Genomic DNA, 112,132 nt, shown 5'->3' with positions numbered 1-112,132 from the left:
AAAATGGTATAACAGAGTCACCAAAAGAGTATTCAGTTTGGATTCAAAAAAACATCTTTAAAAAGAGCATATGATCCCAACAACAGAGATCTCAACAAAGTGGCATAACCATCGTTCTGTCACCGTAGGCTTTCAGGGGTTCCTACGCAGGGTCCCATGATCACATGCTATTTCTTTTTTTTCTTTTCTTTTCTTTTCTTTTTTTTTTTTTGAGATGGAGTCTCGCTCTGTCTCCCAGGCTGGAGTGGAGTGCAGTGGCACGATCTCGGCTCACTACAACTTCTGCCTCCTGGGTTCAAGCAGTTCTCTGCCTCAGCCTCCCGAGTAGCTGGGATTACAGGCACCTGCTACCACGCTCGGCTAATTTTTTGTATTTTTAGAAGAGACGGGTTTCACCATCTTGAGACGGAGTCTCGCTCTTTTGCCCAGACTGGAGTGCAATGGCGCGATCTCAGCTCACTGCAACCTCTGCCTCCCTGGTTCAAGTGATTCTACTGCCTCAGCCTCCCGAGTAGCTGGGATTACAGGCACGTGCCACCATGCTCGGCTAATTTTTTTTGTATTTTTAGTAGCGATGGGATTTCACCATGTTGGCCAGGCTGGTCCCAAACTCCTGACCTCGTGATCCTCCCACTTCGGCCTCCCAAACTGCTGGGATTACAGGCATGAGCCGCCGCGCCAATCACATGCTATTTCAAAGCAGTCAATGAAGCTCTAAGCCCAGAGTCTAAGCGAAGATGCATCTGAGTTGGTGGAAGTGCTCACATGAGGTCCAGATACATCTCTAGCTTCGCCAAGGCCCATCTGACTTGGCTTTGTTTCCCACCAAACAGAAGAATGGAAAAGTCACATCATATGGACGCTTATCTGAAGGCTAAGCTAAACATTAACAAAAAGAGAGGGGGAAATAATTGAAATAACATGGATGGTTCTGCCAGCTGTCGGACTCTGTACTTATGTCCTGACTGACCATGAGCTGAGAGCCGCAAATCTGCTCTTGCTGAAGCCGCAATCCAGTCTGCATCTCTTGGTATATGCATCCCGTGATTCTAGTCTTTTTTTTTTTTTGAAACGGAGTTTCGCTCTTGTTGTCCAGGCTGGAGTGCAATGGCACGATCTCGGCTCACCGCAACCTTTCCCTCCCAGGTTCAAGCGATTCTCCTGCCTCAGCCTCCTGAGTAGCTGGGATTACAGGCATGCGCCACCACGCCCGGCTAATTTTATATTTTTAGAAGAGATGTGGTTTCTCCATGTTGCTCAGGCTGGTCTCGAACTCCTAACCTCAGGTGATCTGCCTGCCTCGGCCTTCTAAAGTGCTGAGATTACAGGCATGAGCCACTGTGCCCAGCCCGATTCTAGTCTTTAAAGGAGGATTTCCTGGCTGGGTGCAGTGGTTTACGCCTGTAATCTCAGCACCTTGGGGGGCTGAGGCAGGCGGATCACTTGAGGTCAGGAATTTGAGACCAGACAGACCAACATGGTGAAACCCTGTCTCTACTAAAAAGCCAAAAATTAGCCGGGCATGGTGGTGCATACCTGTAATCCCAGCTACTTGGGAGGCTGAGGCAGGAGAATCGCTTGAGCCCAGGAGTTGGAGGTTGCAGTGAGCCAAGATCACACCACTGCACTCCAGCCTGGGCACCAGAGTGCGACCCCGTCACCTCCCAAAAAAATCAATAAATAAAATAAAGGAGGACTTCCTACTACACTATTTTTAGACACAAATCAACTATTATTTTTCATCTGTTGCCCAATCCCCAAAACAGGAATCTGATCCTACATTTGAAAAAACCTGGGCCCAGTGCAGTGCCTCATGCCTGTAATCCCAGCACTTTGGAGGCCACGGCAGGAAGCTCATTTGAGCCCAGGAAGTCAAGACCAGCCTGGGCAACATAGTGAGACCCGTCTCTACAAACAACGAAATTAGCTGGGTGTGGTAGCACATACATGTTGTCCCAGACATTTGGGAGGCTAAGGTGGGAGGATGGCTTGAATCTGGAGTTGGAGGCTGCAGTGAGCTGTGATCGAACCATTGCACTGCAGCCTGGGTGATACAGTAAGACCCTGTCTCAAAAACAGGAAAAAAAAAAAAAAAAGTAAAACAAAACCCTAGCTTTACAGAGAGATAGTATCCAAAGTGATTTATAACAATGGCCACAATTAATGTAGTATCTATACCATTAAGATGAAGGAGAAATTGGTCAATGAATAGTGACAAGTGTTCCAACAAGCTGCAGTGAGCCAGACCTTAATGAAGACAGAACACGCAAGATCTTTATGACTGTAACACATGAATTTGAGGGTTACAAACCTTAATGGCAAAATGCTCAGAAAAACGCTTTGTCTGCATACACATTGCCTCAACAGAGACAGCTTTCTGACTAGACGTAATTCAAAACCAGCTCATGTTGACCTAACCGTTTTAGGAACTGCTTCAGTCTCAAAGAAGTTGGAGCTGTTTATGAAGAGGCAGCAAAATTCCACTGTGGGCCCGGTGAGGTGCTCATGTCTGTAATCTCAGCACTTTGGGAGGCTGAGGCAGGCAGATCACTTGGGGTCAGGAGTTCGAGAACAGTCTGGGCAACATGGTGAAACCCATCTCTACTAAAAATACAAAAATTAGCTGGGCGTGGTAGTGCACGCCTGTAATCCTAGCTACTCAGGAGGCTGAGGCAGGAGAATCGCTTGAACCCGGGAGGTAGAGGTTGCCGTGAGCCGAGATCGCGCCACTGCACTCCAGGTGGGCGACGGAGCGAGGCTCGGTCTCAAAAAAAAATTCCACTGTGAACCACTAAACAAATTCATAGAAGAAAGGAACTACCTTCCAAACGTTTTCACGATGATAAGGGTCATCTTGGCTAAATAAACTTCTGCCTTACTAACTCACTTTGTAACACCCTCCCAAATGCTACTCCACGACTCCACTATACCCAGGAAATCCTTTCCCTGACCCCTCCAGGTGGAGAAACCACTCTCTCAACAAAAGATACTCACTGAAGTCCACAGCAGCTGAAATCTGCATCTCGTAGGCTGGCTGCTCTTACTAGAGTGAGTTATAGGCTTCTCAAGAGTTAAATTTGTTCCTAAATATATGTCAGTGGCACGTGGTATTGGGAATAGAGAATTTAATTAAATATTACTAAATGTCAATGAAATACAAATGCAAAAAGAAAGTTGCTCTTGTGCAAACTTAATGAATGACTTTTGAGACAATCGACAAAGGAGAGTCACAATCTTATTAGGCAAGGACCGAAGGGATCCTAGACATTGTCCGGGAAATCGCAAAAATTCAGGCTTCTGTAATCAGATTGCTTCTCCGGTGAGCTTTACGCTCTCCATGTATTTTTTTTTAAATCCAACATGAAAATTCTAGAGGAGGCTTTATTGGGTGCGGTCTGTGCAAGAGAGACGATGGGGAATGCCAATCGGAGAACCCAGATTGAAAGGAAAGGTTTTTTGGACCCACATCAAAAGACTGGCTGCTCGGAAAGTTTTCTCGCTAGCGACAAAGGCTTGGAGGCTGGAAAAAGCGTCGTGGTCGCCACCTACCGAGAAGCGGCGGGTGGGGGGAGGATGGCCGTCGTGGCCCGAATCCCCAGTGGGTGGTACTGGGTGGGGGGCCGGGCGGGAATCAAAAAACCACTCAATCTCGTGCTTTACATAAACATCTAAAAATCGTCGGCCTCGGGGTTGTAAAGTTTTGGAGTTTAACTTAGGTGAACAGTAATGTCTCTCCATTTTCAAAACCCACCGGCTAATGTAAGTTGAGAAGCAAAAAATAATGGTAGGGGGAGGAGTTTGAGTTAAATCGCATCGCGGTTGACAGAACAAAACAGGAGCTACGAGTCAGGATTTCTGCTCCCACTCCCTTGCAAGTTTCCTTCCAAATCCTGAGGGAGAGACAGAGGCGGAGGGTCTGGGGGAGGAATTAAAACACAAGGTCTCCTCCCCTCTCGCCTGTCTGAACTTGGGGGCAACGGTCTCTTTGGAGGCCAGCTTGGAAAACACTAGAGAGGAGTTCTTTGTGTCCCGGAGGGTGGTGCAGGGCGGAAGGACTCCCCTTTTGCAGAGCACGGAGGGCGACGGGCCGGCCCGGAGCTCCCCGGCTTTTGCAGTGTCCCTGCCTCGCAATTTGCAAGGAATGTGGGGTGCAAGAGCAAGTGTGGGACTTGGACGGCGGCTGGCGCGCGGTGGGGACGAGGCCGGAGCCACCACCCGTCCAGATTTCCGTTTCTGCACCCCGGCTCCCCTCCCCCACCCGGACGGCCGCGCAGGCCCCAGGTGCAGCCATGTTCTCGCTCCCACCACCCTCGCCTCCATTGACAGCCCTTGCTGGAGAGGGCCGGGCGCCGCGCTTGCCTCGTCCTAGGGTTCGAGGCTAGCCGGCGCGGTGCTTCCTGGGAGTTGTAGTCCACGGCCACCGTCACCGCGTTGACGGGGAACGCATCCGAAACTACAACTCCCGCTGGGCCGCGCTGCGGATGCGCACGCGCAACGCGCCTTCGAGGAACAAAAAAAAAAAAAAAAAAAAAAAAGAAAAAAAGAAAAAAAAAGGAGGAGGAGGAGGGTGAGAGAGAAGCTGGGAGAGCAGAGAAAAGGGGCCACCGGTCGCCCCCCCGCTTCCCCGCACGCGCTCTCCAGCCGCGGCCGCCCGCCTGCCGCGGTCACCCCGGCCTCTGCCTCTGTCCCCCAGTGATCGGATCAAGGCGCTGAGCGAGGCCCTGCCTGCGGGGCGGCCATGCGGCGGTGACAGGAGCGCGGCCGACACGCACGGGCCCCTCGCCCCCTCTCGCCTCCCGTCCGCTCGCCAGCTCCCCTCAGCCGAGGCTGCTCCGCGGCGGCCGCAGCCCGCGCGCGGCCCACACTCGCCTCCCCTCGGCACCCCCGGCCCCGGAGCTGCCTGGAGGCGGCCGCACTCGGGTGAGTCCCTCTCGCCTCATCCCCGCGCCCCCCGCCCCCGCCTCGGGGGCCATTGCCAGCGGGGGCCTTTATTGGAGACTTTGCCCCGCCGGGCCTGCAGGGACAGGGGCCTGGGAGCCGCGGCCCGCCGCGCGCGGTGTGGGGCCTTGGGGGGCGCCCGTGCCGCCTCCCGCTACCCCCACCCCCACCGCCTCGCCCGGTCTCGAGCCCCGCCGGCCTTGGCAGTGGCCGAAACGAGGTGATGGGGGTGGGGCGGCACGGACGCGGTCGCGGGGGACGACAGTGGCACGCGCGCGCCTCGGTGCGCGTGGGGGAGGGGCGCGCGCTCCGACCGGCGTGGGGTGGGGGGGGCGCCTCGCGCGTGCGATCCCGCGCGCGAGCGAGCGAGCGGCCCTGCGGGCTGCGCATGCCCCGCCGCGCTGATTGGCCGGCTAGGCGGTGCGGGGGCGCGCGCGGTGCCAGGTCCGAGCCGCCGTGGGGTCGCGCTCGCCTGGTGTATCTGGGGCTCCTGCGCCGGGGCAGCAGACGCGCGGGATTGGCCAACCGGCGCGGGGGCGGGGCATCGCGTTGCCTGGTAACTGCGGCGGGCGGGGGAGCGGGAGCGCTGTCCCCCGCCCCGCCCCACTCCCAGGTGGAGTCTGCAGTGGGCTTTGTCCCGGGCCGGCCCGGCGCGCCTGCCCCTCGGGGCCTGTTCTTTGGGGGAAATAAACACAATGACCGGAAGGAAAACTTTAGCCTTAGGCCATGAAAATTAAGCCGTCTGGGTTCGGCCAGCACCCAGACGACGGGAGTGCAGAGGAAGAAGGAAAATGAAATGGAAAAAGCTGTCTGCTTCCCGCTCCCTGACTTCTCCACTTTTTCTTAATCCAGCTTTTGCCTTTTCGTGTAGCGAATTTTGTCCTCCCTAGGTTATGGATTTGCGCTGATTTGCGGCTGGGGATGTTCACAGGTGGGGTGCTGTTGGAGTAGTGTCCACTCTTGCCGATGCGCAGCTCTTGCTGACTACTGACCTCCTTTTTAAAAAAAAAAAAATTATTTGTGGAGATGCGTTCTCACTATGTTGCCCAGGCTGGTCTTGAACTCCTAGGCTCAAGCGATCCTCCCACCTTGGCCTCCCAAAGTGCTGGGATTACAGGTGTGAGCCATCGCTTTCGGCTTAATTTTCTTTTTTTTAGAAACAGTCTCTCTATGTTGCCCTGGCTGAAGCGCAGAGTGGCACAATCATAGCACATTGCAGCCTCCAACACCTGGGCTCCAGCGATCCTCCTGCCTCAGCCTCCCCAGTGGCTGGGACTACAGGCGCATGCCATCATGCCCGGCTAATTTTTTTTTCTTTTTTGAGATGGGGTCTCACTCTGTGGCCCAGGCTTAAGTGCACTGGTGTGATCTCGGCCCACTGCACCCTCTGCCTCCCGGGTTCAAGCCATTCTCCTGCCTCAGCCTCCTGAGTAGCTGGGATTACAGGCGTGCGCCACCACGCCCGGCTAATTTTTGTATTTTTAGTAGAGATGGCGTTTCACCATGTTGGCCAGGCTGGTCTCCAACTCTTGAATCAAGCTCTAAGCAATCGGTCCGCCTCGGCCTGCCACCAAAGTGCTGGGATTATTACAGGCATGAGCCACCGCCCTGGGTCACGCCTGGCTAATTTTTAATTTTTCTTTAGAGATGGGGTCTTCTTGTGTTGCCTAGGCTGGTCGGGAACTCCTGGACTCTGGTGATCCTCCCGTTTAGGCCTCCCAAAGTGGTGGGAGTACAGGCTTGAGCCACCACGCTGGGCCTCATCTCTTTTAAATTCAACTTTGCCGCAGACAATGGCTTGATCAGCCAACAGTGCAGAGAAGTCTCCAGTCCTTCAGGGAACAAAAAGGGAAGTTAGTTTGCAAATGAGAACGTGCAGGTAGAGTGCCCTGTGGAGGCGGGGTCTTCTCCCCAGGCTGAGGCCTATGGTGTGGGTTGACCGATTTTATTTCCTGCTACAGGATTTTTCGGTGGCTGCTACCTTGGCTTTCGTTTCTCCTCCTTCTTGAGATCTTGGTCTTTTGGCTGGAATGACGTTTTTCAAGCTATGGAAATCTTTCTTGCTCATATGCAGCCACTTCCTTAAGGTCTTCTCTCTCTTTTTTTTTTTTTTTTGTTGTTGTTGTTGAGAGAGTTTCGTTCTGTCCCCCCAGGCTGGAGTGCAGTGGCGCGATCTTCGCTCACTGCAACCTCCACCTCCCGGGTTCAAGCGATTTTCCTGCCTCAGTCTCCCCCGAGTAGCTGGGATTACAGACGCCTGCCCCCAAGCCCGGTAATATTTGTATTTTTAATAGAGACGGTGTTTCGCCATGTTTGTCAGGCTGGTCTTGAACTCCTGACTTCAGGTGATCCGCCTGTCTCGGTCTCCGAAAGTGCTGGGATTACAGGCGTGAGCCACCGTGGCTCCCGGCCTGGGGTCGTCTCTTACATTGCATGGTCAGAGTTTGTTCCTTCTTAGTCTCCCAATCAACTTGTGTGCCCTTCCTCGCAGGGCACCTTTATTTTCTCTCTTTTTTTTCCTTTTGCTTTTTCTTTTTTCTTTTCTTTTTTTTTTTTGGAAGCGAAGTTTCGCTCTCGTTGCCCAGGCTGGAGTGCAGTGGCGCGATCTCGGCTCACTGCAACCTCCGCCTCCCGGGTTCAAGCCATTCTCCTGCTTCAGACTCCTGAGTAGCTGGGATTACAGGAGCGCTCCAACACGCCCGGCTAAGGGCACTTTTATTTTCCTCTGCATCTGGCCAGTCACTGGGTGTTGAGCTCGTAGGGGCAGGGACAAGAAGCCTTTTCCTCCTTTGTCTTTCTCCCTCCACTTCCCCCTCCACTTCCCCCTCCAGTTTGGCATCGTCCTAGTGCCTTGCCGGTGGTAGCAATGCTGCTTACATCTGAGTGTCTTCCGTGCCCCCCCCCCCCCCCCCATGGCTCTTGAGCGCTTTGGATGTACAGTATTTTTCTTATTTAATCTTTGTGACGAGTCTGTAATTCTATTCTATAGAGCGGAACAAGTCTAGAGAAGTTGGAGAGTTCTGTACTCTTGCTTACCTAGCACATGAACCTGGCCAGCGTGACTCAACCCCTAAGCCGAGGTTCTGAAACCACCGCGCCTGGGCGTCCCCGGGAGAAGCTGGCATGTGCGGACTCTGCTTGCTGGGCCCTACCTCCCAGGCTGATTCTGCAGGTCTGGGGATTTGCCCGACAATTTGCATTTCGATTAGCTCCCCAGGTGGTGTTGATGGTGGCTGCTCCCCGGATAGCCCTTTGAGAACCATTCACAGTGGTGCAAAATGAAGGGAGAGAAATTTATTGGAGATATTTGCTTTTCCTTACTTTAAAATTAGATCTTGGCCGGGTGCGGTGGCTCACACCTGTAATCCCAGCACTTTGGGAGGCTGAGGGAGGTGGAACACCTGAAGTTAGGAGTTGGAGACCAGCCTGGCCAACATGGCGAAACCCCGTCTGTACTAAAAATACAAAAATTAGCCGGGTGTGGTGGCGTGCGTACGTAGTTTCAGCTACTTGGGGAGGCTGAGGCAGGGGAATCTCTTGAACCCAGGAGGCGGAGGTTGCAGTGAGATGAGATCTCACCACTGCACTCCAGCCTGCGCGACAGAGCGAGACTGTCTCAAAAAAAATAAAAATAAAATAAAATTAGATGTTAAAGAATGAAAAATAATTCGGACGACTGACTGTAGATTGCTCAGAAAACTGGCTGAGTTGAGAATTCCTGTTAGCCATGATTAGAAAAGTTGAAAGTTTCATAAGTCTCCAGTTTAAAAAGGGGCCATGGATTTAAGTGTGGAATAAAATGGGAAATCTATGGAAGTTTGGCTTTTTTCCACTCTTATTTATTAATTTAATCGCAGCATGGGCATTTGTTACATTATCTTCTTCAGATGCCCAAAGTCTGCCACACCACCACACAGAAGGTTTGAGTGATAGGACCACAGCTTGTAGTTTTGGCCCTTGGAGGTACGGGGGTTGGGGAGCATTGTGTGCTGAGGCTCCTCTGCCACATGTCTCTCCAACGATTCAGCTTACTCAAATATGACTACAGAGACTGACATTAAAATGTAGGCTTTGGGGGTTCTTTTTGCGGGATGGGGTTGGGGGCAATTCCTGCTGAGAAAGATTTTTAGGTTTTTTCTTTCTTTTTTTTTTTTTTGATGGAGTTTCACTCTGTCGCCCAGGCTGGAGTGCAATGGCACAATCTGCTCACTGCAACCTCCGCCCCCCGCCAGGTTCAAGTGATTCTCCTGCCTCAGCCTCCGGAGTAGCTGGGATCATAGGCATGCGCCACCATGCCTGGCTAACTTTGTATTTTTAGTAGAGACGGGGTTTCTGCATGTTGGTCAGGCTGGTCTCGAACTCCTGACCTCAGGTGATCCGCCTGCCTTGGCCTCCTAAAGTGCTGGGATTACAGGCGTGAGCCACTGCACCTGGCCCTTTTTTTTTTTTTTTGGTTACACAATCTTGCTCTATCGCCCAGGCTGGAGTGTAGGTGTGCCATCTTGGCTCACTGCAACCTCCGCCTCCTGGGTTCAAGTGATTCTCCTGACTGAGCCTCCTGGGTAGCTGGGATTACCAGCACGCACCACCACGCCTGGCTAATTTTTTGTATTTTTAGTAGACACCGGGTTTCATCATGCTGGCCAGGCTGGTCTCCAACTCCTGACCTTGTGATCTGCCCTCCTAGGCCTCCCAAAGTGTTGGGGTTACAGGCATGAGCCACCATGCCCGGTGATTTTTAGGTTTTTAAAATTATAATGGATTTCTTTCTAGGGAAAATAACCGCAGATAGGTGGGAGGAATGGTTTTAGTTTACAGTTGATGACCCCCCTCCTTTCCCCCACCTACACCCTTAGGCGAGTTGTACACACTCCTCGGGGGATCCCAACTTCCATGGCCACTGTCCTGCTATGTTCTAGCATTCTCAATGACCCATAGGTGGACAGGTTGTTATTATCTAAAGGAGCTGAACACTGAACAATTACTAAACACTTAACCTTTTCTGTTATTACTGGTTATCAGCTATTTGCATTGCATTTCACCTAATTCATTTCTACTATTGTTTCATTCTTTGTTGATGACATGAATGTTTTATATAAACATGAGTTTTTGCAATATGCTTCATAACTGGGGTAGTATAATTAACACGAGATTGTCTTACCACTGGCTTAAATAGATGGATGTCAAATCATTTTTATGTCAGTCTAAGGGAAAGTATTTATTTGCTTATTTTTTTGAGACGGAGTCTCGCTCTGTGGCCCAGGCTGGAGTGCGGTGGCGCCATCTCAGCTCTCTGCAACCTCCGATTCCCAGGCTCAAGCGATTCTTGTGCCTCAGCCTCACGAGTAGCTGGGATTACAGGCATGTCCCACCATGCCCAGCTAATTTTTTTGTATTTTTCATAGAGATGGGGTTTCACCATGTTGGCCAGGCTGATCTCCAACCAGTGATCCACCCGCCACGGCCTCCCAAAGTGCTGAGATTACAGGCATGAGTCACTGCGCCTAGTTCATTTATTGAGTGAAGGTTAGTCATTGTTAATAACTGAAAGAAAGTAGAAAATACACCTAATCAGTTGCTTATTCTAATTGTAGAGTTGAGATACCTGGGAATCAGTAGGCTTAAACTGGCAGCATAGCTCTGTGAAGACTCATACGTAGTTAACTAAAGTGTATCGGGGCTACCTACCTGGGGTAGTGAAACGCCTTAGTGTCTTAGAGGATGTGTGTTTTTTTATTGTATTTTATTTTATTATTATTTATTTTTGAGACAGAGTCTCGCTTTTGTCACCCAGGCTGGAGTGCAGTGGTGCGATCTCGGCTCACTGCAACCTTCGCCTCCTGGGTTCAAGTGATTCTCCTGCCTCAGTCTCCTAAGTAGCTGGGACTACAGGCACCCGCCACCATGCCCGGCTGATTTTTGTATTTTTAGTAGAGACGGGGTTTCACCATGTTGGCCAGGTTGGTCTCAAACTCCTGACCTCAGGTGATCTGCCCGTCTGGGCCTCCCAAAGTGCTGAGATTACAGGCGTGAGCCTCCACGCCCAGCCAAGGATGTGTGTATCCTGTAAAAATTGTGTGGATACGTCATCGGAAGAGGTGAAGGTATTGTCTTGATAATTCTTCATTCTCCATTCTTCCCCTGTAGTCCTTTACTGTTGTTCTTTTGTTCTGGAACTCTCCCTGCCGTCTTCCTGTTTGTTTTTTCCTCTTTCTTTTTTTTCCTTTGTAAAATTCTTGTTTTGGTATTCCATGCCTGTTTCTGGCAGTACTCATTTGCTTTTTACCACTTTGGCCTACTGAGAAAGTAAGAGAAAGTTCAATATAGTCAGGAACTGTCAGAGTTGTTGGAGGATTGACTCATTCTCCTTTGGTTGTAACTTGATTAAAAACTCTATAGGTTTTTTTTTTTTTTTTTTTTTTTAAGGAGTCTCCCTCTGTTGCACAGGCTAAAGTGCAGTGGCACGATCTCAGCTCACTGCAAGCTCCACCTCCCAGGTTGAAGCAATTCTCCTGCCTCAGTCTCCTGAGTAGCTGGGATTAAAGGTGTGTGCCACCACGCCCGACTAATTTTTGTATTTTTAGTAGATACGGGGTTTCACCATGTTGGCCAGGCTGGTCTCAAACTGCTGACCTCAAATGATCCACCTGCCTCAGCCTCCCAAAGTGCTGGGATTACAGGCATGAGCCACCATGCCCGGCCAACACTCTATATAGGATTTTTAAAGAACTAGTTACTTAAAAAATATATCATGAGAGGGAAGACAAGTTTATAAATTGAGAGAGGGTTTATAGCTTATGGCTAGCGACACAAGTTTGAAGTCTGACTGCCTGGATTCCAATCCTGGCCCTTGCCATTTCCTGCCTGTGTGACCTTGGGCATTTCACTTCATCTTTGTGTGTTTCCCTATTTTTTTTTTTTTTTTTTTTTTTGACGAAGTTTCGCTCTTGTTGCCCAGGCTGGAGTGTAGTGGCGCGTTTGGCTCACCGCAACCTCCGCCTCCCGGGTTCAAGCGATTTTCCTGCCTCAGCGTCCCGAGTAGCTGGGATTACAGGCATGTGCCACCACGCCTGGCTAATTTTGTATTTTTAGTAGAGACAGGGTTTCTCCGTTTTGGTCAGGCTGGTCTTGAACTCCTGACCTCAGGTGATCTGCCCGCCTCGGCTTCCCAAAGTGCTGGGATTACAGGCGTGAGCCAACAGCGCCCGGCCTATTTTTTATTTTTATTTTTATTTTTTGAGACTGTCTTGCTCTGTTACCCAGGCTGGAATGCAGTGGCATGATCTCGGCTCACTACAACCCCTGCCTCTCGGGTTTGAGTGATTCTCGTGCCTCAGCCTCCCGAGTAGCTGGAATTATAGGCGTGCGCCACCACACCTGGCTAATTTTTGTATTTTTAGCAGAGACAGGGTTTCACCATGTTGGCCAGGATGGTCTCCAACTCCTAACCTCAGATGATCCACCCACTCAGCCTCTCAAAGGCTGGGATTACAGGCCTGAGCCACCGCACCTGGCCCCTATTTTTAAAAATGGAGTTGATGATAATAGAACATGTTTCGCTTCTAAGAGCTGTTGCGAGGATAGAGTTTAAGTGCTTAGGTTGCTGTCTGGCATGTAGTAGACACTCAAGAAATATTAGTCATAAAAATACTATTATAAAGACTTCTGGGAAATTGAGGAAGTGAAAATTTTACTAGTAATATTGACTACGATGTTAATCTCCAAGAACTCTGGAGAATATGAATTGCAAGGGCAAGGACTTGTTCCTCTGTGGGATTTTCCCTTGTGACTGTTACAATGTTTTTATGTTTTGTTTTGAGATGGAGTCTCCCTCTGTCACCCAGGCTGGAGTGCAGTGGCGGGATCCCAGCTCATTGCAACCTCCACCTCTGCCTCCCAGGTTCAAGCGATTCTCCTGTCTTAGCCTCCCAAGTAGCTGGGACTGCAGGCGTGCGCCACCATGCCCAGCTAATTTTTGTATTTTTTAGTAGAGAAGGGGTTTTACTATATGTTGGCCAGGCTGGTCTGGAACCCCTGACCTCAGGTGATCTGCCCGCCTCAGCCTCCCAAAGTGCTGGGATTACAGACGTGATCCACTGCGCCTGGCCAGAGCTTGACAGTTTGATTGATGAAACCTGAGAATGTATGCTTTATATATTGTTCATTATAATTTGTTATATCTAGATATTTAGCTCTTACTGTTGACTATAACACATACATGACATGAGTAGAATTTTATCTAGATTGAATTTTCAGACCGTAATTGGTTTCAAGAAAATAAATAAGGTATTGGAAGTGAACTAAAGTTAGTAACTGGCTTTGGCATTAGACTTTAATGCACTTAAATTACATGATCTCATCTGTGAGATAATTTGACAGAGGAGGACGATGGCATGTATTATGTCCATATGAGGAAAGGGCAGAGAAATAGACCCTGCAAGATTCATTAGTGTCACTCCTTCCTCCTGTTCATTTTCTTTTTTCATTTTTCCCCATGGTAAGCATTAAAAAATATATTTTTTGGCTGGGTGTGGTGGCTCACTCCTGTACTCCCGGCACTTTGGGAGGCCATGAATCACTTGAGGTCAGGAGTTTGAGACCAGCCTGGCCAACATGGTGAAACCCCGTCTCTACTAAAAATATAAAAAATTGGCTGGGCGCGGTGGCTCACGCCTGTAATCCCAGTACTTTGGGAGGCCAAGGTGGGTGGATCACGAGGTCAGGAGATCGAGACCATCATGGCTAACATGGTGAAACTCTGTCTCTACTAAAAATACAAAAAAAAAAAAAAAAATTAGCCGGGCGTGGTGGCGGGCGCCTGTAGTCCCAGCTACTCAGGAGGCTGAGGCAGGAGAATGGCGTGAACCCAGGAGGTGGAGCTTACAGTGAGCTGAGATCACGCCACTGCACTCCAGCCTGGGTGACAGTGCGAGACTCCGTCTCAAAAAACAAAAACAAATTAGCCAGGCGTGGTGGTGCGCACCTATAATCCCAGACACTCGGGAGGCTGAGGCAGGAGAATCACTTGAACCCTGGAGGTGGAGGTTGCAGTGAGCCAAGATCACGCCATTCCACTCCAGCCTGGGCCATAGAACAAGACTGTGTCTCAAGGAAAACAAACAAACAAAAAAACACGTCTCTACTGAAAACACAGAAATTAGCTGGGAGTGGTGACAGGTGCCTGTAATCCCAGCTGCTTGGGTGGCTGAGGCACGAGAATCACTTGAACCTGGGAGGCAGAGGTTGCAGTGTACCGAGATCTTGCCGCTGCTCTCCAGCCTGGGCGACAGAGCAAGACACCATCTCAAAAAAAAGAAAATCTTGTCAGATGAATTTGTTCCTTTATGAAGAATAAATTTGTGTCTGCCATTTACACCGTGAATGCCTTTCTTTGGAGTGGTTCCTTATAGTGTTTTTTGTTGTTGTTGTCATTGTTGTTGTTACATTGTGGTAACATATACTTAACACAAAAATTACCATTTTAACCTTTTTTTGTCGGGGGAGGGACGGGATGTCACTTTGTTGCCCAGGCTGGAGTGCAGTGGTATGCTTTTGGCTCACTGTAACCTCGGTGTCCTAGGGTCAAGACATCCTCCCACCTCAGTCTCCCAAGTAGCTGGGACTACAGGTGCATGCCACAACGTCTGGCTCGATTTTTTATTTTTTGTAGAGATGGGGGGGATCTCACTATGTTGCCCAGGCTGGTCTCGAACTCCTGAGCTCAAACAATCTGCCTGCATCTGCCTCCCAAAGTGCTGGGATTAGAGACATGAGCCACCACACCCAGCCTGATTTTACAAAAAAAAAATTTGGTTGTTTTTTTTTGAGACAGAGTCTTGCTTTTTCGCCAGGCTGGAGTGCAGGGGCACGATCTCGGCTCATGGCAACCTCCATCTCCCGGGTTCAAGTGATTCTCCTGCCTCAGCCAGTCGAGTAGCTGGGACTACAGGTGTGCACTACCACGCCCGGCTAATTTTTGTATTTTTAGTAGAGATGGGGTTTCACCATGTAGACCAGGATGGTCTCAATCTCTTGACCTCATGATCCACCTGTCTTGGCCTCCCAAAGTGCTGGGATTACAGGCGTGAGCCTCTGCGCCCAGTCTTAACCATTTTTAAGTGTATGTATAGTTCAGTGGTCCAGAACTTTTTTTTTTTTTTTTTTGAGACAGGGTCTTGCTCTGTTGCCCAGGCTGGAATGCAGGATATTATCAAGTTCATCTGTGTGTTAGAATCTCCTTCCTATTTAATCCTTTTTGTGGTTTTTGGAGTTTTTGTTTTGTAGCATGGCAAAGCACATTGTGTGTGTGTGTCTGTGCGTGTGTGTAAGAAGAATATATAATTATATTATGGTGTACTTGGAAAAGTGGAGCATGATGAAGAGTTTGGTCCATAATATAACTGGTTATGTAGAACCCTGTTCAGCAGACCTAGCCTAGGAAGTTTTCTGATTGTATAGGTTCTATGCTTTTGAGAATTCCTGCTTGTGTTTTGATCTCATTTCCATACACAGTCCTTAGAGATCATAGTTACTTATTTATTTATTTATTTATTTAATTTATTTATTTATTGAGATGGAGTCTCACTCTGTCACCCAGGCTGGAGTGCAGTGGCGTGATCTTGGCTCACTGCAACCTCCACTTCCTGGGTTCAAGCAATTCTCCTGCCTCAGCCCCCTGAGTAGCTGGGATTACAGGTGCTGGACACCACACCTGGCTAATTATTGTATTTTTAGAAAAGATGGGGTTTCACCATGTTGGCCAGGCAGTCTTGAACTCCTGACCTCATGATCCACCTGCTTTGGCCTCCCAAAGTGCTGAGATTACATATGTGAGCCACCGTGCCTGGCTGAGAAGGGATTCTTTAAATTTTTAAAAATACATTAATTTATTTTTATAGAGACAGGATCTCGCTGTGTTGCCCAGGCTGGTCACAAACTCCTGGGCTCAAGCGATCCTCCCACCCCAGTCTCCCAAAGTGCTGGGACTCAGGTGTAAGCCACCACACCCGGCCCAAAAGAAGGGATCTTTTATCACGTCGGGAACAGTGACTATTTATTCATTTATTCAACATACTGACTGGCTCATCCTATGAGGCCTCAGAACACAGCATGTTTCTTGGAAAATACTGGCATGGGCAAATGACATTGTTGAGAGCTTCAGGATAAAGAATCTTTTAGTTTAGTTTGTATATCCAGACTAGTTTACTTTTTTTTTTTTTTGGGAGACAGTCTCGGTCTGTCTCCCAGGCTAGAGTGCAGTGGCACAATCTCAGCTCAGTGCAACCTCCACTTCCTGGGTTCAAGTGATTCTGGTGCCTCAGCCTCCTGAGTAGGTGGGATTACAGGCGTGCACCACAATGCCTGGCTAATCTTTGTGTTTTTTGGTAGAGAACGAGGGTTCATCATGTTGGCCAGGCTGGTCTCGAACTCCTGACGTCAAGTGATCCGCCCGCCTCGGCCTCCCAAAGTGTTGGGATTAGATGCGTGAACCATCGCGCCCAGCTGGAAGGTGACTACTTTTTTCTTTTTTTTTTTTTTTTTTTTTTTTTGAGACAGAGTCTCCCTCTGTTGCCCAGCCTGGAGTGTAGTGGCACGATCTCGGCTCACTGAAACCTCCGCCTCCTGTTCAAGCTCTTCTCGTGCCTCAGCTTCTCGAGTAGCTGGGACTTCTTAAGTAGCTGAGTATATGTGCACGCCACCACGCCCAGCAATTTTTGTATTATTAGTAGAGACGGGGTTTCACCGTATTGGCCAGGCTGGTCTCGAATTCCTGACTTTGTGATCCACTCACCTCGGCCTCCCAAAGTGCGGGGATTACAGGTGTGAGCCACCGTGTCCGGCCAAGGTGACTTTTTAAAGTTAAATTTTAAAACGATCTTTGAGGAGTAAATTTGACATAAGCAGGTGTTCATGCACAGATGCCTTAAAAGGTACACATACTTCATTTCAAAGCAGTTATTTATTTTGACACTTGTCTCATTAATTTTCCTGCTGTCTCAGAAAATAGGTTATTTTATTTAGCAGTGCTAATTAATGCAGTTTGTTGGGAAATAAGCTATTTTCAATTTACCAGGCTTGGATTTGGTGAGTTTTTATGTAAATTAATAGATATATGTACATATATTTTTGAAGTAACTATTTTAGTGAAGTTTAAATTATAAATGCTTGCTCAATTCACTGAATGCTTTTGTGATATACTTTATTAAGAATTGACATGCATTCTGATAACTTTGTAAGGTAAATATGCAGACTGTTGTCATTTTCCAGACTAGTAAATTTGGGATTAAAGAATCCCAGGGTCACCTGTAAGATTGGAGACAGGACTTGAATTCAGAACTTTTGCCTGATTGCAAAGCTCACCTTCCTAATAGCTTTGCTCTGTTGCCTGCCTTCTGTGAACTGTGCTTTTAAAAAAGTAAAGATGGCCAGGTGCGGGTGGCTCACACCTGTAATCCCAGCACTTTGGGAGGCCGAGGTGGGTGGATCATCTGAGGTCAGGAGTTTGAGACCATCCTGGCCAACATGGTAAAACCCTGTCTCTACTAAAAATACAAAAAGTTAGCCGGGTGTGGTGGCATCTACCTGTAGTCCCAGCTACTCGAGGCAGGAGAATTGCTTGAACCTGGGAGACAGAGGTTGCAGTGAGCTGAGACTACACCACTGCATTCTAGCCTGGATGACAGAGTGAGACTCTTTCTCAAAAAAAAAAAAAAAAGAAAAGAAAAGAAAAAAAACACCTCAAGGACAAAGTAAAGATGGACCTTTAGATAATAGCTACTTGATTTTCATTTTCTCTTCCAAATGGTTTTTCCAAGTCCAACTGAGTTTTAAATTTGGAGTCATGTCAAGGGGACACATTCTTTGTGTATTGGCAGAGTAAGCTGCTGCTGTTTAAAAATCTGGACAATCAATTTAAAAGTATAATTAACACAGGGGCAAAAATGGTGTCTTAAACTGTGGTGCAAGGAAAATAGGTCTTTCTGAATAGCTGGTAAGATTTTTCCTTGTTTGTTTTTTAAGGATGTTGTTTTGGCTACTGTGAAACTCAGAACTCAGAGCTGAACTTGTGATCCACTGATGGGCAGATCCCCTTTTTTTTTTTTGAGAAAGAGTCTCACTCTTTTGCCCAGGGTGGAGTGCAGTGGCGTGATCTCAGCTCACTGCAACCTCCGCCTCATGGGTTCAAACGATTCTCCTGCCTCAGCCTCCCAAGTAGCTGAGATTACAGGCGTGTACCACCACACCCGGCTAATTTTTGTATTTTTGGTAGAGACAGAATTTCACCATGATGTCCAGGCTGGTCTTGAACTCCTGACCTCAGGTGATCTGCCCACCCTGGCCTGCCAAAGTGCTGGGATTATAGGCATGAGCCACTGCACCTGGCTAAATCCTTTCTTTATTATTTTGTCATTCTTTCCTTTACCTGGCTTTTTAAAAAAGTTAAATTTAGCTACTAGCTGTCTGAAGTGGTTTTTTTTTTCTTTAATGGGGTCACCATACTATAAAGCTTTAAGTAGGAATACAACACAGTTGTAAATCATTTCAAATCTTAACCCTTCAAATTTATTTTATTTTTTTCTTGAGGGATATTTGTTATTTACTGAGGTAAGTGCCAGCTTTATTTCAGCAGATAGAAATTAACAATTTAGTATCTTAAAATGTCTGCATACTCCCCTAGAAAAATTTCACAGCCGGCTGGCCATGGTGTCTCACGCCTGTAATCTCAGTACTTTGAAAGGCCACAGTGGGAGGACTGCTTGAGCACAGGAGTTTGACACCAGCCTGGGCAACATAGTGAGACCCTGTCTCTACCAAAAAATCAAAAAAATTAGCCAGGTGTGGTGGTGCATTCCTGTAGTCTCAGCTACTACGAAGGATGAGGTGGGAGGATTGCTTGAGCCCAAGAGGTTGAGGCTACAATGAGCCATGGCCCTGCCACTGCATTCCAGCCTGCGTGACAGGGCAAGACCCTGTCTCAAAAAAAAAAAAAAAAAAAAATTCAAACTCTTGATTTAAAAATCAATCCTGATCAAAGATTTGGCTTAGGGATTTCTTATTTTATTTGGAAGTACTTGCCATATATATATATATATATATATATATAAAACATATATATATATAAAACATATATATAACATATATAACATATATAACATATATAACATATATAACATAACATATATATAACATATATAACATATATATAACATATATAACATATATAACATAACATATATAACATATATATAACATATATATTATATATATAACATATATATAACATATATATTATATATAACATATATATAACATATATATGTTAAAAGTTAAAGTCAAATGAACTAAAATGGGTTCTTTGGCTCTATTTCTTGTCTGCTGAAGTGTTATGTTAATATACATTGATATAAATTGTGATAGTTTATATCCTGCTATTAAATATTTGTAAAACAGAACCTCTGGCCGGGCACGATGGCTCACGCCTGTAATCCCAGCACTTTGGGAGGCTGAGGCGCTCAGATATTGCCTGGGCTCAGGAGTTTGAGACCAGCCTGGGCAACATGGTGAAACCCCTCTCTACTAAAATTACAAAAATTAGCTAGGAGTGATGGTGCACCCCTGTAATCCCAGCTACTCGGGAGCTGAGGCAGGAGAATCACTTGGACCCGGAAGGCAGAGTTTGCAGTGAGCCAGGATCGCGCCACTGTACTCCGGCCTGGGCAACAGAGTGAGACTCTGTCTCAAAAAAAAAAAAAAAAACACAGAGCCTCTGAATTGCTGACCTAATTTATTTTCCTTGGGAAAATACCTAGTAAGCCTATGGAGATAAACTCTTAGAATTGAAGTATTGTTCATTACAAGCAAGGCATACAGAAGTCCTGCCTATTCCAGGTCTAGTGTAGTCTCTGGTGAATTTATCTTTTCTAAGATATGTACAGTAAACAGGAAGCTCTCTGTTGGAGGATATGTCAGAGCTGGATATTGGACTAGAATACTGAAGACAATATCAACAACAGTAACTGACATTTTTTGAGACTTTATGAGTTTACTGGGTTTTTTTTTTCTTTTGAGACAGAGTCTCATTCTGTTGCCCAGGCTGGAGTGCAGTGGCACAACCTTGGCTCACTGCAACCTCTGCCTCCTGGGTTCAAGCGATTCTCCTGCCCCAGCCTCCCTAGTAGCTGGGACTACAGGCGTGTGCCACCATGCCCGGCTAATTTTTTGTATTTTTAGTAAAGATGGAGTATCACCATGTTAGCCAGGATGGTCTCTATTTCCTGACCTCGTGATCTGCCCGCCTTGGCCTCCCAAAGTTCTGGGATTACAGGCCTGAGCCACTGCCCCCAGCGGAGTTTACTGTTTTAAGTGCTACCTGCATTAACATATTTAATCCTCATAGCAATCCTGAGATGTGAGGTAGGCACTATTATGATCCCATTTTAAAGTTGAGAAAAATGAGGCTAACTAATCTGAAAAATACAGTAAGGGACAGTGTTAATATAAAACTAGGCAGCCAGATAACTCCTGCTCTTAACTGCTATGTGGTTTTTGGATTTGTTTGTTTGTTTGTTTTTGTTTTGTCTGAGATGGAGTTTCGCTCTTGTTGCCCAGGCTGGAGTGCAATGGCGTGATCTGACCTCAGCTCACTGCAACCTCTGCCCCTCAGGTTCAAGCAATTCTCCTGTCTCAGCCTCCCGAGTAGCTGGGATTACAGGCATGCGCAGCCATGCCTGGCTAATTTTGTATTTTTAGTAGAGACAAGGTTTCTCTGTGTTAGTCAGGCTGGTCTCGAACTCCCGACCTCAGGTGATCGGCTCGCCTGGCCCTCCCAAAGTGTTGAGATTACAGGCATGAGCCACCACGCCCGGCCCCTTCTTTTTTTTTTTTTGAGACCAGTCTTGCTCTGTTGCCAATCTAAAGTGCAGTGGTGTGATCTCAGCTCACTGCAACCTCCACCTCCCAGGTTCAAGCGATTCTCCTGCCTCAGCCTCCCAAGTAACTAGGATTACAGGCACCCACCACTACACCCAGCTAATTTTTGTATTTTTAGTAGAGACGGGGTTTCACCATGTTGGCCAGGATAGTCTCGATCTTTTGATCTTTTGATCTCGTGATCTGCCCACCTCGGCCTTCCAAAGTGCTGGGATTACAAGCGTGAGCCACCACGCCTGGCCTAAAAACTATCTTTAAAAGAAGAAAAATAGCTACGAAACTTAAAAAGCAGGTAAAATGTACAACTAATATAAACCAGCTAGTGATCTATGACTTTTTTGGGTTTTTTTTTTACAGGGTCTTGCTCTGTCTCCCAAGCTGGAGTGCAGTGGTGTGGTCATAGCTCACTGCAGCGTCGAACTCCTAGGCTCAAGTGATCCTCTTGCCTCAGGCTCCTGAGTAGCTGGGACAACAGACGTGTACCACCACACCTGGATACTTTTTAAATTTTTGGTAGAGAAGGGATCTCACTCTGTTGCCCAAGCTGGCGTCAAACTGTTGGTCTTAAGCAGCCCTTCACGTCAGCCTCCCAAAGTGTTGGGATTTCAGGGGTGAGCCACGGCACCCAGCCTGAGTCACTTTTAAACTTAGAAAATAGTTGCAGGAACAGCAAATAAACAAAACTTGCTCACATATCTTTCACGCAGAGACTTGCATTCAAGTTCTGCCCATCGTTTTGGTGACGGATGTCCTTTATTGCAAGACTGTAATCCAGGATCACATTTCCACCCAGTTTCCTTGCCTCTCTAATATACTTTTTTGAGATGGAGTTTCGCTCTTGTTGCCCAGGCTGGAGTGCAATCGTGCAATCTCAGCTCACTGTAACCTCTGCCTCCCAGGTTCAAGCGATTCTCCTGCCTCAGCCTCCTGGGTAGCTGGGATTACAGGCATGAGCCACCATGCCCAACTAATTTTGCATTTTTTTTTTTTAGTGGAGACGGGGTTTCTCCATGTTGGTCAGGCTGGTCTTGAACTCCCAACCTCAGGTGATCCGCCCACCTTGGCCTCCCAAAGTTCTGGGATGATGGGCATGAGCCACTATGCCCAGCCCTCTAATATACTTTTTTTTTTTTTTTTTTTTGGAGACAGAGTTTCGCTCTTTCGCCCAGGCTGGAGTGCAGTGGCACCATCTCAGTTCACTGCAACTTCTTCCCCCTGGTTCAAGCGATTCTCCTGCCTCAGTCTCCCAAGTAGCTGGGATTACAGGCACCTGCCACCATACCCAGCCAATTTTTGTATTTTTAGTAGAGATGGGGTTTTGCCATGTTGGCCAGGCTGGTGTCGAACTCCTGACCTCAGGTGATCCACCCACCTCGGCCTCCCAAAGTGCTGGGATTACAGGTGTGAGCCATCGATCCCGGCCTAATACACTTTATTTTAGAACAGTTCTTCAGTGTTTTGAGTTTCATTCATGCCCTTGACCTTTTTGAACACTAGAAGCATTTTTATAGAATGTCTCAACTCAGGTTTGTCCAGTGCTTCCTCATGCTTATATCGAGGTTAAGCATTTTGAGCAGGAATATCCATGTTTTTCTTGCATTTTGTTGGGTGGGACGTGGTGTTTGGAGACTAGTGTTAACTTTGATGACTTGGTTACGATGGGGTGTGCCATGTTCTCCTTTTTTTTAAAAAGAATGAATATTTTTAAAAGAAGAAAAGTAGCTATGAACTAGTATTTTGTGGTACAATACTTTGGGAAAATGAAAATATCTCCTTTTAATATTGAGGAATCCTATTTCTTTGAGAGGCTGTGTTTTTTCAGGGGGTGCAGAAGGTCAGTTCATAGACTTAAATACCATTATAGTTGTTGTCTAAGCCCTTGAAAACTTAATGTTTTTCTAAAGTTTAAATTTGTAGATAATGGAATTTGAAAACTATTTAAAATCTGATTAAATTTTACAGTGTATAGTGTGGTTTGAAAGAGAATGGGGGGCTGGGCACTGTGGCTCACGCCTGTAATCCCAGCACTTTGGGAGGCCAAGGTGGGCAGATCACTAGAGGTCAGGAGTTGGAGACCAGCCTGGCCAACATGGCAAAACCCCGTCTCTACTAAAAATACCAAAATTAGCTGAGCGTGGTGATGGGCGCCTATGGTCCCAGCTACTCAGGAGGCTGAGGCAGGAGAATCGCTTGAACCCAGGAGGCAGAGGTTGCAGTGAGCCAAGATCATGCCACTGCACTGCAGCCTGGGTGACAGAGCAAGACTCCGTCTAAAACAAACAAACAAACCAAATAAAAAAGACAAAGAATGGGGAATTGAGGACATCCAGTCAGTTGGATAGATCTGAATTCTATTCTTAGCAATTCTGTGATCTTGGGCAATTTACATTGTCTTTTAAGTTATCAGCTGTTCTTAGGTTATAAAAAGATCCATTTTGTAAATTGTGTCAAGCAGATGTCGACCATGTATAATAAACATATCAAGATATGAAGTTAATTTCTTTGCTGTCATTCGAAAGACAAACTGATAGGGTCAGCAAACTACCTTAAACATGTTCTCATTAAAACAAAAATTAAAAACACATCTCCTATAACCAGACGTGGTGGCAGATGCCTGTAGTCCCAGCTAATCGGGAGACTGAGGTAGGAGGATCCTTTGAGCCCAGGAGTTTGCAACCATCTTGGGCAACATAGTGAGACCCTTATCTGAAAAAAAAAAAAAAAAAAAAAAACCCCGAACAAAGCACATTTTCTATAGAAGCTACTCAGTGGACGTAATTAAAACAAATGGTAGTATGTTGAAAAAATTAAGACATTTAGTGTGAAACCACATGTCCAGAAAAAAAAATTAAATAGAAAACATTAAGATATTTACAAAGTCTGTGTTTACAATCTGAACTGATTATATTAAATATAAAACATTTTAGGGATGAATAAATTTCCTTCTGAAAAACAGATTTTAGTTTTGGGTTTTAGTACTTAATAATTATAGGGAGAACTTGGAAATATTAAATACCAACAATTTGGCTGGGCGTGATGGCTCACGCCTGTAATCCCAGCACTTTAGGAGGCTGAGGCGGGCAAATCACTTGAGTTTCAGGAGTTCAAGACCAGCCTGGCCAACATGGGGAAACCCTGTCTCTACTAAAAATACAAAAAAACTAGCTGTGTGTGGTGGCAGGTGCCTGTAAATCCCAGCTACTCCGGAGATCGAGCCAGGAGAATTGCTTGAACCCAAGAGGTAGAGGTTGCAGTGAGCCGAGATTACGCCTCTGCACTCCAGCCTGGGCGACAGAGTGAGACTCCATCTCCAAAACAAAACCAAAACAAAACAAAAAAACGAAAAAAACCCCAACAGTTTCAGAGATAAAAAGATTTAGGCGGCCTAAAAGATTGCCAAAATGTAGTATTACATGATAATCTAAACTAGTTTTAATGCAACTGAATCCTGGTTTAGAATAAAGTCAGCTGATTCAACTATTAGTATTAGATCTTTTGGATTTATTTTAAGCACCATTTTAGGACAAAATGTCTAACATTTTACTTGATGAATTTTAACTTTTTCTTACTACTCATTGTTTTGAAGAAATTACTTTTTAAAAGTTTGAGATGTCACTAATTTTTCCCTTAGCATTAAGTGATACATGAATTCATTCTTCTGACTGAAGATGTTTCTGTTAGTGTATACATTCAAGAATATGATGATGCCATTAGTCATTTAATTTTGTTGAAACTTGGCTTTAGTGGCTGTTAATAAAATGAACTGGTTGGCCAGGTGTGGCACTTTGGGAGGCTGAGGCGGGCAGATCACCTGAGGTCAGGAGTTCAAGACCAGCCTGGCCAACATGGTGAAACCCTGTCTCTACTAAAAAAAGAAGAAAATTAGCTGGGCGTGGTGGCACACACCTGTAATCCCAGCCACTCGGGAGGCTGAGGCAGGAGAATTGCTTGAACCCAGGAGGCGGAGGTTGCAGTGAGCCAAGATCACACCACTGCACTCCAGCCTGGGCGACAGGGTAAGACTCTGTCTCAAAAAAAAAAAAAAAAAAGTAAATTTGGGTTTTACAGTTTTTCCTCTTATACAAAAGATAACTGGAGACTAGATCTGAAAGAATGAAGACAGCTGGAAAGCTGGAAGACACCAGAAAACCAAGAAAGAGAGAAGTTCCCTGAAATACTGGCCAAGGCAGAAGTGCATCCACCAGTACTGCAGACTCGCAGCTGTAGTCCATTTTTTGGAATAGGGGGTCAAAAACTTATGTTTGGATGGAAAATTTCTCTGGTAAAAGTATTCTTTCTGTTTGTCTCTCTCTCTCTCTCTCTCTCTCTCTCTCTCTCTCTCTCTATCTCTAATGGTCACAGGGGCTTACTCTGTCACCCAGGCTGGAGTGCAGTGGTGCCATCATGGCTCACTGCAGCCTTCACCTCCTGGGCTCAAGCCATCCTCCTGTCTCGGCCTCCCAGAGCACTGGGATTACAGGTGTGAGCTACTGAGCCCGACTTTTTTTTTTCTTTTTTTTAAACTCTTAAGCCTCTTAATAATTACAGAATTGAATACTATTACCTGTCTTAAATACTGTCTTCCAGGGACAATATCCTAGTGGCAGTTATTTTAGCTAATTTTGAAGGTTTTTCTCAGTTTTTATTCATCTAAGCATCTGGGAGTTTAGTGATTATTGTTTGAATGCAAAACATTGAGTTAGGAAAGATACTGATTTTTGCAGTCTTGAGTTTAGCTCGCCTTCCTTAAGTAAAGGTGCAGTGTAGATCTTCATTGCTTATTACGAGTAAAAATAGTGGCCTGCAGAAATTTGTGCAGAAGAAAATAAAATAATGGGCCTGGTGTTTCTCATCAGTTTAAATCCATTTCACCTTCGTTGAGACTGAGTCTTTAGTCTTTTAGGTGGCGAGTCAAGGTTTTACTAATTTAAACTATTGTCTAAATTCAGGGCTGTCTTTCATTGTTAAAGGAGATAGTTGGCCTGACAGTACCTGGAAGCAGTGTTTTGTGACATAAGTAATGTGTTCACCTAGATAATTGGTCTGTAACCTACTCGTATGTGTATATTTTTTGAGACGGAGTCTTGCTCTGTCACCCAGGCTGGAGTGCAGGGGTGCGATCTCGGCTCACTGCAACCTCCGCCTCCCGGGTTCAAGCAATTCTCCTGCGTCAGCCTCCTGAGTAGCTGGGATTACAGGTGTGCGCCACCACGCCCGGCTAATTTTTGCATTTTTAATAGAGATGGGGTTTTAGCATGTTGGCCAGGCTGGTCTCGAACTCCTGACCTTGTGATTTGCCCACCTCAGCCTCCCAAAATGCTTGGATTACAGGCATGAGCCACCGTGCCCAGCTATATTTTTAAAAATTTTGTAATTTTTTGAGATGGAGTCTCACTCTGTTGCCCAGGCTGGAGTGCAATGGCGTGAACTTGGATCACTGCAACCTCCGCCTCCCGGGTTCAAGGGATTCTCCTGCCTCAGCCTCCTGAGTAGCTGGAATTACAGGCGCCCACCACCACGCCCAGCTTATTTTTGTATTTTTAGTAGAGATGGGGTTTCACCATGTTGGCCAGGCTGCTCTCGAATTCCTGACCTCAAGCGATCCACCTGACTTGACCTCCGAAAATGCTGGGATTACAGGCATGAGCCGCTGCCATATTTTCCATATATATATTTTTTTAACCAAATGCCTTATTTTCTTAGAATGTGACTGATGCTGATACAGAAAGTTCAGTGTCCACTATCATCTTTGCTTTCTAATGAAAAGGCTATTATACTTTGCGTCAGTCAGTTCTTTTATGGTGAGTGGCAGTTAATTCTCTGCTGAAAGACTGTGTAGTATTATAGTTGCAATCACTGTCTAATTATTTACCTTGTGTTGATTGTGTTTTTAAAACCTGCCATTCTTTGATTGTTATTATGCATTAAAAAGGCAGTTTGGTCTTGAACTCTAGACCTCAAGCGATCCTCCTACCTTGGCCTCCCAAAATGCTGAGATTACAGGTGTGAGCCACCACACCTGGCTGTAAAGAGGCAATTTGGAATTTAGAGAGGGATTCTAGTCCCTTGTTAAAGAACTAACTGTAGGCTGTGCTTGGTGGCTCTCGCCTGTAATCCCAGCCCTTTGGGAGGCCGAGGCAGGCAGATTACCTGAGGTCAGGAGTTTGAGACCAGCCTGGCCAACATGGTGAAACCCCATTTTTACTAAAAATAGAAAAACTATCTGGGCGGTGGCAGACACCTGTAATCCCAGCTACTCGGGAGTCTGAGGCAGGAGAATCGCTTGAACCCGGGAGGCGGAGGTTGCAATGAGCTGAGATCACACCATTGTACTCCAGCCTGGGTGACAAGAGCCAGAGTCCATCTCAAAAATATATATATATATATATAATTTTTATATTTTTTTATATATTTGTGTGTATATATATATATAATAACATGAACAAGAAATAGGGCATGAATGTAATTTAAATAAAAGAGTGTTCTAGCACCTCCCCACTTACCAGTCTGACTGGAACCTTGTTTTGAAGCAGAAATGTATTGAAAGTTCAGAAGTATTTCAGAGAACAGCATCATAAAAAATATTAAGAACCTCAGTTTTTATTAGGGTAATGATAAGGTTTGTAAAAATCTTCAAGCGCGTTCTTCCTTTCACTCACTATAAAATACTGTTTTTTGTCTGGGTGCAGTGGCTTATGCTTTTAATCCTAGCAGTTTGGTAGACTGAGGCGGGAGGATCATTTGATCTCAGGAGTTCGAGACCAGCCTGCGCAACATAGTGAGACCCGATCTCTACTAAACATACAAAAAATTAGCCGGGTGTGGTGCTGCAAGTCTGTAGTCCCAGCTAGTAGGGATGCTGAGGTGGGAAGATCGCTTGAACGCAGGAGGTGGAGGCTGCAGTTAGCAGTGATGGTGCCACTGTACTTATCCAGGCAACAGAGTGAGACTTTGTCTCATAAAACCCAAAACCAAATGTTGTTGTGTGCTGTTTGGTATTAACAGCAAGGAATCAGATAATTAAAGCAGAAGTACAGTCAAAAAGAAAATTTTATGGAATTAGTTATTGGCTTATTTTGAGGAAGAATGGATCAGAACAGCAAGGACACGGATAAATCTAATACCTGAAATGGATCTCCAACAGGAAACTCAAGAGGATTTCAAACAATGGCTAGAGTCTGTTTTCAGAGATAAGGAAGGCATCACATATACAGTAGTCAACCAGAATCAGAGATAAACAATGAAACAGCAACAGGCCAATTGAGTTCAACTTTGAAACCCAGGAAGGAGAATTAAAATCAAATCAGGGAAACGAAAGGTGAAGGCAAAAAACGTTGAGAATAGAAGAACTGAGGAGATTGAAAAAATGGGAGGCTGGGCGCAGTGGCTCACGCCTGTAATCCCAGCACTTTGGGAGGCCAAGGCGGGCGGATCACCTGACGTCAGGAGTTCAAGACCAGCCTGACCAACATGACTAAACCCCATCTCTACTAAAAATACAAAAATTAGCTGGGTGTGGTGACAGGCACCTGTAATCCCAACTATTTGGGAGGCTGAGGCAGGAGAATCACTTGAACCTGGGAGGTGGAGGTTGCAGTGAGCCGAGATCGTGCCATTGCACTCCAGCCTGGGCAATAGAGCAAAACTCTGTCTCAAAAATAAAAAAAAAGAAAAAAAAAAGGGAAAGAAGGTATAGCAGGCTCACATAGCTGTTATTTTTTGTGTGTCTGTTTAATCACAGTGTATCCTGTGTCATCTTGTTCTAACCAGCCATGGTAATTGGGTTTGGGTAGGCTCATGACACACATGCCCAGATCTTTTACGCAAAATGTAATGGGAAGGCTGGGCATAGTGGCTCACGCCTGTAATCCTAGCACTTTGGGAGCCCAAAGCAGACGGATCAACTGAGGTCAGAAGTTTGAAACCAGCCTGGCCAACATGGCAAAATCCTGTCTCTACTAAAAATACAAAAATTAGTCGGACGTGGTGGTGCATGCCTGTAATCCCAGCTACTTGGGAGGCTGAGGCAGGAGAATCACTTGAGCCCAGGAGGTGGAGGTTGCAGTGAGTTGAGATAGTGCTACTGCACTCCAACCTGGGCGATAAGTGAGACTCCGTCTCAAAAAAAAAAAAAAAAAGTAATGGGAGGATGTGATAGTTCTCTGCCTCTGGGATCACAGGACAGGAATGTGGTACGCATGAAGGCACATGTGGCTATCAGGTCTGCCTTAGGGAGGACACCCTTGTGCTTAAGCCGAGAGAATACTAATGACTTATTTTGTGGTTTTCGATCTAGGTATATGTGGAGCCAGTATAAACTTTAGACTTAATTAATTAAATGAAGCAATAAAAGTTCTCTTTTGTACTTGATCTTGTTTGAATTGGGAATTGGTAACCTCTCAATCTAAAGTAGTTCTGGCTAATTCATAAATTGTTCTTGAGAATAAAGGATATGGAAGGTATGGTTCCCAGAGTTGGTGAGGTTAGTTATTCTTACTGAAAACAACCAACACTGTTATAAAATTATAAAACAAAACTTTTGTGAAAACACCAGGAAGTTGAAAAGTAGAGAAAATTTGAAGGCCTGGGTTGTGGGAACTCAGATGACAGAAATGAGAATTGCTCCTGTCCTGAAGGCAAACATTTCACCACTTGACCTTGAGTTTTGAAAGCTTTGTGGGGTGAGAGACTCAGAATAGTCTGCATCCTTACTTGTGGCCTGGGTTAACTTCTACTGGGTGGGCCAAGGAACCAAGTCTCGAACTTGGATTAGAGTGATTCTAGGCAGTTGTTGTCTCTTGACACCTGGAGGAAGCTGCCTTCACCCTAGGCTTAAGATTATAAGTAATTTTTTTCATGTAAAATAACTAACTCACTAAGATAATTAGGCATACAAGGGAATAAGAACCATGCATTAAGGGTAAGAACCACCAGGAACAACAGAAATAGTCCTGTAAAAACTTGAGATTTGGAATTATCAGAGACTGTAAAATAATTGCCCCATTACCAAAGAAATATGACAATCTTGAAATTCCTTAGAGAGTAGGAAACTATAAAATATGACTTAGCAGTAACTAGAAATCGTAGAAATGAAAATTACAAACAAAATTAAAAACCGGATAGGTGTTTTAACAACAGAATAAAAAGATGAAGAAGGAATTAGTGAAATGGAAGGTAAGCCAGAAGAAATAATTGTTTAGTATGGAGAAGAAAACAAAAAAAGGTAAGAAACTAAAAGGATAAAGTGAAGACTAACATACATTAATGTGAGTCCCAGTGGGATAGGAGATAGAGAATGGGGCGGAATCTAAAGAGACAATAGCTGAGAGTTTTCCACATTGAAGGATACCATTTCATAGTCAAGAAGCCCAGTGAATGACAGCCATATGTTTAATAAAAATAAAATCTACACCTAGAATACACAGTGAAACTGTAGAAAACATCTTAGACAAAGAAAACCTCTTAAAAACAGCAGGAGTAGGAATGGGAATCACCTAAAAAGAGACCGTAGATTACTTCTCAATAGTGACAATGGAAGACAAAATATAATGACACCAACAGATAATGAAATAACCTTAGTGTGCTGAAAGAATATAATTGTCAACCAAGGTTTCTATTCCAGTGAAAATACCTTTCAAGAAAAAATTTTTAACAAAAACAGTTTGTCACCAGAGGACAGCAGGAACACAAAAGAATGAGAAAATTATGTCATAAATACGTGGTTACATCTAAAGGAAAACTAAATTGTTTATGCAAAAATAGTGTTGCATCTAAAAATACAGAATTAGGCCGGGTGCGGTAGCTCATGCCTGTAATCTCAGCACTTTGGGAGGCTGAAGCGGGCAGATCACCTGAGGTCAGGAGCTGAAGACCAGCCTGGCCAATGTGGTGAAACCCCATCTCTACTAAAAATACAAAAATTACCCGGGTGTGGTGGCGGGTGCCTGTCATCCCAGCTACTTGGGAGGCAGAGGCAGGAGAATTGCTCGCACCCAGGAGCTGGAGATTTCAGTGAGCCAGGATCGTGCCACTGCACTCCAGCCGGGGCAACAGAGCGAGACTCCCTCCCCCCACCAAAAAAAAAACAAAACTCATGCCTAGTTGCATTCCTTATGAGTGCAGAGCAAAATGTCCTCATTTTACCTGGTTTAAATTTTTTTTTTCATGGCCTCTTTTATTGGGAGACCTCTGAGTTTTGATGTGTCATGACAGATAGGAGAGGTCATATCCTGGTGATTTGTGGTTCATTGCTGGTGACATCAGAAAGTAAAGTCAACCAGGAAAAGACTCCATGGGCCCGGCTCAGGTGGCTTCTGGAGCACCACCTCCATCAAGGAGCTTTTCTTGGGGTCCATGTGTACTCCATGTTGCCTGCTCTCCCACCCAGGGTTGCTGTGCTTATTATACAAGATGGCCAATAAAGCATGACATATATTCAATAAATGTTCATTTCTTTTTCTAACCCTTCTTATTTTAAGTTGAGGGTATTCATAAAAGGGATTGAGCATTTCCATTTATAGACGAGGCGACTGAGTACAGCCCTCAAGGGCACGCAGTGAGATGGTTGTCTGCTGAACCCATACCCCAGCTCTCTAGGCGTTTGGTCCCGTGGGGACCGGTGCATCAGGTGCTTCCTAAGCTGGTGTCACCTGCTGGCCCGATGCCTCCTCTGGTGTTCATTGTTAATGCCACCTCCTGATGGCATTTTCTTTCTGGGAAGAGGAGAAAAGAGAGCCAACCCCAAGTGAAGGGTGCAGGGAAGCCTCCACAAATAGTTTCAACTAAGGACTGTCCCAGGAAGGAAACTCTTCGGATGGGCAAAGAACAGCGAACTTCCGGTGTGACCCGGATGCACCCATTTCCAGAGAGCAGGAAGCACAGAGAAGGCCCATGGGTCGCCCCTAGGGTGCTTTCCATCCTGCAGGGCTCGCTGCCTGCCCTGAAAGTTCTGCTAAAGACATGGAGCTTAATTATCAGGGGCGCCCCGTGGGCTGTTGCTGTAGCATCTGTCCCCCATTTCTTACATACATTGAGTGTGATTGTTACCAGTGGAGGGTGTCCAATGGAAGAAGCACCGAAAGCCGAGATTTATTCAAAGTGGAAGGTACACTCCACAAAGAGGGGGCGGGCCGAGCCTAGGGGCTAAAGAGCCCCTTTACAGAATTTTCTGGGGTTTAACTACTTTCTGGGGTTTAACTTTCGGGGGCTTAATTTTCTAGAGGTTTCCCATTGGTTACCTGGTGTACACCCTATGTAAATACAGTAGTGGCCTGCATGCAGTCTGATTGGTTGTGAAAAGCAACCAATTAGAGGCTGACTTGAAGTTACAAAGGTTACACTCTATGCAAGCATCTGTGGAAAGCAACCAATCAGAGACTAAAGTGAAGTTACTAAGTTACACTTGTATGCAAATGACGACTTGCCCAGCTGGGCTCCAGTAATCCCAGTACTTTGGGAGGCCAAGATGGGTGGATTACTGGAGGTCACAAGTTCCTGACCAGCCTGACCAATATGGTGAAACCCCCTCTCTACTAAAAATACAAAAATTAGCCGGATGTGGTGGCAGTTGCCTGTAATCTCAGCTACTCGGGAGGCTGAGGCAGGAGAATCGCTTGAACCCGGGAGGCAGAGGTTGCAGTGAGCTGAGATAGCGCCATTGCACTCTAGCCTGGGCAACAAAGCGAGACCCTGTCTCAAAACAAAAACAAAAGGCCGGGCGTGGTGGGAGGCTGAGGTGGGTGGATAACCTGAGGTCAGAAGTTCCAGACCAGCCTGGCCAACATGGCGAAACCCCATCTCTACTAAAAATACAAAAATGATTTGGGCGTGGTGGCGGGCACCTATAATCTCAGGTACTTGCGAGGCTGAAGCAGGAGAATCGTTTGAACCCTGAAGGCCGAAGTTGCAGGGAACCCAGAACGTGCCGCTGCACTCCAGCCTGGGCGATAGAGCTAGACTCCGTCTTGAAAAAAGAAAAAAAGAGTCCGGGCGCGATGACTCATGCCTGTAATCCCAGCACTTTGGGAGGCTGAGACGGGCAGATCATGAGGTCAGGAGATCGATACCATCCTGGCTAACATGGTGAAAACCCGTCTCTACTAAAAAACACAAAAAATTAGCTGGGTGTGGTGGCGGGCGCCTGTAGTCCCAGCTACTCGGGAGGCTGAGGTGGGAGAGTGGCGTGAACCCGGGAGGCGGAGCTTTCAGTGAGCCGAGATCGTGCCACTGCACTCCAGCCTGGGTGACAGAGTGAGACTCCATCTCAAAAAAAAAAAAAAAAAAAATGGAAAACAAAAAAGACTTGGTCGCAGTCAGTCTGATTCGTTGCCGGAAGCAACCAATCAGAGGCTGAAGTGAAGTTACAAAGTTACACTCCTGTGCAAACGTCTGATTGGTTGCAGAAAGCAACCAATCAGAGATACTTTCAATTTTCCATCTGGGACACAGAAAAAGTGGGGGTGGTGGTTTGCAAACTGAGTAGCCTCCCATCCTTTTGTTACTTAGGTGTGGAAAGTTGGGGTTTTCCTTTTGATTTAGTTCTAGGAAGTCAGCATGAATTGGCCTTAGGTTCCCTGCCTCCAGACCCTATTCTCCGACCTCATGATGACTTGATAGCAGATTTATGGCGATTAAAGATGAGAAGAAGTGGTAACAGCAGTAGGCAGAAAATTGCCCTAGTTTCATGTTCTGACTGTGATAGTGGCTATATGACCTTGACAAATCACTGCATTTGTAAAATGAGAACACATCTCTGTTTTCTTTCGCTGGGGAATTAAAGGAAAAGTGAGATTATGAAGAAATACTATGAATTTTCAGAAATAATGAAAGTGTATGCTAAGTGAATGTCTAATTATAGAAACATATATGTCTTTGTTGTCCATTTCGCCTAAGCCACATTTTAATGCAAATTTACTTAGACTTGGGGGAGAGGGAGAGGGAAAGAAAACCAGACAAATTCACTTAGTCTTATCCAGGAGAAAAAGAATGGGACCTAGGCTGTTAGGCCAAATAATTTCTATAATTTACCTATTCACTTGCTTGATATGGCTTTTACTTCCATCTCTAGTCAGGGACCCTTGTGTTGGGAATCAGATTTGCTTCTGTTTGTTCAAATATATGGGGATAAGTGTTTTGTTTGTTTGGTTTTTTTTTTGTTTGTTTTGTTTTGTTTTGTTTTTTGAGATAGAGTCTTGCTTTGTTGTTCGGGTTGGAGTGCTGTGGCATGATTTTGGCTCACTGCAACTTCCACCTACTGGATTCAATTGATTCTCGTGCCTCTCAGCCTCCTGAGTGACTGGAATTAGAGACGGTACACCACCATGCCTGGCTAATTTTTGTATTTTTAGTAGAGACAGGGTTTCGCCACATTGCCCAGGATGGTCTCGAACTCCTGGCCTCATGTGATCCACCTGCCACGGCCTCCCAAAATGCTGGGATTACAGGTTTGAGCCACTGTGCCTGACCAAGTGTCAATTATTTTTTATTATGGTTTGTATTTATGTATTTTATTTTTTTGAGATGGAGTCTCACTCTGTCGCCCAGGTTGGAGTGCAGCAGCACAATCTTGGCTCACTGCAGCTTCCACCTCCTGGGCTCAAGCAATTCTCCTGCCTCAGCCTCCCAAGTAGCTGGGATTACTGGTGCGTGCCACCATGCCCGGCTATTTTGAATTTTTAATAGAGACAGGGTTTCACCATGTTGGCCATGCTGATCTCGAACTCCTGACCTCAAGAGATCCACCCGCCTTGTCCTCCCCAAGTGCTGGGATTACAGGCGTGAGCCACCACGCCCAGCGGATTATGGTTTTTATTATAAAGTGCAACTTCCTAAGTATGTATGCTTCATTACTTGTTGATGGGTAATCTGGGCTAGCAGTTAATTCACATGGTAACAGATAAAGCTGTATCACAGTCTTTAATAATAGGGAAATAGAGCACCCTCTTTAATAATAGGGAAAAGATTTACTGACATTTTTAGGCATAACAGTTTTCTGCTGACAGCTCCTCAACTGCTTGTCCACGTTCTCCAGAACCCTGGGACTTTAGTTAAGGAATACTTGGGTGTTGTCAGTAAATTAATTTATGTTTTTACAGTTACTATTCTTGTTTCCAGTGTTTAATTTTTAAATTTTTCAGTTATCTTTCCATATTAAGTTTATTTAATTATTCAATACCTCCCTAAAAGTAGAATTAATTCAACTAAATTAAAAGGGACAATTTTTAATAGGCATCTAATTTGCATGCTATTTACAGAAAACCTTTTTAGTATTTCAGTTTTAGAAATTTGCTTTAGATTTTGCCATCTTAGTATGTCTTTATATGGTGTATTGTTTTGGTTTTATTTTGGTAAAATAGACATAATTTTTTTTTTGCGGGGGGGGGGCGGGCTAACTCTGTCACCAAAGCTCCAGTGAGGTGGCGTGATCTCGGCTCACTGCAACCTCCGCCTCCCAGGTTCAAGCGATTCCCCTGTCTCAGACTCCTGAGTAGCTGGGATTACAGGCGCCCACCACCCTGCCTGGCTCATTTTTGTATTTTTAGTAGGGACAGAGGTTTGCCATGTTGGCCAGGCTAATCTCGAACTCCCGACCTCAGGTGATCCACCTGCCTCGGCCTCCCAAAGGGCTGGGATTAGAGACATGAGCCACCATGCCTGGCCAGTATGTTTTATATGGTATATTGTTTTCGTTTTATTTTGGTAAAATATACATAACATAAAATTTACACTTCTAACCATTTTGTTTTGTTTTGTTTTGTTTTGTTTGAGATGGAGTTTTGCTCTTGTCACCCAGACTGGAGTGCAGTGGTGCGATCTCCACTCACTGCAGCCTCTGCCTCCTGGGTTCAAGCGATTCTCCTGCCTCAGCCTCCCAAAGTGCTGGGATGGCGTGAGCCAACGTGCCTGGCCAGAATATGCTGTATTATAAAGAATCTTACATGTTACTTGATGCCTGTGATCTATTTTCTTAGTAAGAAGAGAAACTTCTCTCCACTCAGCCTCAGTCCACTGCACCCACTCTTTTCTGTGTCAGGATGTCCAGGGGAGAAGAGGGCTTGGCACCTCTTTCCTGTGTTGAGTTGTGGTTGTCCGTCACTGGGCTGTAAAGTGCCTTGCCTCGTCTTGCTCTTACTTGGGAGAAATTTCACTGATTCTGGGTGCCACCTGGATTTGTTTGGGGTGTGATATTGACCCAATTTTCTGGAAATAACAATATATAGAAAGTTAGGGGATAGATTCTTTATCTTATGAGGGTATGGGGCAAGTCAAATACTTACTTTCTGAGCCTTATTTTGTCTCTAGAGCAAGGAAACTGTAAATTAGGCAGCCCGTGAGGGGCCCTCACAGCTTTGGCTGTGGGTTCAGGACACCAGATTTCTATCACTTACTTTCTTCTTACTTCTCCTGCACAGGGATCATGGCCCAAGTTGCAATGTCCACCCTGCCCGTTGAAGATGAGGAGTCCTCGGAGAGCAGGATGGTGGTGACATTCCTCATGTCAGCACTCGAATCCATGGTGAGGCCTTCTGTTCTATCATTCCATAGTTGGGTAGGCCTGCGCTGTAGATAAGGTTGATTTGTTTTTGTGGAAGATAGAATTTTATGGTTTTTAGTTTTAATGAGTACTTTTTCTTTACTTTACTTTTTTTTTTTTTTTTTTTTTTTTGAGATGGAGTCTGGCTCTGTTGCCCAGGCTAGAGTTCAGTGGCGAGATCTTGGCTCACTGCAACTTTTACCTCCCGGGTTCAAGCGATTCTCCTGCCTTAGCCTTCTGAGTAGCTGGGATTACAGGTGCCTGCCACCACACCCGGCTAATTTTTTGTATTTTTAGTGAAGACAGGGTTTCACTGTCTTGGCCAGGCCGGTCTCGAACTCCTGACCTCTTGATCCACCTGCCTCAGCCACCCAAAGTGCTGGGATTACAGGCGTGAACCACCGCCCCAACCAATGAGTAGTTTTTCTTCTTGAATAATAGTTATGGGTTTAAGCCTTTCACATCACATTCATTCATTCATTCATTCATTCGAGACAGAGTTTCGCTCTTGTTGCCCAGGCTGGGGTGCAATGGCATGATATCGGCTCCCTGCAACCTCTGCCCCCTGGGTTCAAGCAATTCTCATGCCTCAGACTCCCGAGTAGCTGGGATTACAGGTGTGCGCCACCACGCTTGGGTAATTTTTTGTATTTTTAGTAGGGACAGGGTTTCACCGTGTTGGTCACGCGTGACTCGATCTCCCGACCTCAGGTGCTCCACCCACCTTGGCCTCCCAAAGTGCTGAGATTACAGGCATAAGCCAGTGGATTACCTGAGGTCAGGAGTTCAAGACCAGCCTGGCCAACATTGTGAAACCCCATCTCTACTGAAAATACAAAAAAATTAGCCAGCGTGGCAGTGTGTGCCTGTAGTCCCAGTAACCCGGGAGGCTGAGACGGAAGAATTGCTTGAACCTGTGAGGTGGTGGTTGCAGTGAGCCGAGATCGCGCCGCCGCACTCCAGCCTGGGCGACAGAGTGGAACTCCGTCTTAAAAAAAAAAAAAAAAAAAAAAAAAAGATGCCCATAAATATTTTGTTCCCAGGTTGTTATGGTGGTATTATTTTTAGGGGGGAAAATTGGAATCACCAGCTTTTTAAATAATGTTATCAGTAAATCATTCAAGGTATATTCATTAAATGGAATACTATATACTCTATAACATTTTAAAAGAATATTTAATCTCATAGAAATATACTTAGTAAAAGTCAGTAAATACTCTGCCCACCTAAAAGTGATTCTGGCTGTGTGTACACAGGGGAGTACTTCTGGAGGTGGGGATTATGTAATGAATGCTGTAGTGTGGGTTTCAGACCCCCCCCCTTTTGTACTGATGGCACTAATTGCCCCAGGTGCCATGACTGTTCGAGCCACCTTGCACAAGTTTCCACCCTTTCCCTGGGGAGAGTCATGCCAGCTCCTAGCTCTGGGTACAGCTACATCAGTGTTCAGCACTTCCCCTGTCCAGCCCTGCCTGCCTCCCGCCTCCCAAGTGCTGTAATTGACAGTGCCCCCCAGCAAGCCTGTGTAAACTCTGAGTCTACTTCTTGGAGAATCTGACCTATAAGAGATTACAAGGGAATTGTGTTTTTTTTTTCCTTATAAATTCTGTGTTGTCTTTTGTTTAAAATCAGGCCGAAAACTATCTCGAAAGAGAAGTACCTTTAAAAAATGTTAGATTTTTTTAATTCATCGAGCAGAAATGGTGCTCTTAAACGTCCGCGTGTAACATGATGTTTGCTGTTTGTATTGTAGTGTAAAGAACTGGCCAAGTCCAAAGCCGAAGTGGCCTGCATTGCAGTGTATGAAACAGATGTGTTTGTCGTCGGAACTGAAAGAGGACGTGCTTTTGTCAATACCAGAAAGGATTTTCAAAAAGATTTTGTAAAATATTGTAAGCATTGTATTTTTATCTTTTGCATTTCATTAATTTTAAGCCTAAATATTTAAATATTTATAGGTAAGACAAGTTATATTTTCTTTCTTTCTTTCTTTTTTTGAGACAGAGTTTTGCTCTTGTTGCCTAGGCTGGAGTGCAGTGGCACAATCTTGGCTCACCACAACCCCCGCCACATGAGTTCAAGCGATTCTCCTGCCTCAGCCTCCCAAGTAGCTGGGATTACAGGCATGTGCCAGCACGCCTGGCTAATTTTGTATTTTTAGTAGAGACGGGGTTTCTCCATGTTGGTCAGGCTGGTCTCAAACTCCCGACCTCAGGTGATCTGCCCACCTCGGCCTCCCAAAGTGCAGAGGGATTACAGGCGTGAGCCACTGCGCCTGGCCAAGTTATATTTTCTTCTAAAACAGAATGAGGTTTAAACTAAAAAAGATCTTCTGAAATGTTTATGGAGACATTTCAAAATGCTCAAAAGGAATCACTGAAAGTCAGGATAGATACTGAAGAGTTAAGAAAAATGGTAGTGTTTGTCGTACAGTGTTCCTTGCTTGGCTTTACTCTGGGTTAATGAGATACATTAGAGAGAAGGTAATGAAGGTAGAGAAATTTTGAATAGGTTAAAACTTTTACTCAGATAAGGAGTTATTTTCTTTTCTTTTTTTTTTTTTTTTTTTGAGACAAAGAGTTTCACTCTTGGCCCCCCGGGCTGGAGTGCAATGGCGCGATCTCGGCTCACTGCAACCTCCACCTCCCGTGTTCAAGCAATTCTTCTACCTCATCCTCCTGAGTAGCTGGGATTACAGGTGCCCACCACCATGCCTGGCTAATTTTTGTAATTTTAGTAAAGACGGGGTTTTGCCACGTTGGCCAAGTTGGTCTCGAACTCCTGACCTCAGGTGATCTGCTTGCCTTGGCCTCCCAAAGTGCTAGGATTTCAGGCATGAGCCACCACTCTCGGCCTTTTTTTTTTTTTTTTTTTTTTTAGAGATGGGGTCTCACTCCATCACCAGGCTGGAGTGCAGTGGTGCGATCTCCGCTCACTGCAACTTCCACCTCCTGTATTCAAGCAATTCTTCTACCTCAGCCTCTGGAGTAGCTGGGATTACAGGTGCACACCACCATACCTGGATAATTTTTTGTATTTTTAGTACAGACAGGGTTTCTCCATGTTGGCCAGGCTGGTCTTGAACTCCTGACCCGAGGAGCCCACCTTGGCCTCCCAAAGTGCTGGGATTACAGGCGTGAGCCACCACACCTGGCCAGGAGTTCTTTTCTAGATAAAAAGTTGGTGTGTTGAAAACCAGTGATTCACTGTGCAAGTTTGTTTAAGCATATGCAAAATTAAACAGTTCTCCTCCACTCCCTCACAGATAAGAATCACCTTATCACAGTCTTCAGTGAGTTTTGTAATCCGCATTTAGAGCAGTGGTGAGCTTATTTGACATTGGAACAGGGTTGAAATTTACTATAGGGTTTTAATACCCACAGCCTTTCACAGTATGACCATTTTAATATCTGTGTTTAACCTAACACTGTAGGTTTTATGTTAACTGATTGATTCAGCATTTTCTTAAAAACATGGAAAGGGAACAAAAAAAGCTAGGGTATCTATAGGCACATATTATATATGGGCATACCTCATTTTTTGTTGTTGTCATTTTTGTTTTTTTGAGACAGAGTTTTGCTCTTGCTGCCCAGGCTGGAGTGCAATGGTGCGATCTCGGCTCATCGCAACCTCCGCCTCTTGGGTTCAAGTGATTCTCCTGCCTCAGCCTCCCGAGTAGCTGGGATTATAGGCATACACCACCACGCCCAGCTAATTTTGTATTTTTAGTAGAGACAGGGTTTCTCCATGTTGGCCAGGCTGGTCTCGTACTCCCGACCTCAGGTTATCTGCCCGCCTCGGCCTCCCAAAGTGTTGGGATTACAGGCGTGAGCCACTGCGCCCAACCGGGCATACATCATTTTTTTTTTTGTGCCTTGCAGACACTGCAGTTTTCACACATTGAAGATTTGTGGCAACCTTGTGTCAAGTCTGTTGGTGCCATTTTTCCTGCAGCATGTGCTTACTTGGTTCTCTGTGTTGCATTTTGGTAACTCTTGGCATAGCATTATTTGAGACTTTTTCATGATTATTGTATCCGCTGTGGTGGATTTTTTTTTTTTTTTTTTTTGAGATGGAGGTTTGCTTCGTCACCCAGGCTGGAGTGCAGTGGTGTGATCTCAGCTCACTGCATCCTCTGCCTCCTTGGTTCAAGGTATTGAGATCAGTGATCTTTGATGTTACTATTGTAATTGTACTGGGAGTCCTCGAACACACACATATAAGATGGCAAACCTAATAGGTAAATATGTGTTCTGACTGCTTCACCAATCGCCTGGTCCCCCATCATTCCCTTTCCTCAGGCCTCCCTGGTCCCTGAGACACAATATTGAAATTAGGCCAGCCAGGCGCAGTGGCTCATGCCTGTCATCCTAGCACTTTGGGAGGCCGAGATGGGTGGACCACGAGGTCAAGAGATCAAGACCATCCTGGCCAACATGGTGAAACCCCATCTCTACTAAAAATACAAAAATTAGCTGGATGTGGTGGCGCGCGCTTATAGTCCCAGCTATTCGGGAGGCAGGAGAATCGCTTGAACCTGGGAGGTGGAGGTTGCAGTGAGCCAAGATTGCGCCACTGCACTCCAGCCTGGCGAAAGAGCAAGACTCCGTCTCAACGAAAAAAAAAAGAAATTAGGCCAATTAATAGACCTATAGTGGCCTCTGAGTGTTCAAGTGAAAGGAAGAGTTGCAGGCTGCTCACTTTACATCAAAAGCAGAAATGATGAAGCTTAGTGAGGAAGGCATGTCGGCAGCTGAGGTAGGCTGAAAGCTAGGCTGAACAGTTAGCCAGGTGGAGAATGCATAGGAAAAGTTCTCAAAGGAAATGAAAAGTGTGCTCCAGTGAACACGCAAATGATAAAGCAAAACAGCTTATTGCTGACAGGAAGAAAGTTTGAATGGTGTGGATAGAAGATCAAACCAGCCACAGCATTCCCTTAAGCCACAGCGTAATCCAGAGTGAGGCCCTAACTCTTCAATTCTGTGAAGGCTGAGATGGGTGAGGAAGCTGCAGAAAAAAAACTGGAAGCTAGCAGAGGTTGGCTTATGAGGTTTAAGGAAAGACACAGTCGGCTGGGGGTGGTGGCTCACGCCTGTAATCCCAGCACTTTGGGAGGCTGAGGCGGGCAGATCGCCTGAGCTCAGGAGTTCAAGACCACCCTAGGCACCCTGGTGAAACTCCGTCTCTTCTAAAATACAAAAAATTAGCCAGGCCTGGTGGTGCGCACCTGTAGTCCCAGCTGCTCTGGAGGCTGAGGTACAAGAATCGTTTGAGCCCAAGAGGCGGAGATTGCAGTGAGCTGAGACCACGCCATTGCACTCCAGCCTGGACTCTTGAGATCTGTCTCAAAAAAAAGGAAAGACAGAGTCTCTATAACATAAAAGTGCAAGGTAAAGTAGCAAGTGCTTGATGTAGAAACTGCAGCAAGTTCTTTAGAAGATCTAGCTGAGGTAATTCATGAAGATGGCTACACTCACAAAACCGATTTTCAACGTAGACAAAACAGCCTTATATTGGAAGATACTCTCTAGGACTTTGCTAGCTAGAGAGAAGTTCATTCCTGGCTTCAAAGCTTCAAAGGACAGGCTGAATTCCTTGTGAGGGGTTAATGCCGCTGGTTACTTTGAAGCCATGTTCATTTACCATTCTGAAAATCCTGGGGTCCTGAAGAGTTACACTAAATCTGCTCTGCCTGTGCTCTATCGATAGAACAATAAAGCCTGGATGACAGCACATCTCTTTATAGCATTGTTCACTGAATATTTTAAACCCACTTTTGAGACCTACTGCTCAGAAAAAAAAGATTGCTTTCAAAATATGACTGCTCACAGTCACTCACAGAGTCCTGATGGAGGTGTATAAGGAGATGCTTGCCATTTTATTTTTATTTTTTATTTAGTTTTTTTTTTGAGACAGAGTTTTGCTCTTGTTGCCCAGGCTGGAGTGCAATGGCACGATCTCAGCTCACTGCAACCTCCGTGAACATTGTTGAAATGATAACAAAGGATTTAGAGTATGACATAAACTTAGTTCATAAAGCAATGGCAGGGTTTCAGAGGATTGACTCCAATTTTGAAACAAGTTCTACTCTGGGTAAAATGCTACCGAATAGCCTCACACTACAGAGAGACCTTTCATGAAAGCAAGAGTCAATGTAACTTTTATATGCATTGGGAAACCAAAACATCTGTGTGACTTGACTTTGTACTTGCATCATTGTGGTGGTTTGGAACTGAACCTGCAGATGCCTGTATGCCACTAAGGTCTAAAGTTAAACTTCTGATGTCAGTTTAGAGTAAATTTGTGATACATTCAGCAATTTATTAGTGAATAAAAAGTTTTGTTAATTCACGAATTTTAATTTCCAATTGTATTTTTAGTTTCTTTTAAAAACTATCCCCTGCCACTGTATTCCTCCCCCTGTCCCTTACCCCCATGCTGTAATTTTCTAAGCTTTATGTTAGTAACCTATTTTTAAAATGTTGTCATTATTATAATGTTGAGAAATGTTCAGGCGTTGATTATGTTTCTGTGTTTCTTTATACTAATAATGCTGTTTTGACTGTGTGTGTATCAGCTGCTGTCTGCCCCACCAATACCATAAGCCCGCCTGCAGCTGTACTTATTCTCCCCTTCCCTGTCCTGCCTGGCTTATGTGGTTCTCCACTGGTTAGAACTAAGCATTAAGGGCGCTGTCCTCAGCTGCAAGCTGTAGTCACTGTCCATCAGTATTCATACTTTGTTTTCATTGCTAATAATTTTTTTTTTTTTAAGAAGGAGTCTCGCCCTGTCACCCAGGCTGGAGTGCAGTGGCGTGATCTTGGCTCACTGCAACCTCAGCCTCCCAGGTTCAAGCGATTCTTCTGTCTCAGCCTCCCGAGTAGCTGGGATTACAGGCACACCCGGCTGATTTTTGTATTTTTAGTAGAGATGGGGATTTGCCATGTTGGCCAGGCTGGTCTCGAACTCCTTACCTCAAGTAATCCACCCACCTTCGCCTCCCAAAGTGCTGGGATTACCGGCATGAGCCACCGTGACTGACATTGTTAATAATTTGATCCATGGAGAATGATTTCTGTATCTAATTCTCCTTCTCTTTTTATTGAGACAGAGTCTCACTATCGCCCATGGAGTGCAGTGGCGCGATCTTGGCTCACTGCAACTTCTGCCTCTCAGGTTCAAGCAAGTCTCCTGCCTCAGCCTCCCAAGTAGCTGGGATTACAGGCGTGTGTCACTACACCCGGCTAATTTTTTTTTTTTTTTGAGACAGAGTCTCGCTCTGTCGCTCAGGCTAGAGTACAGTGGCGCGATCTCAGCTCACTGCAAGCTTCGCCTCCCAGGTTCACGCCATTCTCCTGCCTCTACCTCCCAAGTAGCTGGGACTACAGGCACCCGCCACCACGCCTGGCTAATGTTTTGTATTTTTTAGTAGAGATGGGGTTTCACCATGTTGGCCAGGCTGATCTTAAACTCCTGACCTCAGGTGATCCGCCCTCCTTGGCCTCCCAAAGTGCTGGGATTACAGGCATGAGCCACTGCACCCGGCCTAATTCTCAAGTACCTCTTACTTGTTTGTATAAAGTACTTTGCAGATAAGGAGCAATAATGGTCTTCTGGAATGTAATCAATAGGTTTATGAGGCAATCATAGAAATTCTTCAGGAGAATTCTGAGCCCTTTTCTGGGATTTAGAAAAGCGTTGTTCAGCAGAAAAAAGTATCATGTGAGTCTCTCACATAATTTAAAACTTTCTAGTTAGAACATTAAAGAAAAATAAAGAAAAACAAGTGAAATTCATTTTACTGGTAATACTTTAACTTATTATATCTAAAATATTTCAACATGTAATCAATTTAAAAATTATTAATGGGCTGGGTGCAGTGGCTCATGCCTGTAATCCCAGCACTTTGGGAGGCAGAGGCAGGCGGATCACGAGGTCAGGAGATCGAGACCATCTGGCCAACATGGTGAAACCCCGTCTCTACTAAAAATACAAAAATTAGCTGGGAGTGGTGGCGCGCACCTGTAATCCCAGCTACTCGGGAGGCTGAGGCAGGAGAATCATTTGAACCTGGGAGGTGAAGATTGCAGTGAGCTGAGATCGCGCCACTGCACTCCAGCCTGGTGACAGAGCAAGACTCCGTCTCCAGAAAAAAAAAAGAAAAAATTATTAATGGGATATTTGTCATACTTTTTTTGTACTAAGTCTTCAAAATCCAGTGTGTATTGCACACTCATGAAACATCTGAATTTGGACCAGCCAAGTTTCAAGTGCCACATGTATCTATTTGTTACTGTGCTAGACTTTGTAAGCCTAGAATTTTTTTGTGTTGATAATCTTCTCATATTTAAATTTGTAACCAATACAAATTTTCTTTTTAAAAGTAGTACAAGGGTACTAGTATGTAGTATTTTTAGCTATAGCTACACTTATTTCAGAGATGGTCACCATTTCATATTACTTTCATTCATCTCATTTACGTATTTTAGATTTTTTATTTGAAAAGTTCCCTTTTAAATCTCCATCTCCCTGCCTTTTATTTTTTATTTTTTTGAGACAGATTCTCGCTCTGTCGCCAGGCTGGAGTGCAGTGGCGCAATCTTGGCTCACTGCACCCTCCACCTCCCGGGTTCAAGCAATTCTCCTGCCTCAGCCTCCCAAGTAGCTGAGACTACAGGTGTGTGCCACCATGCCCAGCTAATTTTTGTATTTTTGGTAGAGACGGGGTTTCACCATGTTGACCAGGATGCTCTCGATCTCTTGACCTTGTCATCTGCCAGCCTCGGACTCCCAAAGTGCTGGGATTATAGGTGTGAGCCACCGCACCTGGCCTTTTTTTTTTTTTTTTTTTTTTTAAATTTAAGACAGACAGTCTCTCTCTGTCACTCAGGCTGGAGTGCAGTGGTATGTTCTCGGCCCGATCATAGCTCAGTGCAGCCTTAAACTTCTAGACTCAAGCAATCCTCACGTCAGCCCCCAGACAGCTAGGACTGCAGACACACACCATTATACCTGGCTATTTTCATTTTTTTGCAGACATGAGTCCTTGTTATGTTGCCAAAGCTGGCCTTGAACTCCTGGGCTCAAGCAATCCTCCTGCTTCAGCCTCCCAAGGTGGTGGAATTACAGGCGTGAGCCCTTGGGCTTGGCCTCTTTTTTGCTTTTATAACAAATCACAAATGACTTGTTATTTTGTTACAAAATAACAAATCATTGGTTACAATGATTAATAAATGTTAAAGAATGGTTAAGAAATAATTTTTTCCTGTTAGAATACATGATAAAAATAGTTTTCCCTGTTAGGATACAGGAAAACGATTTTTACTAAAAACCAAATATTAAGATAATGGATATGGACCTTTTTATTATTATTATTATTTTATTTATTTTTTTTTTTTTACAGGTGTTGAAGAAGAAGAAAAAGCTGCAGAGATGCATAAAATGAAATCTACAACCCAGGCAAATCGGATGAGTGTAGATGCTGTAGAAATTGAAACACTCAGAAAAACAGTTGAGGACTATTTCTGCTTTTGCTATGGTAAAAACAATACACTTAATTTTTCTAAAAGATACATTATATAATTGAGTTTTCTAAAGGGGAGATTATGTAACTGATTCAAAAATCATATGACACACATTTTCACTGATTGAATGGATTAGCAATAACCTTACTTTTCTTCCACTTCCATTTCGAAGGAACCCAGGAAGAAGTGTGGCCAGTAGAGCTGTTTCTTTCTCTTTTTTGAGATGGAGTCTCGCTCTGTCACCCAGGCTGGAGTGCCGTGGCACGATCTCGGCTCACTGCAACCTCTGCCTCCCGGTTTCAAATGATTCTCCTGCCTCAGCCCCCCGAGTAACTAGGATTACAGGTGTCCGCCACCATGCCCGGCTAATTTTTGTATTAAATTTTAGTAGAGATGGGGTTTCACCACATTTGCCAGGCTGGTCTCGAACTCCTGATCTCAGGTGATCCGCCCACCTTGGCCTCCCAAAGTGCTGGGATTACAGGCGTGAGCCACCACGCCCGGCCGAACTGTTTCTTTCTAATATACATGCTTATCTCTCCAATTCCCTGCAAAGCTACCTTTTGTTACTCTTGTCACATCATAAAACAAAGCTCTTACACAAAAACAGTCAAAGGAGGAGATTGAGGTTTTACTGCGGGGTCATAGGTGAAAATCAATTCTCTGGAATGGGATTTTCAGTATGTGTGAGGCTCGCTGCCCAATAGGTTGACAGTATATACACATTTGTAAATGGGAGGTTTGTGTTTCCCTGATAAGTTTTCAATGAGAATATTAGCCGAAACGTTCCTGGTATTTTATGGTAATAGTTGGATGTGCTGGGCTTCTGTATTCTGAGGCCAAATTGTACCTGAGAATATGCCAGGATGGGACCATCTTCAAGAAAGACAATAGTGCAAGAAACCAACCATTGCTCTCTCTCTGTAGTTTTTAAAGTAAAATATTTTATCTACTTTTCATTTTGGCCCTTTGGATCAGTTTCAGGTTTAGACCTTCTGCTGACATGGGACGATAGAATGCTGTAGTATTAATTAATTTTGAAATCACATATTATAAAAAATCGTGGATGCCCTTATTAAGCCACAATAAGCTAGCGATGATTTCATTTTGTAATCTTACCACTGAATGATGTTCATCCGCTTTTCATCTCCCCCAGGGAAAGCTTTAGGCAAATCCACAGTGGTACCTGTACCATATGAGAAGATGCTGCGAGACCAGTCGGCTGTGGTAGTGCAGGGGCTTCCAGAAGGTGTTGCCTTTAAACACCCCGAGAACTATGATCTTGCAACCCTGAAATGGATTTTGGAGAACAAAGCAGGGATTTCATTCATCATTAAGAGGTGAAGTGCTTTCTCCCTTTGTAGCCATCAACAGTTGACTCGTATAAATTTGAATATTGAGCTTATGTTAATGTATTTTTAAAATTCATATTTAACACAGAAGTCATTTAAATGTATGCTCTACAATAATTTTGCGTATTCATACGGAGTTTTGTTTTGTTTTGTTTTAATGCAGACCTTTCTTAGAGCCAAAGAAGCATGTAGGTAAGTAAGTGCTTCGCTTCCTTGATAGCTGGCTGGCCTCCGTTTTGCTAGATTTTAATACACTTTAATGGTTTCTGTTTTATTTTCTTTGAGAATATGATGTCAGACATTTTTGGATGGGCTGTTTAGATGTTTATATAATCCACGAAATGTTCCTTGAGCTAAAAAAGTGGAGACTTGTTTTTTTGTTTTCAGCTCCGCTGCTTGTTTTCTAGAGAAGATCATATATCTGCCCTCACTTACCAGAATTATGAGTAGGATTTAATTGATCTAATGTCATCGACTAGGCAAGGCGTTTTTGGGCACAGCATTGGGTGGGGAGAGGATACGCAGCTGTGTATCAGCATTACAACTTGAGAGCTGTGAGTCTCACGGAAGAGAGAAAAGTCTGTAAAATGAACATGGCAAGAACGTCGCATCCCTACGGCAAGAATGGTTCTGAGAAAGTGCTGTGGATGTTATTGGAGGTGGGATTCCTTTATAGTTCAGGAAAGAGGTCATGAGGAAGAGAGCATTTCCATGGGCCCTTGAAGAACGATGTGGATTTCAGCTTCCTTTAGGGAAGTCTAGCCATTTCATTTGAAGGGAAAACAGGATAAAGAGTGGTACCCTTGAGAGCCAGGTTTATTTGAGACTTTTGGAAGTAAATACCAGTATCATTGGAATACTCTTAAACATGTAACTATGAAAGGAAAAAATTATATATACATAAACATACACATTGTGTTTTCTGTTAACCTTTGTTTTATTCTCATTGTGGTGAAAAGATTAATTTTTTAGCAGCTTTATTGAGGTATAATTGATACAACATAAAATTCACCTGCTTTATTTTTTTATTATTATTATTTTTTGAGACGGAGTCTTGCTCTGTCGCCAAGGCTGGAGTGCAGTGGCATGATCTTGGTTCACTGCAGCCTCTGCTTCCCGGGTTCAAGTAATTCTGCCTCAGCCTCCTGAGTAGCTGGGATTACAGGCGCGTGCCACCACGCCCAGCTAATTTTTTGTATTTTTAGTAGAGATGGGGTTTCACCATGTTAGGATGATCTCGAACTTCTGACCTCAAATGATCCACCAGCCCTGGCCTCCCAAAGTGCTGGAATTACAGGCGTGAGCCACTGTGCCCAGCCAAATTCACCTGTCTTAAGTATATAATTCACTAATAGTAGATTTACAATCTTAAAATGTTTTTAAGGGGTTTTCACCCATCATCACAGTCTAATTTTGGGATTCTTTCACTGTCCCTGTCTCTGTTATTTCATGAATGTTGTAGAAATGGAATATGTAGTATGTATCCTATTGAAATGAGCTTTTTTCACTGAGCATCACTCACTCGAGGCTTATCGAGCTTGGTGGGTGTATCTGTAGCTTCTTTTTATTGCTGAGCACTAACTATTCTGTGACATGAACATACTGCCTGTTGATCCAGTCATCAGTTTATGGATATTTCGGTTGTTTCCACCTTTGGGTATTGGGAATAATGTTACAGCGAACATACTTGAGCAAGTTTTTGTCTGGACATATTCCTTGATATCTCTTGGATATTTATGTAGGAGTGCAATTACTAGGAATAGGGTAAATTTACACTGAACTTTTTTTTTTTTTTTTTTTTAATTGAGACAGAGTCTCGTTCTGTCACCAAGTTGGAGTGCAGTGGCATGATCTCGGCTCACTGCAACCTCCGCCTCCTGGATTCAAGAGATTCACCTGCCTCAGCCTCCTGAGCAGGTGGGATTACAGGCACGCGCCACCACGCCCGGCTAATTTTTGTATTTTTACTAGAGACGTGGTTTCACCATGTTGCCCAGGATGGTCTCGATCTCTTGACCTCATGATCAAGGGAGGCCTCTCAAAGTGCTGAGATTACAGGCGTGAGCCATCGCGCCCTGCTACACTGAACTTTGAAGAAACTGACAAGCTGTTTTCCAAGGGGGCTATACCATGTTATATTCTCGCAGCAGGATAGGAGGGTTACCCCCACATTGCTGCCAACTTACTTTCTTGATTTTAGCCATTGTAATAGATGTGAAGTGGTATCTAATTTTTGTTTGATTTTTTAAAATTTCTCTACTGATTGTTGATGTTGTGTTTTTACTTTTCTTTTTTTTGAGACAGGGTCTCACTCTGTCACCCAGGCTGGAGTGTAGTGGCGACATCTCAGCTTAGTGCAGCCTCAACCTCCCAGGCTCAAGCAATCCTGATGCCTCAGCTTCTCAGTAGCTAGGACTACAGGCGTGTGCCACCATACCCAGCTCATTTCTGAACCTTTTTTGGTAGAGACAAGCTTTTGCCGTGTTGGCCAGGCTGGTCTGGAACTCCTGAGCTCAAGTGATCCGCCTGCGTCGGCCTCCCAAAGTGCTGGGATTACAGGCTTGTGTTATCTTCCATTGTGCTTATTGGTCATCCATACATATTTTTTGGAGAAATATCTATTTAGGTCCTTTTCCCATTTAAAAATTGGGTTTGTCTTTTTATTATTGAGTCTTAAGAGTTTTTTATATAGTCTTGATATAAGTCTCTAATGGATGATTTGTTAAAAAAAATTTTTTTTTTCTTTTTGCAATGGTATCACTCTGTTATCCAGGCTGGAGTACAGGATTTGGGAATATTTTCTCCAATTCTAATAAATCTACATTATTCTTATTGTATAACTTGTCTTTTTCACTTGCTTGGTAGTATCCTTTGAGGCACAAACGTTTTAAATTTTGATAAAAATCAGTTTATTCTTTTGATACTTATGCTTTTTTTTTTGAGACAGAGTCTCGCTGTATCACCCAGGCTGAAGTGCAGTGGCATGATCTCAGCTCACTGCAACCTCTGCCTCCCGGGTTCAAGCAATTCTCCTGTCTCAGCCTCCCAAGTAGCTGGGACTACAGGTGCCCGCCACCACGCCCAGATAACTTTAGTATTTTTAGTGGAGACGGGGTTTCACCATATTGGTCAGGCTGGTCTCAAACTCCAGACCTCAGGTTATCCACCCGCCTTGGCCTCCCAGAGTTCTGGGATTACAGGTGTGAGCCACTGCGCCCGGCCCTCACTTATGCTTTTGACTTCATATTTAAGAAACCATTGCGTAAACCCAAAGGCATGAAGATATGACTTTTGTGTTTTCTTCCACAAGTCTTATAGCTTTAACTCTTACATTTAGATCTATGGTTCATTTTGAGGTCATTTTTGTATGTTGTACAAGGTAAAGGTATAAGTTCATCTTTTTGCACGTGGATATCCAATGATTCCAGGACAATTTGCTGAAAAGACTGTCCTTTCCCTCAAGATATCCTTGTCATCTTTGTTGAAAGTCATTTGACTCTTTGTTTATTTCTGGGCTTTCTATGTAGGAGACCATGTTGTGTGAGAATCAAGACCATTTACCACTTCCTTTGCAATCTTTAAGTGCCTCTTATTTCTTATTCTTGTTGCTCTGGCTAGCATATAAATGCCGAACAGCATTGGCGATAGCACACATCACCTTGTGATATTAGTAGGGAAGCATTCCTCCGTCTTTGACCATGAAGTATGATGTTAGTGGTAGGATTTTTGTGTAAATCTCTTCTAAGATGGAGAAATATTTATCATGTCTATGTTAAATTTCAGACTTCAAAGTTTTTTTAATTATTATTTTTATTTACTTATTTATTTTGAGATGGAGTCTTGCTCTGTCACCCAGGCTGGAGTGCAGTGGCATGATCTCGGCTCACTACAACCTTCGCCTCCCGGGTTCAAGAAAATCTCCTGCCTCAGCCTTCCGAGTAACTGGGATTACAGGCACCCACCACCACACCCGGCTAATTTTTATATTTTTTAGTAGAGATGTGATTTCACCATGTTGGCCAGGCTGGTCTCGAACCCCTGACCTCAAGCAATCTACCCATCTCAGACTCCCAAAGTGCTGGGATTACAGGTGTGAGCCACCCCGCCCAGCCTCATCTCAGCACTTTGGGAGACCAGAGTGGGAGTCTCCTTTGAGGCCAGGAGTTCGAGACCAGCCTGGGCAACATTGCAAGATCCAATTTCTACAAAAAATAGAAAACAGTTAGCTGGGAGTGGTAATGCATGCCTCTGTAGTCCCAGCTACTCAGGAGGCTGAGGTAGGAGGATTGCTTGATCCTTGAGAGTTGGAGGCTGCAGTGAGCTGTGATCATGCCACTGCACACCAGCCTGGGCAACAGAGTAAAACCCTGTTTCTAAAAAAAAAAAAAAATCTGTTTCATCGTTTATACGTCAGCAGAGTCATATTCTCCATATTCCATCTTAGTAGACAAATGGTATGTTTCTGCATTTCTCTCATTGATGAAAATAAGAGCTTTTTCATTCAAGGAGGGTGTGGTTGGTTGAAGGGATGAAAAGCAGTGTTTATTCTGGTGTGATCCGAGCTGCAAAGCCTAGTTCTACCCCACTCATTCTATATTTAAAGCCTTTAGACATAATATTTGAAATGTTGAAAAACTAACTCCAATTTTTTTTTGTACGTAGGTGGTCGTGTGATGGTAACAGATGCTGACAGGTCAATACTATCTCCAGGTGGAAGGTAAAACCTAATTTCATTACTGCTGTTTAACTCCCACACCTCAAAAAGTTTTAGTTGTTAGATAATTGAGATATCAGAATATTAAAAAGGCCTTATGTCACACATCTTAAAGTTTAATAGGCAAGGATATCATTTGGGGATCTTGTGAACATGCCCTCTTTGACTTGGTATTTCTGAATAGTAGAGTTCCTGGGAAAAGCTGGGGGCATTCGTCACACTGTGAATTGGCCGTCACACTGTGAATTGGCCTTAGGGTGGTATTTGGAAGTTAATATGCTATTCTGTAGTATTTTATTGTACTGTTTTCCCCAAAAGATAGATAGAAATTAAAGTACTAAGTTCAGTTGATAACTCTTTTTTTTTTTTTATTTTTGAGATGGAGTTTTGCTCTTTTTGCTCAGGCTAGAGTGAAGTGGCACGATCTCGGCTCACTGCAACCTCCGACCCCCCCGCCGGGTTCAAGCGATTCTCCTGCCTCAGCCCCCAAATAGCAGGGACTACAGTCATGTGCCACCATACCCGGCTAATTTTTTTGTATTTTTAGTAGAGATGGGGTTTCACCATGTTGGCCAGGCTAGTCTCGAACTCCTGACCCCGGGTGATCCACCCGCCTCGGCCTCCCAAAGTGCTGGAATTACAGGCATGAGGCACCACGCCTGGCCCGATAAGTCTTAATATGCTACTCTGTAGTATTTTATTGTACTTTTTTCCCCAAAAGATAGATAGAAATTAAAGTACTAAGTTTAGTTGATAACTCTTTTTTTTTTGGAGACAGAATCTCCCTCTGTCGCTCAGGCTGGAGTTCAGTGGCATTATCTCAGCCCACTGCAACCTCCGCCTCCCGGGTTCAAGTGATTCAGGTGAGCGCCACCACGCCTGGCTAATTTTTATATTTTTAGTAGAGATGAGGTTTCACCATATTGGCCAGGCTGGTCTTGAACTCCTGACCTCGTCATCTGCCCGCCTCAGCCTCCCAATGTGTTGGGATTACAGGCGTGAGCCACTGTGCCCGGCCCAATAACTCTTATTTATGCAATAAATAAATACGTCAGTTTTAAGCTGAGTCAGGTTTGCACCCACCTTGGTCAAGGGAGGGATCTTACACTTTGAGACCCAGAGACTTTGAATGCTGTGGGAATGGCTGTCACCAGCGCGTGGCTTGATCAGGGCTTTCTTCTCCTTGCAGTTGTGGCCCCATCAAAGTGAAAACTGAACCCACAGAAGATTCTGGTACGTACTAGCACTTTTAGAATCAATGGTGAAATTAAGGAAGACTTTTCTTTAGTGTAGAAGGTTATAGTTTGACTCAATTATTGTTTTGTTTTGATAAGAAAGAGGCAGTCACTACTAATGTATTACAACTGTGACACTATTTGTTAATGTTATCACATTAAGACCCAGAAAGGTAATTTGCTCAGTAAGTGGTAGGCAGAGTTTTTTGCCAGTTACATGTTTGTAGATAAAATGTATTTTTTTTCCAGTTGTACAGACATATAATGTAAGAGGTCAACTGTTCTGTAGTGCTTTTTACAAAAATCAATAGAATGCCCCCTTCCTCTCCTCCTTCCCTCTGCACTCCTGTTTTCCACTCTCCAAGGAGACCATTTTCAATTCTCAAATAAAATTGCTATTTAATTCCTTATTTATTTATTTATTTTTTGAGATGGAGTTTTGCTTTGTCACCCAGACTGAAGTGTAGTGGTGCGACCTCAGCTCACTGCAACCTCTGCCTCTGGGTTCAAGCGATTCTCCCACCTCAGCCTCCCGAGTAGCTGGGATTACAGGCATGCACCATCATGCCCGACTAATTTTTGTATTTTTAGTAGCGACGGGGTTTCGCCAGGTTGGCCAGGCTGATCTTGAACTCCTGACCTCAAGTGATCCGCCTGCCTCAGCCTCCCAAAGTCCTAGGATTACAGGCATGAGCCACCGCGCCCGGCCCCCTGTTTATAATTCTGTTCTGTCCTAGAACCATGGCACCCAGATGTTCTCAGCATATGTATGTATTTCATCATTTCCCCAGTGTTATCCTGTGTCCTAGTGCCACCGTCAAGCCTCCCGCTGCTTGGCCCTGTGCCCCTTATTCACATGGGACACTCCTTAGTGGGCTGTCACCGCCCTGCCTGCCCCCTCATCTCCCTCTGTCTGCCCAGGCCCTCGGCAGCTTCCCCAGCCCCTTCCCCAGCCCTTCGTCAGCCTTCTCATTCTGCCATGCTTCCTGGGCAGCCGCCTGCCCCGCTTGACCCCATCTAAGGGCATCTCTAATGAGTTGTTGGGGAGGAGGGTAGGGCCGCGTTAACGTGTGTGTGCGTGCATGTGAATGAGAGCTTTTATGTATGTAAGTGTATTTTGGGAGAGCTGCAAGAAAGTGTTGAATTATCCTTTTTTGGAAAAGGTATTTGAGTCTTTTACACTGTTTGCTGGTTTTACAGAAGGTTTTTCTTTTTTCTTTATTTTCACTCCATAGGAAATCTCAAATTTTTGTGTGGTTTTCAGTAGATTGTGCCAAAAAAAAATCATCATTTTGCAAATGTTTCCTCTTAATTCATATATTCATCTCCTGAATATTTAGTTTGCTTCTAAAAAGAAACATGCTGAATTGAGAAACCCCATGTGTTTAATCGAATTCTTTCAACTGTCTTTATTACACATCAGCATCATTATAGGTTTTCTTTTTTTCTCTTTTACACTTTGCATCTTTGTATTCTTAATTTATCCTGCAAATAAGATTTACATTTATAGGCAGGGTGCAGTCAGGAGACAGAAACCATATCAGTTATTGGAACAGAGACAATTTAATATAAAGATTGTTGGCCGGGTGCGGTGGCTCATGCCTGTAATCCCAGCACTTTGGGGGGCTGAGGTGAGTGGATCACCTGAGGTCAGGAGTTGGAGACCGGCCTGGCCAACATGGTGAAACCCAGTCTCTACTAAAAATAGAAAAAAAATTAGCTGGGTGTGGTGGTGGGCGCCTGTAATCCCAGCTACTGAAGAGGCTGAGGGAGGAGAATCGTTTGAACTCAGGAGGTGGAGGTTGCATTGAGTCAAGATCGTGCCATTGCACTCCAGCCTGGGCAACAAGAGTGAAACTCCATCTCAAAAAAAAAAAAGATTATTAACTAGTTATAAAGTTGTTAACTTTGTAACTTAAAGGAGAATACTAAGGTTTTCTTTAAGGAACAATTCTAGGCAGTGGCTGCCACCCCATCAGCTTTCCATCTGACTTCTGAGGTGGGGTAGTGTTTGGCTGGTGCTGGTGGCTGAGGGGCTTGGGGAGGCTGCTTCTGGTAGTGTTGGAGACATTGCCAACCGGGCGCAGCTGTTGTGATGGGAGGGCCTGCTTTGGCCAGGCTGAACGAGGGTACCAAGGAGTGACCTTTTTGGGATGACAATGCAGACAAGAAGTCAAAACGAAGGCCCAGATCTCTTCTCCTCCTCTAGCCTTTCTCTCTGTAGTGTATCCTTGTGGCAGAGACTCACACGGAGCCAGCTGCTGTGCAGAGCTCAAACTTCAGCAGAAACTGAGAGGATGGGTTTGCAACTGAGAGACCTCAGTTTTGTGGGTGGCCCAGGCTGTTCTCTTTGGCTGCTCAGCATATATACACACCCTTCCCTGCACATTTGACCTTCTCTACAACAACGAGACAACTGTTCCGTCTAAAGAGATGCAACTTTACTTCCTACAAAGAAATCCACTTTTACCCTCTCCTCAAAATGGGGAGACACAGTGTTCCAGCAGTCACACCCATCTCTGGGAGACTGACTGAAAATCCAGTCGCGAGCTATATTACCTGCTCTTTAAATGCAGTCCAAACCTATTTGAGTAATCTCTAGTCTAATGGACAAATGGAAAGGAAACCTCCAGCCAAACTATTGCAAAATACTACCACACAGAAGAGAATAGTTAGTATATGCAAGCACATAATCTTCACACAAACACATTTGTAACAGACAAGGAAGAGAATAGGCATAGTAGCCACAGTCTACGTTTCTACAGCTTACCAGACTTCTTTTTGGATTTACCTTTTTATTTTTATTTATTTATATTTTTTGAGACAAGGTCTCACTCTGTCGTCCAGACTGGAGTGCAGTCGTGCGATCTCGGCTCACCATAACCTCCGTGTCTCAGATTCAAGCGATTCTCCCACCTCAGCCTCCCGAGCAGCTGGGATTACAGACGCGTGCCACCCAGCCAATTTTTGTATTATTCATTTATTTATTTTAGTAGAGATGGGGTTTAACCATGTTGACCAGGCTGGTCTTGAACTCCTGACCTCAGGTAATCATCCGCCTCAGCCTCCCAAAGTGCTGGGATTACAGGCATTAGCCTCTGCACCCAGCCAGTATGTGTAAGGTTCTTTAGCCAATTGGAGTGACCCAAATTTTTATTCCTGAAGGGTCTGAATCCCCAGTGGATCTGCCTTTTTTGTTAGCTGTAATGCTGTGATTTTCTTTCTTTCTTTTTTTTTTTTTGAGACAGAGTCTTGCTGTGTCGCCCGGGCTGGAGTGTAGTAGTACCATCTCCGCTCACTGCAACCTCCACCTCTTGGGTTCAGGTGATCTTTGTGCCTCAGCCTCTCGGGTAGCTGGGACTACAGGTGCATGCCACCACTCCCGGCTAATTTTTGTATTTTTAGTAGAGATGAGGTTTCACCATGTTGGCCAGGCTGGTCTCGAACTCCTGACCTCAGTTGATTCGCCCGCCTGGACCTCCCAAAGTGCTGGGATTACAGGCATGAGCCGCTGTACCTGGCTGTTAGCTGTAATTTTCTATTAACTTTTACTGATGGACATGAAAGTGCTAAGTTAGCCCAGAGAGTTGCAAAGGTCTCAGATGCAGTGTCCTCTGCCACCACTATGTAGCAGCAAAACACTTTCCCCTTGGTGATTGAAGGCAATGAAGTAATTCCTTTGTTTGCTTGTTGCTTCAGGGATGCATACCCTTTGTGTATCAATTTAATAACTCTCTTTGAGCTCTTTCTCTAGAGTTGAAAATATTCTTTACAAAGTTGCCCAAGTCAGAGCTCACGATTTCGTTCGTCTTAGGGTTGGTATGACTATGGTTGAATATCTCAGCTTGAAATGTGTATGTGCACCCATGCATTGTTCATTTCTTTTTCTTTTTTTTTGAGAGGGAGTCTCGCCGTGTCACCCAGGCTGGAGTGCAGTGGCACAATCTCGGCCCTTCCCAAAGTCAACTTTTTAATAACATCGATTGCTTTTGCCTATTTTGACCTTCATATGAGTGGAATTACACAACATGTACTCTTTTGTATTTGGCCACAAAAGTCTGCTTCAAATCATCTGTCCTAATTGTGGGCAAAGCTTTATGCAGAAAGGTGTGGTTTGTACCCTTACACAAATCCCTGTAATAAAAGGGATGTATTCGGTGAAAAAAAACCAATGTATCTCATTATTGAAATTGTTAACCATTATGCTATCTCTCCTTTGGAATACTGAGTTATTAAAACTGATGTTTATAAGTGTGTTTCAATGGTTTATAAAAGTATTTTTAATATTAAGTGAAAAGAGAGTGTGGTAAAATTTTCTTTAATTCTAAAGATAAGAATTCGCTGGAGAAAAGAGCAGCACATAATTGCAGAATATTAATAAATGGTTAAAACTTTGCATTGGCTGGGATTATGGGTGATTTTTACCTTCTGCTACCTAGCAAACTTTTGTCTTTTCAAAGACTTAAAGTCTTTACTTAAAATAAATATGCATTGCTGTATTTATAGAGAGGGCAGAGAGGATTTCCCTACACAATCTAGCTGAAAGTTCTGACATGCAATCATATTGCATTTGCTTTTCTAGGCATTTCCCTGGAAATGGCAGCTGTGACAGTAAAGGAAGAATCAGAAGATCCTGATTATTATCAATATAACATTCAAGGTAATTCGAGTTAATGCAATTTTTCTTTCTAAAAATTGTGTGTGGCTAAAATTAAAATTTGCTCATCAATTGCTTTAATTTCTTAAATAGTATTTTATTGATCAGTTCTTGATCGACATATATATTTGTAATTCAGTCCCAGGGATAAAACATTTTAAAAATGGGGCTATAAGATCAATTCAGACAATCCAGAGGGGATATGTAAAATAGCCATTTGTGTTCTTAAAAGGATGAGCAAAAGTTGTGGCACAATTTAGAATTCAATCCCAGGTTCTAGTGTTGCAAAATAAAACAAACCTATTAGGCAAGTGCAGATATCGTCAGCTTAATTTTTTCTCACTGCATAATTATAGTATATTAAACACTTAAAGTAAAAAATCTGGTTAGCTTTGCCACGTACATATCTAATACACCATCTTCATTGCATCCAAGATAATGAAATATCTATAACCCCAAAAGTTTCCTGTGTCCCGTTGTCATTCATTGCCCTGCCCAGTATTCAGGCAACACGGATCTGTTTTCTGTTTTAGGTTAGTTTGCATTTTCTATAAAGTCTTATGAATGAAATAATAAAACGTGGACTATTTTCATGGGTCGGGGAGCAGTGTGGCTTCTTTCATTTCAAATGATTGTTTTGAAATTCATCCACAGCGTTGCATGTATCAGTAGTAGATTCCATTTGATTGTTGATTTGTATTCTATTGTATGCCTGAGTCAAAATTTATTCATCTCTTTGTCTGTTGATAGCCATTTGGGTTCTTCCAGTTTGGGGCCATTACAAATAGAGGTACTATGAACATTGTACAGGCTTTTGTGTGGACAAAGGCCTTCATTTCTCTCTTTTTTTTTTGAGACAGAGTCTCACTCTGTTGCCCAGGCTGGAGTTCAGTGGCGCGATCTTGGCTTACTGCAATCTCCACTTCCCGGGTTGAGGTGATTCTCCTGCCTCAGCCTCCCGAATAGCTGGGATTGCAGGTGTGTACCTGGCTAATTTTTGTGTTTTTTAGTAGACACGGGGTTTCACCATGTTGGCCAGGCTGGTCTCGAGCTCCTGACCTCAGGTGATCCACCCGCCTTGGCCTCCCAAAGTACTGGGATTACAGGGGCTAACACGCTTTTTTAAAATGAAATATTTAAAACTTAAAAGCATAGTATCAGTGTGCCCAGGTTTAGCGAACCATAGTATTCGTCTCTTCTCTCCTCCCTCCAAGAAACAACGTGTAACTATTTCATTGAAGCCCTTCTTTGGGCTCTCCCAAATCCCCACTTCTCTCTCTATTCTTAAGTTAACCATGATCTTGAAAACTGAGAATTGTCCTTCCTGATGGTGATGTGCTTTACTACGTAAATATTCTCCCAGGAGTGAGTGTGTGTGTGTGTGTGTGTGTGTGTGTCATGTCATATATATTGTTTTATATATGCCACTTCCTGAGTGAAGCTTACACAGTGGTACACTGTATGTGTTGTTGAGTATAGCCTGTCACTCAATTTAAGTTCTCAAGATTTATCTTTTTTTTTTTTTTTTTTTTTTTGCGTGGGGGTGGGGATGGATTTTTGCTCTGTCGCCCAAGCTGGAGTGCGGTGGTGCGATCTCGGCTCACTGCAACCTCCGCTTGCCAGGTTCAAGCAATTCTCTGCCTCAGCTGGGATTTCTCGTTTTGTCACAAGTAGATTTAATCATGTCATCATGGTAGTTACACTGTGTGATTATAATACAGTTCGTTTTTTCGTTCTTCTACATAAAGACATTGATGTTTTCTTCTAAAACCTTTTGTATTCCAAAATAGGCTTGGATATATTTCTCTGTGCACCTCAGTGCTCCTGTAAAATAGTGGCATTCAAATGTGAGTGTTGGGAATGTGTTGGTTTTCTCAATGAGTGATAGGCACCTCAAGCATTTGAGAGGTGGAGGTTAAGTATGTTTTAGGGTGAATAAAATCAAGTACTATTTTTAGGGTGAATAAAATTCAAATATGGGACATTAGAATAATTTGAAAGTATAGTGATACATGAAGGTATGCTGAGTAAATACCAACTAAAAAAAATATAGTTTAGCAATATTGGAAGCCAAAAACAGTAGTAGCAGGGTAGAATAAGACTATGTCATATTTAAAGGAATTGGTCACTAAGTTGATATAACAACCATTAGTTTGTATGTGCCTAACAATGTATCCTCAAAGTAAAAGTAAAAATTATTTACAAATTATAAGTCTCTATAGATATGTACAGTCATGTGGGAGATTTTAACCAATGATATACGTCTAGCTGATGAATACTCTTTTAACATTTATATGCTAAATAGAATATTTTCACTACAGTTAATATATGTAAGCTAACTATAGAAAACTGTGTACCCAAGAAATAAGTTTATTTACAAAGCATGAATCATTTATAAAAATTGACTGTATGCTTGTTCACAGTTAGTCTTAATAAATTCTCTGAACATACTGAAATTAAATTATTAATAGAAAACATACACAGTGGGAATCCTAGGAAACATGCTTGTAATTGACTTAATGAGGGCCTCATTAAAAATATTTAGACCAGAATATTGAGAGTGCCACATAGTTAAACTTGTGAAGAGCAACTAAAGCATTACTTAGAGGTCAATTAGTAGCCTTCACTAGGTTGCATTTTTAAATCCTGTAAATAGCACATCTTCCTTTTCATGAGCTCTGTATATTTTACTCAAGAGTCAGAAGACTAGGAAGCAGTGGATCTAGCATTTGAATTTAGGAGTCTGCATTCAAAGACTTGCTCTTCTTTGAGATTCCAAATAGAAACTATTTCTTTATTTCTCATGCAATTGATTTTTTTCTCTGATGTGTCCTTTGCCTGTAATGTGTAGTGTGGTGCATCTTTGTGAAATTTCTTAGGCTTTTAGAGAATGAAGCCTTTCAAACGACTTAGGATGTTTTCCCAATTCTCTTCAGAGATAGTTAACTGAATTGTGGTCATATTAATGCCAAAATGTGTTTTACATTAAATAGCCATTGAAAACACAATGTTTTGTTTTCTATTTTAAAACTGTTATTATTTTAATCATTAAAAAGTTTGATGATTACATGTAAATGTGTTGTCATAATATAGCAGTTTGTGAAGTTGAATTTAACTCAGAGTACTTTCTGTGTTTTGGAAAGAACCTTATTAGAAAAAGTGCCCGCGGTGCTGGAAGAAAGAGAGAATGAATTAATAGCTGTTAGTTTGTCACATTTCTATTTCAGTAGAGATTCAAGGAGATGGTTTACGTTATTTTAGAGATTCTAAGGAAGGTATATAACATTTGGTTCTGCATTTTTCTTCAGTATGACAAAAGAGTAAGCAAATATTTGCCAAAGAAGAAACAAATACACCTGTGAGATAAACCTGCATTTGTAATCTGTATGAAGTAAAAGTTACAGTTTACTGTTATGAACATTGTACTGTTTTTAAAAACCCACATCTTCCATTTTAGACACACCATTCCCATTCAATCCATATGTCCAGTCATCTTCAAAATTTCTTTTGACTGTTTACATATGAATTCACCTGATTACATTTTTCCATTCACCAAGACCATAAGTTGACATTGCTCATCTTGTCAGTCTTTTTTTAAAATTTTTTTTTTTTATTTATAAAAAGGCCATTCCATGTATCTCACCCAAATTTGTTGACTAAAGTCACCCCACATTTTTTTGGGGGGGGATTACTTTTGAAGTATTATCTTTGTATCCCAAAGCAGGCCCTTCTGAAACTGATGATGTTGATGAAAAACAGCCCCTATCGAAGCCTTTGCAAGGTATAATCTTTTCACTTCCATTCTCCCACATACTGCTCATGTTTAATGTTTCTTTATATTGCACAGACTGTGTTTTAATATTTATAAGTATAGTATTACTTTTCTAATGGAAAAGGAAAAAAATGTATTGGCCTTTTTTTAACATATAAATGAACTTCACAAGCAACAATTTTTCAAAATCAATTTTCCCTTTTGTGAATCTAGTAATGAATCTCGAAATGGGTACATGACACACTTTCCTATTGAAGGTAAAGTACACATTTATACCTTATCTCAGAACAGTCAGAAGCCAGGTTACTGTTGTATTGGTTAGTGATGCGAATATTGATAAGGTCAGGTTGATACTTAGTATTTAGAAGAATTCTGAAATAGCACTTGTTAATCTGTAAGTTTCGAATTGATTGCCTTTTTGGCAATTTTTTACAGTGTTCCCAAACTTGATACTCATAGGCTATTAATAATGGCATTTACTTCTATCTATTCTGGCTTTGAGTGCATAAGATGTATTTTCTTTAGGCTTAGCATATAATGTAAATGTAATTGTTTATTTCAGATTTTAAAAGACATACAGAATTACTGCTTACATGAACAATCATCTTAACTGTTATTCTTTGCAGAAATTTTACTTTTTACCTACTGGCCTCATCATTTCACTCTCATTCCTTTGACCTCACATCTCTTTTTTCTTTGACTTTTATAGTCAAATAACTTAATGCTCCATAAATTCAAATATTAAGATTAAAAAAAGAGAAAGGAAGTGTGTAGAGAAAGCATATTTTAAAAATGAATTAAAGAGTGACTCATAGGTTTAGGTTTGTAGATTTACCTAGAGTTTTGAGTTCAGGTGAGTTTTCACAATATAAAGTAAGTGGAAAAGAATCCCCAGATAATTGTGACATGCTAAAGCTAGATACTGAGAACCAAAAAGATGTGACCTCAGTATGGGACTTTTAATTCAAGGATATTAGCCACCAAATGACAGTTTTTCAGACTGTAAGCATTACTTTTTAAAAATCAAGATAAAATACATTTATAACATATCTTACTTTTAGTATAGCTTCTGAATTTAGTTCTCAATAGATAAGACAAAAGAGATGAACATCTGCTTCCTTTCCCCTCAAGCGGTGTAGTCTTACTGATAGGTAATATGTTTTTTTTGGTACTTAAAGGCAGTGTTTTTCAATCTTTTCCATGTTAGTAGCTCAGATCTTTAAGGACAGAGGATACAAATTAGGGGGCAGCTTGCGTTCTTAATCCTAAGTGGCTCTCTGATGTCTTAGATTCTTCCTTTCCTTTTTATGAGTAAAACTTCTGCTCTAGTAGGATGAGCCTGTTCACCTTGTGACTGCCTAACTGATCATTGCTTTATGTTCCAGTTTTTAGAAGCAGGCAGATTATATTACCTGACTTAAAATGCTTTTGAAACTAAAGGTAGTATCTTAAATTTTAACTTACGAATTTCCTTTAAGTACAACTTTGATGAAATTATGGGGATTGAGTTTCCATGGCTTTCACCATAGTGAAAAAGGAAAGCATGAAACATTCTACAGCAAACCCTGAGCTTATTTATAGAGAGTTAATTAAGTGTCTGATCACAGCAAGCATTTACTCTGATCTGTTTGTGTATGTGTGTCATTGACAGATGAGCATGGTACTTGAAGCATAATTCTGCTTCCTCAGATTCCAATATCTAGTAATTTTATCATGTAGTTATAGTTAATATTAAATCCCCAAACCTACTTAGGTCTACTCTGTATTTGTGTTTTCAAATAATTTTTTTAGCTTCCAAATAGAAGCGTTGTATTCTTTTCTGAATTAGAAAACATTGTTCGACTCAATTGCTAAAGAGTTAGACAATCATTTTGCATATGTTTATTATGTCTTACATTGTTTGCATTGTTACCTAGATTCTCTTTCATCTTTCAATGTCAGTTTTTATTGGTTTATTATATGTTGTTTATTTTCTTTTTAGGAAGCCATCATTCTTCAGAGGGCAATGAAGGCACAGAAATGGAAGTACCAGCAGAAGGTTAGGAGAAAAAGAGATTGCATATTTTCCACTATTTGTTGTATGTTTATTCTATTTTATAGATTCTATTATCCTTAAAACACCTCATTTGGAAATAAAAGGTGATTCCTTTGGTATGCCTTCCTAGCCAACAGGTTATTATTATTTTTTTTAAGTTCTAAGATGTAATATTCTTCTTTGACCATACTGATTAATAAAGCCTATGGGAATGAAACTAAGTGGTAAGTAAAGCTCTTACATGATGCAAAATGCTACTTTTTTTTTTGTCCTGGCTTTCTTGTGCCATGTTAAAGATCTTTTAAGGAAGAATAGCTTCAGTGTTTCAGAATGAAAATTACTAGCTCCATTCATATTTTATTTTCAAATGTACTTTTTAATACTTCTAGTCTCTTGGTAGGGTAGGAATATAGTCTACATAAAATTTATACAGGAGAGAGTTTCTCCCTTTATTTTATACTCACAACTACTCCATAAATGACTTTGTCAGTTTACCAGCTCTACAGCTTTGGTTTTAGAATTGAACGCCTGACTGAGGTACAGTTCTTTTTGTTTAGAATCCTGAGTTCAACTTATCATGTAGGGTGGCTTCTTATTTCCAAGGGGTTTAAACGGTTCCACACAAATTTTTGTAGATTTCTCCCAAGGAAAATGACTGGTAAGGTAACTGAATCTTGTTTTAGAATTATTTCTCTCATAAATTGGTCATGTTATCCCTTATTTTTCTAGAAAAGAGGAGTCTATTGTGTAACTGCTTATATTCCATTGTATTTACATTTTTATTTTAATTAAAAAAAACTTTTGTTTGATCTTTTACCTTCTTTGAGGGAAAGGCAATCTTAAAAGTCCCCCAGTATAGGCTGGTTTCTCCAAATTCAGTTAGAGAATTAGGGTTTCTCCCTGGAATACATTTCTCTCAAAAATACTGATAATGCTCATTGTAAACCGTTGGTTACATTTCCCTGTCAGCCCTTTTTATAGAAGATTGTGTGGGTGAATGTTGTATGCTTTACTGTGTGGAGGTGGGTATCTTCTCTGTGACAGAGTTTTCAGCTTTGAATAGGCGGGATTTAGAACAACAAGACCTAGGTAATAGATCACGCGCAGTACGCGGGCTCATCGGGCAGTACCGATGGCTCACTGCCTTGCAGCCCCGTCGGCAGGTACTGCACCTCGAAGACTGCGTTTTTAGGACATTATTACTGTCATATTCCAGTGTTAACAAAGTTGAATCGAATCTGGGTTCTGGCCTTTATTCCTTTACTAACAAGTAAACATAATCTTTGGCAAATCAATTAATCTCTCAACCTTTGCACAATGAAAGAGAACTAATGAAAATACTCTCTAAGCTTCTAGCACTAACATTCTGATGTACATTTGTCTTGTGTAGGAACAAATATGAATGAACTTTGTAATTTTTGAAATATGTTGCATACAAAGCCAGAGGATATAGTCCTGTGTGCACTTGTGACACTCAGTCTCTTGATAGGAAAGTCTCCATTGCAAAGCCTGGGTTGTGGTTTTATTGAACAGTAGAAACCACTCCTCACGTTTCTGAAAGGAGAGAAGAAATTCTAACCAAAGTAGAAAGCATTTGTTTCTATCCAAGCATCTTCTAGCTGTGGCAGGAAATTCATTGTGACTTTGTCATATCCTCATTCCTCCAAGACTATGGGATTTTTTTGAGTCAATTTCTGCAGGTAACATGTTATTATCTAAATTTTTCCAGAGTTTTTCTAATTTTTGTTTTCTTTTATCCCTATTTATAATGAAAAGGGTCAAATTTTAATTTCATTAATATGAAATGAATGAAAATGCCAGTGGATTTTTATAGTAGGCTGCTTTTGGAGTATCAAATCAGTAAAATGTTGGAACATATGGAAACATGCTTAATAATGAATGTCATTTTAGAATTTTATTTTTTTCAAGATTCTACTCAACATGTCCCTTCAGAAACAAGTGAGGACCCTGAAGTTGAGGTGACTATTGAAGGTTAGTTATCTAAAAGCCTTGATTCCAAAGTTTACTTCTGGTCATAAAAATATTTGTCACATTCACATTGCTAAATATGCATTTCATTCATTTTTAAAGGAGACTTGTGGGACGAATACATGTGTTTGTGTGGCCAAAGCAGCCCACTCCCCAGTGCTTTGGGAGTTTTAGATGACAGAATGAGGCCGTGAGAATTAGCATTGGCCCACGGGTGGCCCAAGCTATCCTTGCTATCAGTGGGAGTTGAAAAGAGAAAAAGAAAATTATGACCAGACTTGATACACACAAAAACAGATTCTATAATCTATTGGGTTGTGATAGAAGAAGACTTATTTGGAGCTGGAATCCCTAATTTCTAATTAAGTAAAGTGGAGGAGAAAGTGTTGATAGTTTAGTGAGTAATTTTTAAAGCAAGTCCCCGCCCCTTGCAACGACCTGCAAATACTACTTAGAGGCTGACATACAATTTATCTTTCAAAACTGTTTTGAAGCAATAGCTACAAATATATTCTACAATACTCTCTATAGCTAAGATTGCTTCAAACCTGGGGTTTTTTTTTTTTCTCCAAAGATAAGCACGAACTCAGCTGAGCCAGTTTATCCTGAATTATTTGAAAATTCAGCTAATAGAATTATTAACTATCACTTCATATTAATAATTATTAAATGAGCATTGCGTTTTTCCTTTTAAATGAATGTCTCACAGCTGGGCACGGTGGCTCACACCTGTAATCCCAGCACTTTGGGAGGCCAAGGTAGGCAGATCACCTGAGGTCACGAGTTCAAGACCAGCCTGACCAACATAGTGAAACCCCCATCTCTACTAAAAATACAGAATTAGCTGGGCGTGGTGGCGGGCGCCTGTAATCCCAGCTACTTGGGAGGCTGAGGCAGGAGAATCGCTTGAACCCTGGAGGCAGAGGTTGTAGCGTGCTGAGTTCACGCTATTGCACTACAGCCTGGGTGACAGAGTGAAACTCCATCTCAAAAAAAAAAAAAAAAAATTAAAATTAATGTGTCGCAATACTTGTGTAAGTTTCTTCCCCTGAAAGTACTTCTTTCTTGTGGTAAAATGTGAAAATGGTACAGTAAATTGTACAGTGGAAAGTTTTCTTCACCCTCACTCTGCTCCCAAGTCCCAATACCGAGGGATATATGTCAGCTTATTGTGTCTACTTCGAGAAATAATTGCAGTACATATCTTGATGCAAAAATACACAGATGCTTTCAGCATACATTACAATGCACATTTTAAAATATCACATATTCCATAGGCCTTCCCCTCCCATAACTGCACATCTTGGTACTTTATTAGTTTTTTTTTCTAGCTGCTGCGTAACCTTTCTTGGTTTGCTGTCTGTCTCTCTTTCTCTCTTAATAACCTGTCGCCTACTGATGTCACTTGGTTATTTCTAGTGTTTGACTACTCCAGACTACTCAACGTGTCTGTCTTCATTGCTTCTAAAATATAAGTCAATTAGTAGCTTTCACTTAATACAAGAAATCTTTTCATACTTCATGTGTTAACTTAATATACAGATTTCTTTTTTCATTAATTTTTCTAATCTAAAACATTTTGCATTGTTTACAGTCTAGCATTAATGGTTGAAATTTAATTCGTTTTTAGTTAGAATCCTCATTAACAGGAAAAAAATTTAAGAACATACAAATATTACAACTACTCAGCTGTGCCGTTTCTATGGTGATATTAATAGGAGGTTATTAAAATTATAAAAATAAAGCTTTTAGGTAGGACTAATAACCATTTTGATTTGTCAAATCTTAAAGCAGATGGAAGCTGTATTTTTTTTTTTTTTTTTTTTTTGAGACGGAGTCTGGCTCTGTCGCCCAGGCTGGAGTGCAGTGGCGCGATCTCGGCTCACTGCAAGCTCTGCCTCCCTGGTTCACGCCATTCTCCTGTAGAGTCTGTATTAAAATGGTTTAGAATGTAAATACTTGCTTTTATAGTGTAAGACCTTTAAAGAGAGGTTACGAAAATCCAGAAATAAATGGCTCATGAACCTGAAGCTTATGTCAGCCTTTTAAACTTTAACTGTTTTGGATGGAGTAATAAATCTCATTTCTTTTCTTTTCATTTATTTGTTTATTTATTTATTTTTGAGATGGAGTTTCACTCTTGTTGCCCAGGCTGGAGTGCATTGGCGCGATCTCAGCTCACCACAACCTCCGCCTCGCAGGTTCAAGCGATTCTCCTGCCTCAGCCTCCTGGGTAGCTGGGATTACAGGCATGCGCCGCCATGCTCGGCTAATTTTGTATGTTTAATAGAGATGGGGTTTCTCCATCTTGGTCAGGCTGGTCTCGAACTCCTGACCTCAGGTGATCCGCCCACCTCGGCTTCCCAAAGTGCCGGGATTACAGGCATGAGCCACCGCACCTGGCCATTCATTTCTTTTAAACTAAGACATTGTGCCATAAGCCTGATTTAATGTTCACATTTGTGATTAAGTAGCAGAATTTTGCTAGTAGACCTTTCTTTTCAGAAGACCAGTGAAATACCCAGTCTGAGTAAAGTAATCCTTTTAAAAGGTAGCATTTTCTATGTCATATGTGCATATACACACACACATTTTATGTATGTATATATAAAAAATATGTATATTATATAGAAATTACATCAACCATTAAATTCCTAATTTTTTTAGAAAGATAACTGTCTCAGTATTAACAAGGAAGGTCAAGTGAGAAGTTACATGCACACCTCTGGTTAATAATGTGTATCGTATATTCTTTCTGGAAAGATTACTTCCAAATGGTAGGAACTATTTAGATACTCGTAGTTAGGAAATAAAATTTTGGTATATCTTCATAACAGAAAAATGTATAGCCATTGAAATCCTGATAATGTTTTCCAATAATCTGAAAAAAGATCTCTAATATAAAATGTTCAGTGGAAAAAAAAAAAAATTCCTGCCTTGAGAACAAGGCACCTTGAAAAGCAAAAGTGTATCTAGAGAATAATCTTAGTTTTGTTTTGGAAAATACTCATGCTTGGTAGGAAGACGGACAAAAATAAACTGAGATATTCCTGCTTGCTTGGAGACGACTTAATTTTCTCCTTTTATATCTTTTCACATTTCCCAAATCATTGATAGAAAAAAAAAAACACAGAACTTTGTTATCAAATAAGTCTGTCCGATTTTTCACAGTGTTTTAACCTCGATATCTTCATTTGCAATTATGTAGAGTTCTGAAGTGGCTAATTTGACACTGACGCGGACGTGTTTGTGGATACGGGGTCATTACTTACCCACTGCTGGTGCGCTCTGAGCTGTGCGCTTCCATTTGTGGCGTTTTATTTGTACTTGGAGTCGGTGGTAAACATTTAAAACATACATGACTTAGGTTTGGGAAATCGGCCCTGGACTAATAGGACCGCATGCCTCAGTTTTCGTAAACACCGTGACTACATTTCTGGGTTAAGGTGAATTGCTGTCAGGTATGTTTTCTCTAATGTGTGCAGAGAAAATGTTATCAGACTTGTTCAGGTCTAGCTGTCATGGGAGTGCTAAGAACGGTGTAAAGGAGGTTTCTTTCTTGCGCAGTTCTCTCTTAGGGCCTAGCTTCCCAAACCCGAGTCACTTACCTGTTGCCTGTGTTCCTTGTGCTGTGGCCTAACTCTCTGTTCATTACTTAACCTGATGTTCTTTCCTTAAATTGATTTTAAGTAAATTCATTTTGTGATGAATTTTACGTCTTCCTAAGTCAAACTCTTTGGCTTTTTTTATTTCTCATATTTTGAAAGGTATATGTAAATAATTTCAAATATAATTGACTCACATGACCACACATGGCACACTTACTGCAGCTCATACTGTAGGTTTTTTAGGATCTCTGTAATTGAGGAGGTTAGTGTTGGAAAACTTTTGTGCTTTTTATTTTTATAGCTGCGAAATCAGACACTTAATGAATACACAATTATATTATGTAAAAATAGGAGTCTCAGAGGAATTATGTACTAAGATTTGAATAATACATTTTTAGAGTTTCGGTATTTTAGAAGGGTTTATGATGGGCAATTGGATTACCTACCAGCCCTTTTTTGTGGAATTTATGTTAAAATAGTGGCAGATACTTGACTGCAGCATATAATTAAGGACCATACTATTCATATGTTCATGTAATCCCTCCGCAAATACTGAGCACATTGTGTGTACCAGTTGCTAATAATTTTTTTTTTTTTTTTTTTTTTTTTTGAGATGGAGTTTCACTCTGTCACCCAGGCTGGAGTGCAGTCGCACGATCTCAGCTCACTGCATCCTTTGCCTCCCGGGTTTAAGCAGTTCTCTGCCTCAGTCTCCTGAGTAGCTGGGATTACAGGCACCTGCCACCACGCCCAGCTAATTTTGTGTTTGTATTTTTGGTAGAGACGGGGTTTTACCATCTTGGCCAGGCTGATCTTGAACTCCTAACCTCGTGATCCACCCGCCTCGGCCTCCCAAAGAACTGGGATTACAGGCGTGAGCCACCGCGCCCAGCCTTTTTTTTTTTTAAGACAGAGTCTTTCTCTGTTGCCCAGGCTGGAGTACAGTGGCATGATCTTGGCTTACTGCAGCCTCCACCTCCTGGGTTAAAGTGATTCTCCTGCCTCAGCCTCCTGAGTAGCTGGAACTACAGGCACACGCCACCATGCCTGGCTAATATTTGTATTTTTACTATAGACAGGGGTTTCACCATGTTGGCCAGGCTGGTCTTGAACTCCTTACCTCAGGTGATTCTCCCGCCTCAGCCTCCCAAAGTGCTAGGATTACAGGCGTGAGCCACCACGCCCGGCCGTGGTGCTAAGAATTTAGTAGTGAATAATTTAGTAGCAAATCTTCAGGTGTGTTTTGAAAATAGGAGTGACACTTTCTGTCCTTCACTTGTAGGAAACATAGCGACTATGTTGAGAAAAGGGGGAGAAAAAAAAAGACCTAGAGCAGTCAATAGTTTTGACAGAAAACTAGCTTGGGAGCCTCTTGGAATTATGTAGGGCACAGAGAAGGGTGCTTTAGAGCACGTTGGTGGCAGGGGAGATAAGTGGTTGATTCTGGGGAGATTTTGAAGACAAAGCCACCAGGCTTTGCTGTTTATTGTTTAATTCTTGTGTTTTCTTAAATGTCTCTGCAGCACTTTAAAATTGACATAATTGCGTAGGCTAGCACTTGAACACTTTGTTTTAAATTTTTTTTATTGCTGCCAAATAGTCATTTAATGAATACCCAATTGTTTATGTAAAGAGTTTTAGAGGAGCTATAAGTCGTATCCATGGGTGAAAGAATAAATCCATTTATTTGAAATGTGTAGGGTAATTAATGGCTCCAGTTTTGAAATAGATATAGTACCTGGTTTTGATTTTTTTTTAACTTTGAATAGATGTCAGATTGTATGATAACACATTACCAGTCTGATTATGTTGAAGCTAAGAGTATCAGAAGATATTGTAACATAGTCTATTTATTGATTCACTGGCCAGAATGCAGTGATAAACAGCTTTAGCTCTGAAGCCTGTATTATCTGTAGGTGTATTCGTTAATATGTTGCAAAAAGGAAGTTGGTGTTTTCTAAACACGAATTTTGAGTTAGGGACGGTGTTGCCAACTTGAAGGTATTGGCAGAGTGCTTTTGTTAGTGTCGGTAGCATAACTATTGTAAATTCGTGAATAGCAGCTTTTGCATATTAAAATATCTTAAAATGGGCCAGGCCAGGTGGTAATCCCAGCACTTTGGAAGACCGAGGTGGGTGGATCACCTGATGTCAGGAGTTCGAGACCAGCCTGACCAACATGGTGAAATTCCATCTCTACTAAAAATTTAAAAATTAGCTGGGCGTGGTGGTGGGCACCTGTAATCCCAGCTACTCCGGAGGCTGAGGCAGAATTGCTTGAACCCAGGAAGTGGAGGTTGCAGTGAGCCAAGATCGTGTCACTGTACTCCCAGCCTGGGTGACAGAGTGAGACTCCATCTCATAAAATAAAATATCTTAAAATGTATTTTAAAGGCTTTACATTTTGATTATGGAAACAGAGTTTGGGCTTGAATTTGAAGCATGCTGAAATGTATGTCTTGTTAAACAAAAATGGTTGTTTATACTTTGGAAACAGCGAATAATTGGAAGAGCAATGCCCACTATGTGAGGGCAGGCCCTAGAGCTTTAGTTGATGTTTTATGCTTCAGAGTAAAAAGTAATTTTGATCCTTTGTGGAAAGGAATTTAGGTCGAGAAACCCATTTTTTCTTACTTTCTCAAAACCAATTAATTGCAACAAAGAGTTCATTGCAGAAAAAATTGAGGATGTGGTGAAGTTTATAGCTGTTCTGATGCCTGAATGCCATGTTCCATATGACTTAAAACACCCAAAGATTAGTTAATAAGTTTATGAAACAGGGTTTTTAAAATAGAATATGTGGTGTGATATTTTATCAATAACTACGTCCAGCTGGGTGCAGTGGCTCACATCTATAATCCCAGTACTTTAGGAGGCCAAGGCAGGAGGATTGCTTGAGGCCACGAGTTCAAGACCAGCCTGGACAACATAGGGAGACCCCCCCCCCCCATCTCTATAAAAGTAAAAAAAAAAAAAAAAAAAAGTTAGCTGGGCATGGTAGTGCAGGCCTGTAGTCCCAGCTATTTGTGAGGCTGAGGTGGGAGGATCACCTGATCCTGGGAAGTCGAGGCTGCAGTGAGTGGTGCTCCAGCCTGGGTGAAGGAGGGAGACCCTGTCTCAAAAAATAAAGTAACTACATTCATCTCTGTGTGTGTTCACATTTAACAGATTGAACTTTATTATTTGTCAGTGAAGAGGAAAATGTGATATCTCTGATATTTTCAATATTTTACAGTCTTTGCTATATTAAAAAAGCACTCTAGTAGATTTGCCTTTTTCTCTTTTTTTTTTTTTTTTTGGTTTATGATCGATTGGGTTACCTTCATAAAATGTATTTATGCTGTTAAATCTTTTGTGGTCTAAAATGTTTGCGTGACTGAAAAAGTGAAGTCTTTTCAGTAAGGAAAGCCTGTCTTCCCTTCCCCTGGGCCTCAGCTGTGAAGTTTGGATTTGGACTGAGATTCATGGGATGGAGCTCCACAGGTGTCCATTCCATTCCATCTACAGCTATGTTTCCTTTCTCATGTCATTCTACTCTAGCAGCTTTCAGTTTATGTCATTCAATGAATAGTCAGTTTAAATGATGATCTACAAGGATACTTAGGAGACCTTAACCTATAGGGGAAATACTTTTATTTTAGAAGTTACTGCTTAATGTTTGTAAAAAAAAAAAATAGTAATATTAAGCATTTATAATGCTTTGACAGTATTCATAGGTGAAATGAGTGTATTTTGTTTTAACCTTTGGAAGCCAGCATAAAAATACTCTTAAGGTTTCTAAAATCTGTTTGGGAGTTGGAAAATTGGGTTTTTTAAAAAGTATATTTTCAGAATTGAGGTCCAAACTTACATACTTCTGTTCTCCAGATTGTTTCTACTTAGGTTGGAACCTTAATCTATTTATGGGGTGTCTTGACCATTTTTAATCCTTACAGTAATACAAACCCAGGTGCCAGTCAAGTTTTATTTCACAGGGAGGTTGTCATTTTAAAATTGTTTTCTGTCCTGGTCCCGTGGCTCATGCCTATAGTCTCCGCACTTTGGGAGGCTGAGGCAGAAGGATCACTTGAGGCCAGGAGTTTCAGACCAGCCTGGGCAACATAATGAGACCCTGTCCCTACAAAAAATTAAAAGAAAAATAGCCAGGTGTGTTGGTCCTAGCTATTTGGGAGGCTGAAGCAGGAGAATCATTTGAGGCCAGGAGCTCGAGGTTGCAGTGAGCTATAATCATGCCACTGCCCTCCAGCCTGGGCGATAGAATGAGACCCTGCCGATAGATAGATAGATAGATAGATAGATAGATAGATAGATAGATAGATAGAATGAGACCCTGCCAATAGATAGATAGATAGATAGATAGATAGATAGATAGATAGATAGAATGAGACCCTGCCAATAGATAGATAGATAGAATGAGACCCTGCCGATAGGTAGATAGATAGATAGATAGATAGATAGATAGATAGATAGAATGAGACCCTGCCGATAGATAGATAGATAGATAGATAGAATGAGACCCTGCCGATAGATAGATAGATAGATAGATAGATAGATAGTTTTCTATCACAAATGTTTTCCTAGATTTGAACATGTTTTTCTAAAGTAGCATTCAACACATCAGCATTTTATAGCGTCATTAGTTGTTACTATGATTATGTTTTTCTGAAATAGTATCCTTTACAAAAGCACTTCTGTCTTTCTAAGCACATATATAGGTCCTAAAATGAATTTGTCTGATGTTGTTGACCTTGGAACCATTTTCTCCAGTTGATTAGCACTGCCAGCCAGTCAATAATTTCAGGTCACTGTTGGCCTTAGAGGAAGAGCCCAAAGGCAGCAAGCAAGGGTGTTGGTGTCCAGTCGCCTTCTAGAAGCATTTTCACCTTCCCTTAAGATTTCCCTTGATTAACACAGAAGTGTCTGTAGAAGCAACCCAGTGCTGCCCCAGGCAACATTGTATATTAGGCCAAATTTGCATTTCTTACCTTTATCAGAAGCACCCTCGTAGTCTAGTGGAGTTACACACACAGTCTGATCTCAGCTGTGCTCTCCAGAGATACAACATAGTCCAATCAAATAGCATCCTCTGAGCCCATTTCTTTAGCTGTAAAATAAGAATAACAATTATACCCATCTAAAAAGATAGTGTCTTGTACTCAAGTGATCTTTTTTCCTATGATACTGTCTTTAACACAATAATTATTTTCTTCACCATACCACATTTGTTTTTAAATAAGAATTTCTTAAAATGATGTTTTCAGTATTTTATAGATGATGTTTTCAGTATTTTATAGATGATGTTTGAGCAGCAATATTAATAGCATTTTACCTGACACTTTGAGGGACTAGAAGATGACAGTGGCAGCTGATATGACCCAGATGTCTCTAATCCTAACATGAGGTGTACTGAAGGGTCACAGCAGAGTGAGTTCCTGGTGTATCCACAAGGAAATGAGCACGGAACTCTCACAACAGCATGTGTGCTGTGCGCTGTGCTTGAATAGCTGACTTCTCCTTTATACACAGCCTCTCTGCTGACTGAATCAATAGTATCTGTTTCATAAATTTCTTTAAGCCCATACATTTTGCACTTGTTAAAAGTATTTGAACAGGCCAGGCGCGGTGGCTCACACCTGTAATCCCAGCACTCTGGGAGGCCGAGGTGGGTGGATCACTTGAGGCCAGGAGTTTAAGACCAGCCTGGCCAACATGGCGAAACCCCATCGCTACCAAAAAAATACAAAAATTAGCCGGGCGTGGTGGCGGGTGCCTGTAATCCCAGCTACTCCGGAGGCTGAGGCATGAGAATCGCTTGAGCCCAGGAGGTAGAGGTTGCAGTGAGCCAAGATCGCACCACTGAACTCCAGCCTGGGCAATAGAACAATTCTCTGTCTCAAAAAAAGAAAAAAGCGATTGACCCAATTTCCCTTGTTTATGCATGCTTAAATTTTGTATAAGCTTAAATATCTTTTTCCATCTAAGCTTTATTTTATCCCCTTTTACTTATAACTTTAGGTGGCTGTCTTCATTAAAAGTTTTTTCTTGAAAGTCTTAAAACAATATAGTTCTTGGCAATTTGAAAGTTATTTGAGAAGGGGAAATTTATAATGACAATTCAATAATGACAATTCAAATGAAGCAAACTAAAAAATAATGAAGAAAGACAGAGGAAAAAGCAGTATTCACTTGAACACATCCCAAACAAATAAAATTTCAAATGTAACTAGGAAAAAGCCTGCTAAAGCTCACAATACAGAAATAATTATTGATACTCAAAATAGCTTTAAAGCCCTGCTCACCTTTTGAATGTTGGGAATTGACCAGGAGGTGACTGTAACTCTAAGACGGTTCTTCCAGTAATGACCATTTTCTTTTTCAAGATGATGATTATTCTCCACCGTCTAAGAGACCAAAGGCCAATGAGCTACCGCAGCCACCAGTCCCGGAACCCGCCAACGCTGGGAAGCGGAAAGTGAGGGAGTTCAACTTCGGTAAGTTCTCAGCAAACGACGTGACCTTTTCCTTCATCTTCTGGATTCTCAGTGTGACTGATAAATGTTGCAACACACTCTGCAGGGGGGAAATGCTTTAGCGTCTATTACTGCATCATAATCTCATCTTTGGAAAGCCAGGAGCATTTTGAAAATTACATTACAGACATTGTTTAAACATAGTTTGGATTTACCAAAGCATAGGACATTGTCTTGTCTGATGTTAATTAGTCAGCTCAAGATTAGTGCTAAAGACTTTAGTAATTTAGTTATTTCTCTTAGCTTTAAAACCTTTATTTCAGAACTATTTCATCTCTTGGTTTTCTTTTTTTTGCTCCGTGTTACTGTGGCTGCTAATCTGTGAGCTCTCAATGGATGATGTATCCTAGCAAGGGACTGAATGAGATATTAGCGGCAAATTATGTTGATGATTCATATTTTGAATAAATGGAACATTAAGCTTGTATACATCTTGAAAATAGTACTTTAATATTCTACTGTGTCATAGTCACAATGATTGGATATGAATTGAATTTTTGTACTTTTTAAATATGTTTTTATTCTTTATTTTTAATTTTTATTATTATTTTTTTGAGACAGAGTCTTGCTCTGTCACCCAGGTTGGAGTGCAGTGGCACGATCTCGGCTCACAGCAACCTCCGCCTCCCGGGTTCAAGTGATTCTTCTGCCTCAGCCTCCTGAGTAGCTGAGATTACAGGCGCATGCCACCATGCCCAGCTAATTGTTGTATTTTTAGTAGAGATGGGATTTCACCATGTTGGCCAGGCTGGAATCGAACTCCTGACCTCAGGTGATCTGCCTGCCTCAGCCTCCCAAAGTGCTGGGATTACAGGCATGAGCCACTGCACTTGACCTGTTCTTTAGCATTTTAAGTTGCAACTATATATCCGTAAAGGCTTATTTCCACACAACTAAGACATGTTTTAGGAAGTTTGCTAAAAGACCCCGGAGACCTTTATCGTGGCCTCCCTTTTGTCGTGTTTCATTTGATTGATCTTTTCTGCCCTCCTGCTTTTCAGAAATTAAAAGGCTAAAAAGAGGTGCTAAATGTTAAAACTTCTCGTATAGTCTCCCATGAGACTATTAAAAGTAATGGCAAAAGCCACAGTTACTTTTGCACCAACCTACTAATTCTAAGAACCACCAAAAAAAGGGGAAAGTTCTTGGAAAGCAGTAGAATGATATGGACAGTTGGGATGTAAAAATGTAGAAAATATGTCATTGTATGTTCGGTCGTCACAAGACCCTAGTGCTGCCCCGATGGTAGGGACTTCTTAATGAGAATTAACTTTTGCTCAATTTTCAGAGAAATGGAATGCTCGCATCACTGATCTACGTAAACAAGTTGAAGAATTGTTTGAAAGGAAATATGGTATGTCTAAATAGGAAAATTCCTGTAATACTTTGTTCATGAGCATTTACACAATGGCGTTACCGTTCATCATGGGGGTGATATGGACAAGCCTAGCCCAGGGCTGCCAGTGAACCGTGCCACACTTTCTTACACGTTTCTCATTGTAAGGTCCTTAGTAGTGTCTGTCTAAATATTAGAAACAATCTTTGTTTCTAGATTACAGTAAAGCTAAGGAAAAATTGTATTTCTGTAATTATCAGCTAACATTTCTTTTAAACTTCCAGCATGGACATTTGGGAATTTATTTACATATTTATTACAAAGCTCTGTATCTTGGGGATTTCATTAAAAATTATTTTTTTAACTGATAGTTTCTGTTAATCTACTTTGTTAAATCCAGTATTCGCTGAGATCCCCCTATTGTCTCTACTTTTATCTTTTTTTTTTTTTTTTTTGAGACAGAGTCTCTGCATTGCAGTGGTGCGATCTCAGCTCATTGCAGCCTCCGCCTCCTGGGTTCAAGCGATTCTCCTGGCTCAGTCTCCCACGCAGCTGGGACTACAGGTGCCCGCCACCACGCCCCGCTAATTTTTGTATTTTTGTAGAGACAGGGTTTCACCATGTTGGCCAGGCTTGTCTCGAACTCCTGACCTCAAGTGATCCTCCCACCTCGGCCTCCCAAAGTGCTGGCATTACAGGCGTGAGCCACCCTTCTCGGCCACTGCTTTTATCTTGATGTATAACTGAGCTGATGCTAGATTTCAATTCCTTCTTTGTCCTTTTACTATTCTATCCTATAGCCACCTTTATATAATGATCAAAGAAATTCGCAATTTGTTATTATCATTTTTATTTTTTATAAAATATTTAAAATGATTTAAAAATAAAAATCATTTTATTTTTATCATATTTATTATCTGTTATCATTTGTATTTGGATGACTACTTTGCCATTAACTAGCAAGCAGTAAAATTGTATGATATGCAGTTTTAACTGAATTGCTATAAGTGAAAATTTAAACACAATAAACCATATTGATGGTATTTGTGTTAACAAACTTAAAATGAGCATTTTTTCTTCATCATGAGTAATATAACCTACCCCTCAATGAAAATCTACAATTAGAGTAAATTTGCTAATGAATTCAGTAACTTTTCCATATTTTTAGTGGTTCACTTAAGGTTCTCTTAGTGTTTCTCCCAGTTTTTAATAGCTTACACCTATTTTGCCCGTGGTTTTTTTTTTTTTTTCTGAGATGGAGTTTCGCTCTTGTCGCCTAGTCTGGAGTGGCACAATCTCAGCTCACTGCAACCTCTGCCTCCCAGGTTCAAGCAATTCTCCTGTCTGAGCCTCCTGAGTAGTTAAGATTACAGGTGCCCGCCACCATGCCCAGCTAATTTTTGTATTTTTGGTAGAGACAGGGTTTCACCATGTTGGCCAGGCTGGTCTTGAACTCCTAACCTCAGGTGATCCACCCACCTCGGCCTCCCAGAGTGCTGGGATTACAGGCGTGAGCCACTGCTCCCGGCCTCGTGTTTTTTATTGGTTCATTCTGAAGCAAAAACTTCATAGCATGTGCTACCTGGAAGCACTGTAACCTAGTGGTAAGATCATAGGCTCTGGGGGACACAGTGCCTGGCCACGTGTCTTCTCCTGTCTGAGTCTTAGTATCCTCTTTTGTGGTCATGAGAACTGAAGATCTATCCTGGAGATTGATAAGATAGTAAAGTGCTTCACGTAATACCTGGCATACATGTGATAAATGCTTCCTGTATATATATATATATATATATATATATATATATATATTTTTTTTTTTTTTTTTTTTTTTTTTTTTTTGAGACGGAGTCTTGCTCTGTCGCCCAGGCTGGAGTGCAGTGGCACAATCTCGGCTCACTGCAAGCTCCGCCTCCCGGGTTCACGCCATTCTCCTGCTTCAGCCTCCCGAGTAGCTGGGACAACAGGTGCCCGCCACCACGCCTGCCTAATTTTTTGTATTTTTAGTAGAGACTGGGTTTCACCATGTTATCCAGGATGGTCTCTATCTCCTGACCTCGTGATCTGCCCGCCTCGGCCTCCCAAAGTGCTGGGATTACAGGCTTGAGCCACTGCGCCCGGCCCCGGCCTTATGTTTTTATTATATTCTTTATTTAGTGCTATTCTGAGTTAAAATAATTATTACAGCTTTATAAATGTACTATATCAGTTTCGTCAATGTCAGTGCTTTTCATGAATTGAAACAGGTTATGTTGTGGGGCTTTTGTTGCAATGGTGATTTATTAGATTATTTTGTATAAAAGACAATAAATAATGTTCACCAACTGTTGTGAAATTATAAAGACATCTTCATATTTTATAATTTCAAAGCAATATTAATCGTAATTGCCTTATGGAGCAATATTTTCATTGTGACATGTAAATACAATATTCAAGTTTAGTGTACAACAGAGGATATTAACTCTAACTCAGCACTAATGTGTAATATGGTACACTTGAAGTTTTAGTACAAATATTAATGTTCAGCAAATAGACTTTTACACACAATGATGGCAAAAAAATGGAGCTTTTCTGATGGGAGGCCACTTGTTCTGTTTGATTTTAATAGTCCCCACACTCTTGACTGTTTATAGCTGCTGTATTATTTTACTCTTGGGTAAATAAATGTTAGCAGAAATGTTGTAGTTCAGGAGAATCTTTTGCTTCTGTTATTTATATTTATTTATTTTATTTTATTTTATTTTTTTGAGACGGAGACTTGCTCTGTCACCCAGGCTGGCGTGCAACGGCACGATCTCGGCTCACTGCAACCTCTGCCTCCCGGGTTCAAGCGATTCTCCTGCCTCAGCCTCCCGAGTAGCTGGGATTACAGGTGCCCACTATTATGCCCGGCTAATTTTTGTATTTTTTGTAGAGACAGAGTTTCACCATGTTGGCCAGGCTGGTCTTGAACTCCTGACCTCAAGTGATTCACCTGCCTTGGCCTCCCAAAGTGCTGGGATGACACGCATGAGCCACTGTGACCAGCCTGCCTCTGTTATTTAGCAGAAATTATTTTTATAAGTCCAATAAGGTTACAGTGATGTTTATGTTTTTAAAATACTGCTTCTTCCGTTTAGTAATATATGTATTAAATGATATTACCTGGTGTGTTTTTCTGGCTTTGTAATGTGGTTCCGATTTCTGTAGAAAGTCTGGCTGTATCCACATTGCCTTAAAGTAATGGGATATTTCACTGCAGACTTTGATAAACAATATTGAAATTTTGGTGTTCTTTTTATTTCCCTCATAGTATTTTTCTTCTGATTCAATCACAATAACAAGTAAAGATCAAATTATAAAAGTTAAAGAGCACATGGCCGGGTGCCGTGGCTCATGCCCGTAATCCCAGCACTTTGGGAGGCCGAGGTGGGTGGATCACGAGGTCAGGAGATCGAGCCCATCCTGGCAAACACAGTGAAACCCCCGTCTCTACTAAAAATACAAAAAATTAGCCGGGCGTGGTGGCAGGCGCCTGTAGTCCCAGTTACTCGGGAGGATGAGGCAGGAGAATGGCGTGAACCCGGGAGGCGGAGCTTGCAGTGAACCGAGATCACGTCACTGCACTCTAGCCTGGGCGACAGAGCAAGACTCCGTCTCAAAAAAATAGAATAAAAAAAAAGTTAAAGAGCACTACAGATTCAATGATTTATTATTCTTTTCTACAAATTGTATTTAAATGACATCTCTTTCTCTTTTTGTCTTTATAGCTCAAGCCATAAAAGCCAAAGGTCCGGTGACGATCCCATACCCTCTTTTCCAGTCTCATGTTGAAGATCTTTATGTAGAAGGACTTCCTGAAGGAATTCCTTTTAGAAGGCCATCTACTTACGGAATTCCTCGCCTGGAGAGGATATTACTTGCAAAGGAAAGGATTCGTTTTGTGATTAAGAAGTAAGACTCTTGGATTCCTGTTGAACTGTTGTTTCTTTTCTGAGTAATACGTCTTTTTTATTGTTGACAAATACTCATTCACCACTAGTGTTCTATGTGATGAAGTTTGAGTTATTTTATGTATTTTTATCTTCCACTTTTTAATTTATCTGGGTCCAGCATTGCATCAGTCATGCAGTGTTGGCATTCGAAGCATGAACAGTGCCCGCACTGGATTGGCATGCAACTCACATTTTCTTTCACAATTTTCTGCTACTTTTGCTAAAGAACATAGAATCCACGCCTTGTTTTTAGGCCTGATATATATATATATATATTTTTTCGAGATGGAGTCTCACACTGGAACCCAGGCTTGAGTGCGGTGTCGCAATCATGGCTCACTGCAACTTCTGCCTCCCAGGTTCAAGCGATTCTCATACCTCAGACTCCCGAGTAGCTGAGATTACAGGCATGCACCACCATGCCTGGCTAATTTTTGTATTTTTAGTGGAGATGGTGATTCACCCTGTTGGCCAGGCTGGTCTTGAACTCCTGACCTCAGATGATCTGCCCACCTCGCCCTCATAGGCCTGAGATTTTTAAAGCTGTGTGGGAATATATGATGTTTTTATGGATGTGTGGAGGAAGATAGTCTTGAATGTAATATGACATTAAAGGATCCCATTTAAGATTTTTGTAATATGCTTCAAAGACCTGTAGGTTGCAAAGTTACCTCTTTACTTGTGAGGATACATGCTCCATGAAGCACCTTATGAGACAACTTGCAATTATTAGTTTGCTTTTTACTCTGTAGAAACCTCAAATTAAGATTTAATTGTGGGCTGGGTGTGGTGGCTCACACCTGTAATCCCAGCACTTTGGGAGGCCAAGGCGGGTGGATCACCTGAGGTCAGGAGTTCGAGACCAGCCAGGCCAACAATGGTGAAACACTGTCTCTACTAAAAATACAAAAATCAACCAGGTGTGGTGGCGGGCACCTGGAATCCTAGCTACTTGGGAGGCTGAGGCAGGAGGATTGCTTGAACCCAGGAGGTGGAGGTTGCAGTGAGTTGAGACTGTGCCATTGCACTCTAGCCTGGGAACAAGAACAAAACTCCGTCTCAGGAAAAAAAAAAAAAAAGATTTAGTTGTGCTCAAGCATCCAGATTATCTTTTCTTTTCAAAACCAGCCTTACTGACTAAATGTTAAATATGTACTAGTCGTTATTAGTTTGCTGAATATTGCCTAGTGATTATTGAGTATTTATTCTCACCTTTCAGACATGAGCTTCTGAATTCAACACGTGAAGATTTACAGCTTGATAAGCCAGCTTCAGGAGGTAGGTCTTCAATCTCGAGGCAGATCAGAAGATTATGTGCAATAATTATTTCGTGCTTAACGTTGAGTTCTTCTTTATGTTACCTTCCACATGAAATAATATGTCTCTAACTATTAATTATGTGCTATTACAGAATTCATGTTGTCAAAATTCTAATAATTTCTAGAAGAATAAACGCATCTTCTTTTTATTAACCCATTGTAAATACTTGTAAATATTGCATTTATGGGTAGACAGAAGTAAAAGAACAATATTTGTTCTACTTTTGATGCAAGATTTATCTGGCATAATGCATTGAACAGTTTATTATTGAAGTCTACACGAGTCAATGGAACAAGCATTCATTGAATGTCCATGATATGCAGGACATAAGAAGGTTTCCTGTTAGAGCATGAAGCCATTTATATCATCTCTTGATTGTTAGATGTATTTTGTTTTTTGAGATGGAGTCTTGCTCTGTCGCCCAGGCTGGAGTGCAGTGGCACGATCTCAGCTCACTGCAACCTCCCACCTCCTGGGTTCAAGCAATTCTCCTGCCTCAGCCTCCCGAGTAGCTGGGATTACAGGTGCCCGCCACCACGCCCAGCTAATTTTTGTATTTTTCGTAGAGACAGGGTTTCACTATGTTGGCCAGGCTGATCTCAAACTCCTGACCTCAGGTGATCTGCCCACCTCGGCCTCCCAGAGTGCTAGGATTACAGGCATGAGCCACCGCGCCCAGCCTGTTAGATGTGTTTTAAAAGAAATATAAATATAATTGATTTTCTTGCTTGCTTTTGCTCTGGAGTGGAGTGGAGTGAGGACAAAACAGAATGGAATCACACTGTTGATATTTACTAAGATAGAAGGACTGAAGCAAGATCGTATCCCTAATCTTCCTGTAGCAAGTGTTACCTGCTAGCTGTTCCTGAATACACTGAGTTTTGCTTTTTCCTAGCTCTAACGAATGTTTCGTTCTTCCTCTTTTTGTACAGTGTCAGCATTGTTTTAGGAATAAATACATTCTAGAATCTTAGGAATAATTTTATTATTATTGTCTTTTTTTTTTTTTTGAGACGGAGTCTCATTCTGTTGCCCAGGCTGGAGTGCAATAGTGCAGTCCCAACTCACTGCAACCTCTGCCTCCTGGGTTCAAGCGATTCTCCTGCCTCAGCCTCGTGAGTAGCTGGGACTACGGGCGTGCGCCATCACGCCTGGCTAATTTTTGTATTTTTAGTAGAGATGGGGTTTCACCATTTTGGCCAGGCTGGTCTCGAACTCCTGACCTCAAGTGACCCGCCTGCCTCAGCTTCCCAAAGTGTTGGGATTACATGCATGAGCCATTGCGCCTGGCCGCGAATCTTAGAAATAATTTTAGTCATAGGAAAAGGAAAAGTTATACCTCTTATTTTATAGGAATAATATTCAATAATCAAAGTTATTAAGCCCATTAAATTGAGAACACTTGTATTACTGTTATTCTGACAGTAAAGGAAGAATGGTATGCCAGAATCACTAAATTAAGAAAGATGGTGGATCAGCTTTTCTGCAAAAAATTTGGTAAGTCTGTTTTTTTAAATTAACCTCTTCAACTAAAATGTATTACTGAGTAATGTTTTTTTAAATGTTGTTTTATTTTAGGAAAGTAAATACAGTGAATAGGACTCAGCTTTAGTTTTCTCTGTTTTTTTTTGTTTTTGTTTTTGTTTGTTTCTTGAGAGGGAGTCTCGCTCTGTTGCCCAGGCTGGAGTGCAGTGGTGCGATCACAGCTCACTGCAACCTCCTCCTCCCGGGTTCAAGCAATTCTCCTGCCTCTGCTTCCCAAGTAGCTGGGATTACAGGTGCCCGCCACCAAGCCTGGCTAACTTTTGTATTTTTAGTAGAGATGGGGTTTCGCCACGTTGGCCAGGCTGGTCTCAAACTCCTGAACTCAGGTGATCCACCCGCCTCAGCCTCCCAAAGTGCTGGGATTACAGGCATGAGCCACTGCGCCCGGCCCCCATTCCATGAATTATCTGTGGAAAGTTATTTCCTTTAAAATGGCATGCTCACGAGGTTGAAGGGAACATTGATCTGGTTGCCACGCAGATGAAAGTGTAGTCAGAAATGTGTACCAGTTTGCCATAGCCGATGGAGGAGGGTAATTACGGTCCTGAACAGTTAGTAGCAAAAGGCTGCTTCCAGATAGTATTTAGGCTGTGTCCTCTATTGTCCATGATGATTTTCTTTCTCTCTTTTCTTCCTAAGGATATTGAAAAACAAACTTTAATCTTTTAAAGATCTCAGAGCTATTAAGATTGTCTTAGGACCAGGACACTTAAATCTGCCAAAATCTGGCTGTTGATAATCAGTCATCTCTACTTGTCTTTGCTGTATTAAGTCTATTCAATAGTTAATAAATCTGTTTCTAAAAAGAGTTTTTTTCAAGTAAAACAAAATTGACCTGTGCCTTTCTTTGGATTGTACTAAAATCTGATTTCAATACAAATGTAGTCTCCCGAATTGCTTTGATTTTTGTCCAGCGGAAGCCTTGGGGAGCACTGAAGCCAAGGCTGTACCATACCAAAAATTTGAGGCACACCCGAATGATCTGTACGTGGAAGGACTGCCAGAAAACATTCCTTTCCGAAGTCCCTCATGGTATGGAATCCCAAGGCTGGAAAAAATCATTCAAGTGGGCAATCGAATTAAATTTGTTATTAAAAGGTAAGATGATAATCTGCAGAAATAGTTTCAGTGTCTTCCCTGAGAAGAGGTTAATTTGATGAAGAAGGGCCTTTTGTTTATCTTATGACTTCTTTCTATTGACAATGAAGGCATTAATATTTAGATTCACTTAGTGAACAAATATTTATTAGTATAAGCATCTGATGTGCAAAATTGGGTCTAACAAGAACGCTGTCCTTGGGGCCTTCATACAAAGAAAAATGCACTGAAGGCCAGGCGCGGCGGCTCACGCCTGTAATCCCAGCACTTTGGGAGGCCAAGGTGGGTGGATCACTTGAGGTCAGGAGTTCAAGAGTAGCCTGGCCAACATGATGAAGCCCCGTCTCTAGTAAAAATACAAAAATTAGCTGGAAGCGGTGGTACGAGCCTGTAGTCCCAGCTACTCGGGAGGCTGAGGTTGGAGAATCACTTGAACCCCAGAGGCGGAGGTTGCAGTGAGCCAAGATCACGCCACTGCACTCCAGCCTGGGCAACAGAGCAAGACTCCATCTCAAAATAAAAAAATAAAAAATAGAAAAATGCAATGAAGTGTTATTGAGCGTTTTTAAGGGAGGAGGCAAGGATGGCACACCCAGCTCGGTCGCTTGGGCATCCAGAAGAGACGGGAGGTGTTTCAAGTGAAGGAAATCATATGAGTAGGGGGAGGGGGTGGCAAATATGCCGGCATATCCACAGAACTCACCCACTGTGTGTGGAGTGAGGACTGCCATGTGGGCGTGGTGGGGTTGCGTGGATCGACTTGGGTGGGCAAGTGGAGGAAGGCCTCAGATCCTACGAAAGCAGAGGCAGTCACGAAATGGTCTCGAGGCAGATCCCTCTGAAAATAATGTGGATCTGCCCTTTAGAAAGGTAATTCTGGCTTGATTTTGAAGGATAACACAATGGTTAGCTTGGGTGCAGGGTTAGGAACAGAAGGCCTCTCTCCTCTCATTGATGGGATGTGGAAGGGTAAACCTTGCTTACTGATTGGGGTCATGCCTCTGTGTGTTTGTTGGGACTGAGTTATAAGGGATAGGAAACATTTAAGATGCTACAGCAAGCTGCTTCTGGCTGTGCTGTGGGACAGTTCATCTAAGATTCAGAAACAGAATTGAGCTGGTTTGGGGGAAAAGTGACTTTTGCCTGTTTATCTTAAATATAGGATGACTTTGAAGGTCTCACCCGAATATCTGAAAATTGCCATTTTCAAAATAAACTCAAGTCACCAAAATGATTTTTTCTCACTATAAAATGAAGGCAGAATGAACCATATTTATAACTAATTGACAATGCACAGCTGTGTGAGAAAGGCCTGTGAGTTGCTTCTAAATGCTTTATTACTAATATCAACTCTGTTTTTACAGACCAGAACTTCTGACTCACAGTACCACTGAAGTTACTCAGCCAAGAACAAATACACCAGGTAAACTAGTTGTGAAATCCTTTTTTAAAAACACAGATCAGCCGGGCTCGGTGGCTCACACCTGTAATCCCAGCACTTTAGGAGGCTGAGGTGGGCGGATCACAAGGTCAGGAGATCAAGACCATCCTGGCTAACATGGTGAAACCGCATGTCTACTAAAATATAAAAAAATTAGCTGGGCATGGTGGCGGGCACCTGTAGTCCCAGCTACTCGGGAGGCTGAGGCAGGAGAATGGCATGAACCCGGGAGGCGGAGCTTGCAGTGAGCCGAGATCGCACCACGGTACTCCAGCCTGGGCAACAGAGTGAGACTCTCTCAGAAAAAAAAAAAAAAGCACAGATCAATACTTTTTAAGCTTTTAAAAGTTAATCTTTTAAAATTATGTAAGTCCTCCTTCCCCTGCCTCCCCAAAAAATCATTTGCAGAAGCTCAATCCAGGCACTCCTTGATTTATCAATGTGAATACCTGCAGTGCGTGGATAACTCAAGCTTTGACCGTAGACCGCTGCCATCCACGAGAAAGGCAGTGTGCCCCACAAATGCAAGCCACGTGTGTAATCTTCCACGTTCTAGTTCAGGCTGTAATCATTATAAAGAAATAAACAAGGAAGTATTTCACGGTCTTTATCCCATGTTCTTTATTTGACAGTTGGCGCGTCTTTCATACTCACAGCATATTTCAGTTCCAAGTAGCCACATTTCAAACATTTCAACTGCTCGGGGATAGTACCTGCTATATGCATTTAGACCTTAATGTTTATTCATGTGTATCCTGTTCCTAAAATGGCAAAGACTGTAACTCTGACCTGCACACAAATATCACAGCCTAATAGGGAACATCTAAGAAGTCTCTGTTCAATGAATGATGTTATTTTCTTTATTAGAGCTCTAAGTTTGCCTTTATTTCTTTCCTATCTTTTTTTTTTTTTTTGAGACGGAGCCTCACTTTGTCACCCAGGCTGGAGTGCAGTGGCGCGATCTCGGCTCACTGGGGCCTCCGCCTCCCAGGTTCAAGCAGTTCTCCCGCCTCAGCCTCCTGAGTAGCTGGGACTACATCTGCACGCCACCACACCTGGCTAATTTTTGTATTTTTAGTAAAGATGGGGTTTCACCATGTCAGTCCGGCTGGTCTTGAACTCCTGACCTCAGGTGATCCACCTGCCCTGGCCTCCCAAAGTGTTGGGATTACAGGCGTGAGCCACTGCACCCGACCTCTTTCTTTTTGTTTGCCGTTGTGTAATGTCAGAGGAAGTGACCGCAATCTGTAGATCATCAACCACCTTAGGAACTTGCATTGCCAAGAACCAATAAATGGCCGTACCCTGTAGTGTGAAGTTTTCTGTTGTCAGGAAATAAGTGTTAGGAATCAAGTATGAATTTTGTGTGTGTATTAGGTGTTTATAGATTTGTGCAGTTAATCATGCTCACAAATGCTAAGGTGAACAAATGTTTCAAGTTGGGTTCCTGGGTGTGCCCTAAAATACTTCTCTTTCAGCTCTCACAGTACCTTGTGGCCATTAGTGAAGGTCAGTCAGTGTGCCAAATAGATTTTGTGTGGTTTATGGCATGGAAAGTGGCTGAGAAATTCTGTAGCAGGGTAACAAAATTATCTTGGTCCAGGAGGCCTGCAGTGGAGAAGATAAAAGTCAATGCTGAACTCATAGGTTAACCTCAGCATGCTTTGGATTTGGTCAAGCAATCAAAGTACTGGTGAAGAATTGAAGATTGGAAGTGACACATTTTTTGCTCAGGGAAGTAATGGAGAAAGAAAAATCTTCCTGGAGGTAGATCTTCAGTTTGAATTAGTCTGAACATGATGAAACCTGTAGAAACCTTCATTTCTCAAGACAAAGCTCAAATTCAAGGTTGTGAGGAGTGCAGTCACCGCTTTTGTTAAGGGCATTTGTGACAGTGAGTGACTGCAAAAACTGAGAATGCAAAGCCTCTATCATATAAAGAATGTGCAAGCGCCATAGAAGTCACTGCAAGGATTGGGTGCTGGAGCAGTGCCGGACCTGCCATCGTCACCAGAGTGCAGCAGCCGTCATCAGAAGGAGAATCTCCACTCTTGTCGTCACTAACAGCACTTGACTTTGTCCCATTCATAAAAGATCTTGGAAGGAATTAAAGGTGCTTGGTGGTTCCTCATTCCAACAATACCTTACTTGGCCTGCCCATGGAACATGCATTAGTCTTTGGACAGGACAATTCAAGTCACAGACCACATGACAAAAGAATTTGGTGGCCATCAGAATTGTCTGCTTAAACACACCACGGGTGCACAGTGTCCTCAGCTTGGTGAAAGGGAGATGTCACACGCGAGAAGGCAGTGGAGCCAGGCATGTGATGGAGTGGGAGGTGGCACCTGGCTCTGTGAGGAGGCTGTGAAGTCCTGCCTCGGGGGAGCAAGGTGGGGGAGGAGGGGGTGGGGGCGGGGCAGAAGAGGAGGCTGAGCAGTTAATAGAGGCGCTCGACCTTAGAGGAGGAGAGTCCGAGGTCTTTATTGGTAGTATTCAAATGTGGTTCATCCAGAGTTATTTTCTGTGGCTGAATGGCCTACTCTGAAATCCACAGGGAAAAAACAACTCACATTCAACCCTTGATATGCTAAGTTTTCTTTTAAAGTAAAGGAAATGTTATAAGATTTTCTGAAACCACCAAACTTTAGCGATACTGTCAGACCTTCTCCAACATTTTCCACTGCGTTTGTCAGCAATCAGAGATGACCTCCACACCGAGGCGAACCCTCCACCCCCTGACCCCTTTCCTCTTTCTCTCTTTCCCTCCTTTCCTCATCCAGAAACACTTCAGTCATCCTGCAGTGTCTCCAAGTTGACCTCCATCCTCATCCGCACCTCGTCCACACCTGAACACTCTGTCCACATCAGTGATATTCTACATGTCTTTATAATAGCTTGGTTTTTGTTTGATTGTTTTTTAAATTTTGATGTTTAAAAGGTAATGGTTGTCTTAGGGATAGGAAAACACACCCCACTGTCACTGTGAGTGAAGCTGAATAACGTTTCTAGGTCTTTCACCATTGCTTTCTTTTTTTTCTGAAGTGATTTTTCCTTTTATGTCCATTGCTTTAAGCCATTCGTGAAATTGCACAGTGATTTCTGGAGTGGGGACAGAAGGAAGGCGGTAGTAAAAGTCATTGTTGCTGTGGCCCAGTTGGCTGGAGGAGGTGCAGGGCAGGGCAGGGCAGGGCAGCCTGCACTGGGGCAGCTGGAGGAGCACAGATGGCCCCGCAGGCAGGTGGGTGAGTTCTGAGAGCTGGAGGGCCGGTGCGCAGTGTCCTCCATGGTTCCAGCTTGTGGGCTTGATCAGGCCGTCACCTGCGGTGGCCACTCTGTGGCCTTGGAGTCACCCTTGGCAGAGATGATGGCCACCGTCTTCTGCTGCTCAGTCCTTGCCACCACGGATCTGGCCCTCTCTTCTTCCTGCTGAGCCACCTCTTTGGTTCCACTGCTTCTGCAAACTCCTTCCTGAAGGTCAGATCCAAGGTCATAGCATCCAGGAGGAGCCCAAAGGTTGCTGCTTGCTCCGAAGTTAATTGCTCATCTGTCTGGAGCCCAGCTCTCCCTGTGTGATCAGTTCTCCGGCGTCAGCCTGAGCCGCCCCCAGCTTGAGGACCTCCGCAGAGATGGGCGGCAGCACATTCTTCATTGGCTTCTCCCGTAATTGGAAGATGCAAGGACCTGGCCAGCAACAGGCGGGAAGAGGATGCCCAGTGTGATGGTGCCAATCTTTGCTCACAGTAATGATTGGCGTGTAATGTGCAAGAGCAGCAGTCACAGATAATTGGTTTCTTCTCCCATGGGATGAGAAAGTGCGTTGCTTCCCCTATCACAGTGTCCTGAATGCCACGGAATTGGTCGAAGATGGCAGACAGCTCTCTGTCCAGTATCACATTGTAGAAGGCAGAGTTCCCCACACCTCCTGCAGAAGCTAAGGCCAGGCCAGACTTGGCAGCTGTGTTTCCGTCTGCTGGACCCACTCAACGCTTGCGTCCACTCCAGCCCCCAACATGAATTCCGTCCCTTCATCATTGATTACTGATGCGAAAAGTCACTTTGATTAGTGAAGTGTTGCTTTATGTAGATTTTTAGGCACACATCTGTTAGATAAAACAAGGATTGCCTGTAGAAAAAGCAAAGTCCCTGTTGTTCAAACAGGTGTGGGAGCCCTTGAACCTTACATAGCTGTCCTCCCTGCCCTGACCGAGTTCCCTGAGGGACTTCTCCAAGGAGGAATGTGTGAGAAGCACTGATTTTGAGCACTCTTTCATGTGGACAAATTTCACTTTATTTACAATGTAAACTTAAATTTAAATTCTGTCTTTCTAGGCTGGGCACGGTGGCTCAGGCCTGTAATCCCAGCAATTTGGGAGGCCGAGGCGGGCGGATCACTTGAGGTCAGGCATTCAAGACCAGCTTGGCCAACATGGTGAAACCATGTCTCTACTAAAAATATAAAAATTAGCCTGGCGTGGTGGCGGGCACCTGTAATCCCAGCTACTCAGGAGGCTGAGGCAGGAGAATCGCTGGAACCCAGGAGGCAGAGGTTGCTGTGAGCTGAGATCATGCCACCGCACTCCAGCCTGGGCGTCATAATGAGACTCTGTCTCTAAATAAATAAATAAATTCTGTCTTTCTGCAATTTTTCTGATATTTGGCAAGTACTGGAAATTATTATTTTCTTTAAGACCCCAAATTTTCACACCAGCATGGCACATGTATACATATGTAACAAACCTGCACGTTGTGCACATGTACCCTAGAACTTAAAGTATAATAAAAAATAAATAAATGAATTAATTGATTAAAAAAAAAGACCCCAAATGTTTGCTTTTAACGAAACTGAATTAAGAGAATCACTGCAGGCCAGGCACGGTGGCTCACGCCTGTAATCCTAGCACTTTGGGAGGCCAAGGCGGGCAGATCACGAGGTCAGGAGATCGAGACCTTCCTGGCTAACACCGTGAAACCCCGTCTCTACTAAAAATACAAAAAGAAATTAGCTGGGCGTGGTGGAGGGCACTTGTAGTCCCAGCTACTCGGGAGACTGAGGCAGGAGAATGGTGTGAAGCCGGGAGGCGGAGCTTGCAGTGAGCCGAGATCGCGCCATTGCACTCCAGCATGGGTGACAGAGCAAGACTCTGTCTCAAAAAAGTCAAAACAAAACAAAAAAGAATCACTGCAAACAAGAGTACATTCTAGCAAAATCCATTCTGATTTGCAACAGCACCGATAAATAACATGGTTATTGGGTTTCTTTTTGTTTTCCAGTCAAAGAAGATTGGAATGTCAGAATTACCAAGCTACGGAAGCAAGTGGAAGAAATTTTTAATTTGAAGTTTGGTAAGTAAAAGCCAGTATTTATGTCTTTAATAACATATCAACGAAGGGCCATGTCTGAATGAAGTATAGAAGTTCAGGACCGGCTGGGCACGGTGGCTCACGCCTGTAATCCCAGCACTTTGGGAGGCCGAGGCGGGCAGATCAGGAGGTCAGGAGATCGAGACCGTCCTGGCTAACACGATGAAACCCCATCTCTACTAAAAATACAAGAAAATTAGCCGGGCGTGGTGGCAGGCGCCTGTAGTCCCAGCTACTCGGGAGGCTGAGGCAGGGCAATGGCTTGAACCCAGGAGGCGGAGCTTGCAGTGAGCCAAGATCACACCACTGCACTCCAGCCTGGGCGACAGAGTGAGACTCTGTCTCAAAAATAAAAAAAAAAAAGAAAAAGAAAAGAAAAGTTCAGGACCTAAAGAAGGAAGGTCCCAGAAACTGGGTTTCTGTTTCTTTCTACCACTACACTTGCTACTGAAACCAAGCAGATGACTTCATTTCTCTTGGATTCCACTTTCTCACGTGTCAGAATGGGAGAGGAAGGGAGGTGTTGGGATAAGTTTCAGTTCCACTGTTTGTACTTCTCATCTGGCTAACACCCATGTGGCAAATAGGTTTCATCATTTGTTTCAGCTTAGATTTGTTGACAGCGGTTTCCTGGAGTGCTGTCTTGAGAACGATTCTGAGGAGGCTCAGCAAGAAAGAGTGTTTCAGTTGATTGGGTGTGTCTGTCATGGAGAAGGAAGTAAGGAGTGGGCAGTGCTAGCAAAATTCCCGGGGCACTTCTGTCCATTATCTCAATACCTGGGGTTGACATTTCCTGTCTCAGATCAGGAGTCCTGACTACCCTGCCTCTGACCACTCGAACTGAGTGCTGCTTAGCTGTATCGTAGACACCGCCTGTTTGTGAACAGACACCCTGCTTCTTGATGATAACACAAAGGCCAGCAGGGTCCACTGCTGTGTGGAATGGCCTTCGGTCATTTCTGCCCAGAGCACAGAGGTCATTTTCACTAATAACGTAACTCTCCTTTTGATTGAAAGTGTTAAAATGTTCCTCCTAAAAGCACTTATTTTTTAGGCTCGTTCTTCAGATTTGCCCCATATCCTAAGCAAAATGCCTTCAATATGAAGTGGATATTGCTTGACCGTAGGGAGCTTGTCCATACTGTACTCGAGAATGTAGACACAAAGAAAAGAATGTCTGTGTCAAATGTTATCCTCTGCAACTTACTTTCTCTTGCGCTTTCAGCTCAAGCTCTTGGACTCACCGAGGCAGTAAAAGTACCATATCCTGTGTTTGAATCAAACCCTGAGTTCTTGTATGTGGAAGGCTTGCCAGAGGGGATTCCCTTCCGAAGCCCTACCTGGTTTGGAATTCCACGACTTGAAAGGATCGTCCGCGGGAGTAATAAAATCAAGTTCGTTGTTAAAAAGTAAGTTCTCTTTACCACTGTAGTCGTTTCTGGAATCAAAACAATAAGATGACATTTCTGTTAAAATGTTTTTCAAGCTAGAGGTGACAGGCGTGGCTGTAAGACCTTGATGGCAAAGCCTGGCTGTGAGCTGCAGTCCAGGTACTGTCCATTGCCCCTGCCCGTACTCAGTCATCTTCATCCGTGTGAGGAAAATAGTGACAATCACCTCCGCAGAGTCACCGTGAAGCCCCGTGGTGACTCGCAGTATGCCTGAGTACTTGAATGGAAGTTTAATTTGCTGGTTTTTATCTGCTCTGTTATTCCTGCTCAATCTTGACAGCAACTAAATATCGATGATTGAGTTTCTTTCTTTTTTTTTGAGACGGAATCTTGCTCTGTCGCCCAGGCTTGAGTGCGGTGGCGCAATCTCAGCTCACTGCAACCTCCGCCTCCTGGGTTCCAGCAATTCTCGTGCCTCAGCCTCCCGAGTAGCTGGGATTACAGACTTGCACCGCCACGCCTGGCTAATTTTTGTATTTTTAGAATAGACGGAGCTTCACCGTGCTGGCTAGGCTGGTCTGGAATTCCTGACCTCAGGTGATCCACCCGCCTCAGCCTCCCAGAACGCTGGGATTACAGGCCTGAGCCACCGTGCCCGGCCTTATGATTGATTTTCTTATCTACATTTCTGCAGAACTTTAGTGGCTAAAGAAAGGACACTAGTGGGTTTTTTTTCTTTCTTTTTTTTTTTTTTTTAATGAAAATAGTCATTTATTTACTCTTCATAAAATGGCTTACCAGTCATGGGAAGGAAAAGTCAGGGTCTTTTGTCCACAACACTAGGAATTATTGTGTTACAGGATGATTCTGTGAACGCCTTTAGAAAAAAAACCCTGGTCACATCACGACCGTTTCACTGGCTGTGAGACCACTACTGTACTGGCTACTGTAACATTTCTTGGTTTTCTTTCTAGACCTGAACTAGTTATTTCCTACTTGCCTCCTGGGATGGCTAGTAAAATAAACACTAAAGGTAAGAGACGACGTGTACTCCGTATCCTATTTGAGCGCATTAAGACACTCTATCCGCATTCCTTAAATCATATGGAATCGGCCAATATCTTTATGGGGCTTGGAGTTGTTTACTTTGCTTTCTAAGGTATTTTATTTAATGGAACTACTTTTCTTTTTTTTAAAAAAAAAAAAAAAAAAACATTTCATTGGAAATGTCACATTTGCAATCCCAGTTCATTCATGTTTTCACAGCTTTGTTGAGCCCCTGTGGAGGATTACACTACAAGTTTAATTCTGCAGGTTTCTTTGAAAAGAGCCAAACTGTATGAATTTTAATACTCTGCTCTTATAAAGCATCTCCTTCTGTATTTTTTTTCCCCCTACAATATACAAAAGGAACTCTGCTTATTTTACAGCTTTGCAGTCCCCTAAAAGACCACGAAGTCCTGGGAGTAATTCAAAGGTTCCTGAAATTGAGGTCACTGTGGAAGGTAAGGGCCAGTCCTCGGTATGTTTCTGTTCATTCTCTAGTTTACTAATTATGTCAGTTCACTAGCTGTGTGTTTATACAGGTTTATACAGATGACGTTAACCAAACTAGCTTTAACTGTGAACAGCTGCCTGTGATAAAGCTAAATTTCTGAATGCTTCTAATCGAAAATTTTTAAATCCTTAGTAGAAAACAGATAACATGGATCACATCATAAACTGCCCCCAAGAAAAGCCCTAAAATACTTTTCCTTTGTCATAACAAATAAGGGTGCAGAGTTACGTGGAATGTTTTATCTTTTTTTCCTCTTCATTCTTTTAAGGAAAGAAAGTTTAGGGTGGTTTAAACAGCAGTGCCTTGAATAAAAGTTTTTTTTCTTTTTTTTTTTTTTTTGAGACAGAGTCTCGCTCTCTTGCCCAGGGTGGAGTGCAGTGGCACCATCTCGGCTCACTGCAGCCTCCGTCTCCCGGGTTCAAGTGATTCTCCTGCCTCAGCCTCCCAGGTAGCTGGGATTACAGGTGTCCACCACCAAGTCCAGCTAATTTTTATATCTTTAGTAGAGACGGGGTTTTACCATGTTGGCCAGGCTGGTCTCGAACCCCTGACCTCAATGAGCCACCACGCCCAGCTGGTTCTCATGTTTTCAGGCTCACGGTGTTAAAATACTGCATACAATACTAAAGACAATCTCCAACCAACTGTCAAGTATGGATATTTCTTCCATCTCTTCATAAATGCAGAAGGAAATCACTGCATTAGGATCATTCTCTATATCCCAGGTGTCATGTTTTGAAATAAGAGTTTGCTGTACTGGTGTTGAGTGGCGCAGAAGTCCCCATTTAGTCATGTGGCACACTTTCAGAGAGCCTGCTTTCTCATAAGATAGCCAACAGGCATCCATGAACAACTTTACACCTGATTAATTATTTCTGTTCAAAAATGCCAAGAATTAAAAATATATTGAACCCTTTACTTTCCTCCTTCCGGAAAAGATCAGAGGAAGATCTCTCTTATATACAAGATGCCAGCCTTTCCTGAAGAGCAGATCCAAGTTCACAGGGCCTGGGAGGCCTGCTTTAAGAATACAAAATTAGGGCCGGGCGTGGAGGCTCACGCCTGTAATCCCAGCACTTTGGGAGGCCGAGGCGGGCAGATCACCTGAGATTGGGAGATCGAGACCAGCCTGACCAACATGGAGAAACCCCATCTCTACTGAGAATACGAAACTATCTGGGCCTGGTGGTGCATGCCTGTAATCCCAGCTACTCGGGAGGCTGAGGCAAGACAATCGCTTGAAACCAGGAGGCAGAGGTTGCGGTGAGCTGAGATTGTGCCATTGCACTCCAGCCTGGGCAACAAGAGCGAAACTTTGTCTCAAAAAAGAAAAAAAAAAGAAGAAGAAAAGAAAAATGGGTTTCTATAGAAATAGAAAAATGGTTTCTGTGGAACTCGCCAGAATGACAAGAATACCCATTTCAATTTGAACCTAGCTTTGTTTTCTGGCACAGGCTGGACTTGAAGATTTTAACCTAGAGACACTTACGTCATTAAATGTGTGTTGATTATCATTATTTTTATTGTCCTTTAGGCCCTAATAACAACAATCCTCAAACCTCAGCTGTTCGAACCCCGACCCAGACTAATGGTTCTAACGTTCCCTTCAAGCCACGAGGGAGAGAGTTTTCCTTTGGTAAATATGCGTTTTATTTTTCTTTCTTTGATAGTTTTAAATAGAATACGTTCATCATGTTTCATTTTGCCAGGTGAATTGTTCTTATTGGTGAGTCAGTATATATCAAAGGTAAAAGGAATAGCCCGTAGAGCCAGGCTGCCTGAGTTCAGATCTGAGTTCAAATCCGTTGCCACTTGGGCAGGCGAATGCACCCTGCCTCAGTTTCCCTTTGTGCAAAATGGTAATAACATTACTTTCTTTCTCATGAGGTTATGATGAGGATTATAAATACTGTCATTTAAAGTACTTAGAACCATACCTCGCATGTAGTAGACACTATAATTTGTGGGGGCCTTTTGAGGGTTTTCATTTGTTTTTTCTTTATTTCAGCATTTGTTCACTTATTTGTAGTCAACATAAAAGCAATGTACTAAAACAGTTTGCTTATGTATCAGGATTGGAGTAGTTGTCAAGTCATATCGTGGTAAAAGATTATGCATTTTTTATTTCTTCTTAAAGATGCACAAATAAGGCCGGGCGCGGTGGCTCACGCCTGTAATCCCAGCACTTTGGGAGGCCGAGGCGGGCGGATCACCTGAGGTTGGGAGTTCGAGACCAGCCTGACCAACATGGAGAAACCCCGTGTCTACTAAAAATACAAAATTAGCCAGGCATGGTGGCGCATGCCTGTAATCCCAGCTACTCGGGAGGCTGAGGCAGGAGAATCGCTTGAACTCAGGAGGTGGAGGTTGCAGTGAGCAGAGATCACCATTGCACTCCAGCCTGGGCAACAAGAGCGAAACTCCGTCTCAACAAAAAAAAAAACAAGATGCACAAATAAGATGAAACATTCCTGCCTGTGAACATGTATTGATAAGTACTGTGATAAGTACTGCAATTTAACTCTCTTATGTTTTATATGCAGAGGCCTGGAATGCCAAAATCACGGACCTAAAACAGAAAGTTGAAAATCTCTTCAATGAGAAATGCGGTAAGTCTATTTTGAAACATTCTTACTGCAGCGCAGGGTGCCTTCATAGGAGTAGGAGGGAGCAGAGTGGGATACTGAGCGTTGGAGTATCCCTGTCATTGGCAACATGTGGGATTTTCGGGATTGAATGGCGTCATTTCGCCCATGTTCCGTTTTGTGTACGCGGCTGTTTTGCAGGGGAAGCTCTTGGCCTTAAACAAGCTGTGAAGGTGCCGTTCGCGTTATTTGAGTCTTTCCCGGAAGACTTTTACGTGGAGGGCTTACCTGAGGGTGTGCCATTCCGAAGACCATCGACTTTTGGCATTCCAAGGCTGGAGAAGATACTCAGAAACAAAGCCAAAATTAAGTTCATCATTAAAAAGTAAGGAAATTGGATGAAGTGGGATTAGCATGAGTTGATTGTGTTTGACACTGGGAGATGGGTATGTGGGTTCGTGTTTGTTGGCAGGGCTAATTAGCTCTGGAGTCAGAAAAACTCCTTTTTAAGCTGCACTCTTGTATATGTTTAAAACTTTCCGGCCAAGTGCAGTGGCTCACACCTGTAATCCCAGCACTTTGGGAGGCCAAAGCAGGTGGATTACCTGAGGTCAGAAGTTCAAGACCAACCTGGCCAGCATGATGAAACCCATCTCTACTAAAAGTACAAAAATTAGCTGGGCGTGGTGGCACGTGCCTATAATCCCAGCTACTTGGGAGACTAAGGCAGGAGAATCACTTGAACCCAGCAGGCAGAGGTTGCAATGAGCCAAGATCGTGCCACTGTACTCCAGCCTGGGCAGCAAGAGCAAAACTCCATCTCAAAAACAAAAAAAAAAAAGAAAGAAAAAGAAATTTTCCTTATGCTGCTAGTAGAAGGGAAGGAGGACTCCACCATACTAGAGATATAATGACTTTTGGTTGCTAAATCTACACAGCTATGTTGTTACTACTTGATGCTGCTGGAATCTGAGCAGCTGTAAGTCCTTTTATTTCTTCAACTTAATAGAATATTTTTAATTTCTCCTGTTTGCTTGAACATCTGTGGATTAGGCTAACATAATTGAAATAGATAGGAATGGGCTGGGTGCGGCCATAAATCCCAGCACTGTGGGAGGCCAAGGCGGGCAGATCACTTGAGGTCAGGAGTTCGAGACCAGCCTGGCCAACATGGTGAAACCCCATCTCTACTTAAAATACAAAAATTAGCCAGGGGTGGTAGCTGGCACCTATAATCTCAGCTACTTGGGAGGCTGAGACAGGAGAGTCGCTTGAACCCAGGAGGCGGAGGTTGCAGTGAGCCAAGATCGTGCCATTGCACTCCAGCCTGGATGACAGAGTAAGACTGTGTCTCAAAAAAAATTAAAAAAAGAAATAAGAATAATTGGAATTTTATAGTACATGCTAATGCACATGAATTATTTGAAATTAATTGAAATGAATTTTAGGTTTCATTTACTTGGTGTCAGGCTTAACTTTGAGTCACCCAGGGATGCTCTCAAGCAAAGCTGGCCACCTCTTTTTTTTTTTTTTTTTTTGGAGACAGAATCTCGCTCTGTACCCAAGACTGGAGTGCAGTGGTGTGTGATCTCGGCTTACTGCAAATTCCGCCTCCTGGGTTCAAGCGATTCTCCTGCCTTAGCCTCCAAAGTAGCTGGGATTACAGGCATGTGCTACCATGCCCAGCTAATTTTTGTATTTTTAGTAGAGAAGGGGTTTCACCATGTTGGTCAGGCTAGTCTCAAACCCCTGACCTCGTGATCCGCCTGCCTCGGCCTCCCAAAGTGCTGGGATTACAGGCGTGAGCCACCGCGCCTGGCCCGTGGCCACCTTTTATACTTTTGGCCAGGTCTGCAGAGGTTTGGCAGCCCCTAAGCCCTCTGCTTCTGCTTCTGGAGTGAGAGCCTCAAGTGCTCCTGTTTTCACAGCCCATCTTGTGTTTCCATGCTGCGTATGTGGGGCGTTTTCTCTTTCCATCCTCAAGTCTGGCGCTGATTCTTTTCAGGATACATTCTAACCTTGGAAAGAAGATGCCAATAAAACCAGCATAGGGGAAGGGCGGCCAATGAGAGGCAGCAGTGGATGTTAAATTTACAATTGTGGTTTGTCTTTTTGGCTGTGGTTCTTTAGATGAGCATGTGATTTCTGTTCTTCATGACTAAGAATGAATTTAGACTTTACAGAGTTACTGGTTTGTAAATCTTTGAGTTGTTTACATTTTAATGTCAGAGTTTTACTGTTTGATCAGCACATTTTTTTTTCTCTTTTATCTGTAGGCCCGAAATGTTTGAGACGGCGATTAAGGAGAGCACCTCCTCTAAGAGCCCTCCCAGTGAGTGTATTTTCTGTATTTTCACTGCTATAGAACACATGCTCTTAGGCACACATTGTGCAGCTGTGGTTTACAAACATTGTTTAAAGAACAGCCATTGAGGCTGGGCATGGTGGCTCACACCTGTAATCCCAGGACTTTGGCAGGCCGAGGTGGGTGGATCGCCTGAGGTCAGGAGTTCGAGACCAGCCTGGCCAACATGGCAAAACCCTGTCTCTACTAAAAATATTTTAAAAATTAGCCAGGCGTGGTGGCGGGCACCTGTAATCCCAGCTACTCAGGAGGCTGAGACAGCAGAATCACTTGAACCCGGGAGGCAGAAGTTGCAGTGAGCCGAGATCGCACCACTGCACTCCAGCCTGGGCAACAGAGCAAGACTCCATCTCAAAAAAAAAAAAAAAGAAAACCCATTCAAAGTTGTAGTTTGGGCTATTTCACAATTTTTAGTGCTTTAATAATTGGGTGGCTCTGTGAGTGTGTGATGATCTCCTGAGCACCCCCAGGAAGAGAAAAACAGTGAAAGGCAGCCCTTCAGGGGCCATCATGTCTTCTTGAAATGATCTACCATGGAAAGAAAGAACCTTGAACAGGACTGAGATAAAACAGTCTCAGATAGCGTGATTATTAGAGATGTTGACCATGTTTTCTACAAATTCTGATTTTAAATGTATATTTTCAGGAAAAATAAATTCATCACCCAATGTTAATACTACTGCATCAGGTGTTGAAGACCTTAACATCATTCAGGTGACAATTCCAGGTATGATTTCTCTGCTTCCATCAGAGTTTTTGGGGGTCTCTTCAGGGCCTCTTGGACTTTCCCAACTAGAGAGGTTTGCTCAGCTCATCCGGGGACCCAGATACGTTACACATTGCCTGGTGCTCCTCCCAGACTCCTACAGTAGTTGCCTTCCAAATACAGTTGCTCTCCAAACAGCTCCGGCAAGTTTTGGCATTTGGCATGAGCTAAATCCTGTTAACCACCCAAATGTCTAGTCTGTAAAGTCTGTATAAGACCGGGCAACAGTGGCTCATGCCTGTAATCCCAGCACTTTGGGAGGCTGAGGCAGGAGGATTGCTTGAGGTCAGGAGTTCAAAACCAGCCTAGCCAACATGGTGAAACCCTGGCTCTACTAAAAATACAAAAAAAATTAGCCAGGCCTGGTGGTGCGTGGCTGTAATCCCAGCTACTTGGGAGGCTGAGGCAGGAGAAATGCTTGAACCTGGGAGGCGGAGGTCGCAGTGAGCTGAGATGGCGCCACTGCACTCCAGCCTTGGTGACAGAGCCATACTCCATCTGGGAAAAAAATATATATATATAAAACAGCAGGTAAAGGTCTTTATAACAAGAATAAATTTGTAGCATTTTTAGTTAGGCATTATTTTAAACAATTTCAAATTTAATTAGCTCAAAGTGCTCAAATACTTAAATCATTAAAAAATGGAAAATGCTTGAAAACATTACACAGAGCTCCTAAAAATTGGGATTAAAAGTGCATTATTGAGCAGCGGCTTGTACCTGTAGTCTCGGCTACTTGGGAGGCTAAGGCAGGAGGATTGCTTGAGCCCAAGAGTTCAAGGCCAGTCTGGGCAACATCGTGAGATACCATCTCTTTACCAAAAAAAAAAAAAAAAAAAAGCAGTATTTAAGTTTTGGGTTTTCTCTGAACTGTTTCAGATGATGATAATGAAAGACTCTCGAAAGTTGAAAAAGCTAGACAGCTAAGAGAACAAGTGAATGACCTCTTTAGTCGGAAATTTGGTAAGTTTTGCATTTGAAAAGTACAGTTGCTATAAGCGAAGAGATTTGTTTTAATAAGATCTTTTCAGCAGATGATGGTTAGGTGGTTGTAATCCTATATAAAAGGAATTAAAATTTAAAAGTGAGTTTTTTGTTTGTGCTAAATGTATTTAATAAGATACCATTAGTGTTACACTATTGATTGTCAGTATGAAAGTTAGTGAATTTGCGGTTCACCATCTGGCAGTGTGGCTCACACTTGTAATCCCAGCATTTTGGGGGCCCGAGGCAGGTGGATCAGTTGAGGCCAGGAGTTCGAGACCAACCTGGCCAACATAGTGAAACCCCATCTCTACTAAAAAATTCAAAAAATTAGCCGGGTATGGTGGCACACACCTGTAATCCCAGCTACTCAGGAGGCTGTGGCACGAGAATTGCTTGAACCTGGGAGGCAGAGATTGCAGTGAGCTGAGATCAAGCCACCGCACTCCAATCTGGGTGACAGAGCAAGACTCTGTCTCAAAAAAAAAAAAATTAAGGTTCATATTTAAATTTGTTTGAAGTGTACAAAGACCTTAGTTAACAGCAGAGACAGTCTAAAATAAATGTTGATCTTGTGCTTCTGACAGACTGTTTAAGGCAGTGGATTAATCTGTGCTGTTGTGCTGTTTGTCTCACTGTCCCTGTAGGTGAAGCTATTGGTATGGGTTTTCCTGTGAAAGTTCCCTACAGGAAAATCACAATTAACCCTGGCTGTGTGGTGGTTGATGGCATGCCCCCGGGAGTGTCCTTCAAAGCCCCCAGCTACCTGGAAATCAGCTCCATGAGAAGGATCTTAGATTCTGCCGAGTTTATCAAATTCACGGTCATTAGGTAAGTGAGAGTTTCCTGCTTAGTCACAGGAACGAATCTGGAACTCATGAGGCTGACTCATCTAAAATGCAGCCACAGGTAGTCATCGAATCAGGCTTCCTATGCTGTGCAATAAACAAATCAAAATAACTTGTTTCATCATTAGAATGTTAGATGTGCTTCTACGAACTAAGCTGACTCTTTTAATTCTTTGGCAAAGGGTTGGCAAACTAGGACTGTTTGCCAAATTCAGCCTGCCTCCTGTTTTTAGAGTCTTCCTGAAACACAGCTACACCCGTATTATCCATGGCTGCTTTCCTGTCACAGTGAGTAAGTAGCTGGGACTGAGACGGCATGGCCTCCAAAGTCTAAAATATTTACTCTCTAGCACTTTGTAGAAAAACCTTGGCCAGGCACAGTGGCTAACGCCTGTAATCCCAGCATTTTGGGAGGCCAAGGCAGGCAGATCACCTGAGGTCAGGAGTTCCAGACCAGCCTGGCCAACATGGTGAAATCCCATCTCTACAAAAATGCAACAGTTAGCTGGGCATGATGGCGGGTGCCTGTAATCCCAGCTACTCGGGAGGCTGAGGCAGGATAATCGCTTGAACCCAGGAGGTGGAGGTTGCAATGAGCCAAGATCATGCCACTGCACTCCAGCCTGGATGACAGAGTGAGACTCCATCACAAGAAAAAAAGAAAAACTTTGTCAACCTCTGTCTTAGGGCACCTTGTCGGTCAGACGGATTCAACCTCGCATCAGCCATTTGTTAGCCAGGTCACTCTGTTCTTTGTCTGTAAATGAGATTGATCGTTGTTCCCACTGAGAGTGTCAGCTCCTTCCCTTAGAGCAGGCACGATGATTATACTCACCTCTGACACCATTGTGAGCGCCACATTCCTTCCCGTGTCCTTGTTACCGTAAGAGACGCCCATCTGAGCACCAACCCCAGGTTATCTTCCCCTCTGTCTTCCAGCCTCCCAGAAACAGCTACGACTGAACCTACCCAATCAGTTCATCATGAAATTGCCACTGTCTCTAGTTCAGATCTCTTAGGACTGGCACTCAGAAATCTCATAATAAATCCTCTTGAGGCTTCTCATTCACTTGTCTTCTTCCAGTCTTCTTTCCCTCAAAATCTCATATTTTGGTTCCACTTCACCCACGGTCATTCTCCATGTCATTCCCAGGAGTTAGGCAAAAAGCCCCTTCCGTTCTTCTGTATGTTGAACTTAGAATCGCTCTGTTCCCTGCTCTGCGTTTCTATTTTTTGGTTTTCCTCCATTTACTAGTAGCGTAACACTTTCTAACAGTGTTCTTATTATTGATACTTATCTATCTCTTCCATAAGCTTATAAGGTCGTGGATAATACTTCTCATTGTAGTACGTAAATGACGTGGGCTAGATATGAGTTGAATAAACAATTATACCTGTAAATTCTTACAGAGTGAAAATAAATTGTTATACTTTACAATTTGTTTCTCTCTTTAGACCATTTCCAGGACTTGTGATTAATAACCGTGAGTATTTTGTGAAGTGTTTTTGTTCTTGTTTTTTCCTGGGGTCTGATGTGTGTGCGTGTGAGTGTGTATACATGCTTAACGTATATCGCGTTACTTCACCTATGTCAGTAACCATGCCAAATACTTGTTTTAGCCCTCAGTAAAAACACCGGGCACGTCCTAGTTGTAAAATTCTTCCAGCTTCTTAACTTCCATCCTCGATGCACTTAATCATAAAATGGTAACAATAGCACCGATTTTGGGGGAGTCGTTCCAGTAGATGGAAAGCATCTGGAACAGGTGTCAGCAAGCTCCTGCTGATGTGTGTGCATAAAGTTTTATTGAAACCACCATCGTGTCCATTTGTTTATGGCAGAATTGAGAGATGGCAGCAGCAAGTGTGTGCCTGCAAAACCTAAAATATTTAGTAATTGGCTCTGCAAGAAAAGAGTTTGCAGCCCCCTAACCTAGAACAGCGTCTAGGCTCTAGTATGTGTTTAGCCTACAGTATGTGCTCAGCGAATACAATCTATATTTATTACTGCTTTTATGACTGTTATAATTACTGTGCTTGGATTTCGTGACAAAGTAAGTCACAATGTGCCTGCTTCTGTTAGCATTTCAGCACAGTGCCTGGCACACATGGGGCTCTCAAATATTGCTGAGCAAATGAACAAATGTCCTTTCAATTCCTTAACGTTGATGTCATTTTCAATAGTATTTTGAGCCAAACTTAATTTTGCAAGTGTGTTTTGTTGTCTTAACTTTATTATTAAAAATGTATAAAAGTGAGGCCAGGCGTAGTGGCTCATGCCTGTAATCCCAGCAGTTTGGGAGGCTGAGGCAAGTGGATCAGTTGAGGTTGGGAGTTGGAGACCAGCCCGTCCAACATGGTGAAACCCCGTCTCTACTAAAAATACAAAAATCAGCTGCATGTGGTGGCGTGCGCCTGTAATCCCATCTACTCGGGAGGCTGAGGCAGGAGAGTTGGCTTGAACCCTAGAGGCGGAGGTTGCAGTGAGCTGAGATCGTGCCATTGCACTCCAGCCTGGGCAACAAGAGTGAAACTCTGTCTCAATAAATAAATAAATAAATAAATAAATAAAACATTCTCTTTTGTTCCTGTTCTTGTGCGGTAGTGTGGAATAGAGTTTTATGGTAATTACTATGAATTAGTGATCCTGAGGGACGTATCAGAACTCTGAGGTTTGTTTCCTTCTCATCTTGAGGGAAACAGCAAATGTGTGTTAAAATGCTTTTCCAAGAGAACAACACGTCCTTACATTATTTAAACCAATCTGCTTCATTTTCAGAGCTGGTTGATCAGAGTGAGTCAGAAGGCCCCGTGATACAAGGTGAGTGAGGCAGGGGAGGGCCCCGAGCTACTCCTGCCTGCACGGTGGCACACATAGCGTGCCTGCGTGTGGCTTCGGCTCTCAGTCACCTGCCCTGAGGGGACTCAGTTACACAGCACACACGTACTTCTCTGTGGTTTTCACTCCTGGGTTTGACAGCTGATCAAAACATAAATTCAAGCTGTGGGTCCTGATTGAGAACTGGGGGCTACAGACCATTTGCACCCCCTATCCCAGCTCAGGCCTAACATCAGGAACCCCAGGATTAATGGATAGGATGAAATGGCGGAGCAAGAGGGCCATCATTTTAACCTGACTCTGCCATCCGTTTCTAATGTCTGCCGTAAGTCAGTGAGCAAAATGTTCTCCAGTAGAAATGTACAGATTGTGCTCTTAAAAAATTCCTTAAAAAACAAGTGGAATGGCCTGGTGCTGTGTGAGTCATTGAAAGTAATGAGACTGGGCGCGGTGGCTCACGCCTGTTATCCCAGCAGTTTGGAAGGCTGAGAAGGGTAGATCACTTGAGATCAGGAGTTCGAGACCAGCCTGGCCAACATGGTGAAACCCCGTCTCTACTAAGAATACAAAAAATAGCCGGACATGGTGGCGTGTGCCGGCTACTCGAGATGCTGAGGCAGGAGAACCGCTTGAGCCTGGGAGGCGGAGGGTGCAGTGAGCCAAGATCGTGCCACTGCACTCCAGCCTGGGCAACAAGAGGAGATTCTGTCTCAAAAAAACAAACATACGAAGAAAAACAAAAAAAGGTAATGAAAAGCTTTTATTAAAGGGAGTAAACAAGGATGAGGGAGAAAGCATAACTAAGGAACTTGTTGTTTTCATGGGAGAGCTATGTTAAGACTCTGCTCTTTCAGACTTCAGTTGTATATGTGAACTTAGGACCACATTTGAGAAACAGAAATTTGAAAGTACACTTGGATAATCATGTGCTCCATCTCAAGACCGTGAGCATTGTTTCATCATGCACGTGTGTTTGTACAGAGTCTGGAGGGCTTTTCTCCTCTTCCTGCTCGTGGATTCTTTACATAGTATAAAGCAGCTGTTGAACAATGTGGAAACCAATCTCTGTGTTTCTCTTTAGAATCAGCTGAACCAAGCCAGTTGGAAGTTCCAGCCACAGAAGGTAAAAGGGTGGGGTGGTCCTGCAAGTCCTTAAGACTTCTTCTTTCTTCTTCTTCTTTTTTTTTTTTAAAGACAGAGACTTGCTCTGTCACCCAGGGTGGAGTGAGGTGGCGCGATCTCTGCAACCTCAGCCTCCCGGGCTCAAGCAATTCTCCTGCCTCAGCCTCCCGAGTAGCTGGGATTACAGGCCTGCACCACCATGCTTGGCTAATTTTTGTATTTTTAGTAGAAACGGGGTTTCACCATGTTGGCCAGGCTAGTCTCAGACTTCTGACCTCAAGTGATCTGCCAGCCTTGGCCTCCAAAGTGCTCGGATTACAGGCACGAGCCACCTTGCCCAGCCAAGACTTTTTTATCAGGACAAAGGATTGTGCATTTAAACTATTTCGCTAGAACTGGGTGGTGGTTTTGCTCTCTTTCTTCTGGGTGAATTGGATTTGCAGGTTATGCTGTTGAGTGATGACGCATAGCTGCTTTCCTCCATTTCCCCCAGATGACTTGGTAAATTCTCCGTGAATGACTCTGCCACATAACCTAGATAACCTAACGTGTGTCCTTTAAATGCATGTAAGCCAGAAGATGTATGTTACTTTGAAAACATAAGTAACAAAATTTTGAATGTATTGCTGAAGAGATGTCTCTCTGAAGCTCTTTTGATATTTGGTGTCTTGTCCTTCTTATTAAACCATATCTTAGTAAATAGTTTGGTACGAATGGATTTATCACTGAGCAGGTCTGCAAAATAATTAATCGGTACCATTTTGTTTCTGTTGATAGAAATAAAAGAGACTGATGGAAGCTCTCAGATCAAGCAAGAACCAGACCCCACGTGGTAGACCTCTTCCCTCCTAGGGTAAATCAGCTTCTGTGTCAGGGATGCCGTGTGGTGTCCCTCTGAACCCCCTGCATACGCGTAGCTAATGTGATCGCCCCACTTTCACATAAGATGGTGGCCCTGCCTTCAGGGAATGTGGGAGCCAGGTGGGAGACTTCCCGGATATTTAAGCTAGAAGATTCTACAGGGAGATTCTCCTTGGATCAATATATGTCTCTCAGTCAAAGATGTAAAAGCACTTTTGCCTTAAAAAGAATGTTCTGTTTCTAAATAGAGTAAACGTTGTCCTCCTCATTGGAATTCACTATGAGTCAGAATCATTAGACTGACTTTTTTTTTTTCCATAGTAATAGTATTTTGCAGAGTCTCACAGAGCTGCAGATCTTTTGTTCATCTTGCAGAGTTGAGTTAACAAGTCTGATCCTGTTATTCCAGATTTCTTAAATTTGGCCAAGTTATAATAGGAGCAGTAGCTTGAGACCCGAAGTCAGGAAACTTTGACAATGGATTTTTTTTTTTTAATCCAGAGACTTGTACTGGAATTTGCCTTACCCTGTCAGCTCATGGACATAAGGTTTCATCCCGCTTTATGAGTGCATCTGAATCCAAGTCATTGTTACCCGAATTTGCAAATTGAGTTGTGATATTCGTGACTGTTAAATTCCTGTAATTAGATTAACCTCTTTGCTTGCTTGTTTGTTTTCTCTCCTATTTTAGCTTAAAGTATCAGTGGTTGAGAAGAGCTTTTCGGACCTGTTACTACCCCAAGCTGTGTAATATACTTGTATAACAGAAATACCTTCTATACAAACCTTTTTTTCTACTTTTAGATAGAAATGTCTACTTTTTCAGCAGTTCTGTGAATTAAAGAGCAGAGTGACTGTGGGTCTGGAATGGCTGGTGTACTTGGGAATGTACTATCAGGATTTTACAGCAATGCTGGGAAATGACAGGGAAAATGACAGGAATGAATCTCACCAGATTTTTTATGTACTCAGCAGAGCCTTGAGTTACGGTGTTTATTTTCCAATCAAGTGAAGATATCTCCTACTTCTCCTACTGGAACATCTCAGCTTCTGCAATGAAGAAAAATTCCTGTGATAGTTCAGTTCTTTAGTTTTTCTATTTGAAAAAAAAAAATCATTTAAATGATCCTTTGTTCACGGCTCTCCTTAATGACTGAGTGAACAGTTCCTATCTGTATATTTGACTAAACCTTTTCCTAAGCTATCTCTCATGGTTCCTATGTTTTTTTATCATAATTAAAAGCAAAACCATCTGGATCACCTAACAGTCAGAGGTCAGTATCTCAGCGTGTGAATTATAGAGTAAATACAGAGAGAACCTCTTCCACTTTTACTTTTCGTCCAAATAAAATGCATGGTGTACCAGAAGTTGAAGATCGGGTTGAGGATTGGGGCTAGCTCGATGACACTAAGGCCCCAACATCGCGGGACCTGCTGTGGCACGGATTCTTAGGAACGCTGTTCTAGCCGGCCCCCTCTCCAGGGGTCGCCGTGGCCGGCATTATTTCCTAGTTCTTCTTGTAACCCTGAGGTGCCAGCGCGGGGAGTGAGGAGGGGTCAGGGGGCTAAGGGTGCAACTCTGACGTTCTGCGCCTTCCTAGGAGAGTCTTACATGTGTTGAGATTTCACAAGCAATGTGAGTTGTAAAATACCAGCTCTACAAGAAGCTAGGCTCTGTGACGGCATAGTTTTCAGTAGCTTTATCACAATATTCACAATGGAGAATTATATGACATGGTAGCAGAAATAGGCCCTTTTATGTGTTGCTTCTATTTTACCTCAAATTGTAGATATAGGGTAATCAATAAAATCCATCCATGCCTTTCACACACTAAGTCATTGCTCTCGGCTGTTTTCATGGTTCTGTCTGGGGAAGCTTGGGGGTGGCTCGGCGTAGGTGGGACGCAGACCAAGGCCGAGGCTGGCGCTGGGCCGAGGCTGGCGCTGGGCAGAGCCCGCCGGGCCTCCCGGGGACAGCGCCACTTGAGGTGTTTCTCAGACCACTGCTGCCCATCTCCTCTGAGCTGGGCCAGGGCCCCCACCCTTCCATCTGGGCCATGCCAGCTGTGGATGGAGAGCAGCTCACATAGAATTTTGGGGGCCAAAAGCCCCTGCCATCGAGAGCTCATGCAGCAGCCCCTCCTGCCTGAGCCCACACTCCGGCTCTGAGGCTCTTCTCTTCTCAGCGTGGTCCCTGCCTCCGCCGTGCCCTATCCGTGTGTGCCAGAAAGGGAAACTGATCTCACGATTCGCCTGCCTGCTAACCTGGGAGGATACCGCTTCTCTGATAGCATCTCACGGTTCTTTTAACATGTTCTTAAAATGTGTCCTGCCATGCCACCCTCAGCCATACCTCCCAGCGCCCTTCCTGGAGAATCAGGGCCATGGCAAGGCTGCCGTTGGCGAAAGCCCAGCTCTGTCATGAATCTCCGTTCAGTTACTGGTTTCACACTCATTTGTGAGGTCACAGACTTGCCAAGGAGATTCATGATTCAATCCATTACAACAATTGTGTGTGTACGTAACACATTTTTTCCTTTTTTTTTTTTTTTTTTCCTGAGACAGTCTTGCTCTGTTGCCCAGGCTGGAGCGCAGTGGTACAGTCTCAGCTCACTGCACCCTCCACCTCACAGGTTCAAGCAATTCTCCTGTCTCAGCCTCCCGAGTAGCTGGGATTGCAGGCACCCACCAACACACCTGGCTAATTTTTGTATTTTTAGTAGAGACGGGGTTTCACCATGTTGGCCAGGCTGGTCTCAAACTCCTGGCCTCAGGTATATACACATATCTTTACACACACACACACATAAAGGATTTAAGCCAGGTGCTGTGGTGTACAACTGTAGTCTCAGCTACTAGGGATGCTGAGGTGGGAGGATCTCTTGAGCCACTGCGGTGATTACACCACTGCACTCCAGATGGGGTGACAGTGAGACCTTGCCTCTTAAAAGAAAAAGAAGAAGCCTTAGCTGCCTGCATTAATTAATGAACAGGCAGTGCATTTCTGTTCTTTTTTTTTTTTTTTTTTGAAGATGGGGTCTCACTGTTGCCCAGGCTGGAGTGCAGTGGTGCAATCTTGGCTCACTGTAACCTCCACCTCCTAAGTTCGAGATTCTCCCTTCTCAGCCTCCCCAGTAACTGTGATTACAGCCATCTGCCACCACGCCCGGCTAATTCTTGTATTTTTAGTAGAGCTGGGCTTTCCCCATGTTGGTCAGGCTGGTCTGGAACTCCCAACCTCAAGTGATCCACCTGCCTCGGCCTCCCAAAGTGCTGGGATGACAGGCGTGAGCCACCAAACCCAGCCTCAGGCAGTGCATTTCTAAAAGGCGGATAATGTGATTGTTAGAGGGTGAAGGGGAAGTTAAACTTGCCCAGTAAAATCTTCATTAGCCCAGTAGTCTGGATTGAAAAAGCAAAATATAGTTCAAGTAGGTTTCTTCAGTGTATCTAATAAGCTCTTGTTTCTGAAACAACTCCTGATTCCTTGGCTGGGCGCGGTGGCTCACGCCTGTAATCCCAGCATTTTGGGAGGCCAAGGAGGGCAGATCACTTGAGTTCGGGAGCTCAAGACCAGCCTGGTCAACATGGTGAAACCCCATCTCTACTGAAAATACAAAAATTAGCTGACGGTGGTAGTGCACACCTGTAATCCCAGCTACTCGGGAGGCTGAGGTAGGAGAGAATTGCTTGAACCTGGGAGGCGGTGGCTGCAGTGAGCCAAGATCGCGCCACTGCACTCCAGCCTGCGTGACAGAGTGAAACTCTGTCTCAAAAAAACAAAAACCTCCTGATGATTTTTTTTTTGAGACGGAGTCTGGCTCTGTCGCCCAGGCTGGAGCGCAATGGTGCGATCTCGGCTCACTGCAACCTCTGCCTCCTGTATTCAAACGATTCTCCTGCCTCAGCCTCCAGAGTATCTGGAACTACAGGCGCCCGCCACCACGCCCGGCTAATTTTTTGTATTTTTAGTAGAGATGGGGTTTCACCATGTTAGCCAGGATGGTCTCGATCTCCTGACCTCGTGATTTGCCCACCTCGGCCTCCCAAAGTGTTGGGATTACAGGCATGAGCCACCGCGCCCGGCCGCCTCCTGATTTCATAATAATTCAAGGGACAAACATAATTACTTCCCAGGTAAGGCAGTAGAGTGACTAAGAACAAATCCACTTCTGGACAGCCATTATATTGGGGACATTTTTATCAGAAAAACAGTAAAAGCAAGGACATGTCTCCCTCCCAGGACTGGATGAATTAAACCCTGCCCGCTGATTGCCAAGTGACAACTCCATTCCAAGCCCCTGGTCCTCAGTGGGGAGGAAACCAAAGCTTTGTCCCTGGAAGGAGGTCCTGCGGGAATGGCCAGGGACGCATCCGCTCTCAAATGCTAGAGCTGGCAGTTGTCATCTGCTTGTGAGAAGGTTTCGCCTTTGCCTGTCCCCACCCCCTTCCCTCCCAGGCCATCAGCGCACATCAGAGTTAGCGCATTACATGATGCCTTAATCTTCTAATTGGTTTAAGTCAGCTGACATGTAAAGTGAGGTCTGGGAGATTGTTCTGGAGCTGTATAGATGAGAACATCGTTGCTCCAGTCTTATTCAGAAGCTTGAGGATGCAACCTGGACCTGGGTCTGTGGTCCCCTAGGACCTGGCACTCATATAGAGCCAGCCGCCAGTTCCATTTTGAAGTAGGTTGGTCTCTCTTTCTTTCTTTTTTTTTTTTTTTGAGACAGTTTCGCTCTTGTTGCCCAGGCTGGAGTGCAATGGCACGATCTCAGCTCACCGCAACCTCCACCTCCCAGTTCAAGCGATTCTCCTGCCTCAGCCTCCCGAGTAGCTGGGATTACAGGCATGTGCCACCACACCTGGCTAATTTTGTATTTTTAGTAGAGATGGGGTTTCACCATGTTGGTCAGGCTGGT

General features: G+C 43.2%; 1 protein-coding gene across 14 annotated transcripts; it reads left to right on the top strand.

Moving 5' to 3' along the window:
* The first annotated feature begins 4,786 nt into the window (after positions 1-4,786).
* GTF2I (general transcription factor IIi) lies at positions 4,787-109,045 on the top strand. Of its 14 annotated transcripts, none has more exons than XM_054560381.2 (35): positions 4,787-4,920; positions 36,279-36,382; positions 38,154-38,292; positions 45,804-45,938; positions 47,081-47,264; positions 47,440-47,468; positions 51,939-51,993; positions 53,180-53,223; positions 57,808-57,885; positions 61,607-61,663; positions 63,636-63,692; positions 65,619-65,681; positions 75,667-75,777; positions 77,105-77,170; positions 80,899-81,082; positions 82,343-82,401; positions 83,869-83,940; positions 84,903-85,086; positions 86,451-86,509; positions 91,802-91,873; positions 93,117-93,300; positions 94,257-94,315; positions 94,713-94,787; positions 96,375-96,476; positions 97,384-97,449; positions 97,627-97,810; positions 99,702-99,757; positions 100,437-100,517; positions 101,436-101,519; positions 102,188-102,371; positions 103,844-103,872; positions 105,168-105,209; positions 106,309-106,350; positions 107,127-107,202; positions 107,902-109,045. In XM_054560381.2, the coding sequence occupies exons 2-34, from the start codon at positions 36,284-36,286 to the stop codon at positions 107,183-107,185; spliced, it is 2,994 nt and encodes a 997-aa protein (XP_054416356.1). In that variant the 5' UTR covers positions 4,787-4,920; positions 36,279-36,283; the 3' UTR covers positions 107,186-107,202; positions 107,902-109,045. The 14 variants fall into 14 exon arrangements, with proteins under 14 accessions (XP_054416356.1, XP_024105708.1, XP_063581743.1 ...); XM_024249940.3 differs by having other exon boundaries at positions 61,604-61,663; XM_063725673.1 differs by lacking the exon at positions 61,607-61,663.
* Positions 109,046-112,132: the final 3,087 nt, after the last annotated feature.

Source organism: Pongo abelii, chromosome 6 (assembly GCF_028885655.2).
Source record: "Pongo abelii isolate AG06213 chromosome 6, NHGRI_mPonAbe1-v2.0_pri, whole genome shotgun sequence".
Taxonomy (NCBI): Eukaryota; Metazoa; Chordata; class Mammalia; order Primates; family Hominidae; genus Pongo; species Pongo abelii.
This window is presented reverse-complemented; position numbering and strand designations above follow the sequence as displayed.

What these genes read in the sequence shown, in the direction of transcription:
- GTF2I (XM_024249940.3), top strand. Translation starts at nt 36,284, where the DNA reads ATGGCCCAAGTTGCAATGTCCACCCTGCCCGTTGAAGATGAGGAGTCC. An exon ending in ATTTCATTCATCATTAAGAG is followed by an intron (nt 47,265 to 47,439) that starts GTGAAGTGCTTT and finishes GTTTTAATGCAG; the next exon opens with ACCTTTCTTAGAGCCAAAGA. An exon ending in CCTATCGAAGCCTTTGCAAG is followed by an intron (nt 61,664 to 63,635) that starts GTATAATCTTTT and finishes TTTTCTTTTTAG; the next exon opens with GAAGCCATCATTCTTCAGAG.